The following is a 122,810-nucleotide window of genomic DNA, read 5'->3' on the forward strand; positions in this document are numbered from 1 at the left end:
ACCGAACCATTACGTATACGTTTGATACCAAACCAAAATCCGTTTTCCGCAGTAAAATTCAGAGATTTTTTAGTGATCTTCAACGGAATTTGTGTTTTGGCTGTCGGCACCACTTCGTATTTGAACAGCAGGTGATACAACATCGCCTTCACTTCCAGGATAGCAAATCTGGACCCGATGCAATTTCTGGGTCCGGATCCGAACGGTATGAATGTGTAGGGTTTGATGTTGTCCTTGTTTTCGTCTGAAAACCTTTCCGGATCAAACTTCTCCGGATTTGGGTAATATGTGGGGTCTCTATGGATGGCGAACATTGGTATAAATAGTGTCGTTCCTATGGGCAAATGTAGCGCTTTCTCGCCCGGATTTACTGGCTCTATAGTGTAAGGCTTGGTGCAAACTCTGTCTGTTGCAACCCCAGGTGACCACTTTCTCAATATTTCTGTAAACACAGAAATACATTTAAACCGCGAAAATCACCTAGGAAGTGATTTTAAATTGTTTTTAATGTTTTAGCATATAAAGAAGCAGACCTAAGTAATGCGGAAACTTTAATACTTTCAACCATATTTGAGATTCTGAAAACGTTTTGGGCATTTTCGTGGCGCTTTTGACGTTGAAGTGTCGTGGGTGTTGTAATTTTAAACATTTTATAATGCAAATCGTGAAAGGTAAGTGAAATGGCCAAAATTTTGATGGAAGGTCGAGTTATTCGTTTCGTCTTTACTTTATCCGGTCTCGTTTGGTTATTGGAACTAGCTATAGTGGACAGATATTTACCAGCCACCACCATATCCAGATATTTCATTTTAAGCAGCCCATCGTAGGTAATTCTGGGATATTCGCTTGCCGTGCTTATAATTTCTTCGCGCAGCTTTTGCTGGATATCATGATTACATGCCAATTCGTGGAGGGCAAAACACATAGCTGTGGATACTGCATCGAAGCCGGCAAAGAAGAAAATGACAGCTTGCGAGGTTATATCTTGGTCTGTGAGGTCTAAGCGCGGCTTTGCCGTTGTTCCTGAAAATTGTTCTCCCATATAATAACTTCTTTAGAGGGGTGTCTTAAAACTTTTTCTCTCTTACAAGATTAAATCGGACGTCTGGTTTATATGCTACCGTCGTCAACTTACCATTTTAAATACGAACCAGGATTTTAAAAATCAATTGCCAAATAATGTAGCACTGTGTTTAAAAAGTTTAAGTTGATGGGCGTATTTCGGAAACGATACGTCAAGGTAAATAATATTTTAGGGCTTAAAAATCAATAAAACTTTCAATGTAAACTTTCTTAAAATCAATCAATTTCACGGTATTTAACAAAATAAATTTTGAAGTTTTTTTAAATTACCATGTATTTCCGAAACTAACAGATATTTAGCAAATGTTGAAATTGAAGACGTTTTTATATATTAAACTGTACTGAAATAGTTGAAACCTATAGGGCTATACGACAACAACTAATATGCGTTGTTGATTGATAGTTATCGTTAAAATTACCCAGGTCGAATTCTTGAACAGTGGCAAATCCAGTATCTACATTTGCGCTGATTTCGTGTTTTAATCCTTTCCTGGCCTCCAGTAGAAGGTTAATCATGTCCGGGCGAACGATACCCCCTTCCTCCCTAGCTTTTATCGTTTCCGAGATGACTTGAGTGAAAAATTTTGACACCTTGGCGTCGAAAAACGTTATCTTGAACATCTGTAACAGATATTATGCAAATTATAAAGTACCCAGCATGAAATTTGAACTTACGTTCAATAATTTGGGCGCAATAAAAAATCCCATGAACTTCAACATCATTTTAATACCGGAAAAATTGGTTAGTGCCTTTCCCATGTGGTAAAATTCATTGTGGGGCTCGGCCAACGAATCAACTTTAATCCCAAATGCGGCGCTGGCGATGACATCGTTGGTTAACCTGAAAATTGAAATCATATACTAAAGTAGGAATTCTGTAACAAAACAAAAAAAAATAATTAAAGCTAATGAATAATGCGAAGAAACCACCAATTATACTGGTATTAAATCTTCAATGTAGATTTTCAAATTCGAACATATTTAATGAATTTTGCCTTGCTATTTCTTTTGCTCTCTGTACAAACCTGGTGAAGATTTCTTTGACTTCAAGTTCGATAAGGTCTTCTTTTTTCGTGTCGAAAAATTGAACCAAGTTTTCACACGTATCGCCTATCAAATGGAACATAAATTTTATCTTGCTGCTTGTAAAAGAGGCCGACAAAGTCGCTCTCATATCTTTCCAATTTTGTCCTAAAATTTATTGGCATATACATTTAAGTTTTAACACAAGAGAAACATTGCTAATACCTTTCAAAGCGAAAAGGTTTTTGCCCCATAGTGGATCAGATTTGGCATCAACAAAAGGTCTGTGATCTGTGAAATGATCGAAATCTTTGACGGTCACTTGTTTGATAAGCTCTGGATCTCGAATGAGTAATGTTGGCACATAACCTTGGTACATACCAGAATACCTAGAAATGGAACGTGAAAACGACATGCTTGACTTTTTTTCAATTTAAAGTTTTAATTAATTTTAACTTTAGTTCGTAACTCGATTCCAAATTAACCTTAACGCAGAACTTTTGTTTCGAAAATGGGTCTACATAAACTAAGATAAAGCTATAATTTTTCAAAAAGTAACTTACCGTTCATTGGGATACATGTTATAAAGCCACACTATCATTTCATCGAAACTTTTTCGTCGAAAGACAGTCACCCAATTGTCGCCCAAAAACACCCAAGGATTGGTTTGTTTTACTCCCAGATCTCTCCAGTAATGTAATGGTTTAATCAACAAATACCAGAAGAGAATACTGAGCACGATTCCAGCTAATATTATAGTTATCATGATGGGAAAACTTCAACCTAAAAAAATTGTGTATATAACGGGTTTGATTCTCGGTTTTGTTTCGAGGAGTGTGGCTTGCGGAAAAAAATATATTTCAAAAAAATACATATTAAAAAAAAATCAAACTGAAAATATTTGACTTTGACTGCCGCCCCAAAATCATTGAGGGGTTCACATGGGCCAAACCTTTTTTGTTTACACGAAAGTGTTTAAAATACCCTCCTAACACACTATAATATAACCAAAACGTTTGTTTTTTTGTTATAAAAAACCTTAAGGCTAGTGTATAAAAAATATACACTTGGCGTAGAATTAAAAAAACATATTCTGTGCCATATGTACATCGTGATATACACGGTTAAGCAGGCTTATTCTTGTCTATCAGACGTGTTGTAAACTTGTAAATAATCATCACTTTTAGTCCGAATGTGGTGCAGTGCACTTTATAAGTGTCTTATGTTATATGTATGGTGATTTGGTGTGATTCATAGAAATGGGATCGTACGAAAATGAACAGTCTACATTGCAGAGACTATGGGAGGAACTTTCTGATATGAGTGAAGATAAACCATTTGCAAATGAATCTGATGGGGATCCTGAATATGAGTTGGAAAGCTTCAGTAGCGAAAGTAGTACTGCCATTCCAGGTTGGAAAAGTAAGTGCTTGTAAAACCGCGATTTATCCATTTTCCGATACTATTTTCTTTATTTAGAGTTCGATATGAAGTAGAAACAGAAAATTTATTTGATGATGAGAACGACACTTTGCCTAAACGAGCACGAAAAACGATTAGAGGTATTTACTTGAAAAAATACAGGCAACATATAGGTTCCTATTTTTGATAATAATTTTCAGATGATTCGATTCCATCAGAGTCTCAGTTTGAAATAGAACATGTAAATTGGTCGGGCGACGAGAGCAATAATTTTACGATAAACGATTGGGGAATAGTGGTTGGCAATACTCGAAATTTTACTTTACAAGAAGATGTAGGCCTGACACAGGAAGTAATAAATTTGAAAAATGAATTCGCTTATTTTCGACTTTTTGCGGATGACGAAGTTGTAAACATTATTGTCGAACAAACCAATATATACGCAGATCAGATCATTATGCAAAGTATTACTGAAGAAACAATTGGCCCATCTTCGCGTGGAAACAAATGGAAGGAAACTAACGCGGACGAAATGTACTGTTTTTGGGAATCTTGATATGGATGGGTTTGGATCAAAAACCTAAACTGGTCGATTATTGGCGAAATTCCAGAGCAGCTGGATATATATCCCGAAATAGATTTGAACTGTTACTAAGGATGTGGCACTTCGCCGATAATGATTTATGTCAACCTGGAGATCGACTTGAGTAAACTTGCTGAACGAAAAATTCAAAAGGGTTGTGGTACCGGATGAAAGTTTGTGCATTGACGAAATAATGGTGCCTTTTCGTGAACATTTCAAATTTCGTCAATATGTGAAAGGAAAGAGGTATAAATTTGGAATAAAGCTTTTCAAGCTCTGGCTTTCTGGTGGTTATACGTATCACTGCAAAATTTATTGTGGCCCAGCAAAAACTGAATGAATGTCAGTGGCAACAAAAGTTGTTTTTGAATTAATGTCGGATTGTCTCGACAAAGGAGCGACCCTGTATACAGATAACTGGTACACCAACGTAGAATTGTCAAAAAAGCTTCTAGATAGAAAGACACACCTAGTAGGAACGCTAAGCTAAAAAAAGGTGAAATCAAAGGTAGAGAGAAGAATGGCATAGTTATTTTCAAATTGATAAATAAACCTAACATTTTTGTGGTTACTACCAAGCATCGAGCAAATCTTGTAAAAGTTTCTGGAAGAATTGAAGCTAAAAAGAAACCTGAAGCTGTGATTGACTATAATAAGACAAAAAGTTTTATTGATATCTTAGACCAGTTATCATCCTACTCTACATCCGTTAGACGCAGCGTCAAATGGTATAAAAAGGTTGCCTTTGAATGGTTTACGGGCGCAAGTGTTGTAAACTCGCATTATTTATACAAAAAAAAACGAATCAAAAAGAGACAGTATTACTGATTTCAAAGAGAAATTATGCTTGAAAATGTTGTCTATGGGGGAAAAAATACCGCTCCTGATCGCCCACCTGAACAATTCCACAAATTTATCCAAGTAGAAAAAAAAGCCGATGATTTTTGTGCTATCAACGAAATAAAGACACCCATGATCGGAAATATGCCATATATAAAACTAAACAAGTTAGACTGCTTTTTTGACAAACATAATGTTGTACCTAAAATGAATCATTAGACACTAATGAATTTATTGTTTTATTGTTTATTGTTCCAAGTGTTCGTGTGCGTGTTTTCTTTATTTCGATTAAGTGTTTTTTATATTTAGATATATGCTCAAACACTCAACCGTGTTTTATTTAAAAATAATATAGTAGCTAAAAAATTAAATGATTGTATAAAAAAATAAAATTATTAAAAGTCAGCGCTAAAAACGTTTTGGTATTCCCTCACGTCAAGCCAAACTATATCCCATAAAAAAAGCACGTAAAGCGTGTTATTGTAGGATATACGCGGCACATTATTAGTGGTTACATGTGTATACCAAAATATACACCTGGCACCCTAAGACAAGTCACTGTGTATACTTAGAGATGCACGTGGCAGTCAAAGTGTTAAGTATACCTTATACTTAAAAATATCTCATATGAATTCTTGATTATTAACAGTCTAAAAAAATTGGAGAAAGAACAATTAACCAGAAGAACAATAATACCAGAAGACAATAACGCCATAAATAAGATGTCAGGGAGGTAACCTTTGGAAAGAAAGTGATTCTTGAAGTACCTATTACTTTAAAATTCAAAATGTCATTAAATGGAAACTTCTCGTAATCAACACTGCATTTATTAATATTTTTGCAAATATCTTCAGTTTGAAACTTTGTGAAGCAATTTTAAGCATTATTTTAGCAGATAGGGCGACATGGTTCAAATGGAAAAAATCCAATAGTTAATGATAATTATTTTAATTCCTCAATATTTTTTCCCAGAATATAAGGTTAATACGGGATAAGGATCATTTACGTATGGCAAATTTGGGGCGTCGGCTAGTTTTGTGAGCAATTTGCATGTCTCGACAAGTTGCCGCGTGGTAGAGTTCTCTCAGATTACTACAGACAAGTTTGGAAATATGAATAGTGATCGAATTCCTTAATATTTATTCTTTCCTTATACATAATATTTATGAGAAATATACTTTCACAAGATCATGTCAATGAATTAAAAGGCAGCATAGCCTTTGAAAATTTATTTCAAGAACTAAAAGTTGTAGTAGACTTAACGTCAAGGAGACCTTCACCAACTTCGAGAAACAGGCACTAAATATGGGATTGAAGATCAACGAAGGGAAAACTAAATATATGTACACAACTAGAAACAACCAAAGGAGAGATAGAGTAGGACAAAACATCACAATGGGTGACTATAACTTTGAGCGGGTGAAAAAGTTCAAATATCTAGGAACAACACTCTCAGAAAACGCTGATGGGTCAGAAGAGATAAATTGTAGAATACAAGCTGGTAGTAGATGTTTATCAGCGCTACATGACCTTCTTAAATCAAAAAATCTCATACGCACGACTAAACTATCCATATATAAAACCATAATAAGACCCGTAATAATGTATGGATGCGAGACTTGGACACTTACAGTGGCCAACGAAGAGCGGATCAGGGTTTTTGAACAGAGAGTACTGAGAAAAATCTATGGGCCGGTCACTGATATAACAACCGGTAGATATCGTATACGCAAGAACAGGGAGCTATATGAACTATACAAAGACCCCAATATCATCAACGAAATAAAAGCGAGAAGGCTGCAATGGGCCGGACATGTGAAAAGACTTCCAGACAACCGAATAGCCAAGCTAGCATGGGAAGAGGCACCCGAAGGAAAAAGACCACTACGTCGGCCTCGCCTTCGCTGGAGGGATAACATCGAGAAGGACCTAAAAATAATGGAAGTCGATAACGCACTAGACCTAATGAACGACAGACAACAATGGAGGCGCATCGTCAAGTCGGCTAAGACCCACCCCGGGTTGTGAGCCACGGGGAGAGGGGAGAGAGAACTAAAAGATAATGAGGAATTCGAAGCAATGGATTTGCCAGTGTTTTAGACCAAACTAAACACCATCAAAACTGTATAACACCAGGAATTAAATAAAATCTAAAAAGCTAGAAAGAGTGGTGCTGATGTCGATGATATATATAAGCCGAAGCTTGTTTGGTTTGCCAAAGATGTGATCGAAATTATGAAAACAATAAACATTATGGTAAGTCTTTTTTTATTTGTTAAATTTTATAAATTATGTGCCTATTATATAAAATAGCATAGCATGTAACAATAACGATATGAATATTTTTTTTAATTAGCCAACCATTGTCTTGCCACGGTATAGCGCCTTCTCCAGAAACTTGTATACTTTGAACGCAATTGATTTATCGCGTGAGTTATTTATTTTATTTATTCCTAAAGTTGTGATTGATTGCAGTGATCCATCTTCAGAATGCCATGAACAAAAAATTATATATATGTATAGTGAATTACAAAATCACAGAGGCACTTTTTGAAATACCCCTTATTTATTTAAACTACTCAACTCAGACACCTTCCAGTGCACAATTTTATAATTTTGCAGGTAAAAATCCAACAACTTATTACTAGAGAAAATATAAATTATTGTTCTTCAATCAATCAAAGTTTTTCACCAAGTGCTTTGTCAAATAATTTGCAAATCAGCAGGGTCGATAGTCAACATGGTCCTCCAACTACTCCCACACTTCTGATATCCTTCAGCAGGCATTTAGCAGTTTGTTTTTCTTACCTTTATATAGTCAGCGAGGGCTTCATAAATTGCAAAAAGGACCTCTGGTAAAACAGCTAAAACTGTGAACCTCGGTACTCTGTGTAAATATTGCAGTGATGCCAAGCAGTCTCCAGTAGCTAAGTATCGAAATGTTACCTGCAATTTGATCCTATGATAAATAGCAGCCTTCATCCATGTATCTGATTTTGTCACTTTTGGTTCAATAAGGTTTAACAATTTCTCAAACATTATTGGGGATAACCTCATAAAATTATTATAGGATCCAACATCTTTAGTTGCTATCTCTTTCGAAGAGAAGCTCGTAAAACATTCCGACAATTAATCCAGCTTCTGACCCATACACGTTTCTTCTTTTTTCCTTTTGTTACTTTCACAGCACTACGCGCTAACGTACTTGAAGCCCTTTTGAATTTTACTAATCAAAGTGAACATCCACAAAACATACAAACAAGTTTACTGGCAGCAAGTACTTTCCGTTAATAAACTCTTTCATTTAGTTTAACTTAAATTGATGCTGTGCTTCTAATTTTGCTCTGCACGAACAAGAGTGTAGAAGAAAATTTTGTCATGTTACGACAAAACGTATATTACGACGCAATTGCAAATAAAAATAATAATAATAATTAAATCAGTTAATTATGTATAACCATTTAAATAAACTATTAAGAAAATACCATATACTACTTACATGTACTCTAGGCACACACAACAACAATCAAACAACGATCTAATATAAATTTCATAGTGTTATGTCAGTAACCTTGATAAAAGTCATACCAATTAACTAATTGTTTATCAACTGCACATTGCGCGAATTTGAAGTAGGCGAGAATCTCCTTAGACACATAAACAAAACGAAGTAGAATCAAATATTAGATAAATGCAGAAATCTGTGAACACTTATTTTCTCTGGCTCGCACGGCAAATTAAAAGGTACAAAGTATCTCAAATATCTTCCATATTCGCAACCTAATTAATAATAATAATAAATAATAAAAAATAACGAACAAACAACTGTAGTTTGATACCGGGTGGCAACAGTAGCAAATAAAGCTACTACAGATTATCATGGTTTCGAAAAGTTAAAATTAAATTTATTTTTTCCGTTAATATAACAGTAAAAATTTTCGCATTATCTACTTCAAATTGGCCGGTTATAGGGCGGTAGTTGTGTTGGCGTCAGCAACTATAGACAAAAACTAACACCATATACTTTGAGACAAACTATACCCTCTGGCCTGACTTGGATGACTGCTTGATTAGTGCAGAATTCAATATTTTTTAGTCGGGAAAACTCTGTTCGAAGTGTTTTCGGAGCGTAAGCGAACATGGGAAACGTCTGCAGGATTCCAGTGGAAGTTCAACAAACGAATGGATGATATCCCGGAACATTATTTATTGTATTATTTTCGTTGTTTCAAATTTGTGATAAAGTTCATAATGAAGGTACTTGATCCTGTTTGCATATATTTATTCATCAAAGGTGTTGTGTTGGCATTGACACAAGTATTAGATATTAACGTGATAACGCAAATTGATTAAATAATATTATAATTAAAAAATTAAATATTAATTAATAAAATAATTAAAAGGTAATGGTGTGCGTAATATGTGTGTAATAAATTTAAATTGTATATGTATTGTATTGTATATGAGTTGTTTTTTTTATTTTTCTTCCTTTCTGTTCTGAAAAGTTATCACAATTATGCAAGGCCTTCCATTTCAAATAAGCTAGCATCGGAAAAAATGCTTTTCTTGTAGTTTCTGATATATTTTCAATTTGTAGGTACTCGTCTTCCTGTGTCGGATGCTGACTCCGTCTCGCTGACGTTGCGCCAAACATGCTGCTGACTTCTTCAGAGTGCTGTCTGAAACTTATCTGATGATTGCTGCACGTTCTCGAAGTCTGACTGATCTCTGGTGTGTTCTTTTAGTCTAGTTAATACTTTTCGACCTGTTTCGCCGATATAATCTTTGTCACAACTGCACGGTATGCCATAACCTGCTGCTGGGAGATTTTAGATTAAATATTTTATGGTATGTTTTGTCAGAATTTTTGATATTTTATCCGTGAAATTTGACTACATGGAATTATTACAGTCGCCGCTGGGGGGATTTTCACGGAGTGTGGTGATTTGGATGTGGTATTTTGTAATTGACCATCTGATATCATGATAACGGAAATTATTTGAGAAAAGAACTCAGGTGAGATGTGTTAATAGTTCTTCTCTCAAATAATTTCCGTTGTCGAGACAGTCACCTAACGCAGGAGAAATCGAGAGGATGTGTACCTACAAGTTCCACACCCTGCAGAAGTTTGGTTGAAAAATTATTTTGAATTCTATATCAAAAGTTACGTTAGAAGGTCTATATATACGGGGTGGCCAAGAACTAACAATAAATATTTGAATGAAAAAATAGTGAAGAGACATTTGTTTCGAATGTAAGCATCCTATTTTTTATGATCATATCATATTTGGTGACTTTGTTTCCTATTTCAAAAAGCTGTAAATTTATAAATATTAGCAATAAAACCTTTTTCCATTGTAAAACTACAAAATGGCTATTAATTGGCCTGGCAATTAAGTTATTACAAAATCTTTTAAATTTGGTTAATGTCTAATAAAAAAAAATATTTAAAAAGCTATAAAAAATATCTATATAGATAAAAACCTACAAAAAACACACAATTAGTAAATTAATGATTTAACATAAAATTAAAAATGTCGGAAACAGTAAGACATAAATATCTTTCAAATGATACTTATAATTCTAGAATTATGTAATAGATTTAAAATAAGTCAGCTGCTACTTATTTTTGTTTCGAATTTTTTTAAATATGTTTAAGAAAATTTAAAAAATATATTAATTTATCTTTTTAAATTTTTATGACAACTGCACCATTAGATAAGTAATATCAAAATACTAATTAATTGTTTTATTTCTAGGCAGTATACCCTAATTAACAATTATCTTTTTTGCATGAAATTACTTAATTTTTATAATAATATTGATATATTTTATTTATATAATCCCTCGCTGAGTTATTATTTATTTCATGTGTAATATTTGCATCTTGTATTCTTAACCCAAAAAATAAAGTTTCTTTTCTTCAAAACATGTGTCCTCTAGCAAACGGTAATATATTTCTTATAATTACTTATGGACAATTTTTCAACGACCCCTTCTTTGCCTGTACTTCATTTCATGTAAATCTCTAGTTAACTTTTTATTAGGCTTAATTAATAAGGGTCTTTAATAAAGAAAGGACAAACTGGAAGAAACATAGGGCTTGAAAACAAAAAAAACGGAAAATCCTATTTCTATAGAACTGTTCTATAAAAACAATTTGATAACGAAGAACTGACCGTCGTAGTTTTTTAAGAAAATATTAGAAAAAACTGCAATAGCTACTAATGTGCTAATGTTTTTAATTTCACTTTAATATAAGCTAAGAAAGAAAAACATCAATTTAATTTACGATAAGTACAAAATAACATTAGCGAGAGAATATGTCGGCAACATCGGTTTTAAGATCTATTTCGATGTTATGTGGATATATATGACATGTCGTAAAATAAATCTTATACCCATGTGAGGTGTAGTACGAACCTTGGAATCGATCACCACTACAACAAACTAAAACTTTTTTTGTGTTTACAATAAAAAAGCGTTGTCTGCAATTTGAATTTAAGTCATGTTCGCGCCAATATAATTACCCGTCTGGTATTACATGCAGAGCCGCACTCCAACGCCAATGGTTGCCGAGCTCCGCAAGCGTGTTTAAGATTTATTATAAAAGTTTGTTATATTAGTGGCGAGATTAAACCGTAAAATACCCCCATTTCGTCGTTTGGGGCACTTGTTTTGTTACGCCGCGTCCGCGCGGGGAAATTTCTTAGCACCTTGCTGAATATTTATCTTCGTATTAATTAAAGTTCTGTGTGAAATTTTATTCGAAACTGCCATGAAGACGTGCCGTATCCAAAAACCGTCATCACCTATTTCGAAATGGTTCTTTCCCAAACAATGTCCGAGGATACGAACGATAAGATATATCAAAGGTCCCATTTTTGATGTTATGTTATAAATTATACTCTATATCTCTATTGTGCTTTCAGATAAACGTGCGAACTAATTCACAAATTGCCGATAGATATCTAAGAACTAAGAAAGATATTACAATTTTGCTGCACCATCCATTTTATGGCCATGAATTACTCAAACTGGCGCCTATTAGTAATATAGATACTCGCACTAGAGATATAGAGGCACCTATGCCGATAATACGTTAACTTATGAAGCAACTATGAAAAAAAATTTGAGAAGGTCCGTTAAACATACATACCCGCGACATTTTGATTCTCGTTTTTAGGTCACCTTATGGCATTCAAAAATCCTCATGTCTTTTTACGGCAATAATAATAAACAATAATAAACCAGTTAAGTGTGTGGAAATCGCTGTTAATGGGTGTAATGTGGAGGCATGAGCGGAAAAACATTCAATAATTTAAAATATTCAGAGCTCTTCTCTTCTCTGGTACTTAAGAATATATTTTTTACAAATTTAAAAATTGTTTTAGCTCTAAAAACTGTATAAGTTCATAATTTTGTTTTATTCCATTTTTAAACCTTTGCATTTATTAAAGAAGGTGTAATAATTAACGACACGTATAGAAATACGTGAAATGAAAACTATACTCTATTCTTGGTAACCGAGTAAAATGAAATCTAAATAGATACAGTTTGAGAACTAAAACTTCAAATTCAAATATTTCAAACACCAAATAGTTCTATAATTTTGGAGAGCAAAAATGTTTATTTTAAAGTTTTTCATGGCCCACAATAACAGCTGAAAAAATATGACGAATAACCCAGAACAAGCTGCTAAAAGTTTAACAGTTTCAACGCCCAATTATAACGAATAACAAAGGCACAACATAGTTAAAATAATATTTAATAACCTAAAACCAATATTCTAAAAAATATAATATAATTTCAAAATTTAAAATTTATTAAGAAAAATTCTATTGGGATTTAGTAATAAGAATTTCATTTAAACCACAAATAAACTAAAATTTCTTGTTTAAAAATCGTGCACCTTAGTACAACGTCTAGGTTTACTTTTTGTTGTATTATGGTTCAGTGTTAACTTAAATGAATTACTACGGGAGGACCAAAAAAAAATTTAAAAATTCCCGCTAGGGGCGTCGTGTTCTAACTTCGTTAAATGATTATATTTTCAAAAATAATACATGCTAGCCATTGTTGCTCCGCATTTACATCCTTTGAAGTGTCTAGGACGCGATACCGATTTCACCTGTCTCCTCCTTGGCTTTTTTCATCGTTCAGATTGTATATTTAAATACACTGTGTAAGTGACCTATGCTTTAGAATGTACCAAGCACAGATATTCAAAACAATTCTAGGTGCAAGATTATCCAGTTGTTCCAAAAAAAAATCAGTATAGTTGAGTTTAAATGACAAACCTTTGTACCGAAATACATTGGGGGGGGGGGACAGTTAATCTTCCTAAACTAATAACTTCGACAGCAGTTCTTGTTATATGGAAAAAAGCCCCTTGCCGAAAATAAGAAAGACCCACTTGCTATCCCAGCGACTTCGCAGATGGAAATCACTCCAATCAGAGCAACACACCTGTAGCCCCCGTAGGTTAAGTTTCAACAATTTAAGTTTCAAAAATTAAGGGCTTATAACAAGTTTTCATTTTAGAAGCACGAAGACTAGGGACTCAAAGAGTGGAATGTTTTATCTACGAAGAAGGCTGACGAGGAAGCGCGAGTAGAAAAAACTAACCTCTTACGAACGGCCATTGAAAGAAGCAGGAAAATCTAGAAGGAAAGAAATAAAATTTTGCCCGTATTATGTGAATTGCAAAAAAGAATGAGCAATAATTCAAAAACATATTTTTGTTCGTTATAAAAGCATATATGCTATTTGGTTCCATCTCATTTCCACCCTCATCTGCAATATCTACCTCCAGATGTGGTAGCTCCTCTTCTAGCACATATTCTAAATATATCAAATGTCTCGCTGTTCCGAAACGTGATAGACCTCTTTTAATAAGTTTACAAATATAGGCCTCGAAAATATTCAAAGAATAAGATCCCTTCATAACTCCTTACAGTACTTCCGATTTTTTGGTATTGGACACCTACATTACCCACAAATATTCGAATTAGTTTTGCTAATTCCAAAGCTATGTGACCAAAGTGTCCACCGCCATTTCGTTTTGAATTAAAGTGTCCATAACATCTGTTTCTACTAACTTCTGATGTAGTAGGTTAGTTTCAACATTATTAACACATGTTAAATCAGCAGCACTGCACGCAAACACTGAATAAGATATATCTTCGAAAAATTCTAAATCTCAACATCAACAACACCCAAACAAAAATAAGACACCATAACTTCTACATACACGTTCCCAATCCCTACCGCTCCGTATCGCGAGCGCTTTGCTCAGTCCGTTGAATGCGGGCAATACAAAATAGCGCAGCCCCAGAATACAATGTTATTTGAAATGACGAAGAGAAAATAACTCCCAAATATGTATGATAATAAACCATTTATTTAGAGAAGAAAGCAAGTATAATTTTAAAATGATATGATTATGTATATGATATGAAAAATTTTTTGCAGAGACTGAAAGTCGGACAACGGAAATGAATTGATAGGTAGTTCAACAAATTTCTGTTCGATATCTTCACTATAGTACAGGTTGATCCAAACCCTTATGTGCGTTATAAATTGACCAAAGGACTTAACAAGACCGCACGGGATTATGACTATTTCTTTGATTAATCGTGCTCGTCGAAATTTTCCGGTCTGAAAAAGCTGCTACAAGAAAAGGACTCGTTGCGTAATAATGCCGTCGGTCCGCGTAACTCCCTCTAATGCTGATAAATAAAGTGCGTCCTTTTGCGAGAACGACCGATAAAAAAAAGTGACAAGCTAAAGTTCACGGAGAATTGGGGAAGAACGCCGCCATCTGTTTTGTTGTGGTTCGTTTGAGCTCCGGCAGCATCACCCGGGCGTGGAATGGCTTTTAAATTTCGAAGCGAGCGAACTTGAATGTAATTTTCTGCTAAAGCGAAGTTTTTCGAGTGAACGCCGTATATACTAACCAAGCCACTGATCCACCAACTTATAATACGAAGACGACGATATAAGTTATTCATAAAATGGAATTTGTTTTGATTCCGATATTGAGGGAACAGATGAGAGCGAGACACAGTTGGGGAGCGAGGTGTGTCTAAAGATATAGAGAAGTGTAAACAAAAATTGCGGACTGGAGTCAAACACCCGTACAAGTCAAGATCCACATAGAGCATCATCAGATCTACCAGGGAATTTTTTTAATAATAAAATAGTTTTGGTTAGTTTGTATAGAAATCTAGCAATATAGGCAATATCGAAACACATACAGGCCAAGTCGGAGACCTAATCCGTTTTAATTGGAATATAAAAATACATAACATGGCTAAACTGGATTCCTGGAACTTTTGTTATTAAAAATTAATGTTTTTTACTATATGATTCCAATTTGTGTCTGTGTGCCTTTGATATATCTTGCTTAATTTATGAATATTGTTCGATTCCTTTAAACGTTTCTTTTATAACTTGTAGTGAAAAATATTTTAGATTTCTTGACTTGTGGATGTGTTTATTTCTTGAAACCAGGTTTCTTTGAGTATGGGCGATTCTACTGTTCTATTTTGTGTTCTAAATTTTTTTTTTACAAATAATAGTTAAAAGTAACAGCCCAGAATATTTTGGTTATAATGGATATGTCACCCTAATTGAAATTGAAATTTTTGAAATACAAAGGGGTCCAAAAAAACGTATCCACTGTTTAAAAGTGCCATTGCTTGCAAACTAATTGACGGAGTTGTCTCATTTTTGGTGAAAGTGTAATTTAAAGTCCAACTTAAAGATGTCACTCTGTGTGTTCGAAATGGTCACCATCGTCATGGTCGTGGTCATTATCGTTTACCGACGTCCTTGAGTGTTTCCCACGGGTAAGAGTTAAGTCTGTTACAGGTCGTCCAGATCGTTGTTTGTGTACATCTTCAAATTTGTCTCTAATTTATCTCATTTCGCCATTGACGTTGAACCCTATCAAACTTTTCGTACTTAAAATACCACTTCAAAACTGACTTCCATTCATCGAATGTGAGTCAGCGTTTTATACTCGAGTAACAAGGTACAACTATCAATAAAACCCTATCTGGAGATTGTCATCTGACATAACAAAACATCGCAATACAACACTTGTATCTAGCCAAACTATTACACCACCAAAAATGAGACAACTTCGACAATATCATTTATTGTTTAATAAGCTGATTTAAAGAAACAAAAACTATAAAAAAAAATACTAAAAAATCTAAGAACAACCCCTCCGGCAACCTAGCAAATGTCTACATGACGTCCCTTTATAAGTTTATACCGAGCAGTCTATGCGGTGTACAACTTTGGACCAATGCGGATCAACTGTACTCAAAATAGTCCCAATAAAATTGATAATTTTATTTATAGACGAATTGAACTAAATGAGAAGAACTTGGCAACAATTTATTAATAAAAGCACCTGCTAAACAAATAACTAAAACAGGTAAGCGACATTGTTTGTTCATGTTAAGTAACTATTAGTAAAACTTTGTTATGGGAAGCCTTTGATCATAAAGAATAATTTTTTTGTTCTTGTGAAAAAATAAACATTTTTGAGAAGTTCTGTTTAATATTTTAGTAAGGTGTTCTATCAAACTTTTATATGTATTAATTAATTAACTCGTATTTATTAATGATTAACATAAGCAACATAATATTGTCTCGTTGGCACACACGGGCATGACTATCAATTTTGTTTAAGAAACAATTTTTTCCATGCTCATTGGATAGATACGACGGCGCTGAATTTGCGCAAATTTCGATTTTTTCTTCAAATAACTCATATTTGTATTAAATTTAACTCACAACACTCATTGATCTGATTATACTTTTAAAATTTGTCGTCTATGATTGAAGTAAAATGGTTCATTTGTAATGACCCATTCAAAAGAGATTGAGAGCCAATGTGCGATGAAGTGTAAAAAACTCTTAATGACGGTTTACCCCACGATACTTAGCGTAAAAACACTGCGCAAAACGGTTTCTACCTTTTCCCAGATTATGTGGAACAATTTAAATTTATGTGAAGGAACAACAAAATCCTGCACAATTCGGTTTATTTCCAGTCGGTGGCGCAGAACCAATTCCGCAAAAACACCCTTTATAAAATCAATTGCGACCGTATATAAACGGCGAACGGTGCCTTTTATTCTTTATTTTTAAAAGCGGCCTTTCGGGGGATTTTCTAAACGGACACCGACGCGCCTGAATTTTTCTGTTATTAATCGAAACCAGAGGATAAAGTTATTCTCTACGAAGCTGGACATTATCAACTTTATTATGCCAGCTTCGGGGCGTGCAAGTTTTGGACCGTTTACGTAATGATGCAGTAAATTCGCGTAATTTGAATGGAGGGACCGACAATTCCGGGGGATTACGGAACATTCCCAATGAACGGAGGATTTTTTCGCCGGGGTTTTCCGTCCAGTGATATATTGCGCAGCAACTGCGTCCCGGTACAATAAAACCAGAATTAATGGGGTAGTTTATTTAATAATAAAGAATCCTTTGTTTTTATTAATTCGCCGTGCACCGATTTGATTTACAATTTAAAAAAACAAACTATTATGCTCTATAAGAGATTAAAAAAATAAAACAATTTAGCATCACATTCATAGAATAGACGACCATTGCAAGTTTCCAGAGATGCTTAGCCGGGTTACTTGCGTTTACGTCGGGGAATTTTAAGGCCCAAAAGTGTCGGTTTTCCACTTTCATTTTACTTTAATCTAACAGGAAATTAGTTTTGATCCATGTAGAACATAAATTTCAGCTAATAATAATAATAATATTTCTGAATTATTTTAACAATTAATAATAATATTAATTAATATTATTAATATTATTAATATTAATTAATATTTTTAATATTTCTAGACGTCCTAATATAAAAAAAGTAGACTCGTAAAGGCTTGTGGGTTAAGATGTACCGGGTGACACAAGAAAGTGGGAACACTCTATAACTTTTAAACAGCTTGAGAGAGCGATTTGAAATTTGGAAGTGTTAATATAAGCTGGGTGTCCAATTTTTTTACAATATGTAGTTAATCGTTGCACTTCCGGTTTTTACATTTTTGGATTCAGAATATCATTCTACGTAGGCCAAGACGGTTTTTCCCTTTTTTTCTTGACTACATATTGTCAAAAAAAATTGAAATACAGTCTATAAAAACCCTTCCAAAATTCAAATCGCTATCTCAAGCTGTTTAAATGTTATAGTATTCCCACTTTCTCGTTTCACCCGGTATATCAGAAATGGCTGCTGAAATTTATTATTTTTGGGGTATTATTGGAATTTCAAGATTAATAAAAATTTTAGAATATCATATTGCCTTTAAACCTAGACATGTGATCAAAAATTCGTTAGAACAATTTTAGTTTCCTTTGATGTCCAAAATCTATTTCCTAGCATTTCCCCGATTGACCTAATAAACATAACATACAATATTCTTACTCGTAGGCAAGTCGACCTTATCATGGAACAAAACTTGTTATATAGTTTAATAGTTTGTTTAGAACAAAATTATTTTGAATTTTATATTGCTAAAGAAGGATTAATTATGGGAAACCCACTTAGTCCACTACTTGCCGAAATTTTCATGGACAATTTGGGAAATATCATATATAAACATCCACTGAGCGAAAGATTTCTTTGTTGGTATGGATACGTAGATGACGTTTTTGCCTTATTTCACTGGAACAAAAAGACAACAATATTAACTCTACACATAAGCGTATTAAATTTACCGTATAGAAGGAACTAAATAATTCTTTAAACCTTCTGAATTTAACCATGACTACATACACAAAAAATGGCTGCCTTTTATTCCTCGATCCACAGAATACTTAATATACCACTTTTCACAGAGAATTTGGAAAAGAATTAAATATTATAAAATAAATAGCATTTAACAATGGTTGCGAATCCTCTCTGATAAATAACTAACAAACAGTTTCAAATAACTCGGACCTCTATCTGTCTCATATTAAATACCGAACCCAAAATTTATAAAACTATAAAATAGGTAGAAGAACCAAGCAAGAAAATTCCGAAAAATCTATCTAAATTTGGTCTTAAGATATCCTTTAAAGCTCAAACATCCTTCGAAAAATTTTAAAAAACAATAAAACTAAATCACGAAAAAATCAAAAGTCAGGGTCTACAAGTTGAAATGTGGATCACATCCCAAAAATTATATTGGACACACAGATAGAACATTTAAGAAACGCATTAACGAAAATAAAAGAACGTATACAAATAAAAGTTCAGATTCTAACTACACACAAGTTTGACGATAATTTTGATATTTTACATAATGAAAAAAAAAAACTAGATTTGTTGAAAGGTATGGAGATTAATAAAATGAGATAGTCGAATCTATTAATGATGAATTGGATTTAAATGCGTCTCCCTTGTTAAATTTAAATTTATAACCCTACACCTAATTAAAAATCTATTACTATCTGATTATATACATAAATGTCGGAATATTTCATATTTTTTATTTGATAAAGGCACGGTGTTGTCGAAACAGCTATCATCATCTAACTGTAAATTGTGTAATATTGGAAAGCTTAAATACTATGGGTAAAAGCTATATGTGCATTATTATTATTTTTGTAAGTAAGCAGTATTTCAATACTTCGCAATTTCATTATCTCCCATTTTTGGCTGTTTAATTCTAATCTAAAATTTCCTTTTATCGTTTTTTTAACATATTTTATTGTACGTTTTCGCATTTGGCCTATGCTCTGTTTCTTATTGAGAGAGAGTTATAAATCATTATTGAACTGTAATAAAACCTTTGATGATTGTAAAGAATGGCAGGTAGAAGGACAGGCAGTTGAGCTACGATAGTTGTCGGCAAAGTTGGTTTTTTAAGATGGCTAGTATTTCTGAACTGCGCTTTCTAAATATGTTTAAATTTCTTCGCCACCAGAACTCAACATTCGAAATTGTATTTTTACGTGACATGTATTCGAATATGACTGAAGCAGGAGGATACACGCGTCCCGATTAGATCACCAAAGAGAAGTGCAGGAGGAAAGAAACAGTAATAAGTGAGGATGAAAAGGTACTGCTCGAATACACTGGTTTTACTTAAAAAAATAAATACCTATCTTGGAAAAATAATGTCTGAAATTAAAAAGGATGATTTAATTTATAAATAGAAATTAGGAAGAAAATTAATTTTCGTTACGAAATAACTATAGACAGTAAACCACAGGAATATCTATTATCTGAAGAATAATATACTCTTGGTAAAACATGGGAAGGAATAAAAGCACACTCGGAAAAGAGTAAAATATTAATAGTTTATGGCTAACGGGCTACTAATATTTCATCATCAAAACGGACTGGACGCTATCATGAACACATGAATGCTGATTTTTTTGAAGACTTTTTCCAGCAAATCTTACAATCAATCTTATTCCTCCACTCAGGAAAATCCGAAAAAATGCCAACGTCTTCTTCGCAAAAAAATATGACATCATTCATTGGCGTACTTTAAATATGAAGCAATTTCAGAAAGATATTCTAAAGGAGGTACTGAGGATTGTGAATTTGAATAAACCTCTTTGAACGAAATTTGTTGTAGCTTGCGTCACAGTGAATTATACCCTATAGAATGTATTGCTGCAAGCAAAAGGGTCTGTAGAAAGGCATAATACCTCTTTTAAAATAAAAGACGTTCAAACCTTCTTGCAAGAAGGAGTACAGACAGAGGATTTTGAAAAATGAGTAAGTGCGTCGAACATGTGAATGAAATAAAATAAATGTGGGAACGTGACAAAATGTTGAAAAACACTGTTTAGAGTCCCTTATTATTTATCTAGGCTCCAACGACTATAGTTCATCTGACTAACTAGGAACATGATGATTAAAATTTACAAATAAAGTTGTATTGTATAACAAAAAAATTAAAAAATTAAAAGGAAATCTGCTTGCTCATTGCTTCTATTCAGTTCAGGAATACCTTGACAGTAATTTTGTTTCGTTTATACTAATATTAATTTTAATAATTCTGTATTCGTATGTGTCTCTATTTAATTGTTTTACATTTATGTTGTTTCGTCTTGGTGTCGACAATAACATATAGCCTGTCATATTTACAATTTATTCATATATATTAATATTTATTGCGATGACGAAATCTTAACTTGTAAAAGTTCCCGGTAAATAAAGTTCTATTTCTATTGTAAATAGTAGACTTTTTTTTAAATAATGGTACTTATTATAAATTATACATTTTGACATCCATTTGCATGGATGCAAATTAGTGCAACTTTAATTTACGAGCGATTCGTGATGTGTAGGTAATTGAAACAGAAATTCGCAATTTTATAAATACCATCCTTGCAATTTATCTGAACTATACGATATAACTTTTAAATATTTATTTTTTTCTAGAAATATTGTAAACATTATCTAAATATAATATAATATATAATCATAAAATAAAATATAAATAAAAATCGATTATCACCGGACATTACACGAATTTGCTGGTCTCAAATTTCAAGATTAGTTAAGTTAGTAATCAGATAAGGTAATTAAAAATTGGCTGTAAAAATTATCACACGAAGCGCCACTGCATTAAAAGTTTAGTCGGTGCAAACTATACAGGGCGTGCCTTGTTGGTGTGTGGGTTAATTCTTGGATTCATTTCATTCAGATGTCCTAAGCATCTCCACTTTTGAATGACCTAGTGATGCCACCTGAATAAATGCGACATAAAAAAATGTGTTGTGCACCCGCAAAATTTCTCTTAACAAACAAAACTTTTTTCGCTATTGAGATACCATTAAGGAAAACCCTATATACTGCTCCATATTTTTATTTGAAAATATCTATTAATAGAGCGTAATAAATCCAAACTGCTGTATATACCTATTCATATTGTATAGTCAATCTTCAGATTCGATCGAAAGCTATATTTCGAGCTATATTCTTTCATGCAAAACTACCCTCGTCAGCGCTTTTAAATCGGGGAGACAAGTGCGCCCTGCGGTAGTGAAATTCGATCTTTGAAGCAGTCATTCACCCTATACCATAAAACTATTCGAATAAATGACAATACCGAGGACGGACGATTTTTTTTCATTCTTTTTTTCTGATGGTAACATATGTATTTCCGTGGGTTAAGATTTCTACTGTCTTACTTAAGTAATTCTTAAAATCCACTCTTTTAACTGTAATTATCGCATATATTTTCTTTCTTTTATTTTCATTGATTCACTTTATTCACGTATTTTCATAAGTTTGCTTTTCATAAGGTTTTATAATTCCTCACGGAAGTGATATGAAAGTTTGTAATATAACATGTAAGATATTATTCAATCCAAATCTAGCAAATAATTTAATTATTGATGCAGATTAGTCCCCAACAGGATTCTTATACTACCCCATTCCGCCACCATCATCATCTGCATCCGAGAGATATTCTCATTGCACAATGGTTTTCCTGATTAGAATAGGCCATTTGATTCATCACTTGGAGTACCGCACGCCTTAATTAATATTGCCACAATATTTGACTAACATCACGGTGGAAATAATTAAATAGGTTACGATCTCATTATTCTGGGTAGTTGGGGAGTGGACCATACAATTTCTCAGCCAAAGTCTTGAAAATCGTATTTTGCGAGCTGCCCGCTTAAATGTTCTTTCAAATGAGCGTTAAATTTTTGATTGATGCAAACTGTAAATACAAAAATTGTAGTTCTCGAAACTGTACATTTTGCTGGAAGGCTGGAAGGTTGCAAGGAAAATTAAATATCTTGTGAACAACGCTTTGCAATATCGAAAAAAAAGTCGCCCGTGTCTTTTGGTTCAAGAATTTCTTAAATCGGATAAACGGTTTAAAAAAAAATAAACAAACTAAAAAAACTAAATTTTTGAAAATAATGCGCGAGTGGAAATCCCGTTCCTAGTTTCAATAGGCTTTGCCGGACTCGAGTGAGTTGTACTTCAACACCCTAGCTCCAACTGTTCGCAGGTTATCGCCATTTAATACCGCGACTATAGAGAACAGACAACACTGAAAAGAGAAACAGTCTATTTTGACCAATGTACTCAGTAATCTGTAGATCGATAAAAATTGACTTGATTTTAGGGAAATAAAAACTTCAACTCCGTCCACGTTTACAGGGTGTCTACTGAAGAATAGGCTGTAGCATATTTTTATGAAATAGCTAATAAGCTATATTTCTTTTTAAATGTGCAACCAAAGCGATAAAAAAGAGTAATAATAAATTAAAGGATATCACATAATCTAATTTTTCTTTCTCGATTGACAAAAACGTCAATCCATGATTCCATAACATTTATTCGGCTTATAGCTAAAGCTTAAACCTCACAATAACGACAAACCCAAACGCAAATTTCGTTAATGGGGACCAAAAGCTGTTGGTTACTAAATATGCTTTTGTTTTGATATGATTATACATTTCTCTGTAAATTTATTGTTTTCTGTTGAGCAATAAATCTATAATTATTACTATTGTTATGTAGCAAATAACCGTCGTAACCTGTCGTATGGCTCCGACCCCACAGGGCGTTACGCGGAAGGCCAATCAAGAGGACGACCACTCGTTGCATCCGCTCAGAGACGGAGGGACCCGAGCCTTGTATATGTTCATCGCTAGATGTTCAGCTGGCATGCCGGTATTCTCTTTAATTCCCTCGAGAATGTGTCTGTCATTCCCACCAAAACGCCAACGATTAAGACCACAAAATGAATTGTGCCTTCGGCATATAACCCTCGCCAACAAGCTCTACATATTTCGCTCGCTTTTCCCTTTCTTTGATTTCGATGGATGTTAGTTTCTGCTGGAGCAGAGACCTGACACACATCGAGTTACTTCGCTTATCCAACAGAAATATGTCCGGCTCCATTAGCCTAGAGTCGGATGATAGAGGGGAAAGCATCATTCCAGTAGATACGACATTTGTTGTTTTCCACTACTGTTTCAATGCATCGGAAACGTATTGGAGCATTGATGATACCGTAGGAAACTGCGTGTATCGGGCAAGCTGATAGTAAATGCATAAGCGTCTCAGGATGCTGATGGCAGGGCCTGCAGCTAATGTCAGCGACGCTAGAGAATTGACTACGTTATGCGAAGGTGTTAATTACTCCATCCTGGCCGATCTTAGGAACCCGAAAGTGAGTCAGTCTCCTAGACAGGTCCAGAGTCTGGAGGTGCCTGTAGAACAATCAATGCTGCGGCTTACTTAGAACTTTTGCTGTTCCGCTCTCTTAAGCTGGGATTCCAAGACCTCCGGGTCAGCTTAGTAAGTGAATGCTGGTTATCTGCATCTAATGTGAATGTAAGACCTAAACGGTCTGGCGCTTGGTCTGCGCCTCTAAAATCCCTCACGAGTCTCAGAAGTTGGTCCAGGGGATTGGCGATTTTGCAAGTATCGCCCAAGACAGCAATGTCGTTTACGATTGGCTCAGTGGCACTCAATAGTCGAGAGTATGCAACCCGTGATCTTATTACACGTTGTTGAGGCAAGTAATCGATCGGTAATTCTTGGAACCTCTCAAATTGCCCTTTTTCGGTGTTAAAGTTGTTCTCCTTCTTGCTAGATGTTGATGGGTGCTGGAGTGCTTGTTTTGACAATAGTTTTTGAAGTTGATCAGTGCGGGAGTGTCTCCTTGTAACGCTGTCGGTGTCTCATAGATTTGCGTCCAAAAATTTTCTCCTTCTGACAGTGGCAGCGGTTCGTTTATGTTGGGTGCAGAGCCCTGAAATAGACTAGAGGGTTTTGTTTTGAAAATGTGGTTATCTGTGATGCCCATAGCCTTTTTGTGGTGTTGCAGCCGAAGTTTTACAGGATTTTTCGTCACTTTCCCCATTAAAGGGGCTGTTAGTGGAGAAGGAATCTAACACACGCAGTTGGATATACAGCGTTGTTAATTGTTGTGCTATTACGTCAACATCTTGTGAAAGATCTTCTGCCTTATAATAAAACTTGGTATTGATCTTAACTGTTCGGTCCATAGGGTCATCGTCGGACGTCATAGGGGCAACAGGGATATCGTTTTTTTCAGCTTTCCCTTTCTCTTCTTGTTCTGAGAGATTGCTTAGTTCGGGATGCTTTAAACATCAGTGTGCGTGTATCCTTCTCATATAACCCCTATTGACTGGCTCGCTTCCTTCGTATGAATCTAGAAGAACGTCCCTGAGATCGTCCGTCCATTCGAGGCGTCCAGGTACATTACCTGGGTCGTGTAAGGGCATCCGTCCACCTGCTTCCCCATCTTGCCCATCATCCCCATCCCAATGGGGTGTATTGTGAGAAGCTTGCTCATCATTGTTGCCCGTAACCGCCCCGATTTAAACCCAGTGTGAGTTGCGCAACTCCTTCAAGCTTGCTGGTAGTACTGTCTTGCTTGGAGAGACCCATAGAGATAAAGTAAAAAGTTTTTAATATATAAAATACAATATTTAATAATAAAGTGTTGATTAATTTAAAAGTGATTATATACAAGGTAATATACATCAACCGGCTTCTTTTGTTCCTCGCAGCGGTAGTGAATTCAATCAATTTTATTTATGTTGTCGTTCCCAGCCTAGACGTATATCAATTTGAAATCGATTGGACACTATTTTGAGTCGATTAGCATTCTACTACGTTGCGGCGGTCTTCTATTCCCGAACGGTTTATTCACGCATGGCGTATAGTAATCAAATTCGGGCAAACTAAGATTGTGTTTAATTGGCCGCGATAGAATGTGGAGACCTCCTCGCTCTCCCGATTCTGATATTGTAACAACAGCGTCTCCCAAACATGGATAATTAATTGATTCTCCTCTATAGAGTCGCATTCGGATGCCGGAAATGTATATATGCTCGCTCGCTGCAATTTCATTGTGAGCCGAATGAAACATCTCGTGATATGTGCGTGTGTGTATGTGTGGTCTCATTTCGCTCGGGATTATTTCGTACAAACATCGTCGGACGATGTAGGGGAATTGAACGTTGTTGAAATATAAGGATAATTTAAACAAACTGAGCATTTAAAACGGCAACTTATAAAAACACTTACAAGAAGTGTGTGCCCGTCGATTAGTTTATTTAAAGGCATTGCTCATGCATTTTCGATAGTTGAAAACTGAATAGGAGATTGATGTTTATTAATTATTTTAACACGCTTGTTCATATCTAATTCATTTAAGTATCTATTCATTTTTAGATAAGTATGTATGGAGTATATGTATGTAAGTATGGAGACATTTTATATTCATCAAAATGCTATGTTCTTATTATTTTTTATAATATGTGGAAACTTTCAGATTGTTCACATCTTTTTGATTGTTTACACCTGACTGATACTACTAACAACGTAACCCACGTCCATGAAAAATTACACTAAATTCCAAGGAAGTATAAGTAATTAAAAGAATTTCCTCTTTGAGAAATATGAATATTAATCTGAATCAATCCAATTTACAAATTAAGTGGGGCGTAAATAATATCAACATTGCATTCATTATGTCACTACATCGCAAAGATTTTTCCTTAAAATCTGATATATTACCATTTATTCTTGAAAAATATGCGTTATATGACAATTTCAGCTTAATGAGTATACGGGAACATACACATTAGCATATTTAGCGAAATCGACTACACCAAGATTGTGATCATCGGTCAACACTTCTTTTGCCACCATGCTCTGAAGTAACAAGATTTTCCTTCGTCTTCTTCTTCCATAACACCCTGTATATTTTTATTCACCTATCCACTGGTTAGATAGCAGATTACTAGAAACTTAGCCCAGAAAATAAATTCGGTTAATTGAAAATTTGAAAATTAAATTTTAATATTAATTAAGGCCCCCATAAGTCGTTTGACATTTTGCCTGATAGTCGAAGGATAGCATTTTATTTGTTTTTATAATCGGCACAAAAATCCAATCAGTAAGTTAAGGATTAGGTGAATGCGCCAGGCAATCGAGCGACCAACTTTATTATTTTACAAATCTTTAGCTTAATTTCGAATACGACAGTTTCGTAGCGGAAATTTAATCGATCAATATTTAAGAGACGAAGTATATAATTATTCAGTTGCATCATTTCAACAACATAATTGTCATTTTAATGTAATAAATCAGTATCAGATAAACTTCCATTAAAATCCTCCGCAGAACGAGTATCACACAGAATTCCTTACCATGATTGCTCGTGTACACCACCTGGATAATTTAACGCTCTTGTCTGGTCATCTAGCATTTACAGCGCGTCCTATCCAATTTATCAGTTGATAAATCGTAATATATGTAACGCCTATTGTACTATATGGGGTGTAATAATGTGACCCCAATAGTAATACCCAACTTAGCAGATTAAACGTATATTCAAAATATTATAAAAATAAATAAAACGCGAACAGCAATAACAAAATCAATTTTCTGACTGGCCAACAGGACCGATATTGTTAAGCAACTGTCAACGAACAACAAAAAAATAAATTCCACAAGCTGACGCTCATGATTACTATACAATGCATCAGAAAGGCACTCTTTAATACAAAATTAATTAGAATTAGCTTAAAATTATTACAAGTCTTATTTTATTAGTTGTACTTCTTATTCTGTCTAGATTGCTCCAAATACCTCAGCTGTACAGCTGAAGGTATGTAGGAATCCAACAAACTCTTAGGCTCCCTTTTGATTATGTACTCCTGCTGCTTTTGATTCCGAACTTTTGACGGTTGAATGTGCTTTTGGCTGCTTGATATTGTGGTATATTTCTTGGGATTTGCTACTGTGTACTTCACGCTGATTGCAGGAATCTGATGGTAATCAGAATAGACGTCTTGGTATTTCTGATCATTCTGAATTGCATTTGGGGAGTACTCTGATGAAGCTGGTAAGTACATGACGTATTGAACACCGGCTGAAAGAAAATATAATATATATAATATAAATATAAAATTTATAAAATTATACCTTTGGGATCAACAACAGTTTCCACGGCAGTCGTGGGAGCTTGGTACTGTTGTACGTAATAATACTGTGGAACTTGAGGGTAATACTGTTGGTTGTCGGATTGAGATAATGAATTCTCTGTCAAATAATGTACGTTCTCGTACTGTTGGTAATGCTGAGCAGGTTGTTGGTAAACCTGAGAAGTTTGCTCGTATTGTTGCGGCGCAGGCTTCTGGTACTGCTGGAAACCTAAATCTGGCTGTAGGTATGGATATTGCTGAGGCTGTTGGGGAGCATGTTGCTGAACGTTAGAGTAATCTTGCGAATAGTCTATGTTCGCGGCATATTTATTAGGCAGTTTATATTGCTGGAGTTGATAATTTGAGCCGGGTTGTTTCACCCTTATCGAATCTTGAAAAAAAGTTTGCTTTGGTTGAGTAGCTGCGTAAGATTCTGCCGTTCTGGTTGGAACGAATCCGAATTTAGTTGGCGAAGACACTTGATTGTTTGGCTAAAAATTAAATCATTATTTACATAAAATTACAACTAACTTAATAGTCTTGTAGCATTATGATCCTCACTTACTTTTGTTTGAAGAGTATTCGAAGCTCTGTTGGTTGCCGAGTAATCATCAATATTTTCTAAGCTGATTTTTTTACCCTGACCAGCGGAATGGGCCGCTACTATTAGGTGACAAATCAGCAGAAATTTTTTCTAGAAAACAACGTCAGAGAATAGTGGCTTCTGATATATTTACTATATTCCATTAAACGGTTTTAATGTTTCTGTTCGCTACTGGGTTTAAGAATACTCTAACTCGATTTTTATGTCACCAAAAAGATATGAATCTAAATAAAATGAACTAACCCGTTTCGGCGCAATATTGACAATAACGACATCCGTTTGAATTACTTTCTCTTTCGTCTAAACGTTTATCTGATTTCACCAGGTTTTGATCTCGTTTTTAATTATTACCCCACCCACTGAGAAATGGGTTTTCTTTTGTTGAATGAATTTACAATATTTGGTTTATGTCAAACAAACAATTTGCACAATATTTTTGAGATAAAGTGATGCCATAAATTAGAATTAGAAGATTGGTTCAATAAATGCAGTGAAAAATGTTTTAGTCCTTTTAAACTGCGATGATGCAAATGAAACGTAATTTTCGAAAAATTTTGTCTTAATTATGCTAAGCCAAAGAATCTCCATGGACCATAGTTTGGACCATCAATATTATGAGTCTCAAACGATAATAGACAACACAAAGCAACTTAACAGCGACAGTGGCGAAGTCGAAATGTTTTGTTTTATGCATGTTTTATGTATTTTTTTCTATTTGACTTGATTTAAAAATCGATTCAGCAATAAATAAATGCTTTATTTACGTTTTTTAAATTTATTGATTTATTTGTGTGCGCTCTGAAGCTTTCGGCACAAAAACAACAAACTGCCAGGTTATAAATTTCTTTTCCGAAGTGCCTAAGAATCAGATTATTTGGATTTAATACTTTTACTCATTGTTAGTTATTTTTAACAGAAAATTGCCACAAATGATAAGTTGAATATTATGAAAAATGAAAGTCTTGACAACGAGCCCTTTTGTTCGAATGGCAAAATAAATAAAAGTTTCTGTTAGAAGAATAATCAGTGACGCCTGATTATTAATCATACACATCGATCGCTACTACGGCGCACTAAACTTAACAGGCCTCCGCAGGCAAAAGTAAAAGTAAACGACACGGACAAAAAAAAAACGAAAAACTCAACGATCACCCATGCACTTACCATCTTAAAAAACGTATCCGTAACACTTGGTTGGAATGCAGCAACAGAATTGGCAGAGGATCCAAGCGCGGCTCCGAATTTAAAAGCTTTCACAAGGTGAAGGTGGAGAAGCTCTTCAAGACGACTTCCGCTGGCGCACCTTACCGCGCGGAGACGAACTTGTGGTCTCGCTTTGGGGTACGGAATGACAAAGCGAATATTATGCTATTTTTTAATTAGTTACCAACTTAGGTGTCGTCAAAAATTGCCGCTATTAATATCGTACATTCGAATAGGTGCTACTTTCAAATCGAATTTGGGAAAGGAAGACATTAACAAAGTTTTAACGGGGTTTATAAATAAAAATTGTCCATACACAGAGTGATTTAAATAGAGTACTTTAATAATGCATTAAATGCAGCGTTGACGGGTGTCGCTGTAACCAATAGGAATTTTTGAAGTTAGTTCCAAGTAACTTTTGTTAAAGTCTGTCTCTATGTCCTTAAGATAAGTCAATAAGTGCATTTTTAAAGGAATTTAACTTTTCTACGGCGCATATTATTGTATTTTATTATATATCTATTGAATCAGTACATACCGGCGAATTATACGTATCCACGCTTATCTACAAGACTCTTCACATACATGAAGTTTGAGCCGAACAAAAATTTGTGACACGTTTATGTTAACATTTCACTGAAAATTTTTATATTGTCATACAACAAATATAAATCAATTCATTCTTTATGAGGGGTTTGAGAGCAACCGTTCTGACGGTCGCGTGACACTCGCCATTTTGCAATGTGTGTAATGTAATAAAATTATAAGAATATTGACTATAAATTATTTTTAGTCGCTTAGTTTTGTGAGTAAACAAGTATCCGACCATTAGTTTTTCGGTATATTTTGGCGAAATAGCACAAATATATTTTCTGAGTCTCATGTCATGCTACCTTCAGAACTGAGAAATGTCAAAATACCACCAGTGATTAAAATCCGATCGCTTCCAAACCCTTCACGAAAGTGTCGTAAAAGCAAGTAAAGTAAAATATCCGAAGTGACTAGACATGATTGATCGGTGTTAAAGAAGGAAGTAGGAAGAGATATTTTCTAACCCGAATTTAGATTTTAATTAATTCCTTTTTAAAATTTTGTAGTTTGTATAGTTTTGGACAGTGTTTTGTTGTAATTTTCCTTGAAAATCATATCTACAGAATAACTACAATAACAATTTTTAAGGCAAGTGGCATCTCTTGTTTGTGTTACTAATAAATGTGTACCTACGACTCTATTGAAAATTATCTCCCATTTCATGTATTCCTTTGTTTAAAAAAAACATTTTTTCTGATGTTCGTGAACAACCATTGAAATAAATATTTATTGACACATTTTTTTATTGTTTGCCCTGATCTTTTTAGGTTCTGCGAAATCGCTATTTATCAAAATATATATAATATACATACGTTGTAGGAAGGTTTTTCGAAATACTTTCGAAATGCAGCAAGTGACCAGCTTGATTATACTAAAGTAGACGATATAATTCTTCCTGTGTTTGAAAATTTTCTATTTCCCAGGAAATCTATTTGATGCGTATTCTGGAATTATTCTCGAATTATGAGAGGAGACCGCATCCTGTTCAAACTAAATATTGTTGACCCCGCTAAGTTAAAATTAAACCATTCCCCCAAATCATGTCGAAGCATATTTAGAAGTTAGGAATTCGTGGTAAAAAATTGCCCAAATATTGCCAAAATTCCTGCCCACCTGTTAGAACCAAAATATGGTTTTGGGGCCTAGCACTTTATACAAACGCAGACTTTGTATTGATGATTGATTGAAGAAGAACTATTTTATTGACAATGTTTTTGGCCTTTGCATTTTCTTGTATACTACTCATAAAAAGCCTTTCGCTATATATTGTCGCCACACCTTGTTTCTTGGCAGAAATTTGTATTGGGAATATTTGTTCTTATGCAAAAGAAATGGTGGCGTTCAATTTACTTGTTATATGATTCTAAACGTTCTTGTAGGCTGTTCGATGACAGCTAACAGTAGATTATTTTCAGTTTCCTGATTGTATGGTTTACTTATTTTAGTATCTGGTTTATAAAATGAGCTATACTCCAATAAATTGGCAACCTCTGTTCCAAAGATCTCCTTATATGATATATCTAGAAAAGAAATGAATTTTTATATTTTTCTAAATTGCTCAAAAAAGATTTTCGCTCGAATCATTTTGCTGGCAGGTTCAAGTCTCTCATAAAATTCTGGGTTTTCTGGATCCGCCATCGTGGTGGATAGGGGAAGGCTTCCTAGATATGGGTGATACCGAAGAAATTAAGTACTCATGGCGAATCAAAAGCCAGCCTAGAAATGGACGGCAGCATTTTCACTAACGAACTGAAGCACATGGGAAATGATGCTGGACTGGTTCAAGTAACGACGGTGAAGGGTTCGACTGTAATAGTGTTAGATGGCCTTCATACTGTGATGGGGAAGGCAACGGGAAACAACAACATTTATTCTCTCGCGTATATCACAATCCCCAGCGGAGATGACGGTGCTTGCCATGAAATGGATAGACCCAATGTACAGGTCCTCGAAATTTGTGAAACGCGATGGTCAGGTTCCGAATCGATTATCTGTTATTCTATATCGACATGGAGTGAGCAGCTTACTGAATTGAAACATGGCGCCATCAGTCACTAATTTCGCTCATTATCCGACTGAGGCGTGCTTATACAATTGGCAGGAAACCTGCGAATCTAAACTTAATTCAAGTATACGCTCCGACTGGTAACAGACCACTAGTTGAGGTGGAGGAAGAGTGCGGTGAGATCACAGACTTACTAAACAACACACAAAAGGTCGATGTTAGTAGAACAAGAAATCCAAAACCAAAAACTGATGTGCAACAAGAAAGCTGAAACAAGAAACGAAGTAACACATTCTAAAAGAAATAAATAGCATACGTAAAGAAATAGCGATTAAACACCTTCAATCTGGAACTAAGGAGAAGAAAGATTGGATGACGAGATATTTTGGAACTTATGGCCAATCGTCGAAAGTGCAACAGAACAACAGAATACAGACGCATTCATGCAATTATTTAGCAAAAAACAGAAAAACAGAAGAGGACTGGATGAGGGAAAAATGTGAAGAATAGAGAACTTCCAACTAAAACACGTTAAACTTCAACCGACACAAAAAAATAAATTAACACCTTCTCAGACACAAAATATACAATTTACCCCAGCTAGCAATTTAGAGAAAGCTGGAAGGCAAGCGTGGTTTAGAAAGAAAACGTCTATCTTGGATGCGGACTATATTGGACACCCCGTATACACAAAGTCGGCAGTGATTGGACGCTGAAAAGGAAAATTAGATATACACACACTCTAATTTCTGACCATTAAACACATTCACCTTGGCTAATCCCAATATACAACGCATAATTTATTATTATAGCCACAGAAGACACCAAATACACCGACGACGAAGAGAAAGTAACGAGACCAAAAAAAATGATTTATTAATTTAAGAATTTGGTGGCGATACATATATGTCGTAATCTTGTTTAAACGGGTTGGGTTGCCTTTTCATTCTGTTGTGGATATAATTGCCCATCTTATTAAATATTCAATCCGCTGCCACACGAATAATTAAATGATTATGCTCATTACGTTCTGGCTGAGTTCTTTTATTCGGATTTGTATACGTTACGAAAATATTTATTTAATAGGACACGAAATTGACATATTGGTCCTCCCATTTTAAAGAAAGTAGTCCTTTAAGCAAAGTATTTCGTAGTATTTCGACATACGCCGTCTTTTGGTTTGCTAGCGGACTGTTAATTCAATGGAATGTATTGTTTGCAAAAGGATACATGTCAAGTATTTCTTATATCGCTTATACGAACTTCATATATTACTATTATATAGATTATTTAAATATGTACTGTACTAAGTAGCATTGTAAATACTAATTTAGAATATACGAACCTATCCGTTTCCTGTTTTCATTAACAGTTATTGAAAAAAATTATACTTACTACGATTGACAGTACAACTCGTAGTCAATGACCTGTTTTCCCCAATACAATTTGTAATGTTGTAAAGCCAATAGCGGTGTAATAAGTCGGGTAGGAGGTCTCTGAAACCATCAAATTTTTTTCTATTGAAAACAGCAAATGGTTGCTTTGAATTACGAATCTTTTAACGAACACGCAGTTACTGAAAATAACCTAGTAGTAGTGATGGTGCAGCTAACAAAGCCAGCAAGTCTAACTTTAAATAGTCTACAACAAGAACAATTGTACCCTAAGCTACCAGGTGAACAATATAGTCGGCTTCAGTTTAATATTTAAATATAATTGACTAAATTCATTGTGTGATTCAATATAATTCTTCGAAAATTGGGATTGGGGGTGAACAGATTTCAGATTTTTAGTCACAAATTACAGACAGACTCCTTTGCAAAAATAAGGGTAATGAAAGCCATCACTTCAATCGCGCACAGGCCATAAATGTCTGTTATGGACATGTTCACATAATTATATTATAGATATTATAAAAGGGTAAATTATATTCTATAAAAGATTTTTCTACTCCCGTGTGTAAAATGGCTAATTACACACGGATCTAGTGTGCTGGAACCGTCACCTTACCACATCGATTTCGTTTCCCACGGGATTTCGAACATTTCCGGGATTTTACCGCACGGGTTTGGGAGCAATAGGATGTTTTCGCACGGTTTGAATTTTGACGTTTGTCAAAAATGTACCCAAAAACTATTACAAAGAAAAATGTTATGCAATTTATCAGACAATTTAAATACTACGAGCTATAAGCGACAATTAAAATCTAGTAAATAAAGTGACATTTATTATTTGTTTCTCACAGAAATTTTACATATCGTTCTCATGAACTATAGTGTTTTTACAGTTTTTATATTAATATCTTACCAAGACCAATTGTACGATTTTCAAATATCAATGTCTCATCAGTACAAACAAAACAAAATTGAAGGTTAGGACCTGCATTTTCTTGCTTGATTTAAAAATTTTAATCCTCTTAAATCCTTGGACGATTTTTCTTCCAATTACAGTCGTTTTCCTTAATTAAACTACCCAATGATCAGTTGAAAAAGTTAAATAGACAGCATAATGTTTTAAAATTGTGTTGAATCCGTTGTATATATGACATATCCAATAATATATCTCTCTCTGTCTAACCTACACAGTTAAAAAGGGACAACAATAACAGAACCGATCGGAACGATAAACAAATAGGTATAGTGGCAACTGGTAAATATTTTGTTTGACTGTCAAATGCCGGTTACCGCACTTGTTGCAAAATATACTATTAACGGGTGTTTATTTGTTAAAAATTCAAATAAATATCTGCAATTATATTTTCTATTGGAATCTCGGAAAACTAGCATATTTTATGATTCTCAATAGGAATAAAGCATCAGAGAATTCAAATATTATTTTATTACCCCAGTTATTTTTTCCACGTTTGACATAAAATCAATCATATAACTCAGATTTTGCTTGGGTCAATTGTATTGAGCGAAGATTGAAAATATGGAAAGTATCCTGAAGGATACATGAAATCATCATGTTATTTTCAAAATGAGACCAAGAGAAAGTTGAGAGCTAGTTTTTCAAAAGAATGGTATGTTAACCATGGCAGGGCCATGGAGCAATAAATTGGTATGAAACGGACCATAAAAAACTATTTACTTGAAAAAACAAAGCATAGAAAAATGGGCAATATAAAATTAAAAAAGATCTAGAATAAAATTCCACCAAAAATTGGATATCTAGGAAATCGGAATATAACAAGATTGCTTTCGAAAAATCGCAGCTAGGCGCGGCAGGTTCGTAGAGCGTAGTGCGAAGCAGCTTTGTATTTTGAAAAGAAGCCGCTTCAACGCCCTGCATAAACCATCTTGCACATCTCGCTGAACTTGAAAATTTCGGTAAACTTTTATAAAAATTAAAATTTCTTACAAATAATAACAATTTCCAATTATATTTTTTCAAATATATAATTAATAGACGAAATTTGGAAATCTCTCTCGACACGGTTTACGATAATGTTCAAATCAAATTATCGCATCTTTAATAGTTTTTCATTTTAGATTTTTTGCCCATAAATAACACACCCTGTATAAAATTCAAACAATGTTCGTAATAGAGGTTATAGCCCTGGATCTCCTGGATGGTGATTTTCATATGGATTTTTTCTAATATCTCCGTAAATACAAAAATTGTAGCCCTTGATGCGATATAAAATACCGTGTAAATCAATTAGCCATATATTCTACAAATTTTGATTTACGGAAATTAATTTACTCTGGAAAAGAACAATTTTCAGGGTTTTTTATATTTTTGTCTATAATTGAAACCCCTCTAAATAATAAATAATCGGAAAAACTCTTAAACATCCTGTACAGTACGTAAAAACCTTAAATACAAAATTTTAGCTGTCTATGCGGGCTATAAAGTTACATCTGAATCATAGTCTTTCAGTTATAGCCAATTTTCAATAATAAGGGGTATATTCTTAAAAAATTGTCAAGTACAAAAGTTTATGGAGACGTATCCTTTGCGTCTTCTGGATCAAGAATTTTTGGGTCTGGTAAACGGTTTTCGAAAAATGATCTTTTTTGCACATTTTCAATAGGTTCCGTCACAATTTCCGAAAAACAGTCGAAAATTGAGAAAATAAGATGGATGCTGGCGTCGAATCGAGGCCATTTCTTATAAGCTGAAATGTCTCGTGAAGGGTTAAAAAGAGGCAAATTTTAATTTAATTAATTGTGTAGCTCCAACAGTTCCAACGTTATTCAGGAAAAACCAAAAGACGAGAACCGAGAACAGAGAACGGACAGAAAAAAACATTGTTTCGAAAGTAACAACAATCTTAATACTGATATCTTAATAGAGATGATATGTTTAATAGATATCGCATTGTAAATTCTAGTGCACATCTTTGTATAAATGAAGACGAAGTATATTTGAAAATTGTAAATAATTATGCAACAAATAAAGAACAACTGTCATTAGACTAAGGCAGGGCGTGGTTTTGAAGGCACGTGTAACTACAAAAAAACTTCTCTGAAAAACACCGGATGAAACCTTACCACTAGTGATATTCTTGTCAAAAAAATCTTGTCTTGCCTTGGGCTACGATCTTAAACAAGTTAATTTCCAAAGCGGAACCGCTTCGAATGAGGCATGCGTACCTCCGAGCATATAATTTTTAAACATTTTTTTGCCGGAAATGAGATCACTGCCGGCAAACTTCAAGCACGCGACTGTGGTTAGGAATTGCATCAACTAGTCACGTTAACCCAGAAGCGTTCACCGAAGTGTTAAAAATCAGTCTTCAGCATAATAAGAATGTATAATAAGCACCTACCAGAAATTAAAATAAATTTAGTAATAAGATGTATTCTTCTTCAATTTCTCCTTTATTGGAGATCTAACAGATTGCGCCGTTTTCCAAAATGGAAGATAACGAATACAAAAACATTTCTACGTAAGAAAAAAAAATAGAAAGAAAAATAATTTAGGCTACTGATTGAATGTTGGAATTGATACTTTTGATCTTCAGGCTTCTTTTGAGCTTAACTGAAATTGAAGCTCTGAAGAAGGCAGCAGCCTTCTTTACAGCTTAACTGAAGCTGAAGCTCTGAAGAAGAAATAGGACGATTTGCTGAAACGTCAGCAAGTTCGATTCATCAACAGTAGGAATTCAGAAGATTTATAAATAGTTTTACAGTAGCCTGTGGAAGTTTATTTGAAAAATTAAAAAGTATATTTGCATTATTTTATACATGGTTAAGTAGGCAAAGTATTAGCCGCAGTTGTTGTTGACGATGCAAGAGAAACTCCAACACTGTTGATGTGTGGAGCAGTGGCGACTATAAAACTAATTTTTTGGATCTGTCCTTTCATTCCGCGCGATAGTATCTTGTAATATTTATTTAGCATCTAAATTATGCGCGGAAGAATTTTAGTAATTTTCGCCGTTCACATTCTAAAATAAAACGTTTTACCAGCAACGTGCGTGCCTATATGGAGAAAGGATGCGGTGCCGTATTCATGAGAATCTATAACATTAGAAAGAATATAAATCAGCTTGATTTAATAGATATAGCAATGTTAATTATTCCTGTTTTTACGACTTTTGCAGAAAAAAAGGTAGTGGCGTATGGAATTTGAGAGACAAAACGTTATATCAAACTAAAAATTAAAAAAACTTACCCGAAATAGTATATTATTCAACAAGTGCGGTAAACGGCATTTGATTCACGAGTTTGACACGAGCGGAGCGAGTGTTTAATAAACGAGTGACTAAAAAGTTTACCGAAGGTGTCACATACCGTATATTCTATTTAAATGCATATATTTCCTGTTTTAAATAAACACCCATTTTTTGTAATTTTAAGTTAATCTGTTCTTGCATATTTCCACAGGCATTTCTACAAACATAATTATGGTTTTCCCTATCTTTAAAAATAACCACAGACCATCTGGCAGGAAATCTGGCACTAGAAAATGACCATCTAATTATTTGTTAGAATTTATCAAATTCTCCATACGTAGTGCGCGTTTTTTATAGTATCGAACAAGTGCGGTAATAGTATATTATGCAATAAATGCGGTAAACGGCATTTGACTCACGAGTTTATTCGACACGAGCGGAGCGAGTGTTTAATAAACGAGTGGCTAAAAAGTTTACCGAAGGTGTTACATACTATATTTTTTCTACGATCTTTAGTTTTAGGGTACACTTTCGCAAAACAACACGAATACATTCACTGACATGACCGTCAAAATTGACAAACTTTAAAATTCAAACCTTGCGATAAAATCTCCGAAAACATCCAATTGCCCCCAAACCCGTGCGGTAAATTCCCGGAAGTGTTCGAAGTGGCTCAGATCCGTGGGAAACAAAACTGACCTGGAAAAGTGACGCCACGAATATATTCAACGTCAAATTGCAGGCGTGGGGAAATATTTCCGAAATCATCCGATTGCTCTCTAACTGGTGCGGTAAAGTGACGCTTCCGCAAACTATATCGGAAGGTAATTAGGTATTTTACAGACGGGAGTAGAAAATAGTATAATATGCAAAAAGTGCAGTAAACTGCATTTGACTCAGGAGTTTATTTGACACGAGCGGCACACAGCGGAGCGAGTTTTTAATAAACGAGTGAGTTAAAAAAATTACCGAACGTGTTGCATACTATGCTTTTTCTACGACCGTTAGTTTTTGGGTACATTTTCGCCAAACAACACGAATACATTCACTGACATAACCGCCAGAATTGACAAACGTCAAATTCAAGGCGTGGGAAATATCTCCGAAATCATCCGATTGCTCCCAAATCCGTGCGGTAAAATCCCGGAAATGTCCGAAGTGGCTCGGATTCGTGGGAAACGAAACTGACGTAGCACAGTGACGCTTCCCGCATGTTAGATCGGTGGGCAATTAGGTATTTTACAGACAAGAGTAGAAACAAGTTAGTAAAAACTAGAAGTTAATTATGAAACGTAATGTTTGGATGATAAAATATCAGTTTGCATTTACAAATGCATAGAAGTGCATTCCATATTTAGTTGACGTGGCGACACAAAAGTGAAACGCTGTAAAAGCAAGTTAAGCTTCAGCGTGTGTGAAAAATATAATAATAAATATAAATAAAATATAAACTAAGTAACTTAGACTAAGCTGGCACTAAGTAAACTAAATAAACTATACAGCGTATTTCTTTTTATAACTCCATAAAACTGAGGAAGACGTACAAAAGGGTCTTTTGCATAATTCAAAGTTATATTTTCTAAAGTTACATCCAATCCAATTTAAATATTTAGTTGAACCACTGTGTTGTGTAAGCATGAAAACTGTGTTTCGCTTCGACTGAAATTAGTTTTTACCGAACTATCCAACATCCAAAAACGTTTCACATGAATAAAAAGACAACCAAAATAAATGGATACGTTGGACAAAAGATTTTAAATGTTGACACGAACGAAAACAATTAGACATTGTTATGACGCAATTTAACGTTTTCGAACAAATCTGATCCACTTATTGCGGAAACAATGGTCTAAATTATTCATTATTTTATAGAATAACAAGGTAAACGTGCGACTGTCTGACAAAACAGTCGATTTATTGTACGTTTCAGATGTTTCAGGAAATTGTAAATTGTTAAATAGCCCCCACTGTTTAACACAAATTGCTAACGGTAATCGGCGCTTCAAAAGTTTTATGTACTTTAATATTGCAGTAGTTCTGTTTGTTGTTTAATCCGATGTAAACAATTTGGTTTACAACGCCTACCGATTCGATATTAATATCTGACTTTTTGAGTGTATATTACTGAGAATACTAAGCACAGCTACTATTCCAGTTAACCACTCCTATTCCCTATTTAAATTTTTCCTGGGTAATATCTATTCTTGTTTTGAATAATATTATTTAAGATACATTTGGATTAACTCCTATGGATGTAGAGGAATCAGGTAAAATACGTTAACTTTCCTGGTGAAAAGCCCTTTATATTGAAGAATGAACTTTTCCCCAAAGTTGAGGATTTCACGAGCACAGACAATATGTTTCGGACTCTATTGAGGAGAAAAACGAATTATATATGGGAAAAATACTTAAAGAATATCATACTGCCAGAATTGAAACACACAACACTAACTTTAAAAGTGGGGAAAATTATTTAATTTTAGTATTGGTAAAATAGAAGAGGAAGTGTTCGATAAGCAAGAGCCCGAAGGAAGTCATTAAGGTCTGTTTTGAGTATATTATGAGTGTATAGTATATGAGTATATAGTGAGTGACAGTAGTAGCATAACAAACATACAATACAAAACGAATTAGTTCTACCATCGACTGGCGCAGTCTAGCTTGAAATTAGCTACTCTACTGAACCAGTGCGTGGCACAATAGTACACTACAAAATTATAAAAAGAAATTGATAATGATGACCTATCCTAGCTACGAGATTTTAAAACATGGTTATAATAAATGCATGAGAAAAACTTGGAAGAAATAACAAAAAAAACAACAAAAAGTATCTTCACAGCAAATTCTATCGATGCAACAATTCTTTCTTCTAAACTTACTGGAATTGAAATTTTCCAGGTGATTAGGTATTGAATTATAGTAGTTTACGGCGTTATACAAAAAACTCCCCCGAAACACGGCACTCCGGTGATAGAATTTCGCGCCTAAAAAACTACCGAAATATAGTGTTCTACGAGTCTCCCAACCCTGTGTAAAAATTAGAAATATGGTCGTATTTTCTTAAGGAAAACCCAAAATGCACACGTTGCTTTTGATTTTTTTGAATTTCACACTTACTTTCATTATCTATAAAAAACCATAAACAAAATTACAATAATTAAAATTTGACAAGACAAGGGACTCCCACAAGTTTTTCCGTTACTTTTTTTTTAATCTAATCTTGCTATCATATGAAGTAACTATCAGAAAGGACAAACGTCAAAATACCACAATCCTTTAAATTCTACCGAAAACATCCGATCGGTCTGAAATCCTTCCTTAAAGTATTTGGGTGTTTCAGATTAGGACATAAAAAGGAATAATTCTATTAATATTTGACTATTTTTTTAAAATACTATCGTGCTTGCCACCGATAGCCATTAACACGAAAGGAAAAGTGATATGATTTATCTTATTGTAGGGAGCGGTAAACGGAACGGTTTCTCGTAATAGTACGGTCAGCGTTATGATTTCTACGGGTATGTTTATTGCAATTTTCTGTTCCGTATTAGTGCCGGGTCATTGCCGGTCGTAAAGATCTCAAAACGAACCACTCGAATGTGCGTATACGGTTTTTACAACGCTTATTTCTATGACCGGTTTAGTTTTGTTGTATATTCTATTTAAATGCATATATTTCCTGTTTTAAATAAATTAACACCCAGTTTTTGTAATTTTAAGTTAATCTGTTCTTGTATATTTCCACAGGTATTTGTACAAACATAATTTTGTTTTTCCCCATCTTTACAAATAACCACAGACCTATTAAAAAAAGCAAATCTGGCACTAGAAAATGACCAAATTTGTTTATATTTTATATTTTATAATTTGTTATAATTTATCAAATTCTCCATATGTATTGCGCGTTTTTTATAGTATGGAACAAGTGCGGTAATAGCATATTATGCAATAAATGCGGTAAACGGCATTTGACTCACGAGTTTATTTGTCACGAGCGGAGCGAGTGTTTAATAAACGAGTGACTAAAAAGTTTACCGAAGGTGTTACATACTATCCTTTTTCTACAATCTTTAGTTTTAGGGTACATTTTCGCAAAACAACACAAATACATTCACTGACGTGACCGTCAAAATTGACAAACGTTAAAATTCAAACCTTGCTCCCTAATCCCGATAAAATCCCCGAAGTGGCTCGGGTACCTGGGAAACGAAACTGACGTGGAAAAGTGACGCTTCCCGCATGCTAGATCTTTATGTAAAAACGGCATTTGAGTAACGTGTTTGTTTGGCACGAGCGGAGCGTACGAGTGAAAAGTTTACCAAACGTGTTGCATACTAAACCTTTTTTACGACCTTTATTTTTTTTGGTACATTTTTGCAAAACAACATGAATACATTCACTGGCATGACAGTCAGAATTGACCAACGTCAAAATTTAAGCCGTGCGGTAAAATACATCCAATTGCTCCCGATAAAGTGACCGGTCCCGCATGCTGGCCTTGGTATAATTTGGCATTTTAAAGAAGGCAGTAGAAAAAAATGTTTCATTCAAGAAAATAAGGTTTGCACACTGCAAATGAACTCCCAGTGAAGTTACAGCAAAATTCATGGTTGACAATTTTTCCATTTTTCAAAATTCCATAAAGCATTAGTTTGATTGTCAAAACTTTTTATGAAATAAGCCTAAATGTAATGTCAATAATAAAATAAAAATTTATAAAAACATATTACATTTTATTCGAAGAAACTTCCACACCGAGGCACGACGAATTCATAAAATTTGTAAATAGTAAAGGCGCATTACAATTGCCAAAAATGCGTCCAAAAAGTATATCACATCTTAACACTGATTTTCAATGAAGGTATGTCCTTTAACAAATTTACAAGATTTTAATCAATTTCTTAAAATTAGTAGAGCCCATGGCTTGCTCCAAATCACCAAAAGAGCCACCAACCGCTATTGTTTCACTACTACAAATAATTCAACAGATAGGTAAAATAAGCTCCTTGTTAATAAGTTTTGAATTGCAGGATATTCCGAAGATATCGCAAATATTATGAGCAAAAAACCCGAAAAACGAATTGTTGCAATACGTTCTTATTGGAGAAAGCTGTAATTATTACTGGCGAAGAATTTATCGCGATTAAAAAGTATAGAATTTTAATTGGAGTAATTATTGCAAAATTACGACTCCTTCTATAGTATCAGATATGATTATCATACCGCGACTAATATTTAACGGAAATTGTTACTTATAAAGGTGTTTTCTGATGGTTTCGTGTAGAAAACTAAAATTATTTGCGAAACTATGAAAGCCACATTTACAAAAAACACCATAAACAAATAAAACTTATTGAAGTCCTTCTTCTTGTCAGGTTCAGTATTTTCTAGCTCCTGGCGTAACCAACGGCCCAATTATACAAAATGTTTAATATTAAATCAGTAAATAATACAGCTATGCAGTACTTTAAAATCACATTCTTTGTTTTTCGCCCTTAGTAACAAATCAACCTCCACACGCTCTTGTAAACGTTTAACTTACAGAGTTAGTGTAACGGATAAAACGTGTTGCGGTTTAAAACACGGTTTGTCCATCGTCGCGAAAATCTAGTACAATTTTCACTTTCTTCGATATAGATCTGCCACGCCTTGTTCACAATGTTTCCTGTAGCAAAGAAATCTGCGATCGGCGATAGAAATTAATTCATCGAAAAAGAAAACGAACAAGATTATTCAATTATATGTATTGAGTGCCTTACCATAGCCTAAGTATATACTTACAATTTTCTTCAATACTTCAATATTTCTTTTTTAGAAGAAAAACTATCTCTGCCGATGATAAAGCAGTTATTTTACTATGTTTTGATATTCTCATAAGGCAAATTTTATTATTGTATGAAAAAGGATTTTAGTTAATATTTGTTGTTAAAAATTTCATTTTTAGACAAAATTGCATTTCGACTTGTATTTTATCGATTTCTTGTATTTTTCTTTTATTAGAAAGTCTTTAATTTGGGAATAATTATAAATCTACATCATAGTAGAAATTTTTTTATATATAATTTTGCAAGACATGATTTCTGTTGTACTTTGCTTACGTAAAAAGAACAACAAACAAAATTTTGCTCTTTACAAATATTCTGGACTCCCCCTGCGTCGGTTGCCTGTCGTTTCGCCAATCAAAGTGTTGGCTTCTTCAGAGCTTAACTTAAACAACGAAGAAGGAGGAAGCCAGAAGTTTCTGTGAAAAATAAACAATTTTTTACTAATATAATATTGTTGAAAATTAAATTTAAAATAAAGAGAAAAATTAATCATTTCAAAACTAAAATTTTTTGAATTGCGAATCCTTCGCCACATGTCATGAAAAATTGCCTTTATCTGTCGAAATAATATGAATCAAACTACTTCGATGGAGTAGACGGGACAATTTAATCCAATGCTTTCCTTTAAATTTAAAGAAAGAAAATATTTAATATTGTTGAACCAAAAAACAAATAAAATAATACCAAATGAAGTTTAGCTTTTTAGTTTTTAGTTAGTTGATTTTACGTGCGCTAGATAATTCGATTTTATATTAATATTTATTCAGTGGGGACGCTATCTGAAATTTTATTGCCACCCAAATGCTGACATTCTAGTAACAAATACAATTTAAGGGTCTGTTAGTTCAGGTAGCAGCATTGACTTGGCAACACCTGGCTTGGCTGTTTGCTATTTTTAAATTTTTAATTTAATATTAAAATTTTGCCAATTAAGGCGCATCAAAAACTTAGAACGTTAATACCTATTAAATGTCAAAGATACGATGCTTTTGTTGTAACAAATAAGCGTTTCTGTAAATTTAAAAAACCAGCTGAATAAAGTTACCTAAATTTAAAAGTGCATATTTAGCTCTTCGTTAGTAACGCATAACTCGTGTTACAATAATAAATGAATCTCTTTTAAGCATTCCTATATATAGCAGAACGAAAATGCTAACAAAATTTTCCACTTTGGTTACAAGTAAACCAGAAATAAATTTCAATTATAACCCACACCCAAGCATAGGAGGAATATAAACTATTATATAAAACGGGACGGATGTCTTCCGTCCGGCAAAACACTTTTAACAATCGTGTTTTAACGTATTACCTACACTCGCAGTAAAATGAAACATCAAGATTTGCCGGAGATTACCCAACAGGCAAAATTACAGGAAAGCGACAAATCAAGACTGATGGTTTTTTCCTTCTCTTTTTTTGCTCTTTCTCCTCGAGTTCCTGGGCATGTACTTTCATTTTCTATACACAATCACTTTACATTTACAGACTTTTAATAATGTCTCGGTGTGTTGTTTGTAGGACTGAGTCGCCGTTCCCTTTTCAGATTTCACTATCGGTTACAATGGCCGCCTCTACCGATGACCAACAGATTGTTTTGTTTTTTTGCTTGCTAAAACTAGGACGGAGATAGTTAGTGGTTGGCGATTGGTTTTTGGTAAATCAACCGCGAGGAGAGCAAGTAGAAGAATATTTATTTATGGTGTCATTGTCCGTCAAAAATGAAAGGTTCATATGGTTTTAAATACAAAATAAATACTTCACTGTTTGGGATAAATAAACTCATTTTGTACTGGGTGCTCAGAAAGCAGCAAAACGTTCATTTAAAATTATGTCCTAAAATGCGTTGCTTCGGACATATACGCTGTCGAAATGTGAAAAAAATACTTTTGGATATTATTATTATTTAAGAACATACTTTTCAATTAATTAATATAAAAAAATATGTGATTTGCCAATGATTTAGCGCATTTTTGATAATATGATTAGATACCCTAATCAACTTCAAACAAAAATTTAAAATGTTTGGTTCATTTTCGCCATTCCAATTCTTTTTTGAGAAGTTATTGTTTTCTCTATAGGGAATATTTATAGAACAATTTCAGCAATAGTTGGGTCAAGGAAATTTTGCAAAGTTAAGTAATGCGATACAATAATTCTTCAAATAAAAAATATGTTTTGCACTTATTAGGGCTACACAAGTAATTCAATATTCAAGTGATTCTTTAACGGCATTTAATGTACGGTTAATAATAATTTATTTTAAGGAAAGGAAGACTAACAAAACTTAAGACACTCTGATACAAATTTTGAAACTGATCACGAGCATTTGGGCGAATTAGTTCATAAAGTGTAAAACAAACTTGGAAAAAGAAAAGCGCTATTGTATACTGAAATCGTAATGAAAAACAAAATAACGATCTTATTTTTATTAACAAAATAACAAATCCTAAAACTACAGCTTAAAAGAATTAACCATAAAATGAGAAGGGGTTGAAGAATGGTAGAATAGCTTTGTAACAGAAAACACATATGGTCCTACTGCAAGTTTTACTACAGCACATTAATCAGTCTTGTACAGATAAGAAAAATACAGCTAACATCAGAAGGGTGAGACAACAATTTGTAATAATTTCTACTTAAGATTTTGTTTCTTCGCTAGACCTACTCGTTTCCCTCTCGTTAGACGAATTATTGTCATCGTAGGTGGGTCTGTGATTTGGGTAGTACCTTGTGCTGGGTAACATCCCCTTCTGACCTCTAACTTTAAATGGCTGCAATGGTGCTCCGAAGTGCGCACTTAGCTGAGCTTTGATTTTTTCCTGATGTTCGGGGGAGAAATTCTCCAATCCAGTGATTATGGCCGGGGCAGTCCTGTAGCCTTTCGATCCCTCGACAGCGTTAGAAACACCACCTGACATGAGAAAATGTTGAGCAGCTTGTTGGGCGATTTGCGAGATTTCGCTCAGCTGAAAAGGCTTTTCCTGTTGATCCGTTTGAGTCGGTTGCTGGTATTGAGGCTGAGATATGCTATTTGCGATAGGCGGTTGACCGATTAATGGTTGAGGCAAAATTGGTTGTTGTTCTGAGTTATCATAAAGTGCCCTCGTTTGTACCGGAGATTCTTGATGCTGTGTAGCTTCCGTTTGGATCTGCTGAGTTGGCTGCGCCTGTTGAATCGGCTGAGCTTCTTGACTTTGTTGGAAAGGGTATTTGGTATAGTGAGGGATCTGCTTGGTTGGAACAGGCTGGAAACTGTATTGTGGTTGTGTCTGGGCGTAATTTCCGTGTAGCAATTGGTACCTTGAAAATAATTAGATAGTATTTAATGAAAATTTTCAAATAGCGAAAAACCACCAGAAATTCGTTTCTCTTGTGGACGAAAGTTATTAGCGAAAATATTAAAATTTGAAGCTTATTGATGTATTGAAGTGTTCATAAAATTTTAGACACATACAGAGATAAGAATATCAGCAAATTTTTGACTTGCCGCTATTTGGCTTTGGCTGTACGATTTCAATTAAGTAAATTTCATTTCAAATAACAATTAAAGTAAAATTGAATAAAAAATCCGACGAACATTTTTTTATAACTTCAATAACCATGAAGTGGAAAAGAAGCTTTAAAGAATATCAGCTACTTAACCAGTAATAACAATTTATTGGACCATCAAGCCTGCATTCGTTACTACAAGTTAACCAGATTTCTTTAACAAATAAAGGACTATACAATACAAAGCACAAAAATTCAGAGATTCTGTGATTATGCTTTTCGATGCTGTTCGACACTTCACTGCGTACTTTCTTGGCAAATTTGCCTAATACTCAATTATTATTGTGCTCCTTGGCTTTGACGGAGGAGCATTATAGGATTCTGAAGAAGTTTATAATGACATTCATAAAATTGATTGTTCACAAAGCAGAGAAGCAAAGATGCCAAACAAGTAGAAAAGTACGCAGTGAAGCGCCGAACATCACGCAAAAGGAACACGATAACGTTGGTGAAAGAATGTTTGTCTCATTTGTTAAAAAATTCTCATTAAATCACAAACGAAAGCTTGGTAGCAATTACTTTTTGAACAGGCTATCTTCTAAAGCTTCTCCACTTCATAGTTATCCGCCGATTTATGTCCCATTAGTTTTTAACTTAAGTCATTTATAAGATATTTGATAGATAGATAAGATATATGATGGTGGCGCGAGTGTAGCAAAACAATAAGTTGAAACTTTCTCGGATTATCATAATTTTGCAGATAAATCGCAAATTTTATTTGTTAAACCCCTAAATAGAATAGAACTGTCAATAACAATTAACAATTGACACAGACTTTCGGACTGGCTGAAAAAAATTGCAAATTTTATTACCGTTAATATGCGGGAGCAAATTTCATTGACACTCATTAATAAACATCGTCATACAAACACACGGCGCTTTTACTTCCAGGCTACGAATAATCGCAAAGAAGGTCAACGGCGATTATTTTCATTTCTTTTTGCAATAATTCTAAAGTCATTAACTCTGAGTAAAAGGCAGCTCTTAACGGAGCATGAGTTTAGATTATATTTTGTTGTTTTTTTTTACCGTTAGGTTGCGCAACCAACAATTTTAATAACGATAATTTGAGATCATATAGCAAAACCAGTGGAAGAAAGTTGCTACTTTTAATTGGTCACATTAGACAAGTATTAATTACGGCCTTTCACATGGCGGAAACCACATCGTTCGCGACGTCCGTTCAAATATAGTGTCGTGAGGACAATTGGACCAATTCATTAAAATTACATTTCTTGAAGTACCACTTAAAAGGTGGACTTAATTTTTTCGAACATTTCAATTAAAAGAAGGGGTTACTGAAAACTGTTTTGGTAAAAATATTATGCTAACATGAAATCGATTAAACGTCGCAGAGCTCAATTTATTTCATGCTGTGTCTCCAACTTTTTTCGAATGATATTTCTGACTAAAGAGGACTAGAGAGGACAAACAATTTAGGGCTTTATATATTTTATAAGATAGAACTTTTTCATAAATATTAACCTAATTAATGGAAACCTTTTTAACTCTCTTATAAAAATAGGACAAAATCTTACTATAAACGAGATTACTCATTGAATATTTGCTGCTTCTTGTTAAAACTGGTTCGAAGAAAATTAAGATGGAAATCACATTTTAAAAGGTTGAAGGATACCGATTTACTGATATAAGATCCAAAATTACAATTAATAAAATATATAGAATACCAAAGATTAAGCTAGACTATAAATGAGTTGTTGGTGATTTTCGAATTTGACAGTGTATAATTTTTTATTCGTTTAATAACGTATTCCTCACAGCAATCGTGTATACGTTTTTACTGGCGCTATTTGGGTACTTTGGCCAACTTTCCATCAAATTCCATCTTTAAATTTTCTTGTGTTAGGAGAAAATCTCATTTGCGCAACTTACCTCGCTAAAGAGTTACCCCTAAAGTACTGTAGAAGCTGTTGCATGTTATGTGGCTGTAGAGCGCTTGCGGGAACTATAGCTGGTTGAGCTATGATCACCATAGCGACTGGTATTGGTTTCTGATGTTGCGGCAATTGGATCTGCCTTCTGGGTAGCTGAAACAAAAAAAATCATTTAGGTTGTTAACCCTTATCAAAATTTAAGGGACCGTACCTCTTGGTATTGGTACTGTACTGGCTGAAGCTGCTGCTGCTGCTGCTGGTAGTTAAAGTACTGATTTTGACGGGGTTGGAATCGGTGGCCGAAATAGGAAGCTTGATTAATTTGTTGGAAGTCCAGTGATCCCGGTTTTTCGGTGGTAGAAATTGAGTTATAGGAAGTTAGTGTGGGTTTGGTCGGGCCATCTTTTAAGTCAACTTCTGAGCGTACACAAGCGATGCTTAGTGTCAAAGTTACCTGCCGAAGATTCACAATAATTAGTCGTAATTAGTTGCAATTAGACAGTTTGTACCAATTTTCGAAAGATTTATTTGGTAAATGTTCCTACATGATTGCCTGAAGGTGGTAGACGCTGATTGAGTAGAAAAGAACATTTCTGTTAGGAATGCTTAAAAAGAACAATATCTAGTATTAATATTTAATATAAGCCAACAATTTTTAACCATTTGCACGTTCTAGATTTTTGTTCGAACTATTCACAAGTGTCCAATCCTCCGAAATTTTGGGCACTCGATTACGAAGGACGAATACTGTGCACAACACATTAAACTACATACAAATCCACACTTACAATCACGTAGATGTTCCGGTGCATGTTTGAAATGAGCCGCAAATCAAAACGCGATCACCGCTGCCAAGAGAGTGCAGCTAAGTCGAAACCCCACCTTAATTTATAGCCATATACTTATACCTTTTTAATTTTTTGGAAGAACCGCCGCCCTCCCATATCAGACCGTATTGTCTATGTCCTCCGAGATTACCGGATACTTTTCCTGTGGACTTTCGCTTCAAGGTTACTCGCGCGCTGTCGTCCGACTGGCCTTGGAAAGTAGAAGGTCCGAACATTTTCAGAAAAACATTCGCAGCTTTTTCGTTACATTTTTTTTCATTACCCGCAACTCTTGTAGAGGCACTGGTTTAAATAGAGATGAGTCAACTCACGTTTGAAAAACACATCGAAGCTCTGATATGAAATTTATTTAAAAAAGTGCCTCAGATGAAGAGAAATGTTTTTTGTGTATGTGGCTAATATTTAATTTGGGTGGAACAAAAACGTATTTATTATTTCCCGGGGAATTGTTTAATCAATGATGTTCGCGTCGTTGGACACTGTTATGCCGATTTTTAAAATAATATAAAATCCCCACCGGGGTTAATGATTTAAAGTCTTTATTATGTGAAACAAATGAATTAGAGCATTGCATTGGAAACCTTTGGAGTTGACGCTACACACGTAATTTTCGTGGTATTCATTTAGTTATTGTTAAAATCTTTTGCAGTTTCCTCTTACTGCTCAATCCGAAAATGCTTGGCAAAAACTAGTACCTGTTACCTGTCGATCCGATAGCGCAATTGATGGTTTTAGTTAGTTTGCATTTCTTTAGCTCTCCAATTTTATAGAATATTTTGATTTAAAGTGGAGCACCTATATTAAGGTTGGTTCAAAATGTTCGTTAGAAGTTACTTACAGTTTGATTCCTCATGTGAGAGTTTGCTGATCTTAATATTCATCCTCAACATTCCATCAATTTCATATCTTTGGCAAAGTAGAGATTGCAGATTACTGATACTACAATTTTTGTAAATCTTAAGAACTGAAAAAAGGATCTTAGTTACTGTTGAATCTGGACCGAACTACTAGTAAAATTCAAAGCTTTTCCAAAGGTTTCATTACACAGGTTAATAAGCTGCAATTTTTACAGAAATTCGGAAAAGAATTTTAAACATTCTTTTATAATTACTGCAGTAGTTTGAAAAGCGTGTCTAACAATCGTTTCAAGAAATAATAGGCACCGTCTTAAGTAGGTTCTGTCGTTAATAAGCTTCGAATACATGCTCATTGAGTTTAATTATTTTAGACAATAACGCTGTAGCACTCACTCGTCTCTCTCCACTCTAAAATACCTAATGTTGTACCAATCAAGCGGGCGCAAAGTGTCCCTTAAAAGTGTCAGCTTCCAGTACTCTAGTCACGGGCTTTGAAGCCATCAGATGTTTTCGGTCGATTTTACCCATGGTGTATTGACGTTTGTCAGTTCTGATGATAACTGTATTCGTGGTGTTTAGCCAATAACGAATTCTCGTAGGAAAAATATCAAAAACAGATCAAAAATCAAAAATGCTCCTTTCTAAAAAGCGAAAATTGTTAAAGCCTGGTTTTAAATGGCACAAACTAACAAAATCGGGGATTGGCCTTGAGGTATATAATGAACAACCGTAAATACCTAATGGCGAACTAAAAATTATGTGCATGTGCTGTCAAACTATGGTGGCAACAGCATCATTATCAACTTTGATTCCACTGAATAGAAGCTGCAATAATTCTTCCTTATCAATGAACAAAAAGTCAATGTTTTGAAAGATGTTGAAGAATGACTTGAATTTAAAAGATGACTATTTCAATTATTGCAAGAAAGACAGCAGATCAAGTGGAACCGCCCAAAAAAATTCAGAAAGTCTTGCAAAACTCCGTGATGACGACCCAAAATATGAGATTTATAGAGAACTCCACCATTTCTATTTTAAAAAGGATATGTCCAAACTAAACCCAATTTTGTTTTAAATTTTAATTTAATTTACTTATTTAATTTAACAGAAGACCTTGACGGTAAGGAATAAACCTTACCTTGCGGTATGACACACCCAGAACGTTTTGTTATTGCCAAAAACTGTACTAGAAGCGTTAACTGCTTTCTCCTAGCAAACTAAAACACATATATCTATTAAATACTCGAAAATAATGTTTATGGTAAAAAGCATATCTAAATCATGTAGAACGACCGCTCGCTATTATGATTTTTATAGAGTGAAAGTAAAAGTGCTTCAGATAGAAAGATCGATCGCTTGGAATACTTAGGCTTAAACAGAAGGTGGTGCAATTATATATTTTGATCGGAGTATCTGCAGCTAACATTATTATTTAATTGTAATGAGAAGGAAGTGTAATTCAGAATTATCATTAAATTTTTATTAATTTCGAGGTGACATTTTTCGATACATGGTAGATTTGGATTAATGTTGCTGTGGCGATGTTTCGGGCCTTTATTAGACCATCCTCAGTAAATGAAAGTAATAGATTCCTTCTGTCGCATTGAATTGACAATAAATGATATTATTTAGACTGTTTTGGGCTCTCTGGAAATGCACAATAAGAATATACTTACAATACTGGATTTGCAACCATATCTACAGCACAACAAGTACAACGTTCTGGTTGGAGTTTACTAAACCTATAAATACAGTTACTAATTTTGCAAGCTTCAATTATGATTACGTATTTTTTTAAACAAAGCTTATATTAACTCTATTTCAATTTCAAATTCGACATCACCAGTGATCAACAACTATAAGTACCGACAAGACAAATTTTTGCATCATCATGTTTTTCCCTCAATTTGGAAAATTGATCACCCGCAGTCATTTAGTGATTTAAGACCCATTTCTATTCAGCCAATATTATTTAAGATTATAGAAGTGTTCTATAAACTCAAATAGTGAATTATGTTGAAAATGACAGATGACATCATTAGAGGAACTGACGAAGGAAAGTGTGTGGTAATACTTGAATATTTTAGGGCTTTTGATACCATTAGTCACAAGATTCTCGTCACCATTCTTCTTGGGGAAGCATCTGTGAATTTAATAAAAAACTACTTAACGCGGAGAAAGCAAAAGGTGGTGTTGAACGTAGTCGAGTCTGATTGCCTAGACATAAGAAATGGAGTTCCACAAGGCTCGATTTTAGCTCCTGTTTTGTTTGTTGTTTTCACAACAAAATTCTTAGATTTCGTCGAGTAATGTAAAATACAGTCATGTGCTGACGACAAGCAGCTCTACCGTATTAGTGACTCTTCTCGCTTACATCTAGAATTCCAAAATACCAACAGTCACCTTGAACGAATTGACAGAATTTCTAAAGATCTACGAAAAAATCTAGGGTAATATTTTTCGGCCGTCCGGTAGATGTTAAGTGTCTTGCCTATAAAGTATTCTGCCATTAGAAAACTGGTTTACTTTTAGGCACAAAACTTTGCTTTGAAAAACACATCTCACCTTCTACAATTGGTCGTCTAACTTTAAATCTTAAAAAACGTTTTGCAATGCTCATATTGTCTACGTCTTTAATCACTGCGATGTCGTGTAAGGGTCTTGCTTGAGAGCTAACGCTTCTCAACTCTTCTCAAACACTACCTGAAGTTCATTCATCATTAAAACCAAATACCCAGAATACCTCTTAGAAAAAATAACTTTTAGAACAGACGTGAACAACTTAAATCTAAGATGGAAAGGAGTCATTATTCCTCGTCACCAATCTGGTATATTTGAAAGATCCTTTAGTTACGACTTGGCTAAACAATATAATTAACTGCTCTATTCAATTCAGAATGCGACAATAAAGTTTTTTCCTAATAAACTATAAACCTAGTTACTTTCAAAACTTTTAAAAATGTACTGACCTTTTTGGCTGTTAGTTTTGTTAGAGAGGTAGGTTTAGGTTTTTTTTTTCTATATCTAGGTAGTTACTTAACGAATAATTTTGTGATACGTCCTGTTTTTTTGTTTATGTAAGGATAAGTGTAGAAATCAGCATACAGATACGTGTGGGCGCTGCACTCTTGCCTTTTCTTGTAATTTTCTCGAAATTACCTGAATAAAGTATATTATTATTATTAGTATTATTATTATTATTATTAATATTTAGGTGATTTTGCAATTTTGCAAATTTTATCATTAACAATAGTATACCGTAGTACCCATTAACCCATTTTGTCCCAGTGGTGTGTTAATGCACCACCTATGATTTTTTTTTGTCATATCCAGGAAATATTTTTGCACATCCACTTAGAAATTTAATTATTATCACTACTAAAGGACATAAAACTGTAGAAATCGCTAATTTGTGTGTAAAAGAAAAATCTTATATATGACTTCAAAAGTTAACAAAAGCAATACATAAATTTGTATCACATTTTCAAGTAAATCCAAAATACTAAAAAAAAATATTTTGGATTTGTGTTGCCATTTTTGTTAAGTCTATAGCATGTAGATTACATCGCAGAAAACATACATTGGAAATACTATATTGATTATGCATTATTTTTTGAAAATATTTACTAACCAAAACTTTGTTATTGCAAGTCTAGACAACAATTAGCGTGTTCTTTAATATTAGTTTGTGCCTTGTGCAGTGAACATTACAGTTCGTAAAATATGGCATTTCCGAGGTATTTGACTCAAAAGGAATTAGAGGCGGCTATGGAGGAGATCGTGATGGATGAGGACAATAACAATGACAGTCATTAGTATTATTTGGATTTACGTATTCTTATGTATTGCAGCATTCCATTCCTTGTAAATTTATGTTAAAAATAACATGAAAAAATATTTACAAAATATATTGCGCGGTCTATATTCCACCCGACGTGGATACCTTGACTGACGAAGAAAATATGAACGATAACATTAATCTACCGAATGATACAGCTGTCCTTAAACAATCCTGTAATTCACTAACCACTGAACCTGAATGGGACTCATCAGGGACTCATATGCTTTCTGCAAACGACTTGCTTCTACTGTCAAGTGGAAAAAAGGTCAGATTGAGTACACCCACACAGGCTTTCTGGAAAAACACCGCTTGAAATTTTTTTTATGTTTTTTGATGACGAAGTGATTGATTTGATTTTAAACGTTACATTGATTTGCGACTTTTAAAAACTGATAAAATAATTACTTAAAGAAATCTTGCACCTGCTATAGATGAAGTGCGTTATGATAATCAAGGTCACCTCATCATGATTGTTCATGCTAATAAAGCCCGAAGGAGATATAGAATCTGCCACAGCCACACAATTTACGTTTATAATAAGTGTAATGTGAATTTACATACTTCATGCTTTGTAAAACATCATCAAAAATGAAACCGGTTGTCACCAGTGGTGCGCTGACGCACCATAAAAAAACGCACAATTTTTTTTGACACATGTAATGTATTCTTAAGTGCAACAAAATACATAATTTCAGAGCAAAAAAGCATTTTTTTATGCTTGGGGTAATATGGGGTAATAGCAAGCATATAATTGGTTGCCTAAGTACTCAGAGTATTATGTTTTTTACGACATTTTTGTTGCATGAGCAATGAACTAATAAATAAAAATGTAAATAATGTCATTTCGGAAAAATTTTGCTAATATATACGTAAACATTTTTTATTCACTCTAAATATGCAACCGCTTGCACATGAATCAAAATATAAATGATTTTTAATTCATAGTATTAAAGAAATAATATAAATGTCCATAAGTGCAGTGCTGGCATTAATATGCTACTTTTATTAAGTGTCTCGTTTCTTCAACTGTTATACTTTTTGCAATTCATAAGAATTTCAATTGGTTGGTCCTTGTATTTAAATTATATATACCTACGAATAGTTTAGGTATTTGTGACAATTCCTAACCAGCTTTACCGTTCAATATGAATACATTTTCGGCAACTCAGTATAATATTTTTTCCTCGCCCGTCCAGCAATTAAAAAAAATTGAAGGGCAACAGAAAGACAGCCAGAAAAAAATACTCAAGTTAAAACAAATCGAAATATTTTTTAAATTAATATTTAAAATTTTGTCAGAAGCTCATTTAAAAACATGCATCAACGTATAATGTCAATATTACTTTGGCAAATTCTAGGAAATTATTCATAAATATGGGCTACCGGAAAGGCAAAAATGTGAAGTCGACATTGAGAATGGTTAGATTGTTTTAATTAAGTACATACATACACGACAATATTTTGTTACAAATATTGCGACTTAATCTATTAATACAATGTTAAAACATCTGATTACACTAAATAACACAGTGGCTTATCACAACTAATGATAGTATTATTTTACGCTATCGGCTGTTAACGTGTTGAAATAAATAACAACTTTGATTCATTTTGATTTTAGAATAACGCTTTCTACACCCAAAGGCGGTGTGACTTTATATTACACACATATTCTTACCATTTCTAACCACAGAGATATTTGTAATGCTTGATATCACAGAGTCCGTCTTCTCTTCAATAATAATAATTAACGAAATGTTTTATTGGAAGTTTTGTAGCACCTTATAAAGGTTAGTTAAGTCAGTAATTGCTATAAACACTATTACTCAATTTTAAAATTGTAATTTAAAAAAGGCAAGGCGTGTGTTAAACGATAAGGTAAACAATTTAAAATCACGATCCTGTGTATTTGGCTTCTGTTACAAATGTCTGATCTTGGTTGAGATATTATATTAATATAATATACTACCATTGCTAATTTGCAAAGTCTCAACACAATGAAAAATATTAGGTTTGGCTTATTATTTTCGGAAATACTAACGGCGCTAAACGCATTCGCATTGCAATGCCCTTGCTTTAATAGGTAATTATAAAATCACCCAGTCATCATATTAATAATAGCGGTATATGTTCCAGAACACAGCACGAAAATGGAGACAACCCCGATGAAAATATCCTTCCACAATTTCCAATAAAACCAACCGTAACCTTCGTCCCAGAGTACGATGACATCGATGATTACTGGTACGAGCAATCCCAGAGTGGACAGAAAAATGGCGCCCACCAAATCGATCAAGGAATCTAAATGGTGACCAGCGGCAGCGGCGATACCTAGAATGAATTTATTCCTTGTAGAATTAATGTTAAATGTGCTTGGTGTATACTGTGTTAGTTGCAAGGCAAAAACGAACAATATTTAGATGATGTAGTGACAATGTAACATTGGTTTTCCTGAACAAGCTATTGTTATTTTTATATCAATATTTGCCCAAAATCACATGAAATTTTATTCTAAAGAGGTATCAACCATTGTTTTTTCATATTGTCACAACTGAAACTCAATTTTAATAAAGATTATGTTAGGTAAACGTAAAACAAATTGCATGTTGGTCCATTGTTCTGATCATTTTTGTAAAATATATTCATATGCCTTCCTCTATGAAGATTCTGCACAACTTCACTTTCACGTTTAATTCAATGCTTTTTTCATCACTTTTTAAATACTGGCTAATAAAAAAATGGTGTGCAAATGCAATAACTATTGTCAATTTTTCATTAATAATTTATTAGAAAACTGCTTTTATTTCAAAAACCACACCAGTTAGATATATGAAATATGAATTGAAAGCGCAATCAGATTGTTTGATACTTTTGTATACATCCAGTATAACGAACTGTCGCCCTTGTTCGGGACTAAGAGCGGTCATCGGTTGGAATTGCTTCATAACGTTTCTAACAGGAAGGACGGAAGCAGTTCCAAGTTTTAGAACCGAATAAAGACAACAGGCGGCGATAGCGTTAACTAAAACACCCTGTATATCGCAAATGTTATTACTGTATCGACAACCAGTACCCAGAATACTGGAAAAATGCAGCAATAAGAAATAAAATTGAAATCTGTTAATATATAAATTTTAACCAATTTTACAGACACAACAAATATATAAGCGTCAGACAAATTACACACAGGCGTCACAATTTGTCATTTAATTCCAAAGGAAAACTAAAAGCATCTTTCATTATATCGGTTTGCCCTCCATGCCAAAAGCCAAGTAATTTTCTTATAATCCCTTGATTATCAGCAAATGAACAACATAAACAGGTACAATTATGCTTATGCTTATGCGCACAGTTCTCACCTATATTAACCCGTACCTATACACAATATAACTTATAAAACAGATTGAATAGCCGAGTAGCTGCCAGAAATCAGCCCGAAAATAGCCAAGCATATAATTGCGAGGTCTTTAATCAGACGCCAATAAAGCACTCCCCAATCGCCATCCCAATCTACTATAATTTCGATAACGGCAGGGACTAAAAGCCCCAAAGTCGAGAAAAAAACTGCCCCAACCAAGTCGATGAGCGCATCCAAATGGTGGCCAGCTGCTGCTGCTATTCCTGCAAACAGTGTAACGTGTATCTCAGAGTTGATAGTGTGGATGTTTTATGTAATTTGGTGGATAAATCTGTATATGGACGAGGTATTATCCTTTTTCCCTAGTAAAGCATAAAACTCTACCTGTAATAAATATCACTATTCCCGTCCTTAACAATATTTGGCTGATATTATGCCTATTTTGTGGAATTTTATCCTTGATCCTTCTCCACGTGATGTCCAATGGTACATAGAACTGTAGCATGAACGTGAAGAACACTGCAAGCGATATGCTAGCCTGGACGACTTGCGCAGGTCTAAAATAAAATGACGGTCGATGAATAAGTATGTAATCCCATGTAAGGTAATCTCACATACATCTCTTCAGAGGGCAAATTGGTCGTGATGGTTGCTTGCGTTTCTTCACCAAAACTCAAATACCCGAAGAATCCTATAGCCGAGAAAAGAAGTACTACTGCCGTCATGGCTGAGTTCAATACTCCTGGGCATCCTATAAACTGGGGTTTCTCCATAGAATTTTCCACAGGCATTATTGTACCTATTCCTTCCATTGCGAAGATCACGGTGCTGAAGAATGAAGGAATGCCTGCGTAACAAAAAATCATAGATAAACTTTTGCACTTCTAATTTGGTCCACCAATCAGGGACTTCAATTTTTTATATGCATATCATACCCGCTGGAGTAGTAACCAAATTTCTGTCTGACACCTTCACTTCAGCCAGTTGCGCAAACGTGTAATACAGAGTAATGCTAAACGCTATGATCATGGATGTGTTGGCTATAAATGAGAATGGCACCAGATGCTTTAACTCCCTCACTTGGCAACACAAGATGAGAGGTACTAAAATCATTAGCTTAAAATACTGGTCCCATGATGCCGTTTCTGGGAAATACGGGGCGAAGAGCTGGAAAAAATTGATTAGGTTCGTGAGCCATTGCGCAAAGCGATCACAGTACTCACTTTTGTCAACGATTCTGTGATGAATACCACGTAAACTGCATTACCACAGTAGTACGTCAAAACTAGGGCTATCTCTACGAAATTTCTGAAATTATTAATAATCTCAATTATTTTGTAAAAAGTTTTTTTTGTTGAGAATTTAGTAACACATAAATAATAGACGCCATTATATATTTATTTATTTAATAATATCTACAAAACCAGAAGAAGCAAAAAATTTGTATACGGGGTGCTTCAAAACGAATGGGCCATAAAATACCAACATATTCTTTATATAAAAATATTTAGATTTGGCCTACAGTCAATACTTACGGAGATACAGGGTGATAAAAGTAATTTTATTTTTTCTTTTTTTTATTAGTTACGTGCACAATTTTAAAGATATAGGCACCAAAATTCGCATGTGGGGGTTTTCGGTGCAATTAAATTTGTAGATAGCGCCATCTGCACACACATTTTTGCAAAAATACCATATTTTTTTGAATGTTCTCAAATTTAATTTTTGATAAGTCAAGGTCGTGTTCAGTGTATTTTCTGAGTAAAAAAGGGATTACTGTTTAATATCTGCATTTTAAGAAATTTTCAAGATATTTGCATGTTTATCTAGCAATGCAATACAATGCGTTTTTTACCAATACTTTACCGTTCTGGTCCGAGCTTCAGAATCAAAAGGAGCACAACGGATGACTTCCAAGGAATATTGGATAGATCAGGAAGAAGAAATTCTAATCCGTGTAGCTGATGATCCACAAACAAGTAGTCGTCGATTAAGTGTTGCTATTAGAGTAAGTTTCTATCTTTGTTTGAAACCAGCCAATTTATCGACCAGGCAACTTTTACCGGTGAGGTCTTTAGACAATCCTTATTTTATATCGAAAGACTTTTCCTGCACACGTCCAAGATGAACGTGTAGGCAGGCATAGTAAATAATTATATACTAGGATCAAATGGTCCCAGCCTCAAATTTTGATGCAACGACCCTTTTTACATTTTTTACAATACGACTTCATAAATTTGATGGCTGTGGCTATAAAAATGACACGATAGCTTGTTGGGTGGTTTGCAAAGACCCAAGACGGTGTGAAGAACTGACCTAACATTCAGGATGCTGTTAATGAGTTCCGAATCAAAATCTAATTTGTTAAAATTAGACAATCCTTCATTAAATAAATTGCAGAATATATCGAAGTGCATGGTGGTGACTATAATATCTAATTGAAGTTTTGTTTTTTTGGAATAATTATTAAATTAGTTAATTAAATAAAATTTAATTTCATTACAATTGTATCTAAGAAAATTTTCCTTAATTTGATTTTTCCTAAGTAATAGTAATAAAAAACACATTAGATTTTTTTTGTTTTTAAGTCTTCTTTCTATTTCGGTTTTCACTGGTTACTATTAGTGAGTTCATTTAACAGTAATATTTTTAATAATTATTACGGAAATCAAATTTGAGAATATACAAAAAAAACATGATGGTATTTTGGTAAAATGTGCAAATGGAGTCATCTACAAGTTATTGCATCATCTAATTTCTCATTTCAAAAACTATGCTGCTATTCTATGGCCCATTTGTTTTGAAACACCCTGTATTTTAGAAAACAATATGAGCATTCAATAACAGTGATAAAATTGATATGGAGGAATATTTTGCCTGACGGGAATTAGGAATTGTCAATAACATATTATTTAAATCTAGAAAAATATTTAATGTTCTATTTAAAAAAATATGTGCAAACAATGCATATAAAATTTGTTGAAGGGGTCATTTGGAAAACCTCACAAGCATCCCATTATTTTTCGATTACATAAGAAGAAATACTGAAATAAAAAAGAAAAATCGTTCAGTTTAAGAGGAAATTATCTACTCATCAACGGCGTTAAGCATATGAAAATGTGTAAATTTATAAATATCATTTCATCAATATCATTACAATTTTAATGAATATATATGATCCATCCCGCCGCAGTAGTTAATTCGATATAATATCTGACAAATTATAATACATGCTCCATTAGAAATTTAAACCGTATTGAACGGCATTAGCGTTAATATTAACTCCAGGTTTAATTCCACTTAACTTAAACAATTTATTAATTTCATAATTGACTAAAAATTCCTTAGAAAAAATGTCGGTACAATTCTTTAAGAATAATGCGATTGTTTTGAGCTCGAATTCACGAAAACCGCAAAGATCACTTTTTTTTTTAATTTTTAACTTAGCAAGTATAATCTCTTCGAGTATGCTGTTATTCTACAGGAACGTGATATTTATAACCGTGTGGTAAATAATAGAATCTGTTGTCGATAACAAGAAACAAATAATATTCTAACAAATAATACCAAGAACCACTTGTGAACCTTGAGTTGTCATTGACATTATACTAGAGGAATGTGTGTTCGAGTTCTAACAACTTACTGTTGATGCGCAACAATTTCATTTAAAACTTATGTCGTTCGTTTATGCTCCACGACCTAAAAACCACCGAAACGAAAAATGGAGGTCGTTCTTTTTTGAATATATTTATTTCTAATCTAATGTTCTGAATTTAAATAAATTCGTTTTGGAAATATGTTTTTTACTATTGTTTAACTAATATGTTCTTTTATTAATCCTGTTGAAAGCTTTGAATACCTATTCTCGATTGGTAAATATTAATGCGCAATGGGCTGCCCAAAATATTTTTGCAATCGCGTCATCGTTTATTAAGAATATTAATCCATCCTCGTCAAACCCGTCCAACAACGCGTATGAACAAATTTGGATGTAACAAACTCCAACTTAAGGTCAAACCTGCGATTTGCCTACCCATCTGGGTTAAGGTTGTCGCGGAATACAAAAATTAATACTTGCGGTTGCCATTTATTTCAATTGCAATAAAATCCTTAAATGACCAAAATAAAAAATGCTAACGCTAATCTGCGAAGCACTAAAAAATGTGTTTATTATATTATATTAGCTTTTCGGTAAGATAAGGCAATAACTCTAAAATGCTACCTTTAAAATGAAGTGAGATATCTCGCAGTATCTTTAAAAGTTTTTTCTACCTGTTTACTGATCAGTGCAGGCCACGGGCATCGTTTCATTGAATTTCCAAACCAAAGAAAAGTTAAAAAGAATACCTTTTATATCAATATCAATGCTAAAAATAATAGCTTTAAAACTGCTTGAAACATTTAACTGATAGTTGGTTCTTAATGAAGATCAACAAAGATATGTTCGAAAAATCTAAATTCAATATTTGAGGAGAGTTTTTGAATAAAACTAATAATAATTAATAACTAATGACAATTGGAATTTACAAAGATATATGTTTTCTTTATTATTGTTATGAGTCTGATGTCTTGAAAATGTACATTCAAAAATATACACTTTGATTTTGTAATAACGAAAACACCTTAATGATGAATAATAGTGAATTATCGTTTAAAATCACACAGCCTTCAATATTCGCATACCATTATATATATAGAGACACGAGGCCGTTCACTTATCTGGACCTGTAGCGGTTTTAAATTTATCTCATTTGAAGTACATATTTTATTTTAATACACTTCTGCCAAATCAGCGGCAAAAAATCAGATGTAATGAGAAATGCACAGAATTGAATATATCACACTGGATGCGCTTAAATTTATTGACTTTTCTAATTATCAAACTTTAATGGAACTGTTGGTGCTTGTCTGTGAAAATCGCTTTTGCAAACGCTGCATGATGAAGCACGTAACCTTGCGCAAATAAAAGATACATTTTCATAACACCGTAATTAAAGTTTTTATTATCGTCGTCTTACCTCCATATAAGAATTTAATGTAAACGTTTTATCTCTCATTGACGTCGACGCCACGCCATCGGAAGGCTGCTCATTGATGTATGATAAGTATTTTGGCGGAACAGTTGAAAAATTCAGTATTGAAAATAAGTTCCAATTTGTAGAAAACATCCCGCCGTGGCGGGAAATTTCGTAACGGCAACGTACATTCCTTTGGCGCTCAGCGAGAGTGAAAGGAAACTTTTTGCCTTAGTCAGTTCATAAACAAAATGAAGTAATCGCCAACAATTACTTCGCCTATTGTTTCCTTTTCTAAAACGATTGTTCGCGAACATTTCAACACAAAAACTATGCCTGAATTTTTGTACAACCATTTCGATTAACCTGTTTGCAATTTATCTAATCAGAACGCCCCGTGGAAAACCTATTAATAAAATACTAGCAGCGGCCCTAATGACACATTGGAATTTTTATATTTCTCTGCAATACACGAAGTGAAAAAAACGTTACGACTTATATAAACAAATATTATCTTAAGTGCTTGGCTTTACTTAGTATCCTTTAAAAATAACTTGGGTAATCTTCTTCTAGGAATAATAGATGAAGGGTGTCCGGAAATACAAACTTATTTATGTTTTTCGAAGTCTTTTTTAGCACACGAAACAAACAATTAGGTACAAGTTTGGTTTAAAGTGAAACAACATAATTTTGAATAAAATTAATTGAAGAGATACGATATTTGCCAATAAAGTGAGGATTGTATCAGTTTGAGAGGAAAGAATACTATACAAAAATAAAATGCCTAGTCCAATACTTTTTTAATTTAAGGACGTTTTCGTTTGTGCCTATTTTAGTTACGATTATAAATGATAAGAAAAGAATAGGTAAAAAGTTTGATAATAATATTGACCATAGTTTCCGCCACCTTGTGTTCGGAACATCAGCGGTTATATAGGAATCAAGGTCATTAACCCGCGTTAGTTGTACCAACCGTCTACTATCTACTCTTAATTAGTAGTCCAGTGCAAATATCTGCAAGTAACTGATAATCAATGAACAGTAAATAGTTTTGGTGGATATGTTAGCACAAACTAATAAAAACATTGTTATTAAACTCAATTTTTTGCTTAAATTTTATCTTTTTTTTTATTGGTATATTTTTCGCAAAATCCCTTTACGTCGTTCGCCATTTATATCGATTTTGTTGCCAAATTTACACTAACAATACGCACATAATTTCAAAATTTGTGTTAAAAAAATATTCCAGATAATCATTATTAACCAAATGGCGAGTTACAATGTTATTTTCGCCACCGAAAATAAACACGTAGAAAAACGGTCGATTCGCATCACAACTAGAGCTCGAATCAGTCACAAAACTGGTCGTTTTTAACATCCCGTTTGATCTGAATGAACTGAGTAACCCCGCGCATTTCAATTAAAACCGCTTAATAATCTGCTGGAAATAATTACTACATTTTAATTACCGATACAAATTCAACGCTCATAGATTTCATTAGTCATCGAAATGAATTTTTCAATTCGACCTCTCTGACCAGTATTTTAAAATGATAGGCACAATACCTACTAATTTATTTCGAAGTATCGAAGGAGGCGATATATTTTCACTCATCAAATTTGTCTAAAAGGTTCTCCCGCATTTAGTTAATTCAAACCTAACCTAACCTAACCAATTTTTGATCGCATCTCATACATCGTCATCACCCCACCTACCCCTCTCCGTACACCTTACTATGCAAAATTTGTTTTGAAACTATTATTCTTCAACAATGAAAACCTACTTGGCGAATGTCGCCCATCCCCGTAAGGGCGCTGGCCCCTGTCTGCACACCTCCTCCGCAGTCTCAGCAAATCCCAAACTGGGTAGTTTCGCCCTGGTACAGACTTTCTGTGACGCCTTTACCTACACCAAATACAAATTAGCATTAAAAACAAGTCAACCAAAAGATACAATGTACAATGCTATAGGTTAGGGAATCCCTCCACTTAAGTTTGCGAAATAAAACACGTGATTTACGTTAACGTGCCTGAAACGAATACTCAAATAGAATTTTTCTAAGAAATTGTCGGTTAGTTAACATGATCAATAAAACATTGGCTGCCTGGGATCCCCAAAATAAAATACCCAACCTGAATGGCGAATAACTGTGATTTTAAATTTATATCCATTTCCCAGAACATTTTCCGATGTGAAAAGCAATACCGAGTCAGAGCGAAACGAAAGCACGCAAATATGTTCCCAAAACTATTTTCAAATAAAATATTGCGATAAAGATATCTGAAATATAAGCTTCAGGTAGAAAACCAATGTACTACCGCCGATATTAAACACATACCACATGACCTGAAGTTACTTTTTAGAATTACATACGAGAGTAGAGTAACAATTTTTTATTATTTTTCAATATAATCCCCCTTAACTTCAATACAGTTATACATTTCTTTACTAATAACTCAATCCCTTTAAAAAAATATTCTTTTGGTTTGTCTGCAAAATGAGCTAAAACAGCCTCTTTTCAACTTGGTCGTCAAACCGTCGTCCACGTAAGTCCTTTTTCAAATATCCAAACAAATAATAGTCGCTGGAGGCCATATCTGGACTATAGACTGGATGGTCTATCTGTTGAAACCCGCACTCTAAAATGGCAGCTTGTGCAACACCAGCAGTATGGACAAGTGCATTATCGTGCAAAAGACGCACGCCTCTGGTCAGTTTTCCTCAACATTTTACACGTACGCAGGATCACAATTTATGTCATAATGTTGCGTAATATTTAGCATTGACAGTAGTATTAGTTTCTTCAAAATCTATCAAAAGAATTCCTTCACAATCCCAAAAGATCGTGGCCATCACCTTTTTTGTTGACTGGCAGACTCTTGAATTTTCTTGGAGGTGCTTCACCCTTACGATGCCACTCCATTGATTCTTTTTTCGATAGAGGGTCATAATAGAGAACCATAGTTTCATCCCCCTCACAATAGTTTCTATCACAGGCTTCGGTTCCGACCCACAGAGTTCCAAAAAAGACCGCGCACACTCGACACGGCGTTGTTTTTGAAAAGCCGAAAGGTTTTTAGGAACTCAGCTTAGTAATTTCTGAGATTTCCTTGACCTTTAAACGTCGATCACTCAATACCACCTCTTCCACAATCGCAACAATATCTTCCATTAGGACCTCCACTGGTCGACCAGTTCTTGAATCATCTTCAAGGGACTCCTGCCTCATTCGAAAACGTTTTGCCCATTCTTTCACTACAAAATACGAAGGAGAACTTTGCCCATACACACCACCCACCCTTTCTTTAACAATTTTAGGTGCTAACCCTTCTTTTGTCAAAAACTTTATGACTGCTCTATACCCAATTTACGTTATTTTTATCGAGATATTGAAGCTGCATCTTATGTCAGGCAGGGAAATTTTGGCGCTAACCTCGTAGGTTGAATAAAGAATAAAAACCCTTTATTTAAAATGTTCCTTAATATGCCACACAACTTGAATATTGTACCGGTGTAAGTTAATTTCCAAATCACCATATCAAACAAAAACTACAAAATATTTTGCCTTGGTTTTAATAGTTCCGTAGGCAGCTTATCTTAACATAAATTAAGATAAAAAAGAATGCCAAATGAAAACAAAGCTCTTCAAACTAAAAAGAGAGAAACAATTCGTATAGGGACTCATTTCGAGGAAATATTCTGCTACGATTCTTTGTATGTAGTTTGCTATACGACGTTGTTATTAAACAAATTCAATGTCGACATCCTGAGGATTGCGGATATGGACAGTGAACCCTAGGCTATTCATATTTTTAAAACGTAAATATAAAGGTAATTAATCCTTCTTTTCCAAGGTCGCCATGTAGGTAATGCTTTTCGTACATACGTCTCATGAGAACTGTCGCGAAAGTAGGTAATATGTGGCCCATTAGGAGACAATTTGGAATGATGTAAATTTGGGGCACAAAAACTCTGCCTACGAGGTTTTGCAATAATAATCAAGCGTCGCAAGGTACTTATTAACCCAATGCATAATGTATTGAGAAACATGGTTATAATTATTATGAAGTTTTCGACATACACTCATATTAAGCGGCAAACCTGTTGAACCATTGGGTCGAGAAAAAAATGAAGAACAAGAAGGTGACTAATAATATAGGATTTTTTTGTATTTGCCGATCTAAAAAATTATTTTCAAAATTAAATGCAATAATTTCCAACATACGAAATTACGCTCATTTTTAGTATTATTTTTTTCCACATAACGATACCGAATTTTTTCTGCCAATATATCTTATTAAAAAAAAACAGGAAATAACACAAAAACCAGTAAAAATCAGAATTTTAAAAAAATGATTTCCTGCTTCTATTACAAACGGGTGAAATTACTGTGGAAATATCCCAGAATAAGTAGAGCAAAAAAAAAGTTAATACTGTCAACTATAGTATATTATGTAACAAGTGCGGTAAACGGCATTTGACTCACGAATTTATTTGACACGAGCGGAGAGAGTTTTTAATAAACGAGTTAGTTAAAAAGTTTACCGAACGTGTTGCATACTGTACTTTTTCTGCGACCGTTAGTTTTTGGGTACATTTTCGCAAAACAACACGAATACATTCACTGACATCACCGACAGAATTGACAAATGTTAAAATTCAAAGCGTGGAAATATCTCCGAAAACATCCGATTGCTCCCAAACCCGTGCGGTAAAATCCCGGAAATGACCGAAGTGGCTCGCATTTATGGAAAACGAAACCGACGAGGTAAAGCGACGCTTCCCGCGTAGCTAATCGGTGAGTAATTAGGTATTTTACAGACGGGAGTAGAAAAACAGATTTTATTGAAAGGTACAAAACAAAAGCTGGTGGGGAGACCTTGCATTCCTTGATTAAAATGTCTTGGCTGATTTTACTTTAAAATTTTAATTAGATTTCGATAAATGGTACATTGTATAGTACCCATATTTTGATTTTTGTTGCTCGCTTACCAATATATGTATCGTGTGTGTACACATGACTCCTATAAATATAGTTCCGAACAGGCCAACGATTAATCCGGCACTTTTAAACGCTCTAGGAATAGCTAATATTCCGGTGCCTAATGAACTTTTCAACAGATGTACCACTGCCCCGAAGAAACTACAACAACATATCGCACGTGAAACTTCTAGAAAAGAACGCAAGCTTAAAATATAAAATAAAAATCAAAAACTTACGTATTGGGATGTTCGATGACTCTATGTTCATACGGATTATATTCTTTTTCGCCCAATTTATCGCTACTGCCGATAGGAATTTTGATTTGATCATTGTTGGCGAGAGTCGCTCTGGAACAGAAGGACGCTACTTTAAGCCTCAATTCATTCGACTGCATTTTAAAGAAAAGAGGAAATATACTTATGGATTCATGTTCAGGTGCCTATCTTTAATATAGGCAATAAATATTTATTTACTACTGTACGGTCATTAAAAGCCAATCATCAGGCGACTTTTTGTTGTGGTAACTAACTAATTCCGAACACGATTTAAACTTTTAGTAGAAGTCTGTCAAAAAATGTGGATACCAGGGTCACATCACATAAGCAAGACAATAAGAGTCGCTTTACCATACTTCTCTTTCCATAACTGAACACAAAGTGAAATTAAAGATTAATCTGTGTCCTGATTCCTGCTGTTATTTTGAGCCTTAGTATAATAAATTCCTAGAAAACGCGTTCAGTTTTCAAGTCTTTTATATGAAGGTCAATAAAAAAACAAGCAGTAAATTACGATCACTTCCAATCTTCTCTCTACTTTTCCGATTGAAAAAATCACTACGTAGCTACGCAAAATTGCAATTTAATCTTGGATCTGGATTAGATTAATCCGATTTTTATATAGGGAATTAGTTTTATCGGTAAATGTTAGTTTTGGTTATCGAAAGCTGCGTTCGGAAGCTTTGATGTGATACGAGCTAACATTAGGTTATTAATTTTTAGTTATCGGCAATAGATCCACACTATTTTATTACAAGTCTGGAACAACAATTCCAGTTAATTAATTTTTGTTGGACAATATGTTATGAAACGAAATTAGTTGCCATTGTATGTTTTGAATAAACTTTTCATTTAAAATTTGATCAAAAGAAACTTTATTGTATTTTCAGCCAATTAAACCAAACAAACTAAAAGTATTCCTTTGATGTATCACACGCTTTGATATAAAAGATTGTATATATATATATATATATATATATATATATATATATATATATATATATAAACAATTGCATATTTTAGATTGTCGTATTCATATTCATAATTATTGATCCACTTAATTGATTAGGGTAAATGTGGGTGAGATGCCGCAGTGGGACAGATGCCGCGGTGTACGTTTGGCAACACTGAGACTTTTTAAAAAGGCGCTTGTGTTTCCTTACAATTAGTTGATGGCTAACCTTGAGAACTCCATTACGCCGGTTGAAAATAAACGATTTTCTCAAGAAATATTTCGTGTGTTTGTTAAAATAACGTTCAGGTAAGTTACAAAATTTATTCAGTGTTTCTTGTAAGTTAAAATTATACCTCTAAACGAATAAAATTTGGTTTGCAATTAACTTATAGGAGATTTAGGATAAGTAAGGTTATGTTACCACCGGGTTTTAATTTCGTGGATCATAAGTGTCACAAAAAATGTGCTGCGGCATCTCTCCCATACATTTGGGATAGACGCAGCAGAAGTTTGTGGTAGAGATGACGCATTAATTCGATGTTTTATTTTAGTTGGATATGCCTCGCAAATATAAACGAAAATCTAATAGAGGAAGATGGACTCAAGAAAATTTGGTTACAGCCATAAATTTAGTACAACAGGATAATATTCCAGTACGAGAGGCTAGTAGAATATGCAACGTGCCAGAGCGAACGCTAAGAAGAAGGTTAAAAAACAATAATTTTGAAAAGGGTGTACAAGGGCCTTCGTCATCTCTTGGCCAAGAATCCGAAAAAAAGCTAGTAGGGCATATTAAAGCTCTTCAGAAAGCAGGCTTTCCTCCCACTGTAAGAACCGTAAAACAAATTGCCTATACCTTGGCTCAACGTTTGGGGTTAAAACACAAATTTAACACTGAAAAAGAAGAAGCTGGAGATCACTGGTACCGATCGTTCATGGAAAGGAATCGTGATTTGAGTTTAAGAAAGGCAGAGGGACTATCAACTGCAAGGGCGGAGGGTATGAATAGAAAAGAAGTTGAAGAATATTTTAAACTTTTAGAAAGCATTTATGAAGCTAACGATGTCTTTGATAAACCAGGTCATGTGTTTAATGTTGACGAGTCTGGCCTTCAGTTAAATAATGTGCCAAGTAAAGTTATCGCAGCAAAAGGTAGCAAAGAAGTTCACACAGTAACGTCTGGGGAGAAAGGGGAGACAATCACCGTTGTAGCTTGCTGTAACTCTGAAGGAAATTTCTTACCTCCCTACTGCATATTTAAAGGGGTAAATAAAAAAAAGGAATTTGAAGACGGCATGCCACCTGGTTCGGTTGTTGTTATGAACCGCAAGTCTGCTTATGTTAATAATGAGCTATTTTTTGACTGGTTGAAAAATCATTTTGCCCCTCGCAAGCCACCAGGGAAGACTGTTCTAATTCTTGATGGACATGGATCGCATATGAGTCTAGATTGCCTCGAATTTGCGACAGAAAATGATATTTCTTTGGTATGTTTGCCCAGCCACACCACACACTATTTACAGCCACTCGATCGTAGTTTTTTTAAACCGTTGAAAACGTTTTTTTATCAGGCTTGCGACCAGTGGATTAAAACACATCAAGGCAGACGAATTACTCGTATGCAATTTGGCACATTGCTAAGTAGTGCTTGGTCTCGCGCAGCTACAGCTGGAACGGCTATTAATGGTTTTCGTGCTACTGGAGCATTTCCACTTAATCCAGAGTCAGTTCCGGACCACGCTTTCAGCGTATCAGACCTGCACGTAGCTCATGCACACAATGTTGAAGACACTGCAACTAAAACCTGCAATACCGAAAAAGAAAACGCTGCGCCGAATCCATCATTAGAAATCAACGTTAAATCGCAAGAAGCTCAACCTCAACCTTCTACTTCGGCTAGCACTGATATCACTCCTGGCAAAATGTTGCAACAAATATCGCCCATTCCTATTCTTTCTAACACTACAAAGCGCAGAAAACAGTCGGCTGCACATCTAACAAGCCCCAGTTATATTGAACACAAAAAAGGGAACAAAACTAAAACCAAAAAGGACAAAAAGCTAAAAGTTAAGCCTTTAGCTAAAAAAATAAAACTTAAACAAAAAAAAGATTTATCATCGTCTTCTGAGTCTGAGGAAGAAATGCCAATTTGTTCTTCAACCAATGACTGCAGTGATATTGACGAAAACGAATGTGTGGAGTGTCTTGAAAAATACTGTTTAACAAAATCACGTGCTGATTGGATTCAATGCGTTCGCTGTGGATATTGGCTACACGAGACTTGCTCAATATACAAAACCACTTGCAATCGATGTGGAAGGCTTTTATTAAAAGCCGATCAAGTTAGAAGAAAGATGTAATGTTATTTTTCGTAAGCCATCTCTCCCATGTACTATGCGGCGACTCACCCACGTTATGTAGGAGAGATGGCCAAATACATGGGATTATAAAATATATTTTCTTAGAATACTGTTTTATTTAAATTGGTTTTGTTACATATTTACTTTTAAATAAATGTTCTAAAAGTAAACATGTGTTTTTAATTTTATTTTATCTCGATAGGTGTACCCTATTTTAATATAATAGAATCGTTCCCGTTCGTTAATTGTATTCGTATTCACAACTATACTGTACCTATTGTTAATTATGGAAAATTTGCCCAAGGAATTTCTAATAAAAATATACTAAGGTTACAGGATAGCTATATCGCCAGTGTTTTTCGCAAACCAGTAATTTGTTATCCATAATTATTACTGCAAAATTAGGTCAGGTATAAAAATGCACAAGCTAAATGTGAGGAAGGCATTACAAAAAAGACTTACGTGGAACTGAAATTCTCTATAGTAAACGTCGATGGATATTTCTCTTTCTTCTCCGTCATGGTTCAATTCTGTAAAATTAATATAACAGATATTAAATTCAGAACAATTTTACGACATATCATTTAGAAAACGACATTATATTTGAGAATAAATCACAAATGCGTCATTACATTAAAAATTCCACTCCTAACGTTACTAACACAGGATGCAACGAATTTGTAGCATTTGTAGTATATAATGTCAAAAATTTCTAAAATTTACTAATGGTAAAGCCCAGGTATTTTTTACAGCAAATTCGTCACACCTAATAACTATCAGAAATGTCCATGACTCGGCAAACAAACAACACCGAATAAATTAAATAACTATGAAATCTAACCTGTTGCTAGTTTTGGATAATCGCGAATACCCGGATGTGTCTCATCTTTTAAAACTCAAATAAATTTATTTGTTTTATAAATCAATTTATAATGAATAAATAAAGTAAATTTTAATTTGCACAAAATTGACAGAGACCGCATCTCGAATAAGACCTTATGTTTCTCACCAAAAGTCCAGGTCCAGGCGTTTTACATTTCTCGATTCTGAATCAAAACAAGGTGTCACCTAGAGATTTGTCATTCTATAAAACAATATCTTAATAATACATTTCAGTAAAAAATTGGCGGTGAATCGTTGGGAATGTGCAGTTTAATTCGTTCGACATTTACAGGTAAATTAGACCTTACGTCGGGATTTTTGCATGTCCAAAATGCTATTATTCTTAATGATACCAATTTGTGTTGGAAATTAAACCGTTAATAACATTTCCAATGAAGGTTCTTGCGAAAGTCATCTCTTATAGCTTTGGGTTCTCATATATTGCACACCTTTTTAGGATAAATATGAATAACAATCCAGTGCATGTTCAAAAAAATTTATTTGAAAGGAATTCATAAAAATTGCGAGTCACATGATCGATATCTGCCAGTGATAGGTTCTGCCAAGACAGTCTTACGTAGTATAGACTCTCAACATTTTGTCTATCATGTATCTTACAAGTTTAATACGCTGTAAGTCTAGTGTCGAAGGAAGTTTCTAGTAACTTCAGCGGCATCTTGTTGAAAAATTGGATCTTGCAGTTCCTGATGGTAGGCCAATTTGAACGGCTGTAGCAGGTTATTAAAGTAAAATTGGTTGTTCATACTTCTGTCCATCTGCTTCCATCTGCTATGGCACCTCAAACCATAAGGCCCTTAACGCGGTAACCCATAACCTTCTACTCGTGTCCGATTGATCTGGTTGTATTGAAACGGTTGCTAGTTTTAGAAGTCATTCTTCATGCTCACTTCACCTTGATCTTACTTGCCAACATCGCATCAGTGTTGTACATTTCGGCTAATCCAATTTCCTATTTCCCAAAAGGATTGTCGCCCATAGTCTGCTATTCCACCTCGTTCAAATTTACTTCAATTTAAATTTTGATTTTTTTGTTAAATTTCAAAAAATAGTTGTCTATAAACAGACTGGGGCAAAAATTATTACGGGTTGCTGTTTGTATTGCAAACAATATAAAATTACCAACTACTCTAGGAAATCTGTTATAAATAAGAATAAATATACTTATCGCCAAATGACATTTAGTCTCCAAAGAGAAAGTACATGGATGTGGTTTTAATTGTTGTGTTATGCGGGCATAATAACAATTTGCTAATGCAACGGTTGTATAATTTTTCAAAACATTGCTTAAGTTTCCTTCTTACATTCTGATTTACCAGACCATTTTATTCCCGTCATAATTCAGTCCAGTGAGGTCCCTTAGGCCACAGTTCCTGAATTTTCCCGGGAAGTACATAAGCAAAAGTTTTCCTAATTAACTGTTTCATTGCTAATGTTATCTTTAGTGTATTAATAGCTTTTATTTGGTTAAATATGTGATATCCTGGTACTCATCTTATTATTCTAATCAAAGAATGATGAAATTCGCTGCCTCGTTGCGTTACTGTATCTTCCACAAAGCAGTAAAATAATACTGCTTTGCTGAAATTGTGACGAAGAAGGTACCTAAATGTTGACAGTTTACCATGATCTAACTTCTGATTTCGACAACAAGATATTTATTTCCTCAAGATGCTTGCCCATCACTGTCAAAAACTGTGTTATTTTCTAATCCGTTTTGTTATATGTATAAGTATATAGCGAGGCCTATGCTGATAATACAGAGACTTTTGAAGCAACCATAGGCCATTTCGGACATATGTTTTTATGAGTTTTTTCTTTTTTTTAGATGACGAATCTACACTAGTACGCTGCCGATTTTTTTTAAACACTCTATATGGTTCTGCTGTTGCTGATCCGGTCCAGAGTATTTTTGTAACCATTTGAACGAAGCACCAATACGCTGCATATTTTATATATTTTTTTGCAATTATTATGCTTCTATAATTTGTAAGTTGCAAATTGATGTCTGCCTTTTGGTTCTATTACGTGGCAGATTTTGTGTACGATTTGAGAACTTGGAAATTAATACTGATATCGTATTTTAACTTTAGCATGATAATAAAATGAATAAAATATTCAGGACAATAGATAGTAATCTAATCAAAACCAAGTGTCTAAAATTTTAGTTGTTTCACTTCATTCCGCATTTGCTGGCGATTTATGATAGCCAAATTTAAAATTTGTGGTAAAGGCAAATTTGCAGAAAATATACGCGAATCAGGGTAGATTGCCATGTTCTATCAATTGCCAATTGTTACCATCATGCGGCAAAAAATTTTACTTATTATCTAATCTTAACACTTAAAATTAAAAATGTAAGCACATTTAAGGATTAAAATTAAAATGAAAAAAACTTCGAAATATTGATCACAATACAAATATTTTTGTTCGGTTTATGAAATTAAACTTGGCCATTCCTGCAGTCATAAATGGGCGACTATTAAATTTATGACCATGTTGGAGCTGAACATTTTGATTACTTTACTGTTTTTTCTTTGGGCACTGTGAGTTTATTTTTATTCTTATTGAAATATTAAATAAAGATTAGATTTAATAACATAATTCATGTTAATAAATCCAAAAAGGAAAAAAAGGCTAACTTAAATATTAACATTCAGTTTTAGCAAAAATAATTTATTGTATGTAATTCCACTAATTTATTGGCGAAAAGAAATCCAAGATTAAACTAAAATTAAAGATATCGAGCCAAAGTTTCGCTCATTAATGACATACAGCCTGTTAAAGTTTCCAAATTGTTCTTTCTCTACTCAAGCTGTTTTGACTGAAAATTTTCAATAAAATATTTTATTACTGGCTCGAAAATGTTGTACGGTCTGTATTGCATTAATGGCAGACAAGTTCGTCGCTGTTATGGGCTAGATAAACATCCTTTAAGAAGTGATTAAGAATTTTTAACAAATGAAGTAAAATTCAAGATCTAGGAATCCGCTTAACAGACAGTCATGAAATAGAAAACTATTATTTAAAATACCTGTTACGAGGGTAGCATATTTAATGCAGTTTTGTTTTTCAGACAGAATGGTATTATTTTTAGAATAAACAGAAATATTTAAGAGATAAGTGTGAGCAACGCTAAAGTTTGCAGTTTGAAAAGTAGGTATATTAAATTGTTATTATTTTAATTTTGATACTATTGTGGAGTGCGTCATTTTCGGCTTCTTTAAAAATAATCCACGAAGATCAGCGAAACCTTTGGGTCCACCTGAAATTCTATATAAAACAAAAATGGAATCAAAATAGTATATACACTTAACGTGATTTAAACGTAGAAAATTCCTTGCACGAAAAAAAGTAAACAAAAGCAAATAAATCACCGGTGTAAACAATGCGTCAAAACAAAAACAAACCTAGCTGCTCCGAATCAGAAATCGGTCAATTAGGCACACCGTCGTGAATTAAAAGGAAATAAAACAGTCTCATCCGATAGTTGACGATGCCGCGCAAAGAACCCACTGACACTATAAAACACATACACACGAATTGTAAAAGTCGCCCGTCAATACAACAATTTAAATCGATCAGATCGTCTCAGGTGTATACGGCTACGGCGGCGGTAAGCAGTAAAAGTACTGCAGCAGTACCCGACCGGCAGCCAAACGAAAAGTGGTCTACCTGTCGTGGGAGCGCTTAATATCAATCCATTACGATTTCGAAATTTGTCATTGAAATTTTGACGTCGGTACATTAGGAACCTCATCAAACGAATCGCTACTTACCAGGGTTCACAGATAAGTTAGCGAATTTCCTGATTCGAAGTCTGGCGTTATCGCAGTCGACTGCAGATAACGCATGTGGAAGAGAACAAGCGCTAATTGTTACGCAGAAGTTGCCATCTTACTACCAATAAGTATTATATATAAAGCAAAGTCAGATAAAACTTTTCCACGAAAAATGGTGTTGGCTCACTCATTCCAATGTGCGATCGTAGCTGTTTTGATATTATGAATTAATTGTATACATCAATGACATGAGCCTAATTTCTATATATCGTCTTTATATTATCTGTTATGCAATTATCCAAGTTAACTTTAATCTAAACCATCCCATTGTTGGTTTTGAGTCTCTATTGGTGTAACTCGAATTTTTTGAACATTCCTATCTGCAATTTTCTAAAAGTAAATTTCCCTGCTAAAAATTAAAATTCTTTTTATACTACTTTGTTACTTACGCCGTTTGCATCTAAAATCTGCTCTCCTAAAAATACTTATACTACAAGCTATTCAACTCCTTGTGGACAAGATAACAATAATGAATAACTAGGAACTAGCCTGGACCATTTTTTCTGTTTAGTGTTTTTGAAAAAAAAAAAGTTTTCCGTTTTACCTGCATAAAAAAGTTTGTTGATTTTGATCTAAGCTAAGTGTAGCCTATATTAAAATGCATAAGAGTTTTCGCTTATAGACAAAATTGGCCTCCACAGTGGCCTGATTGAGGAAGGCCTTGTTTGAAATAATTGACTCTAAGTATTATAGCAGTCATAAATATTTATCATCATAATTGCCAAATTTACTAATAAAATTTGAAGCGAAGTTCTTGTTCGCAGATGAAATAGTATCATACCTACCCATATTTAACACCATATTAAATACTAAATAGTTTTCGCACAATATTTTTCTATTAACTTTATAGGAAGGCCACACAAAACAGTTAACACACATTTTAGTTACTTTGCCCTTTCTGCAACTAAACATTTATCTGGCATTTTTTGAAGACCAAAATCTAAAAACTCCCACAATCATTAGTTTCGCACATGCGAAAAAACTCAGTTTTTATTAAAACAATTGAGTTTTAACTTAAACGAAGCGTTAATAAATTAAAACTCAAATTGAAAATTATATTCGAAAGCAAAACTAGTGCTTTTGATATGTAATTTTTCAAGCTCTGACGTCAGGCACACTGAATGTAAAACGGAGGTTTGTCGTGCTTTTTCTCTGTGTTCTATGATAAAATGTCAATTTTGTTTTTTGGATGAAGAACTGTTTCTGACATGACAGACATGAAATTCCAAGATTTATTGTCATTAAAAGCTATAAGGTTAACTTTACTATTTTAAATGGTTAATACATATCTGATAATCAGGACACACAGTATCAGAATATTTATTATGAAAAATATTAAATAATTTTAGCATACAGTTGAGATGTATAAGTAGTGCTTTTGGAAAATACCAGAAAAATGCTTTCTCGCAGCTTTGCCTTCGCAAAATATGCCTTTATGCACACCTCTGAACGTAAACACTACCATATAGGTTTGTATTTAACGAAGTAAATGCTCGTAAATTTGTCTAAATGCATGATGTTCTATTTTAAGGTGCTAGGCTGCGTAATGTAGGGTACTATTTGAAAAATAAAGATAGACTAGAGTTTAAACTTACAGTCTACTCAAAATCATGCAAGAGGTTTCTTTCAAAAGAATCCACTGGGTCCTCTGATACATTGAATGAAATTTCTACAAATAAAAAATTGGTTACCAAAAAAGAGGGGAGTGATCTTCCAGTTTTGAGAGTGCTGACTCCTAAATTGAAGCCCCTTAGTGAAGACATCCCAAAGTCGGAAGATAAATCGGAACTACAGAAAGAACAAAAATTAGGAAGGGATAAAATTATTAAACCAATACAGAAATTAAAAGAAAAGATTCTTGGTGATGTTGAGAAATCAGACAACCATGATTCAAAAGGTTCAGTTTTGCAAACATTTGAAATGTTATATTAAAAATTTTATTTTAGTAAGTACTCCAGTGACCAAGCGGCGCAAAAAAATCGATACGAATGTGCAGTCTCTTGATAGAAATTTTATAACTCCTACGAGAGCTATGTATGACTTCTTGCTAAAGCCTTCCGAGTTGGAGGACTTGCCTAAAACTAAACGAAGATCGCCATATGAAGCTCAACCCCCCATTACGGTGTATTGGAGGAAAGATGTTGAGGCAAAGGCTTTGGAAATATGGGGTTCAAAAGAAAATTTACAAAAAGAGCGAATGAAAAGAGAAATTGAGAGAAAACAGCATTTGCAAAGTGAGTGCTATAGGATATAAAAATTGAAGTCATGTTTTTTAATGCATTACAACAATTTTGGCCAATAAAAATGGAATTAATTTTTTCTAGATGAATAGCTAAATCATATTTCAAAGTAGAATACTGTTTCAATTTAGTTCGTCTACTGACCGCCAGATGGGGCCAAGTCCATCATATTGAAAAATTAATGGAAAGTTTTTATTATTATTATTTAAAGAAAAGCCATTTTCTTTCATCCTTATAAAACACTTGTCTTGATAAAGCCCGTATAGGCGGACGTTATTGTAAACTAAGTGTGCATGCAGAGACATCGACAAAGTCCGCAGTTTTGCGTGTCAGAACGATGCATACATCTTAAAGTTTATATGTTTGTAAATGCGTGTAGATGAACGTTCTCATATAGTTCCTTTTGTAAGGATCTTTCTGTAAACAAAACTGTCAATTTCAAATGTGCGTAAGTTCTGCTCATTGCTCATTTTCACTGTTCTAGACATATTTACTTTAAAGAAGAGATTAAGAGATTTCAGGAGAGAGTTGGGAAAAACCGCTGATACAATTCAGATTGAAGAAGCTGGCTTAACTGGTCGTTCAGGAAAAGTAGTACTTACAGCAGTTGCTATGTAATTGACAATTTATAGAGGACACTATGTGATAATCACGTTAATATCTTTTTAGAAATGCAACCAACTGCTTGTTCAAACTATTTGCCTGGCTATACACAGGATCGCACAGTATGTTCGCCGAGTGCATTCATTCGCTAGCTGATACAATAAATCAATTGATATTGGCTTATGGAATTCATAAATCAATACAGGTAATTTTGTATATAGTCATAGGTTTTCATGAATGCAATAAATAGTAGATAAATATACTTCAAGTAAGCAAAGGAATTTGTTTCCTTATGTTTATTGTATTATACTTTTTGGGATCCAACATTTGCTGTTTATCTTTCATCGCATTTCATGCTTCCATTTTTTTTTATTTGGCTTGATGTAATGATTTGGAGTTTTTAGAAAATAAAAATTTAAATTTTTGTACCATTATCTGGTGCTATGAAAAATTTACGAGACACAATCCTGTTGGAGGAGCATATATATATCTAGCTTTGTTTTGCAATTATTTCAAACAGTGCATAAATCCTAACTCTAGCGGTGCTCATTGTAGATGGCCGATTCTTATCATCCCTATGGATATACAAATATGAAATATGTGGCGTCTCTAATATCTGGAGTTGGCATATTTTGTGTTGGTACAGGACTTTCCATTTATCATGGAATTTCCGGTATAATGAACCCTCACCCTATAGAAGATTTTTTCTGGGTAAGCAAGTAGGATTTTTCCATTTTCATTGTTTTAAATTCAATATATTACATATATTTTAAGGCGTATGTGATACTGGGCGGGTCGATAATATCGGAGGGTGCAACATTTTTAGTTGCTTTTAACTCCATAAGGAAAGGTGCAAAGGCGGCCAAGATAGGTGTGAAAGACTACAGTGAGTATGTGAATCTAAGTTCTTATAGGTTAATGAACTAAAATTGACTTACAAAAATTGTTAGTCTTCAGAGGGCAAGATCCAAGTGTGAATGTGGTGCTTCTCGAAGACTTTGCTGCTGTGGTTGGTGTGGCTGTCGCGGCATCTTGTATGGGCCTTTCTTCATTAATGAACACTCCTGAACCAGATGCAATTGGTTCGCTTATTATAGGAGGTATTTTGGGGATGGTGGCTTCATTTATTATATATACAAATGTGGCTGCATTGGTTGGGAGGTAAGCCTAAGGCTGGAGCAGTAGAAATTTCATTCATGTTGGTATAAATGATTTGATTTTGTAGCAAAATATGATATAATTTGTTGTTCCAAATAGGTGACATAATTGCTGTAACCGTAATAACCAATTTCCAATATTCGCGAAAGTGTCCACTATATGTTTTCTTTAGATCAATTCCTGAGAAAAACTTGGAAAATATCAACGCCGATTTGGAACGAGATATAATGATACGAGCGATACATGATGTGAAAGGGATTGATATTGGTAATTTCCTTGTAAGGTATAAAGCAGAGGTTGATTTTGATGGGAGGGAATTAACACGATCCTACTTGGATAAACAAGATCTCAATGAAATGTTAGAGGTAACTTTTTATGAAATTGTCGTTATATGTGTTCTGTTATTCTCCCGCATTGCCATACATATTGTCGCCCTAAATATCATTCAATGAGGTAGTCATGTGACCAGATTGGAATGTTGTTCTTTTGTGGCCCTGCGGCTTGTAAAGTTGAATGTTGATGTGAATTTAAAACTTCAATTTTTCGTAGGATTTAAAAAGGATAGATAACATTGACACCCTAGAAGAGTTTATGCTTAAGCATGGTGAAAATATTGTAGATGGATTGGGAGGTGAAATAGACAGAATAGAAATGAAGCTAAGGGTAAGTCTTTGTGGTCTTAGCAAGTTAAGAAAACATGTATACATTTTTTTCAGAAAAAGTATCCGGAAATTCGTCACTGTGATCTAGAAATACTTTAGAAATGAAATAGTTTATATACTTAAGTAACAAATTTTCTGTTATATATTATTTTTATAGTAAGTACAGGTCCAGTATTTTCATTTATTTATTTAATTTATGTTACTGAAGTTTTAAAATTATTTGCTCCAACTACTTTCCAATATTATTCCCAAAAAATATTTTTTGTAATAAACATTTTTTTATTAATAAATTATTTTGTTTGCTGATATTATTGTTTCTTGTGTCATATTGTAGGGGTTCTTATAGTAATATTCGTTGTCAATGGATTAGCAACAGAGTTGTGAAAACTTTTTTTCTACTCCCGTCTGTAAAATACCTAATTATGCGGGAAGCGTCACTTTACCACGTCAGTTTCGTTTTCCACGAATACGAGCCACTTCGGACATATCCGGGTTTTTGCCGCAGGGGTTTGGGAGCAATCGAATGTTTTCGGATACTTGGAATTTTGACGTTTGTCAATTCTGACAGTCATGTCAGTGAGTGTATTCGTGTTATTTTGCGAAAATGTGGCCAAAAACTAACGGTCGTAGAAAAAGTATATTATGGAACACTTTCGGTAATTTTTTTATTATTTATAACTGTAAAAAGCTAAAATCCTAAAAATATTATAGTCCGACGAATGTGAAAAAAAAACAATTATTTGTTTGGGTATTATTATTTTTAATTCATTACTACAACTACAAACTTTTTGGATCCAATCAACATTACTTCAAATATAATATTGAGGAAATACAATTTTAATGCTCTATATCTTCAACGAAGGTCTTACCCACGTTTATACCAACTTTTTATCTTAAAATGAACCAAGGAATCATTCCGTATAATATACTATATAATAACCCTTAAATTAGAATAATTTTTGCTTTGAAAGTCATGAAAAATATGTAATTTTAGGTTAGATTTAATTTAAACTAAGGCATAACGTATACCAATTCTCATTGATGATCGCCCTACAACAATACTCATTTAATAAGGGCTGGTGTATACTAACGTAATTTTAAGCCATTTCGTACGGGGTCGGAGCATAACATTGATTTTTTTCTGGCTACCCAACGCTCTATGACAAACACAAAAACCGCGACGCTATAGCCTCCACATAGCACCTTAAGTGCTAATCTCATAGTATCTAGGGAGAACGACCTTTCTTTAGTGATACATCCCATCCGTTTGTATTCTCGGGTAAGAATGATCGAGTCGTAAACGTCTTTTTCCCATTTGTTTATCAAACCCATCTCGGTGTATCTTTTGATCATGCCATTTACCCTCGGCAACAACGGTAACCCTTTACGTACTATAAAAGACAGACAATAAGACTTGATATGTTCGTCTACTATGTGCAACATCGGTTGGTTGTTATTATCCAAGTAAATGACAGTTGTGGCAATCTCAGCATCTCTGAGTTTCTCTACAGAGGCAGCGTCTCTATCATAAGCTGTGCGTTGCATAGATGACTTGTCCTTTCGATTGTATGACACTTTTCTATATAGATTCTCCAACTTGGGGATATTGAGCACGTCTTTCAGTTTGGTGTTGATAGGCAAACCTGATTCATCTAATTCTTTCAAAGTAGTGATGTCGGAGTGGTATTTAGGAGTCGTGAGTGTTTTGTACAAACATCCGGACAACACGCTATTCATAATAACATTGAAAATCAAACAGCTGCCGATGAGAAAGATTTTATTTAATTGCGGTGGCTTTAGAATAACTTTACTCGCCTGGGATATCACAACGGCCCAAATATCAAACCAATCGCTGTTTCGATCTCTGTGGATGGTATTGAAGGCCACATTATACGTGAAACTTAGAAAAATAAACACAAGCATCAGATACCACACTTCCGGACTGTAAGAACGGTAGATCTTTAGCCAGGCGGCCTGTTCTGGTGCTTTAGGTACTACTACGCAAAGCTTGTCGCAGAAATACTGGCTCGTGGTTTCGTAAAGCAAATCATTCCAAATGTAAAACCGTCCATTACCTGATATATCAACTTCGCTTTCTATGATTCTTTTAAGTGCACCAGAAGAGGTTCCATTCAACGATATTTGACCAAAATCATTCGTAACCCAACTGGCTGTTACATTTATCGTGAAATTCAAGTGTTTGGATAAGTGGTAGATAATTATGGGGTCTATTCCAATGAATCCGATAGTTTTGAAGACACTTTGATAGATTTTGATGCGTCGCAATGATGTGGGAGGTTTGTTGAGGGCCGAAAAATTTCTTGGAAAGAAATCGACTCGTAATGGATAGCCAAGAACATTTCCCATATTATTGGCCCTCAATATGATTTGCCCGATGGGTGTTTCTACGTGAAACGCTTTTACCACACCCCAGCAATCATTTACTTTCTCGAAAGCATTGTAAACGTATAAATATTCCGAATGGATTGCGGAACAGGGATAATGGATAAAGTATGCCATATGCTCAAATAGTTTCCATATTCCTCCTAAATATTTTATTAGGTCGGAATAAAAATTGTCGCTGACGTTTTTGATTATGGCCAGGTGAAACATCCGAAGCTTAGTTTGTTTCTCTGGAGTGAAATATTTCAATACTTTTCCGATTGCCTCAATACTTTCGAATATGGTCAAAATCATTTCCTGCATTTTGATATTCTTCGGATTCTTTAAAACATTTACTTTGCCGTCGGAGTTAGCTATTTGTTTATCGACGATTATATCGTTGTAACACATCGACAAGTTTACTTTCTTTGTTCTGCTTACGTTATAGCGACCACGAAGTAATATGTACTTAATATTGACAGTAAGATGGCCTCTTTTTTGGAGCGTCCATACTAAGTCGTCTAAAATATCAGCGACGTTAACCAGAGACCGTTTATTGAACACTATAACATTTACGGTAATATTAACAACTTGAGAAAATATAGCTTCGTACGCCTTTAAGCTCTTATCCATGTCGCACGCTCGACGGAAAGTAACGTTAGACAATTTGGCCAAAATAACATAGCTAGCAACGTTTAAAGAGATGAACAACTTTATAAAATTCATGGTAACTGATGCGCCGAGCAATAATAAAACGATATTTATAAAGGAATATACAGGTCATCGGGAGTTAATGATCGAGCCACGGGCTTGATTGATTCGAATATAATCTGTACTCAATCTTGAATCTAAACAGTTTTCAGAACCCTATTTTGGAAGAAAAATAAACTAGTAAAAATACTTCAAACGTCGATCCGAACCATTAATACACAAGCCACCACATCATTAGAATTTATTATCAGTCGTATTCATCATTTAACATGTTCTTGGTGGAACTTTTGATGGTTTCCAGTTGATTAAAGAGATTAACATTTTTGACAAAAATAAACATATTTGAATTTCATGTAATGTAAAAAAAATATATTTTTCTTATTTGCAGTAAGAAGTCTAAATCGATCAACTTTAATGACAAAATTGACAGCTGTGTACCAATAAATAGTTGTTTTTATTTATTAAATAGAAAAAAAAATGAAATAACATATAGACAAAATATTTCGTATCTAGCTTATTGTACAGAAGAATTTTATGTTTATGGGCCAAATTGCAGGAGTGATTGCTTAAAAAAAGTACGAAGGCGTATTGTATTAAACGACTTTTTTTATTTATATTTAATATCATTTAATTTATATTTAATATCAAGTAAGTTGTAAGTATATTAATTAAAAGTCATTCTAATAATTAATTTGATGACAAGGTGATGGAGCCCAGCATTTTCTCCTTTTCGTCAATTTGGTCGGGCAGGGAGTACCTCCGTTCTGCGCAGGTCTTTTTACCATCCTTACCCTTTGCTCAAAACCCAGCCCACAGCTAGCGCTACATGAACTCCACGAACTCCACGGAGTAACCATACAGTCAATGGGTTCTGACTGAGGGAAATTTGTTTGGATGAAATAAGGGCTCGGTACTTCGGTTGGAAATCTAGTTGAAGTGTTTTGGGACAGGGCTTCTAAAAATTAGGCGCGTTAAAAATATGAGGTACATAATCAATAAGCTTGTATTATACCCTTCACAACAGAACAAGTATCAGTGCATTCTTGATGGGTCAAGAAATTGTTTTTGTTGCCTTTGCAACCGCCGTAAATGAACGGCAAGCACACGAGTTTTCTCGAATCGAAGTACCACCGGTTGTAATAGCCACCGCATGGTCCTTGGTCGGTGTCTTGCATACATACGACTGGAAGAAATCAAAGAATGGAAACACGGCTTAGTTTTTATGTATTTACTCGATATAATTTTTTATTAAAATGAAACACATTAATTACTAGTTAAGTTCGACTTTAATGAAGCTACATACAGTGCAAAAGTAGTACTTATCGTACTCTATATGGTGCAATATTACGTTATATCGATCGAAAAAACTTAGACAGAAGAGAAAATTTGTCAGATATGATTTCGAAAATTAAAGCGATCCATGCCGTACCGTAGCCAGCGAATAGTATTCGAAATGCTATTTTTACGGTTTTTAACGAAAAGGCTTGTTTCTCATTAGGATAAGCCTTATTCGATTCTAAATGATGAGTCACAATGACGGCATCGTAGACATCGTTTTCCCATTTACTCAAAAGGCCGGTTTCTTTATACCTGGCGAGCATTTGGTTTATCTTTTGGAAGAAAGCCGTACCTTTCCGTGCTATGAACGATAAGCAGTAAGTTTTTAAAGGTTCTTCGACTATATGGAGCAGGGGTCGGCCATTTAAGTCCAGGAATCGGACGGACACGAATATCTCCGCGTCTTTCAATCTTTCAACGGAAGCGGATTTTCTCCCATATGCTGTATTTTGTAAAGAAGTGTTTGCGCTTCGGCTGTAGTAGTAAGTTTTTTTATGTAATTTTTTTAACGGGGCAGATTCGAAAATATCTTCGAGTTTGGTGCGGATAATTAACCCCGAGTCTTCTAATTGCTTCAAGGTATTTATGTCTGAATAATACTTCGGTGTGGTAAAAGCCTTGTATAAAATCGCCGAAAATATGCTGCTCATCACGATATTGAAAATAATACAACTAATAACAAAAATTTTTTTGTACAACTTCTGTTGGTGCGCTGGTGCGGACTGGGATACCAAAATACTAAAAACTTTTAACCAACCGAAATTTCCTGATCCCAATATTACATTTGAAGAGGCGTTAAAAATTATACCAAGAACAACAAAAATCAGTGTCGAATACCACACTTGGCCGCCAAGGTAGTTATAGATCTTTTGCCAAATGGGTATTTTGGTCGATGATTTTGGTACTACTAGGCAAATTTTACCGCAGTTGTAATTGTACGAACTGTCGTATGGAAGAGTGTCGTTCCAACTGTGAAATCGTCCGTTGCCGGACATGTCAATTTCTTTATTAACGATTTGACGAATTGCTCCGGTACCTGATCCATTAGGAAACAGGATACCGAAATCCTCTCCGCGCGGAGAAGTTATTGCATTCAAAGTAAAGTTGATGCTGATCGATAGGTGAAAGAAAATAATAGGATCTATTCCGATGAAGCCGACTTCTTTTCGTACGCTTCGATACAGTGGGATCGACTCCAGCACTTTGGGGATTCTGTCCATACTCGTAAAATTTCTAGGGAAAAATCCCACCCGGACCGGATAACCACGCAGATCGTTCACATCGTTGGTAAGTAAGATCCGTTCAATTGGAGTTTTCATGTTCTGGGCTTCGACAGCTCCCCAGCAGTTGGAGAAATTGGTAAATCCGTTGTAAAGGTAAAAATATTCCGAATAATTGGACCACGGGGCGTGCACCAAATACGCCAGCGGCTGGAAAATTGTCCAAATTGTAGCTAGGAACTTAATTAGGTTCTTGTGAAACGGTTCCAGCGCGTTCATTACCACCAACAGGTGTATTCTGCGGTTCCAGAATGTCTGTGGCCTTATTTCCAAGCGTCTTATTACCTCATAATTAATGTCTGTACTTTCGAACACGTGCAATATGGCGATAGACGCATCGCCGTTTGCGAAGAACTTGCTGTTATCCCAATCAACGGTTTTTGTTTTTTGAAGAACAGGATGTACATTAATTGTGTGGACACATATTTTCGGTTCGGTGCCTTTTCGTCGAGGTTGTGACATTAAATTAGTCCAGTCGAGCAAAGAGTTTCTCACTCTTACAGGTCTGTCGCGATGAACTTCGATTTTTTTTAAAAAGGCATTGACGAGATCATTCAGTATCCATAGATCTGAACTCCTGCTTACCAAATTAATATGCACGAATTTCGCTTTGGAGAACAATTGATCGTAAGTGTTTATATGATTTGCGTTAACGCAATCATAGTGCGTGTCGCTGCTAGTCAAGTTTGCTGTGATAAAGCGTAGTAAGCTCAACAGAAACAATGACCGACTATCCATGACATTACAATCAAAACAACTGAAACAAACTCAAAAAGTTTCTAGGCAGCTACGCATATGTTCGTGTTTATCTGTTTATCTGCCAGGGGTAAGTTTTACTTTGATCTTTTCGTTAATTATTCGACCACAAGCGGTAAATCAGCTTATAACGAAATGAAAGGGAATATAAAAACCAAAAATATTCTGTACAATGACTTATTTCTAAAAATCAGTTATTTTGATAAGGGTTTAAGTTAGGTACAAAGGGAATATGATTGCCGCAGCTAGTTGCGGTAACACATACAAACCTTTCGCAGTGGCCATATCAAACGTGCAATCGGGAGTATCCATACACGGAGCTTGTTGGAGAAGCTCCACTCTGGATTGACATTTGGCTTGCAGCGCCGGTTCCACCATTAACAACTTGGTGCGGAACCGCACTCCCTTTCCGCACGATGCGCTACATGGACTCCAGTCGCTCCAATCAGTCGTGGGACACATTGGATCTTTGACCTCTAAATCTTTAGATGTGCACGGTGGACCCATACATTTTTCCTTTTCGACTAACAGAAAACCATCTTAGTATGCAATGACTTTACATGGAAAGGAGTCCAACTAATAGCTATTAATATCGAAACCCTTCTAGATACATAAAATCATTGTACAGCTCACTAATATTTATTTTTTGAATAAAGAGTGAGGAATGGAAAGTTTTATTTATTTTACAGAATCAAAAGTACGTGTATACTATGTCTATTTGAGGTTTTGAGAATTGACATTTCGATTCTCCATGCCAACGTACTGAGGATTTCGTGGTTTTTACATCCTCCTAAAAGTGATGCACACAATATTCGTTTGAGGCTTTTTAGAATGGTTAAATAACCAAATATATACTCTGGAACCAAATTCTAGAACCCACCGCCAACAAGTAGGGCGAATAAATGGATTATTATTTATTTGATTTTTGATTGACTTGTGTGCTTCCTCTGGGGAGCTACGCAAGTTGCATGTTTACCAGTGGTAATATGCGGGCATTTTTTTCTTCCCATGTTGTCTACAAAAAACCGAGTTTTCATTTTGAAGCCAATTCCGCAGGTTACAGAACATGACGACCATGAACCCCATGGACTTGTACTGCAAACTCCGGACGTCCCATCCAAGTTTTCACCAAGTTGCTCTTCTACTGAATCTTCTTCTTCATTTCTAATGAACACAAGCACGTCAATCATGCAATCTTAACGTAGAAACACGCGTCTTACCCTTCTTTACATTCTGGAACGGCAGCCACGCACATTTCTTTAGAAACCAGCTGCCGGTTGCACTGAAACATTTGCGCTTTTTGTGGCATTTTGTAAACTCTGGTTCTCATTCTTAGGCCCTTTCCACAAGTTACTGAACAGTCGCTCCAATTGGAGTATTCGGAAACTGCACATTCCGCTGAAATGGATCATAATGGCTGCCGGTATTATATTCTTTCAAAAAAATATTTGGTAAGGTATGTCTCAAAGTATATCGTCTTGGCTTTTTTATTTTTTATAAATTTTTATTCTCACCTTCAGCAAAACAGTGATAAAGCTATGATAACAAGGGTAATTTTTATCAAAACCAAAGAGTACCTACGAATATAATTATTAGCCATGAAATCCTTCATAGAGTTATTTGTAAAATGAGAATATCGCAAAATTTACAAAAAACAGGTGGTAATAGAATCCGACCGATTGTTCAATTGCTCAGAAAATAAAAATGTGTTGATCCGAAAACAGATGTGTAATTTACGTAGATGAGAGATGGTACGATACACAGGATAGAGTATCTAAAGGATAAGTTGATTCCAGTAAAAATGTCAGACAAAGGCCGTCAAATAAAGGAAAATGCATCACCATAATTAAGGCTGGATGAGAAGAGGGGTTTATTCCAAACTGATGTCGAAGAATATTAGGGACTTTAGCTTAGACAATCATAAAAACACAAGTGTAAAACTTTTCGAAATCCGGTTTCAAGTTTAATTTTTATTATTAATTATTATGTTATTTTATTTGTTACAAAATAATATTTATTTTGAATCCTGTTACAAAATATTTCAACTTTTGTAAGTGTTTTACGTCTTCCTTCATAGCATTGTAAAAATTTAATTACAAATGCACTTTATTACATTGTATTGAGAGTGAAACAGAATTAGATTTTGAATAAAAACGTAATTATTTAGATATTTATTGATAAATTTGTATATGTCATCGTATTTTCTGTTGGTACTAATTTTAAAGGTTTTTAATATTATTTATTATACCTAAAGAAACAAAATATAATATTTAAATTTTATATTTTTAAAACACCTCAAGAGTCAGTCTTGGTATTGGACTAGTCACATGTTTGATTGCCCTCGTCATGTTATTTCTATAATTGCAGTCAAAATCCGAGACGATATACTTTGAAACACAGTATACCTCTAGTAGTATCTTCCGTATTCTCGCTGACATCTAGTTGTGCGTTTAAGAAATTTTCGTCGCAATTTTTCGGAATGAGTTTTTCCCTTTTTAAGTACAGTTTGGCTAAGGGAGTCATTTCTTTCTTGCTGGGGTCATAAAAAGGTGCTCTGGGATCTTCAGGATAGGTGGTAGTAATTCTGTACATACGTTCTCGAGGACTCGTTTCAGCGTTTGGTGACTAATGAATAGAGATTTTATAACTTTATATAACAAAATAAATTGAAGCAAATATAGAAATAAAGATGAAAACAGAATTGAATCTGACTTACACAAGCAAATTGGTCTATGTGTTCGTTGAAAAAAAAAACTTTTGAAAATTTCCGCCTTAAGTGTGATAATGCGATAATCTATTTATAGGCGCAAAATAGATCCGCGAGAGAAAATTTTCCAACGTACTAAAAATAATCCAATTTGAGATGCCAATTTGATGAATGATTGCTAAATATGCAAATTTTCCTAGTTATAATTCGTGAAATTTTTAGTTTTCGCGCAAACCATAGGGTTCCTTGACACGTGTATTTATTTCTAAAATTACTTGCGAAATCTGTTAAAGATATTTTGTTTGTATTTGTTAAAGTATGTTTTTTATTTATCTTTTATTTTGTAAATATTTTTTATGTTATTTTTCAATAAAGGATTTTTCGAAATAGGCATATAATCCATATAATAATTTACATTTCTTCTACCGAGTATGTCTTTTTTACGTAAAAGTTATAATAGAGAGACCTAATTTTTTTGGCAGTTAAAGATTGCGAACGCCCAACCCCAATTTGCTCAGCCCTGTTCATTCCCACTTTTCTGTAAATTTTGTAGTGTTGCCTCTAACTTCCGGTTCTATTTCGCCCAATTATTAAATAAGAGATGGTAAACTAAAAACTTACCATGTATGTAACTCCACTATCAGTCCCGGCATCGTACGGAAACAAATCTACCACAATATTTTCAATCCACGAACAGTTTTTCAAGCAAAGGTTCAGACCATTCACCCCCACCACCCAATCTGGAGTCGGTCCTGCATTATGAACTTAGAAATACCGTATTAAATTAAAGTACGCGTTCCTACCAAACATTGACGCTAAAGAAATTAGATGATGCCTTCTATCAACTTTAATACTGGCCGTTGTGTTGGAATTAACGTTGGGATGCCACAGCCCAGCCGCTTTTATTATTGTTCTAAGATATTTCGCTTTGGCCCTCAATTCCGTTTCCATCAGTCTAACGGAGCCCCATTCTGCCAAGCTGCGGAATCCTATGAAAAATTGTATTTCAAGGCAACCTCAACAGTTGTCGTGGGTACGCTCCATTACCTTCCGACGCTATTTGTCCTTCACCCCAAAAACTAAAATTTCGTTCATGTGAAGCCCCTATGACGTCAGAGAAGTGAGTGAGCCACAAAGAAAACGGAAAGTCCTTGGGATGAGTTTCCTTGGACCAGATCCCCTCAAATATCATCTAGAATTAAGTAATAATTAACGAGTATGATAGTAAGTGCATTATTCACAAGAGGTGAATATATAAAAAAAGCTTAGTGGCAGTATATTTGGAGAATTTTTTCCTCAAGTCAACTGAAAAGCCGCAGTTTGATTTAAATATTCGAACAATTGAGCAAATATATCTTCAATTATTTGCGTTTATATAGACTTCTTCGCTCAGGCAATTGCAATTTTTTGGTAAAGCATGTAAATAAATAATTGTATACTATGCAACGAGTTTGATGAACCCCATTTTAGTCACGAGATTGATTGGGCGATAAACTACTGATTGAAGAAGCGATTGTGGCTAAAATCTACCTAAAACAGCCGATCACTTCCAAACTCTAGACTAAAGGATAATTGGATATTTTAGCAGCATTTGACAAGAGCGGAGCGAGTGTTTAATAAACGAGTGAGTTAAAAAATTTACCGAACGTGTTGCATACTATAATTTTTCTACGACCTTTAGTTTTTGGGTACATTTTCGCAAAACAACACGAATACATTCACTGACATGACCGTCAGAATTGACAAACGTCAAAACCCGTGCGGTAAAATCCCGGAAATGTCCGAAGTGGCTCGGATTCGTGGGAAACGAAACTGACGTGGTAAAGCGACGCTTTCCGCACGCTAGATCGGTGCGTAATTAGGTATTTTACAGACGGGAGTAGAAAAGAAAGTTTACCGAACGCGTTTCATACTATACTTTTTCTATGACCGTTAGTTTTTGGGTACATTTTCGCAAAACAACACGAATACATTCACCGACATGGCCTTCAGAATTGACAAACGTCAAAATTCAAGGTGTGGAAATAACTCCGAAAACATTTGATTGCTCCCAAACCCGTGCGGTAAAATCGCGGAAATATCCGAAGGAGGTCGAGTTAGTTTCACGGTAGACTGCAACTAGTACTACTAGCATTCTGCGCACCCCCATGTACGTACACTGTATTTGGCTTCGTCGCAAGCACAACAATCATTCTCGTCATACTTCATATCTTTATCCGTCTGCTCACAAAATGTTTTGCTCAAACTTCCGTCGTCGGCGTACCAGTGACGTTCGTCTTCTAAAACCATAGCCCTAGGCAAGCGTTTATTACAACCGACATTTATTGAACCAATCATCAGCTAGTAATTAACACTTACTTAAAAGTGACGCATCCGGATCCTGGCGGTGGAGCTGACCACATGAAAAAGACTTCCGTTTTCGGATAAGAGTTCTTTTCCGATATGGTGTTGACGCATTCCTCATTAAAAGTGGTCAGGTTATCGCCGTGTAGCTGGAAGCTGCCCACATTTTGTGGGGAAATATTTGCGGGATCTTGGGTCGATTCTACGCTTATAGTGAATCTTGTGAAACGCTGAAGACCATTGAAAGATTTTGTTCCCATCAGAAATACTAAAACCGACGACTATATTTTAGGGAACAATTCGAAACATATTTTTCTTTTTATGTGATGACTTTTAGTATAAATTTCAATTTTTAGGAATTTTATGTTGCACAAGGTAGTAGAATTCTGTTTTTGTTTTGCCTAGTATTCTCTACTATGGATCAATCCCTGCAGACTTTTCCAACAAGATGTCAGTAGGTTCGTTCACCTGTATTTTTTTATAATAGGTTTGAATTAAAATCATACATTTCAACATCTGGCGCACCCCAAGGGTCAAATTTGAGGCCTCTGTTATTTGCATCTATTGATGATTTTTCTGAGTCTACTGTTCCTTATCATTTTATTTTCGCAGATAATTTTAACACATTTTGTAAAATAGGTTTAATCAAAGATGTATTAGCAAAATGGTACAGGAACAAAAAACTCTTTTTAATTGTGACTAAATGCCAAGTTTTAACTTTTACGAAGAAAAGGCATTCTATTCTTTACGCTTATTGTATTAACGATTTTTTCGTAGAAAGAGTTGAATACACCAAGGATCCGTGGGTTGTTTTTGATCCAAAACCAAGCTTTGTTATTCATATAAGCTTGAAGCGAAGTATTTTACTTTGCTCTTGTTTAGGGCAGGTTGAAACTGAAGTTTAAAGTTTTTCTTAAACGTTTATATCATGTACACACTGATGAGAATGATCACACGGGACGTTTTATTAGGGGTAGTTTTAAACGTTTTGTGGATATGTTTTTTTTTGTTTACTGTCAACATCAAATCAAAAATTTTCTCATTCCGAACAGCAATTGATTTTTCGTATGGTACACTACAGAATTGTGTCAACATTTCTTTCTGCTATCTGTTTCTGTTTAGTTGTTTATAGTACCAATAATGATAAATATAAGAATATTGGGGACACCCCAAATAATCAAAATGCTTATTGTGCGTGCGGGAACGCAATTGGAAGAATCCTTCGATGAAAATGAACTGCTTTTCTTTTTGAACGATTTTATTTGCACACTTGTACAAACCGAACAAACTTGCGTCTTAATTCGAGAGGTTTTTGAAATATCTTCTGCACCTTATGATAGCAAGACGGCGACTGGGGAGGCTGGCGCGCGGGTGCGACGTTGATGCGTAGCGAGGTTGCCGAATGAGAATGTTAGCGTTAATCGCGCGATTGTTTTAAACTTAAACACTTATTATTATTTTAATTATTTTCTGTTTACGAGAGGTGGGGGGACACGAACAATCTAAACGAAAGGAATTCACTTACATGTGTACAATTTCCCCGGTACATATTTTTCCGGATTTTCATTCACCTTGATTTGATAACCATTATCGCCCGGGATTTTGTCGGTGCGCGAATGATATATACTAGGTATTCTAGGACACTGGGCCCATGCACCACAAAACAAAAGTAAAAGCCAAGTATATCGTATCATTTCTCACGAAAATTCGAATAAATACTAAATACTACAATGTGAAATTAATGAGACCGTCAAGTTGTAGTAGATTTAACGCAACCAGTTAAGGCCGATATTTTTGTTTATCTGCAATGGTCATGGATTGACCTTTTAAGATATTTATTATCTGTATACGGGATGGAATATTTAGGATTAAATGAGTTGAAAAAGACATCAGCTGGGTAAATTTGTCCGCCAATTTTATTGAATTAATTTCATACCTCATAATTATGCGTATATGTAACGAAGCCATTTGGGGCAAAGAAGCATAAAATTTTTATAGTAACCGTGGATTTATTTAAGAAATTATCCTTGTAGGTACATATTAAATAATGAATCATTTCTCTGTTCTATATATTGTGCAGGATACAAATAATTATGGCAATGTCAGCTCACAATGCATTATTTCGTTGGTTTTTGAGACTGATAATGACTTTATTAGAATAACGAAACCTTACATATGAAAAAGATACAAAAAATAGAAAAGATTTTAGTGAAAATGTCGGTTAAATCTCCGGCAAACGCACTGTGTATATACCATGTAGCAGTATTGTATATGTAGTCAGTATGAAAAAGATGGGCATTGGTATTGTGAAAGGGTTGAAATGACTGGCTCAATCTAGCTGTATGAGGTATCGCATAAATCGAGGATAAGTAAAACGTAATATCTTTGAGAGTAGAATGCCTAGCGACTGTCTAGCTGCATAGCTGAATGGGTTCTTGTGAGATGTTAGTATTAATGAAATCGCAATTAAAAAAAAAAGCTTGAAAAGTTAACCACATCTTTATTTTCGTTTTTAATATCAATTTCTATGAAATATCGGAGAACAATAAAAATTACCGCTTTGGTAGCAAATCGATATTTTAAAATGGGTAGAATACGCTCGAGTTACTAATTATTTCCCCTTCCACAATTTATGATCAATAGGTAACAACAAAACAACAGTCAACCAATGCGACAGAACTTCCAAAAAACGTAAATCCGTATAAAATAGTCCGTACAAGACTTCAGTTCCGATGTCGCCTTAAAATAAATTAATCTGGGCCTAAAATGTAAGGATGGGTCCTTCCCTATGGTCCAGAATATCTGAAACATAAGCATTAGATATCCATTTGCTTACGCTTTTCATAGAATTTAATTCGCCTTAGCTACCTTTTGCTATACTCCACCAAGGCAAGGTCACGTAGGTCAGAAAGGCATTTAACGGTACCGACTGTGCCCTTTTATTCTCTTTCCAGAAATGGAAGGTTTGTGTAAACCCGCGCATCGTCCAAAGCGGATTATACGCACCATCTCCTAGCTCTGAAATAGCGAAAAAAATATATATGAAACAGTTTTCACGTCTGCTGGGTTTTTACGTCAATCACCGCAACCGCAATGCTCGTAATTTTGAAGGACGTTAGAGAGATATTCGTGTTTGTGATGTCACTTGTCACTTCGAAATCAAACGCTTTTGACAATTGCTTTCAAGGTGGCTCCAGGATGTTTTTTTGGAAGTTTAAAGCTTAAAGTATATCTAGTATACGTTTTTTATTACTAGGCCGCTAACTAATAACTAACAACTGACGCCATGATATTATCGGACACTAGTAAATACATGTTTGAATTTTGCGCACCATCAAATGATGATTTCAATGATTTTAGAGACCATTTACAGCAAATTAGAGCATAATTTTTCAATTTCCAATTATATTATGCAAGCATTACCAGACAAGATGCGCATTGCTAGCGGTGGACCAGCTTGCGCTAATAAGCAATGGAGTATGGGCGTTTTGTACTCGACCAAGCAATTTATGTACTGAGCAACTGAGCTCTTAAATAACATACAGTACATATCAATTTTTGACATAATGGAATTGTACCACAAGAACATTTTTCGATAAAGATCAGATATCTAAAGTATTTAAGAATATTTGAGTTAGTGAACGCATGCTTTGGTATCTTCTAATTATGATACAAAACTAAAAGGCTTTGTTTTACTACTTGTGTTTTATAAAATTGTTCTTATAGTCCATTGTGTAGGTGAAAGCGGCGTATATTGCTTACCATTGCTTTCCTTTTTATTAATATCACACCAGTAGTAAATATTAGTACCATCGGGAGTAACCCTCTTTGGTGGCATCACATTTTTGTACAAAAGAATCTTATCGCCGGTGGTGGCAATTTTTTTTACATTCTTCGGCAGAGTGCAATAACCATACACGTTATTCACAGATACTTTATTGTAGTTGCCATCGAAGTTTTTATTAAACACTTGCTCGCTATTATCATTCGTTCTATTTACACAACTATTTACACGAATCTCTATTTGTTGTTTGTCAGTCTTTGTGTTTAAAGTTGCTTCTTTTTTAGGCGATATATTGTTAGATATGCGAACTTTCTTAATTTCATGTACACAAGGCAGCTCCTCCTTCCCGTTAACCGTCACATATGGACACTCAATGGTACTTTTCTCCAATGAAGTATTACTCTTTATGGAAGCTCTGCTGGGAGGCCTTTCATCCATCGACTCGCTATTCAGACTGATTGCGTCATCGGCAAACTCAAATTCAGTCGCGAATTTGTTAACATTCACTTTGACTTCCTTGACTTTCTTCTTCGATTTCGTTTTTTTCGTCTTCTCCTTTCCGATTTCGTAATCGGATTGATTAAGCAGGTTGTTTATTTGAGATGTGCAATCACATTTATTATCGGGTGGTCCCAGCGGGGCTTTTAGGGCGCATTTCTGGGGGTTCACGCATGGTGGCCTGCTGTATAATTCAAGCAGGATTATGGAGTTCCGTTTTCGTCTTCTAAAGCACCCGCAGCAAGTGGATTTGGATGTGGAAGCAGGACCGTTGTGGCCTACAACAAGCAAAGGTTAATGAGATTCTTGACCTCGCTTCTAAACAGAACAAACTCTTTTTGGTTTTAATATGTGACTTATCACGTCATGGATGGTAAAAGAGTTTCTTCTGGGGAATTGTTCTAATACAAACTGGTCTACTATTAAAATGTACAAGTTCAATCAAACTGGGGTCGATGTTATAATGTAGGTACTAATTTTTACGTAGAACAGTCCTGCTTCTACATCCAAAACAAACTGTATACCAACTAAGTAGTGCAATTTTTTGTCAATGTGTCAATGAATAAGCAATCCAGAAAATTACACGAAACTTAAACTAGGATAGTTTATTACTACATTTCAAATTCTGGGGTCTCGAACATAACCGCGCTATAATTGATTGGGACTCGTGATTTGCTTTTGGATTTTTAGAAACCAAACCAACTGGTATCCCTATTAAAGAAATATTCCTACGGGATTGACAACTTTACTGGAACGACTTTTCTACCGTCATGAATTTTTACACTTTACACTTACCGTCTCTTAGGTCACCAGCCTCAATTTCGCTTACTCCGTTATCTAAACAATCGAGACCTTCGCTTTCAGATCTTGCCTTCACGTCCAGTTTTGTTCTCCATCCCCCTCTAACAAAGTTATTTATGTTGGCGCTGGGATCACTAAGTCTTCTTTGTGACCTGTATATATAGAAGTCTTCCGCGTCGTCCTTGAATAATGAATGTTTTCATTGTTAACATGATTTCGCTGCATTATCAAGAACTATATGGTATTACCTCCCAATCCGAATCCCACATATCGGTGGCGCAAAAACCAGGCTCCGACGTAGGAGTTTCCACTCCTGAACCTTTCGGCTTGGTGACCGCCATTTCCGCATGACCTTTTCCCTGGGGTCCTTTCATCCTCACAAACTCGCATCGTTGCGCAGTCGAGTTTGCAAAAAGACCAAAGGTCATCCTTTGTGCCATTTTTGTGCCTAAACTTGATTGCTAATGGAAAAGAGAAATATTATGATTTCTTACCTTGCCATTATTTAACTTACCCTAGCGTCATATACTTTTTTTAAAGCATCGTATCTGATCGAGCCCAAGAAAATCACACCTTGAACGGTCCCCACCTTATCAGCCGCAACCAACTCCACGCACACCATTTCACCATCCCTGACTAAAATGTCTTGAAAGACCTCGTCGAAGTTGTCCACCATGAAGCAGATATGTGGATAAGTCATCTCCTCCACATCGCCCTTGGTGTCCATCCGTCGTCTGCTTGGAGATGCGTATACTTTCTGCAAAAGCAATTTAATAGTGTTTGCTGTTTTTATTTTTTTCAAAATTTCATTACCTGAGAATGTCGTTTTAATACTTGCAACTCCTTCGGACTGGTGCGCGTACATATCGCCAGGGTCAGAGTGTATTCGAATTGATGAATAATCAAATTTAGATAGACTGTTTCTTCCCAGTCAATGTCCGGGTCACCTATGGGAAGTTTTCTGCTATCTTTGCGGAAAACATCTACTTCAGTCTAAAATGGACAAAATTTAATTAATTACTTCAATTAACTAACTTAACAGTATAGTATTCGTTTTAAATTAATAAGTCTTTACAGTTTGAACTAATTAATTAATTGGACATGATTAGTCTTTCACAGCTTGTAACAGATCGTACAGAATGAAGAATCAGATCAGGTCAGATATTATTAATATATTTCAGAATATAATTAGTATTAAAAAAATTGTATTAATATTTTGCTAAATTTTCCTTTAGAGTACATTTAATACATTTCGCATAGGTTGTATAAAAATGTCGGTATTAATTTGACATTCCCTAAGCTTACTGATGAATTTGTTTGTAAAGTTACTTTGGTTATTTTAAAAAGGAGCCACGGGTTTTGTTCATTATTTCTGAAATTGGTTATTTAACCTCCTCTTGGCCAAAATTGATAAATACAATACAATAGGTAAACTCCTCAAAGACAAAAAGCTATTGCTTTCGGAATTATTTGAGGTTTTAGAAATGCCGGAATCTAAAATGCCGAAATATATAAACAAAAATATTTGTTGACCTAAAACAAATGGCGGACAATTTACAGCCGCCATAAAAGCCCTTCAACGTAAAGAGCAGATTAGGATTTAATCTTTCGCTAAGTCATAGATATTTTAATGTTTGCCTTTGGGTAATTGTTATTGTTTTACGATGCCGTAAAAGCCTCTTATCAAAGCATAACTCCAAAGCCAGGTTTTTTCGCTTTTCTTCAAAGATTTTAATTCTGCAATTGAAAGTCGAGGTTATCTTTTGGTTGGATAGGATTTGCTCGGATTAAATGCTACAGACAACATACTGAAAGCATACCTCGAACTTTGGCAGATACCTAGGAGAGCCCTTGACGTGTTTCTTCCTAACGAAGAAGAGAAGATCGTCGCAATCGATAGTAGATTCATTCTGGAACAAAAAGTGCCGTACGAAAAGGTCCGTCCAATACGTCGTCCCCTGAAGCATGACAAAACCAGAATCTGAAATAAACCATTTAATGAATGTCTAAAAACCCACACAACTATAGTTGATAAATGATTACTTTAAATTAAATCTGCACTATTACTAATTCATAATAATAACCATACCATCCTTTAGTAATTGCCTCATTTCCTTCGTCCTCTGGAAGTTTATTTCTTCCAGCAGTTGCTCCAATGCAGTGGGGGTCTTCAAGTAGGTGCTATTAACATATGCCATTCTCAATTTTTATACATGCTACCAGTTTGCGAATAATCTAGTCTCTTCTCGATACCATTATCCTTCATCTCATAACAACTTCGCACTCATACAGCGACTGATTAACATCTAGAGCGAATATTTATGCGTTTAATTCACTGATGACTACATTTCGAGTAGACAAATCCGCAAAGTTCTTTGAATCATAGAATTGATCGATAGTGCGCTTGTGCGCATTGTGCGGGTATATGTGAGGGAGTTGGGAATCGAGATCCATATCATGGTAGCCGGAAAGTGCATCGATTGGTGCGTGCGATGTTGCTGTTGTTTGGTAGAGGGCACTGCCTGAAAAAGTTGAGGGGACGCATATGATAAATTGAGATTTATTATCGCAATTTACACTGCGGTTAATAAAAAACCCTCCCTATGCATTCTATGCATAGAATATGGCATTTATTTTTCACTTATTTATTATTATCTTTACTATTTACTTATAAGATTCATTAAAAAGAAGTCAAATTGACAATAATGACATTGAGACCTTGACAACCGCTACAAATTGGCACCAATCGCATCATTCAATGATTTCCAGGGACGTGAAGTTTTTTATTTTTATAGCACCGTCTGTTCAGAGATCAAAATCCTTACATGTAAAGAAAAATGTTGGCAGCCATGGTTTAAAAAATAAATTTGAAAAATAAATCATTGTATCTATATAAACATAATGATGTAACTTTCTCACGAAAGTTGACAAATCGGCTTTTGCGGTATTTTTCATTTAGTAAGGCTTAATAAGTTTTTTTTAAATTGTGAATACAGACTACCTCAGCTTCACCTTTTAAACGGCATAAGGGCAATCAAACGAAACTATATCAGTTTTATGGTAAGCAACCAACTAATGTTAAAGTTTCTAGAAAAAATCTTGTGAATCATTAACAAAAATTCTCAAATTAACCACAAAAAACAATCTTTTCGTGTAAATCACCGCGGGAATGATTAACTTTTCCATTTTAACACGAAAATTTCAGTTTATTTGAAGTAGCTCTATAGTCCGTTTAACTAAAAATGGCAGAGGTGGAAGCCAAACACATTTTGAACTGTTTACGATCTATGAAAAAAACCGATTTAAAAATACAAATTAAATTTGAAGTGCGTATATGTTAACTTATACGCAGTGGCGTAACCACAACGTCAGCATGACCATTCCGTTTATTTTGTTCTACATCGTGTGCTTAACAGTACAGCTCTCTATCGTAACTGTGTTGTACTTCAGACATGTCCTTCAAACTTGGTTTACACTATAATTTATGATCTTGATAAGTAAAGTACGAGTAAGTACAAAAAAGAGTGATTTCTCAATAGTACCAACAGCTAGCCCCGATATCGCAAATCTGTTAAGTAACAACACAAAACAAAATAGTGTAATAAAAATAAACTAATATACTTATGTACTAACACTAATCTTTATATATACACTACCATTGAATTACATTTTTACAAGCTTCAGCAATTTATCATAAGCTTTCCTGTCGTTTAATGTCCGCACAGATTGTGCGACAAGGATCCAATATTGTTGTTCATAATTTCATGGTCGGGTTAGACTTTTATTGAGTTTAACATTCCCAAAAATGAGTTTTGCGATTCAAATCTTCGGATATGAAGTGTCCACCTGTCTGCGGTTACTGTGGTTCCGAACTTCTTGATACGCGTCCATTATTTTTATGACCACGCCTTCTACTACAGTTTCTACTTCGATCCCGATCCCACTAACCAGTTCTTTTGACTCTTTGAAATCAGCACCTTATATAATATTTTACATTGTCTTTGAAATTAGTGAGCTTAATGTTTTCCTCTATCTATTATAAAATGCAAACTTTTTGAAAACATCTACAGATCAATCTTGCTCGTATAAAGTAGATTTATTTATTTCTTTCTATCGATAGCTTGTAGCTGTGCTTCATCTAAAATCTTTCCCTTCCTTCAAAATATTAACATACAATAATTCCCTAAATATTTTGGGATAGATTTCATAAGGGTTGCGTTTGGAACTTGCAAGAAATAAAACAATTTTCACCGTTCTCAATTGTACCGACTGCTACGCCAATGATTCCTAAAAACGGTAGCTAACCTAAACAAAAATATACGAACTTAACTTTCATCGGCTTAAATCAGATTGCAGTCTTGTAGGTCTTGTAGTACGTTCCCGTGTAACTTGCGGATTTCATTATTCCTGTTATCTCACAAAGGAATTCGAACAAACCGCAGGCACGATGCTAACTAAACCGGCGCTACTAAAAGCTGTAATTGGGATTATGTTTTTGCAAGATTGTGCGGAGTGTGTGTTGTCACAGTGTCAATCTGGCAAGAGGAACCGGCAGCATCACAAAAACAGTGGGAACATCTATTTGGAATATAAGACTGGGGTGATCAACGTTCCCGTGAAAATGCACGAGAGCAGAGAGGAACCGTTGCCAGTATCGATTAGTGACACAGTACCACGTAAAATTTGTGTTTAATTAAACTTCCTAACTTTTGTGAATGGATAAATACATTTCATTAAAAGAAAAGCAAGAAGTTACATTCTAACATAATAATGAACAAAATACGATTACCCTGGTATAAGACAATTTACATTAAACTAAATTAAAAACAAATTTAAAATTCATTGCCAACTGCTGCAGAGCAAGACTTTTTGAATGAATATATTTAATATTATACATTTAGTTAATAAGCTCGTTTTCTATACAGTATCTCGTAAATACGCTTGTAAATGTGCCTCTGCACTTGTACCGAAACAAATTCGTTACTAAAAGAGCTTTTATTATACTTGTTGCATAGTATACTATTTTATTTCATATTTCGCGAAGACATTTAAATTTCTATTCGCATTACAAAAAGTCTATAGCTATATTTACCAAAGCTATGAAATTTGTTTCTCATTCCTAATAATAGGAACATATATATACAGGTGTCCTACGACATGAATGCCATAGCTTGGAAGTGTGTTGTGTTGTCAAACATTTGAAATTTTAAATATTATTTAAAAAAAGCCAAAAATGGAAATACTTTTCAAGGTACAATATTTACTTTTTCAAATAAAGAATACGCCGATATTCACTCACAGGAACTTGATCAAGAGGAGGCAATACGATTGATGCTCTTCTTCCTACCTTCTACTAGTGTCCGAAGAATAGACTTAACGTAGGCCGAATGAGAGTATGGAGAACTTAACACTATTTCGATTTACATCCGTACCATATCTTAACTGTAAAAGCTTTAAAACCTGCCTAATGTTAAAGGATTTCTCGAATAATATTATTTAGTGATAAAGGCTGTTTCACCCGAAAAAAACAAAAATTCATATTATGGGGTACTTGAAAATTTTTAATTTTCAAGATAGATTTTCGGTGAATATTTGGTGTGGCCTTATTAATGACCACCTCATTGGTCCCCTTATAATTGAAGAACGTTTCACTGAAAATGATCCTCCAATATTACTTAACGCAAGACAACCAAGGTGGATTCAGTACGAGCACGATGGCGCACCTCCTCACTTTGGTTGACAAGTAACAGGATTTCTTAATCAAAGTTATACAAATCGGAGGATTGGAAGAGTTTCTTGGCCAGCAAGGTCACATCACCATATTCGATTAGATTACTTTTTATGGAGAAGACTGAAAGCTTTAGTTCATGCAAAAAGAAAGTATTGAAAACAGAGAACAACCAGTAGCTAGAATTCTAGATGCCGCAGAAACTATTCGTGCTGATCTTCAGACTCTTAGCAGTCACCACTTCAATTCTAAGAAGAGCTAGACTAGATCACGACTGGGTTTATATTTTGAACAACTAATTCAATGAAATAAAATATAAATACATAAAAAATTATAAAATAAAAAGGGGTTTCTTTAAAATTTCCAATGCTTCTATCTCAGTTTGAGTAGCATTCCGGGTATATGTTTATTTGATATTTTTAACTTGAAAGCACCCGTGCAACACACTTCCAAGCTATGGCAGTCATGTGGTGGGGCACCTTGTATATGGACAATATTTTATAGGACGGCAGGGGGAACAAAAGCTATCGTTAAGTTTACCAAAATAACTAAGCTTTCCTTATTAGCTTAATATAAAAGAGTTTCTGTTTCAGAAGTCAGTATGCGATTGCCGTTTGAGGTGGATCCAGTGGCAGGTATTAATGGTAATATAATTTTGCACTACCTACTATACTCCGCCACCAAATAAATTGCTATACGAAAATTTTCCCCAAAACCCCCAAACTAGAATCGTTTAAGAATATTGCCTAAAACGTTTTTTTCTTTTACTCCATGTTGCACTGGTCCCAAAAAGAATTAGGAAGATTTGTACAGTTCATTTTTTTTCAGTTCAATGCAAATCAAAAGAATTTCGTACCCAATTAAGAGAAGTAAGGAGGAAAATAAAATGCACCCCAAGACCGATGATTGTGGATGTGGTTTCGACTGAAGGAAAGGTAGGGTCGAAAAAAGATAGGTACTAATTATCAATAAGTAAATGATTAACAAGCTCAAAGAATATCACGAAGAACAATGGCGTGTTCAACAAATTGTAAAGTTTTCAAACTTTCAAACTATAAAGCATTTTCGTGTCAAGCAGAGCATGTCGCCTGCGAGAGGTTGTTGTTGACGCCATCTTGACCAATCACTAATTTTTGTGTCACACTGACATATATCGCATGCGGCATGTCCTGTTAGAGATTCGAGAAAACCCCGTCGTGTGTAAAGTTGTCGCTTTCTGAAACAAGTTTATCTCTGTAACATGCCAACTTTTGACTAGATTATAGTCAACGGTTCACAAAAAAGTGAGTAAAAACACAATAACAAATGACATTTTACCTTCAGTTTATTCAAATGATTGCTATTAGTTTATTAAACATGACAAACGTGACAGTCATTTTTATTGTTAGGAATTGTAGCCATGGAATTTTTAAACAAGTTAAATTGGTTTTTCTACTCCCTTCTCTGAAATACCCAATGTCATTTTTCGACTTCAGTTTCATTACCTAGGGTTTCGAATATTTTCGGGATATTCCTCACTGGTTTGGGCGTAATCACTCAGTTAATGTAACTGAAACAATGAGGAACTCAAGTACTTTTTTTACAACCCCTAGTTTTTGAGTAACATGTGACATCACCGTCAGAATTGACAAATGTCAAAATTCTCCCAACCCGTTACTAATACAGGTTTCCAAATAGTGTGTCACTCATTTATACTCAATTACTCAATGTAGGTTTATACCTAATATTTTATGATTTATGGGGATTTTTTTATCAAATATGGTCTCCTTTTAATATTTTTGAAACCATTTCCAATTTTATTACAATAACAGTTTTATGAAATAGTACAGTCTTTTATTCTATACATTCTTGAAGTTACTTCTCACCATTTATAGTGGGTGTGTCAAAATGAAAATATTAATTTTCGTGAAAAAAAAATGGAACCCCTGTATATTATTCCTCTATTACTTACTCCTTTTACCTAATTCATCATTTTCATCACACCTGCGGTTAGTATTTTCTGAGATATACACATCTTTACGGAAAAAACTTTGTCAAATCATAAGAAAATATATAAAAATAAACAGACAAATTTTTTATTTTGTGAAAAAAATATGTCCCTTCCTTCTTTTCTTTATTTTCAAATGGCGTCTTTAAGTACAAATTTGACTACACCAATGTAAGTTGACCATGTAAATAAATAATTAATTGAAACCTGTCAATTTGGTTATAGTTTTCTCAATTAATTTCTCAGTTAATTGCTTAACTTAAAACTCAATCATAAATTTTTCCGGAAAATATGGTCTTGATTTTCTTACTGTGACCTAACGAGAAGAATGTGTCAGCTATGACAAGCATCCCTCTAAAAGAATTCTTAAGAATTTGATGAATCGTTTCACTCCAACTGAAAGTGTTGCTGATGAAAAGAACGAAAGCATTAGTTAGTGTGACAGAAAAACCACCTGCATGTGTACGGCAAATGTTCCAAGACTTCAACAAGACTTTACAAGATCATTTGTAAGAGTTCTGTGAATAATATTTTGCGAAAAAATAAGATCCATCCTTATCATGTAGAATTTCATTAAGAACTCAATAAAAATGATCAAATTAGATCAACATATTGTGAATGGGAACAAAAAATAATTTTTGAGCAAGATGATTTTTTCGAAGATGTGTTATTTACGGTTGATCTATATTTTATAAAAACGGTTGTGTAAATGGGCATACCTTTCATTATTATGCTAACAATAGACCCCATTTTATGATGACTATTCCAAACGAAGTGGATTAGACAACATGGTTCCTTCATGATGAAGTTCCTGCACACCATGCCCCTCAAGTAACGAATTACTTAAATAATTTATTTCCTCAATGGTGGATAGTAAGAAATGATCCGATTAGATGGCCACCTAGATCTCTTGATCTAAAAAAGATTGACTATTTTTTGAGGGGATATGTTGAAGACCAGGTGCTTCACAGCAAAAGAGGACATGAAACAGATGATAGGAGAAGTTTTTCAATGTGGTAATCATGAAATGCTAGCGAATTTTGCCCAATCGTTTAAAGACCGTGTTAGAGCGTATATCGAAGTGGGTGAGAGACATTTCGAGCAATAAGTAATGTGAAAATTAATTAAACAGTTCTTTTTTGTTTTGCAGTTTTGTTCTTAGTTTTTAAGTGTTTTTCCTGGAGCAATTATCAATATTAACATTATATTTTTAATATTATCCCCGTTCAAATTGTTTTTCCACAATTGCGCAGTTCATAATTTTAGTTTCGCATTACATTTTGTATTAACATATAACAAATGCTATTATCTGAAAGAATTATACTTAATGCGTCTCTATAGACTTTTCACGTTCAGATAATATTTATTTTGTTCTCAGTCTTTTGTTCGTAAGAATGTGTATACCTCAAAAAATACTAAGTTTATATAAAGGGAAATATAATTTAAATATAAAATAAAATAAAAATGATAGAGCATTAATAGGAGTAATTAATATCAATATAATATACAGGGTGTTCTACTTAAAAATATAAGTTTGATTTCCCTCATATTTATGAACCTTCATGTATATTTGAAATTATTTTAAATTGTTTCTTTTCGTCTCATCTATAACTTTTGTATTTAGTATTTTTTTTCTAAAACAAACAATGAACGAGATATATTACTTTGACACACTTTTTGGACACCTTGTATACCGAATCGGAAATGGCTCGAAGCCATAGGCAACTAAACTAACATCGGTTTTCCGCACACTTTCAGGGCATAATTGGGGTAATTTGGGTATTTTAGAAAAGGGAGTACAGTACAATATCCAATACATTGAAAAAATTCTTAAGTCATTCCTGTATTAAGCACAGTCCCGCTGCGCTCCGCTCGTGCCAAAATACTGGTGAATCAAATGGCGTTTATCAAACTTGTCGCATAATATCCTATTTTAATTTATCAATAAGATCTAAATTTCACCAAAAAGTTTTGCAGTTTCCAAAACTACTAACTAAAATATGATTTAAGTTTTATCAGCGTTAAGGTAAGGACAGTTATAGTTACACCATTCAAAGATATTACATTTCATTTCAGTTACTGGTATTTTTGAGATATATTATTGTAACTGTAACCCTAGGAACCTCATAATCATAATATTTTGCATGAACTAATTTAATATTAGAGAGTACTCGCTCAAATCCAGTCTCTTTACAATATTCTGAAAAAAAAAATGTTTTTTTAATGGCAAGCAAACAATTCTTGTTTTTGTCTTTATAGACTTATAATTATTTTGTTAGGTAACTTTGTTTATTTATTTATTTATTTACTTGCTCTTTGGGACACAAACAGGTTAAACCCACGACAGTGCCATCTTAAGAATCCAAATGCATAATACGCAAAGCTTAGTTAACAACAATAACAAAATATAAAAAAAAAATGAAAGAGAAAAAGAAAATAAATAAATGCAGCATAGAAAAGAAAAGAAACAATATATCTAATATTTCATATTGAAAAACGCTTAAAATCTGAGAATCGGCCAAGAAAAAAGAAAAGGTTCTGATTTATTTATTTACTGTGTGGTATAAAGAAGTAAAAGTAAGAGAAAATTATCAATGAGATAACGAATGTCGATCCAATAGTCTGACGGTCAGTGTCTTCCTTTATCTGTGTCTTCCCTGCAAATAAATACAGGTCTAAACAGTGAAAGTAAAATACATAAATAATAATAATAATTAATAATTCGCGCTAAGGTTTTGGTATTCTGGTAAATACACATTTTCATATCCACAAAATGTGGGTATCCTAGATTTAATATATTTTGATTATTCCATTAGAATATAATGTATATATAATCTACATAGCTAATTTTTTTTATAAAACTTGTAAAATGCAGCATCTGTGGAATAGGCTAAATCGTAATAATTGTAGTTGTCATAAACAGGTAATACCAAACAAAATTCTCACAAAGCAGTGTACAGGGTGGTGCAGTGGAAAGAAGGTGTGCATATCAGATGCAACAATCAATATTTCCCTATCAGTTCAGGTGATTTTGGACAACAGAAGGATAAAGTGCGCTAGGATTTTAGTACGCGAAGATAAAAAGTGTAGATGCGGTTGCGAGGAACCTAAAAAACCGTGCACGTCCGTTCAGATTTTCGACGACAGGAATTGCAAGTGCGTATGTGCAAACAACGTAAGTACCAAAAAAAAACGCTTATTATTCTTTATCCGATCAAATTCTAGAAAGAATATACTCACTGTCTACGAAAAATCAACATGACGAAGTTGCACAAATGGAACTTTGACACATGCTTGTGCGAGTGTTCGTCCGAATTGCCCTGCACCACCGGCACGCTCTGGGATAAAACGCACTGCAGGTATATGAAAAAGTGCCATGAGTCAAAAGTTTCACAAAATTAGTTTATTATAAAAAAAAGGAACCTTTGATTACTACTACGCATATGTGAAACGAAAACTGAGAAAAGTACCTACATGTCGCAAAATCTTGCCTTACAAATAGAGAAAACTCTGGATATGGCGGTGGCAGTTTTCCTGGAAAATAATACATAATCCATCTACAAAGTATCACACTTCACTGGATTTCCTAAATTTTGCTTAGATTGCTGCCCATTTTTGTCTGATGTTAGCAAAAAAAGAAATATTGTTTAGCAGTATATTTGCGAATTTCAAGGAACAAACACACCAGGCAAACATTGACGAGAAAAAGTTAGTCTCAATTTATTTTGAAATAAAACTTCAAGCCTAATTTAAAAAGGTTCCTTATTTTATAATCTTCTTTTTATTAAATAAATACATTAAAACATTACATAGCTAATTTCAAAAATATTGTTGTAATATGTTTGTTTTTTTAGGTGCGTGCGAGAAAAAGAAGTTTAGCGGAAATCTTTAGGTATATTTTATATAGGTCAACATGGCTTATTTTGCATTTATTGCAATTTAAAGCGAGTCCACTGGAAATAAAAAGTAATACTAACTGCGGCGAATTATTTTTGTCCACTTTTATTGCACCTGCCCAGTCACAGTCGAGCAGCTGTCCAAGTTATTAAATCTGTAATGATGAGCTGGGGACTGTCACTTGACAGCAGAAAAACATTCAAACAACAAGTTTCTTTATGTTGACTAAACATAATAGACAAGTCGTGTTGATTTTGTATTCTAGTCTTTGTCTCTAAATCTTTTTCCAGTTCAATTATTTATGAAAAAACGTCAACACTTTCCATTAAATAAAAAATAAAACTGTCGCATTGTTGTCTACGGACCAAGGTGCCGCATTCATGCCTTCCAATATATTATTTCAGCACATCCTCTCCTCCTAGAAAAGTCCTGTACTGTTACTGTTACTGTTCATAGGGAGTTTCTCAGACTAAATAAATTGAGCTCCTAGTTACTCTCAATAAGCTGCTCCCTAGTGTTGCGTTGGAGTTTCCTCCTCTTCTAAATACAGCCTACACATGGTATTTAAAAATCTTCTGGATTCCTCCTGGGTTGGTTATAGATGAATCGAACTTGCTGAGGTTTCGCCAATCATCCTGCTGGCTTCTTCAGAGCTTAACTAAAACTGCCAGCAGCAAAAATTCTAGATTATTATTATACCAGCCCTGCTACTATCTATGTCCGTTCTCGATCCGACTTACTTTACAAGTTCAAACAACTCATTGTAGTGCTTAAAAGCATAATGAACTTTTCAAACAATCGTCATCGACAGCGCCATAAATAGATCACTTCGGTACAATTTCATGGCGATGACGTCCGCGTTTACGTCTAGCAGAATCGTAAATGATTTTGTGCGGCTTACAGCAATCCCTTTTTATTCTGGGGACGAGCACGTTACCCAAAAATTTTATCGTTCGTGCGTGTGAGTAATTACTAAGTTAATATTATTACTGGAATCAAACGCCTAATCTACGAGCGTCATTGTCTTCCCTGTAGGCATAACTCATTCTTTCATATCTTGATACGTTTTGATTTAGAAAATGGAAATGTGTAAACGTTTCTTAATATCAGGAGCCTTATCCTCCTGAAATACGATTATCTAGGAGAATTGACATGGTAATTTCTGGAAATATTATTTTGCATTCCGTACTCTGAAATATCCTATTATGCACGGATCAGACTAGTTGATAGGTACAAGCAGATTAATGCCTATATGCCCTTTGGCCCCACATCGTTAATCCCTATGAAGTTCATGGAATATAGACACTGTCCAAAATATTTGTCAATCTGTAAATAAATTTGTAAATCCCACCAGAGACATCATAGTGATAGCAAGAATGCGAATAAAAATTTTATATCAATGAAATGACAACTTTATAACTATAACCTCTACTTCACTCAATATTCACCTACTATACAAAACAATTAGTCTAAGAGCAAAGGGTAGGAGAAAGAAATAAAACGCAAAATGGGAAAAAAGGTTTTTTGTACTACAAACTTCAATTTGTTTTGAAAAGTCATTCATTATTGATTCATGCAAAAATTTCCATTCCCATCAATACAGCTAAAAGAATTGTAATATAATAGATACATAAAAATCGTTCGATGGGTTGAAATCCGTAACTTGAACCAAATCTTGGTTAATGTTGGAATTATTCAAATAAAATGAAATAAAAATAACTTATTTTTTATAAAAAATATGACCAAAAATACTTAATAATAATACTAATAATGATATAATAATAATAATAATGATTACCAGCCGTTTAGCAATTTACAGAATTCCAATGAGGGTCAAAATGGCAACGTGGAGTCATTTGAATTACTTTGATTTCAACAACAGATATTGCATATGTATGGTCTGTTCATAGATATAAGAAAGTGACCAATTGCTTTTGAATGGGATTATCTAAGAATGGTCAATAACATACAATGCAACAAGATTATTACCTAAAGTTTCAGAATTTAAATTCAGGTAAAATTGTGGTCCGTAATAGAAAATAATTTTATACCTACCTGTGTTTAATATTCTTTGGTTTGGTATACTACTTAGTTTAAGTTTATTAGTAATCATTCTTATTTCGTGTGTAATACAGCGTGTGTTGAATCGTGTGTGAATTATGCAAAATATGTGCGAGTCTAGTGTATCTCAGGAGATGCTCCCGCCCAAATGTAGAAAACACTATTCTATTGAGACTAAGGAAATTATGAACAATGTTTATTGACTCTCGTTGAACGCGGTGCCTGCAAACAAGCATCTTTAGAAGAAACGGCCACATTGACGAAAATTCCAACATCAACTGTATGGAAAATTGTGAATAATCCCATTTCAGCGAGGAAAAAAAGAAGCGATGCTGACATTTTCTCGAGTGTAGATGAAAGTGATCAAGATATAATACGGCGTAAAATTTACCAGTTATACGAGGAACAAAGCGTGTCTACATTAGATATCTTAATTAGGAGGCTTGAAAAACATGAAATCAGTGTTAAATGAGGCAGAACTACCTTATGTAAGTGTATTCAGCACATGGGTTTTAGATTTTAAAAAATTGACAAAAGGCAAGTTTTAATGGAATCTTTTAGAATTCGGAAATGGCGACTGGAATATCTAGAAAAAAAATAGGATTTACAGAGAACAATAAAGGCCAATTATTTACTTGGATGAAACCTGGTTCGACACTTATGATACCCCGGAAAACAATAACTATTTTGCATGCTGACTCTAAAGATGGGTGGATTCCAAATGGACTTTCTCTGTCTCTGATTTATTTGAAAGTTAAATGAATGTCTCCTCTCTTACAGATTAAATGGAACAATTCTATCTGTCATTATTTTTTTGCAATTTTTAGATTTGAGATCCGTCGATTCTCCTCCTTATACAGTAAATGTCTCAAAACAGCATACATCTGTAATTTAAGTTGGGGATTATAAACAAAAAATTTAAAAAATTGTATGTCCTAAGAGGTTTCAGGATAGAATAGAATAGAAATAAATTAAATGTGCAAAAACGAATTAAAAAATAATAGTCAACCAAAATAAAAAACGATTTTTGGTTACGTTGGGATTTTCTTCATCATTGTTTCTAAGTTTTTAACACGTGGAATATAATTATACATGCCCGACCGACGAAACGAATGTTGGCGAACGATAGCCGGCCGGCTTCCCTTCCTATCCGCATCTCTTTCGCTTAGGAATAAGTTACAGGAGTCTCAGTCCTGGGCACTTTCATTTTATATTTCGCATTGGTACAAACACTACTTACTGATGGAATTGTCGGTTTGAGAGGCGTCTTAAGTGCATTCAAATTTCTAGATGTAATTCAAGGGTATAGATGCTTCAATTCAATTCCAACATCTAGATGTAGATGTTGTTAGCAATTTTGTTAGTGTTTAGCCAGCCGTGCGGTTTTTGTCCTGGGGAAGAATTATTACTTTAGTGAATCCAACGTAAAGTAGGTATTAACGAGTACAACCGGAATGGCGCACAAGTAAAATTATAGCGAAATGGAGCGAACAACCAAACAAACAATTATTTGTAATTTCTTCCGATGTCATCATGCGCGATTATTATGAATTATTATTATAATCATGCTCAAGATTGTTCAGTTGTGTTTTCTTATCATTCAAATATGTGAGAACGAGCCCCAAAAACATTATCTTGGCATTAGAAATATTAAAAATTCATATAAATCGAAAATAAATTGTTGTTTTGGAAGACAATGAATATTATCGACTTTATAGATTAGCTCTGCCGCATGATTATTGTTGATAATTGTAACTTATCTTTTACTTAAGACTCCATATGCCATTAACCATGTATTGAACTTTAAAGTTAGAGAAAAACTCTGTGAGTCATTATGTCCGCATTGTCATACTGCCGTATTGTTTTACCCATGTTTAACACTCCTTGGTCGTCAACGCCTTGAAAATATACAAAACAACTGTTGTAAGTTTGTGTATAGCTTAAGCAAATATGACCACGTGTCCCATAAAATTAAATTGTTGCAGTGGTTGAGAATAGACCATTCGTTTGAGTACCTATTCGATGTCTTAATATACAAGATCTTAAAGACTTCTAACTATCCATAATTTAAAGATAAGCTAGTTTTTCGCTATGAAATCCACAATGTAAATATTAGGGAGAATCCGCCTAACTGTGCGTCAACATAGATCTGTAGTGCGGCAAAAACTTTAAATCAGCATAGACATTTCTTTGCCTTATCCTCTTTAAAACTGTTTCGAAAGAACACTAAAGGCGTGTTATTCGATAAATAAAGAGCTGATTGGGTTTTTCGTATTTTAATTAATCATAGAATTATGTCTATAATTACTTACTTTCTTTTTCTTTTGTTTATATTTTACTTTTCTTAACTACTTTACTCTTATTACAAATTGTATTGTCAAAAAGGTGTATAATAGATTGATTAATTGTGTTGGATTAATCTTGAGTAGCTGACTAGTCAGCTGAGATTTTGGTATTATAAATATTATGTACCTCAATTCTCAATAAAGGCTGTTATTATTATTGTTATTTTCCTAGACGCGGCTAGAAACAAAAATCGCGAAAAGTTACTTCAACCAAATGTCGAGTCCACGACACTTTTCCGAGAATTCGGAGCGGTAAGAATTTTATTAGACTCTGATTTTGACCATCCCCGGCGCAATAAACAGAAGACGCCAAATAAAACCGTCCTTTTTCGATCGGGACCCGTCTCGAGACTGGCTGGTTGGCTTCGGTACTTTTATTCAATTCACTGAGATAACAATAAAAGATGGTCGTTTTATTGAGGTATTTATTGTCGTCACAGGTCTATCTACTTATAACTTGTCTTGTCATGACCTTTTTCTGACTTAATGCGGCTGTCTCCAATAACTCTCTGGTGCCGAAATCGTAGTAAAAAGTAGAAATTAAGACACCTTACGATTTGGGAGCTCCGATGATTTAAAGCACGTCCGTTTTGTGAGAACTTGACCGTTGTCGTTTAATTTTAAGACCTATCCGGTCGTTTCCACCAATATTTTTAGAAGTTATAGTCTGTTCATAGATATAAGTGATTAACCGATACGAATTAAGGAAAGACCCGGGCAAGCTGTAAGAAAGAAACATGGCCGAAAAGGTCCGTACTTTGCTTAGAATTTAATTATTTGGGGTTTTGTTAGGAAAGATACTAAACAATAGTTATTTATTTATGTACGTATTTACTTATTTATTTGTTTTACACTTATCAGTTGAGTCAACCCAACCCTTTTCCGGGGTATCATAAGTGTCGAACCAGATTTCATCCAAGTAAATAATTGGCCTTTGTTGTTCTCTGTAAAGCCAAATTTTTTCTAGATATATCAGTCGCCATTTCCAAATTCTAATAGATTCCATTAAAACTTGCCTTTTGTCAATTTTCTAAAACCCATGTCTTGAATACACTTCCATAAGGTAGTTCTGCCACATTTAACACCGGTTTCATCTTTTTCAAGCGTCCTAATTCAGATATCTAATGTACGTACACTTTCATCTACACTCGAGAAAATGTCAGCATCGCTTCTTTTTTCCTCCCTGAAATAGGATTATTCGTTTCTTCTGCTTGCTGGCACCACGTTCAATGAGAGTCAAATAAATAAACATTGTTTATAACTTCCTTAGTCTCAATAGAATAGGGTTTTCTACATTTGGGCGGGAGCATCTCCTGAGATACACTAGACTCGCACAATTTTCCATAATTCGCACACGATTCAACACACGCTGCATTACACACGAAATAAGAATGATTACTAATAAACTTAAACTAAATAGTATACGAAACGAAACAATATTAAACACAGGTAGGTATAACATTATTTTCTATTACAGACCACAATTTTACCTGAGTTTGAATTCCGAAACTTTAGGTAATAATCTTGTTGGGTTGTATGTTAATGACCCATTCACTAAGCGACACCTAAATTAAGGTTAGGGGAGACTTTACTTTGCTATACTTAAGTTTTAGTTTTGACCCAATGGATTTTCATTCACTTTCAGCTTTTATACACTTTTTGAAATTATTTTACTCAAGAGACTTATTATTCACTTGTGAGGCTCCGATAATAAAATGAAAGTGTTGAGGTTAAGTTTACCACAAATCACTTGTCAAATATACAAATATTATTGCATTTGTTTACTACTTATACTCACAACTGAAAAGTACCTTTTATTATTATTATATTCACCAATTCAAAATTTAGTTTTTTTCTAGTTATTTCAACTTTCAACCGGTTGTGTTGTGTAATTAAATTAATTAACATAGCAGATTTGTTTCAATTCTAATGTTTCCGAACTTGACCCGTTTTGACTTAAATCCACTTATATTAAATAAATTAAAAAACTCAAAAATAGCAGAAATTTTATTACGAACTTAGAGCAGAAAACGAAGAAATTGATAGGTTTTAATTAATGACGCGCTTTCGGTCTATAAAATTTCTTTTCGAAACATGGTCGTTATCTGATTTGCTCGACGATGATCACTCACAAAATTATGTTTAGGATTTAGCCGGCATATCCTGCGGATCTATATTTCAAATGAATTATCAATTCTTGTTGTATCTCGCCGACAAAGAAGGTTGGATTACGGCCTAATCCTCTTATCAACTTTTTGATGTTTCCAATATTCCAATACATCAAAGCGAGGGATAAAAATTATATAGAAAATAAACAATGTGTATCAGGAATTATTTATAAGCAGCGACGCTCAGACAGAACTTTGTGGCAGTACGACACAATCCAACCCAATCAATGCCAACGAAAATAACCGATTACTTTCGGGTCAATGCAATAAAATACAACAACTTTCTCATTTATTATTATTATTGATATCATTAAGAACAAGATAAATCAAGAAAAATATTTGGTATGGTCGTGGTCAAACTTGTCACAGTAAAGACGATACAGATTGATATAACCATTCAAATAATTTTATTTCATTTTAAATTGCTCGCAAATGAAAACAATTGCTTCGAACTGTAGTCGACATGAAGCTGCTGGCCAATTTACAAAACCTTATTTTAAATTTTCTCAGTTTTTTTCGAATGAATGGGGGGGTTATCTGCAATTCTAGTCAAATTTGATGAGATGGTTATAAATTAAATAACAAATCGGTATGGGTAGAAAATAAGAAGGCTTTGCTTTATTTTACTATACTTTTATATTTTATAAAGAAAACAATGCTTTCACTAAAAAACAAAACAGCAGTAGGGGTGGTTGAAATACAAGAGAGTTAAAAGCATGATCTTAAAAATCAAAATTAAAATGAACAATCATTTTACAAACCTCCTGTTGAAAACTGATCTCGTAGGTCTTAAATTAGGTCAAATTTGGGTATTTCAATAAGACATTTGGTTCACACCCATTGTATAGGGTGGGCCGTTTATCTTGGGACGCTACCTTATCCCAGAAACTATAAAGGGGCCAAAAGGTAAATACAAAAGTTAATTGGGTATAACAAACCTTCAATTTATTTTAATGGTGTATATAAAGGGTGTTTCATTATTCCTGGGAGAATATCAACTTTCTTATTTTAAATGGAACACATGGCATATTGCTTCATTTTTGAATTATATACAAAATTCTAGACATATTTTGTGTATAATGTCCTATACCTAAGTCTAACCGTTTTCGACATTTTTAATTTTTTATGCCAAAAATGACGTATTCAAGACGTAAAATATCTGCCAATTTCTTCATTCGGAAGAGTTGTTGTTTCACTTGAGTAAGTTTTGTTGTAGACCAAGGACTCAAATAACAGATTTCATAGGAAATTTCGATATATATTAATACAGGGTACGCGAAAATTAAGATTAAAAATGAAATTTAAAAAAATGCCAAGAAAATTTTCTTGTCATATTTAGCATTAAAAATTAAGGCAATATTTTGACGTTTTGAAATATTTCGTTTTAATCATTCGTCTATCACAAATAATATGCCATATAAGTTCAGTTAGTGTAAGGTGGCTATGACAGCGTTTAAACAAAGCAAGTGCTAGAACAACTGGAAGTCCTACAAATTCTGTCCAGTGCAGAAATTAAAGCAACAGGATTACAACATCAGGTTAGATTTTTGCTACACTTTTATGGAAAGACACTTTTCAGAAAATGGAAAGAAAATGGAAAAATACCAATTACTGGAGCAATAGAACTTTTCTCGAAGTATGGTGATTTGGACGTTCAGTATTTTTTGATCTGAATTTAAATTCCCACGCTACTTTTAAATAGCTTTTAAATATTATTCATCCCTTTGATGAAAATGAAGTACCACACATGTCAAGAAATTAGCACCTATGTATTTAAATGCACATTATGGAGAATGGGTTGGGGAGAATGGTAGTTACGCCTGGTCTCCAAGGAGCCCCGACTTAGCTCACCTAGATTTTTTTCAATGGGGTACACTTAAAAATTAGTTTACAAACACAAACCTTCAATTGCCGAGGAACTTAAACGTTGGAATCTGTTGGAAATGCCATTATGTAGTTAGAAGTGAAGTACATATTGAACAACTGTTATAATAATTATTATCCTTTGTAAGCTATTAATTTTTTATTGATGGTTCGTTAATAAAATATCCTCCAACGTTATCGCGTATCCTGGGTCTTATTCTGTATAAATAATGCATACATACATTTACGTAATCTTTGGATTTTCATAAGCGCATGGCAAGATTATGGTCAACTTTGAAATGGTAAATCATAGTGGCAGCACTTTAGCACTTGTTTTGTTCAAACGCCGTCATAGCCACCTTACACTAACTGAACCAATATGCAAATAGCATATTATTTGTGTTTAAAAGGAAGTATTTCAAAAAGTAAAAATATTAGGTATATACAAAATTATACAAAATTGCGTTATTTTTTATACTAAATATGAAAAGATTATAACAATAGGTAGTTTCCATTAAAAAAAAAGTTTTTTTGCGGTTTTTTAATTTTATTTTTAATCTTATTTTTCGCGTACCCTCTATTAACATATTTCTTATGAGATACGTCAATCGAATCCTTTGTCTACAACAAAACTTACTCAAGTGAAAAAATAAACGCTTCCGAATGAACAATGTACATTATTTACTTTCATTTCATATTTTTCATATTTTCTCTAGTTTTTAGATATTTTTCTTGAAACCTCACTTAACAAAATGAAAGTCTGCTCTAATGAGGAAATAAGTTGATATCTTAAAGCAACCGTGGCTAAGTGTTAACCAAAGTTTATTTTCTAGTTTTCACAATCAAAAGCAAAGGTAAAAGTAAACCCACTTAGGCGGGCAAGATTAGCATTATGCGCAACATCGTAAATTACACACTGCCTTTTCGAAAAACATGACCCGTATGTAAATTTTATGAAAATTTCAAACATCTTGATAAAGGTAATCCCTTATTGACATATCTTTAAGTCTGTTCAAACTAAAACAAGGCCCCTTATATGATAATTTATGAGTAAACATGCAATTCAAAGTGTGAAACTTTGTTATAATACGGAATTTAAGTGTTATGAAACCCTTGTATAATTGCAGTAATTCCTGCCATTTTCGGGACTTTTCTAGTCGTTACCGGAAATGACAATAATTTTCATATGCTCTATATCGTTCATAAACTTTGTTTTTCTATTCCCTACTTTAAACTCCCCAATTATACTCAACAGAGGCGTGCGCAAGGCTTCAAGAACCAAAATTTGTAATTAAAAATCTCATTATGACTACTGACCAAAACTAAGCAAAACTGTGGCGTTTATCAATCTTTTACAACGTTCTTCGCCCATTGTGTGTACGAGGGCTACCTTTTATATCTCGGAATTTATAATAAAAATCTATAAGCAACCGACAAATACATTCAATAAAACCAATCATCAAAGCACTTTTCCCACATCGATTCGGGCACCTCCAAAGCATGCATTTCTTCAAAAACTTTGGGCAAGCAAATGGTTGTGTACCACTCAGAATTGACAGTTTTACCTTTCACCAAAGAAACAGTTGCAACGTGGCCAGTTCTCCTGAAAAAACAGGCTACTATTTGTTTCGAGGTCCTTCGCGCACGAACAACTTTTGTGAGCTTTATCTCATTCTGAAAGAGCTACACAGTCGACTGCTGCTTACTTTCAGGTTCATATGCATAGATCCATGATTCATGACCTGTCACGATATCATAGACGTGTTTGGAAGCACCGCGATCGTATTTTTTTAGCATTTCCTTCGATCAATCAACATGGGCCTTTTTTTGAGCTGGTGTCAAATTGTGTGGAATCCAATGCGAACAATTTTTTTTAGCGGCCAAATGTTCATTCAAAATTGTATGTACGCTGGTCCCACTAATTCCCAAAGATACCTCAGTCAGTTTCGGCACTGCATCAATGTTTTCTTGTGCAACCACCGATTTTGAACGACCTTCACGGAATTCCTCCTTAAAAAAACTACGACCACGACTGAAGTCCGAAAACGAGTGATAAACAGTAGTCCTAGATGGTGCTTTAACTCCAAAAGTCGAATTAAGTTCATCGATGCATTGTTATTGAGTTAGCCACGTCTAAATTTGTAAAATAATATTACACGAAAATGCTCCCTATTAAATTCCATTTTTAACCGTCACAATTTTTTTAATTTATCACAAATAACACTCTTTCGCCAAAACCTGAGTAAACCTAACCTCAAAATGTCAAAATTCCCTATAAAAACGTTAGTCGCCAGATGGCAGGACTAGTTTAAGAAAATCCAGAAATATAAAAGGCAACCCTCGTACTTAAAACAATATGTGTGATTCTAATTCGCGAAGTGCAGCCCTGTGCTAAAGTAGATAAACAAAACAAACGCATTGAGTACATAATGTAGAGACGGATTTATTTCCGTTTGTTGAAAAACGTCTCCAATTCTCCTCGAGTTGCTGATTTATGTACGTTTTTCATGCACATTTTGAGTTAATAAATGCGTCCCGATTTCGGCACTGAGTCGGAGATAAAATCAAGAAGTTTTTCAAAATAATTTTCAAGATAATTGGAACAGTTCTCATGCCATCAGTCACTACAAACTTAACTTATCAAATTCGAAATCGGGGGAGTTAATTGGTTAAAATTTTGGGACCCTGTGAACATAAATGATTGTTTCTACTACCTACTATAAAATAGCAAATTAGGCACTGATCAGGCATGATCAAAGTTTTCGCATAAGACGTTAGTCATAGAACACCGTCCGTAGAAACTTCCTGCGTTTTCGGTATATTAGTCACGGGTTTGCGGGCAATCGAATGTTTTCGGTTACTTTTTAAACAATGATAGTATTTTAAAATTGTCAGATCTGATGGTCACGTCAAACAGTAGGCACATTCGTGCCGTTTGGCCAAAATGCCCGCAAAAACTAATGTTAGAAGAAGAAGTAAAGCATTCAACACGGTTAGCAACTTCTTCAGACTATATATACATATACAAACTCGTGCCTAAAGTATCGATTATTAAACTTGTTGCATAATATAATTATGCATAATTCTCAAATATAACTTAACTCAATAAGCTAGACTTTCATTACTAGAATTTCTCATTGAACATTTTTACTATATTAATTGATAGAAACTGTAAAACTCTTTTAGGAATGTTCGTGTATTGCTGGAGGTACGCTGCGAAAATATTATACATAATTCTTGGTACATGTTTGGTTTTTCTTGTGGTTACCGAAAAAAAAAACGAACGGAAATATTCGGATCTAAGAACGACTATAACAAGTAAAGTTACTCTAAACGTAATAGAAGTGTCCGTTAGAGTCTGTCAAATCTCTCGAGTGCAATTCGGAACAACGGATAGTGCTCAGAGCAAAAGAATCTGTAGGTTTTCCGGAAAATATATACCCACAAAATCTGACCCACGCCGACGCGACACAGAATGGAATCCACAGGAAGTCTGAACGAAAAACTTGGATGTTCTCGCCTCCTTTCCTATGGGAGCTCACTCATTCGATAGATTTGAAAAATGAACCTAAATTACAGAGTACAGGGCACGAAATATTGGGGCCAACGTTCAAAAGTTTCGCTAATTAAGTTTGTTTCGCTCAGTTGTTTTTAAAGGATCTAATCTGAATATTGCAGATATAAAGAAGATACAGAGTCCTTGCTTATGCTGATAATACAAACCACTATGCTACTAATCAGACCATCGCCATTAAGTTTGGATGCGGTATTTTCAGGTAAAAAAGAGTTAAATATTTGGACTTTGCTGTCTAGAAAGAAAATAGAGCAAAGTGCAAGTGAGTGGGTAAAATTCACATCTCTACGAAAATAATATGGCCACTGCCAGTATATTTTCTAATGCGTACAAATATCTACAAATTCATTTTCAAGTCATGCTAATCGAAATTTACAGCGAAATATAAAATTTAGAACAAACATTCGATCTTATACAGGATGTTCTAAAATATCAACTTTAAGTATAACTTGATAAATTTTAAATGTTTTTGCGAGCTGCTTTTTCTTCGGTTTTGGCCTTGAAGAGACACTGATGACGATTCTAAATAAATATAAGTAAATGTAATTTACGCCTTTTACCATTCTTTGTTTCGTTAGGCCAATCCGTTCCAGAAATCCGAACCAATTCAGACCCATTATATGGGCCAATAAAAAATAAAATAAATACATCAATGCATCATGCATCAATTGCACCAATTTAGATATATTCAAGACCAACTTAGCCCACTTAAGGACAATGTTGCCCGAATTGACTTTTTAACTCAGTTACTTACTTAGTGGTGTAAGGAATAAATTTATTTATTGGGCGTATTTTATCAATACTGAAAATACTATTTCTGAAAAATTTAATCGCTGTATCTAATCAACGGAATCGTGTTTTTTAATTATTGACTTTCTTCAGGTACGGGTTGAGATCGAGATCGAATAGAATTGAGAATGCTCCGTATTGTGGTAAAGTAAAAAACCCTTAAATTAGATTTTTACAGAATTTAGCTGCGTCTAAAATGCACAGCACAAAAAAGTTTTATCAATATTTTCCAGTTTCCGTCAATATATAATTTGCGTGTCTGCGTGTAATTTGTCTGAGCATCTTTTGCCAATCCGAATCAATCATGACACATACAAGATCGATCATTTTTAATGTACTCGAAATGTAGAGTATCTGGCATTATCATAATCTGTTTATTATCTCCAGCAAATCTACATTGACTTGATATTTGACATAAACGAGTATTTAAACACTGGGCTAATTACCAGTGTTATTGAGTAACACTCCATGTCAATCAGACATTTTGGAATCCCTTGTAGCTAGAATTTCGTAAAACGGTAACCGAAAATCGAAATCGAAAAACACCCTGTACGCTTTTATGCAAAAGGTGAGTTTATGTTTGTCGAGATTAAAGTATAAAGATAGACACATACGTGTACTCGTACTGGGAAATGGAAACAAAAATAAAGTTCCGTGGTAATCCTAAAATACATAGAAATGAAAT

At 34.3% G+C, this 122,810-nt stretch overlaps 8 protein-coding genes across 15 annotated transcripts in view; 2 read left to right on the forward strand and 6 right to left on the reverse strand.

Moving 5' to 3' along the window:
• LOC132704759 (cytochrome P450 9e2-like) overlaps positions 1 to 8,575 on the reverse strand; it is an 8,849-nt gene extending 274 nt beyond the window's left edge. The window contains exons 1-9 of one of the 3 annotated variants that reach the window (XM_060674984.1): positions 8,451 to 8,575; positions 7,760 to 7,897; positions 2,670 to 2,889; positions 2,332 to 2,495; positions 2,109 to 2,274; positions 1,759 to 1,924; positions 1,503 to 1,704; positions 781 to 1,023; positions 1 to 442 (exon numbers count right to left, since the gene is read on the reverse strand). The exon at positions 1 to 442 is cut by the window's left edge and continues 270 nt beyond it. In XM_060674984.1, coding sequence (XP_060530967.1) covers positions 1 to 442; positions 781 to 1,023; positions 1,503 to 1,704; positions 1,759 to 1,924; positions 2,109 to 2,274; positions 2,332 to 2,495; positions 2,670 to 2,872 — 1,586 coding nt within the window. In that variant the 5' untranslated portion in view covers positions 2,873 to 2,889; positions 7,760 to 7,897; positions 8,451 to 8,575. Of the gene's footprint in view, positions 443 to 780; positions 1,024 to 1,502; positions 1,705 to 1,758; positions 1,925 to 2,108; positions 2,275 to 2,331; positions 2,496 to 2,669; positions 2,890 to 7,759; positions 7,898 to 7,954; positions 8,346 to 8,450 lie in introns of those variants that run through there. The other 2 variants (XM_060674985.1, XM_060674986.1) reach the window with 2 other exon arrangements.
• An 18,617-nt stretch (positions 8,576 to 27,192) lies between these two features.
• On the reverse strand, positions 27,193 to 29,818 carry LOC132705051 (uncharacterized). Its single transcript, XM_060675475.1, has 4 exons — positions 29,688 to 29,818; positions 28,485 to 28,613; positions 27,921 to 28,410; positions 27,193 to 27,867 (listed from the first exon to the last, which is right to left on the reverse strand). The coding sequence occupies exons 1-4, from the start codon at positions 29,688 to 29,690 to the stop codon at positions 27,545 to 27,547; spliced, it is 945 nt and encodes a 314-aa protein (XP_060531458.1). The 5' UTR covers positions 29,691 to 29,818; the 3' UTR covers positions 27,193 to 27,544.
• Positions 29,819 to 46,189: 16,371 nt separating this feature from the next.
• Positions 46,190 to 50,166, reverse strand: LOC132705031 (uncharacterized). 2 transcript variants are annotated; one of them, XM_060675442.1, is made up of 4 exons: positions 50,123 to 50,166; positions 49,426 to 49,668; positions 49,213 to 49,367; positions 46,190 to 47,070 (listed from the first exon to the last, which is right to left on the reverse strand). In XM_060675442.1, exons 1-4 carry the CDS (start codon positions 50,156 to 50,158, stop codon positions 46,407 to 46,409), a joined length of 1,098 nt encoding a protein of 365 aa, XP_060531425.1. In that variant the 5' UTR covers positions 50,159 to 50,166; the 3' UTR covers positions 46,190 to 46,406. The 2 variants fall into 2 exon arrangements, with proteins under 2 accessions (XP_060531425.1, XP_060531426.1); XM_060675443.1 differs by lacking the exon at positions 50,123 to 50,166 and adding an exon at positions 50,003 to 50,093.
• Positions 50,167 to 56,169: 6,003 nt separating this feature from the next.
• LOC132704545 (proton-coupled amino acid transporter-like protein pathetic) lies at positions 56,170 to 76,286 on the reverse strand. Of its 3 annotated transcripts, XM_060674598.1 has the most exons (11): positions 76,019 to 76,286; positions 72,171 to 72,238; positions 68,355 to 68,465; positions 68,127 to 68,277; positions 64,918 to 65,039; positions 59,342 to 59,426; positions 59,054 to 59,285; positions 58,737 to 58,965; positions 58,503 to 58,675; positions 58,120 to 58,381; positions 56,957 to 57,091 (listed from the first exon to the last, which is right to left on the reverse strand). In XM_060674598.1, the coding sequence occupies exons 2-10, from the start codon at positions 72,227 to 72,229 to the stop codon at positions 58,152 to 58,154; spliced, it is 1,392 nt and encodes a 463-aa protein (XP_060530581.1). In that variant the 5' UTR covers positions 72,230 to 72,238; positions 76,019 to 76,286; the 3' UTR covers positions 56,957 to 57,091; positions 58,120 to 58,151. The 3 variants fall into 3 exon arrangements, with proteins under 3 accessions (XP_060530578.1, XP_060530580.1, XP_060530581.1); XM_060674595.1 differs by lacking the exon at positions 58,120 to 58,381 and having other exon boundaries at positions 56,170 to 57,091; positions 76,019 to 76,283; XM_060674597.1 differs by having other exon boundaries at positions 56,949 to 58,381.
• Positions 76,287 to 77,636: 1,350 nt separating this feature from the next.
• On the forward strand, positions 77,637 to 81,412 carry LOC132704637 (proton-coupled zinc antiporter SLC30A9, mitochondrial). Its single transcript, XM_060674767.1, has 11 exons — positions 77,637 to 77,919; positions 77,982 to 78,347; positions 78,397 to 78,684; positions 79,175 to 79,304; positions 79,360 to 79,498; positions 79,849 to 80,004; positions 80,068 to 80,179; positions 80,244 to 80,454; positions 80,624 to 80,816; positions 81,001 to 81,114; positions 81,168 to 81,412. Exons 1-11 carry the CDS (start codon positions 77,847 to 77,849, stop codon positions 81,210 to 81,212), a joined length of 1,827 nt encoding a protein of 608 aa, XP_060530750.1. The 5' UTR covers positions 77,637 to 77,846; the 3' UTR covers positions 81,213 to 81,412.
• A 3,401-nt stretch (positions 81,413 to 84,813) lies between these two features.
• Positions 84,814 to 94,372, reverse strand: LOC132704582 (spondin-1). Its single transcript, XM_060674674.1, has 12 exons — positions 94,156 to 94,372; positions 92,646 to 92,898; positions 92,445 to 92,580; positions 91,335 to 91,479; positions 91,091 to 91,276; positions 90,909 to 91,039; positions 89,986 to 90,205; positions 88,801 to 88,978; positions 88,557 to 88,744; positions 87,850 to 88,104; positions 85,219 to 85,389; positions 84,814 to 85,161 (listed from the first exon to the last, which is right to left on the reverse strand). Exons 1-12 carry the CDS (start codon positions 94,322 to 94,324, stop codon positions 84,887 to 84,889), a joined length of 2,307 nt encoding a protein of 768 aa, XP_060530657.1. The 5' UTR covers positions 94,325 to 94,372; the 3' UTR covers positions 84,814 to 84,886.
• Positions 94,373 to 94,973: 601 nt separating this feature from the next.
• LOC132704576 (uncharacterized protein KIAA0930 homolog) lies at positions 94,974 to 100,084 on the reverse strand. Of its 2 annotated transcripts, XM_060674661.1 has the most exons (9): positions 99,803 to 100,084; positions 99,534 to 99,694; positions 98,527 to 98,706; positions 98,228 to 98,470; positions 97,962 to 98,174; positions 97,708 to 97,894; positions 96,393 to 97,190; positions 95,499 to 95,648; positions 94,974 to 95,432 (listed from the first exon to the last, which is right to left on the reverse strand). In XM_060674661.1, the coding sequence occupies exons 1-9, from the start codon at positions 99,909 to 99,911 to the stop codon at positions 95,392 to 95,394; spliced, it is 2,082 nt and encodes a 693-aa protein (XP_060530644.1). In that variant the 5' UTR covers positions 99,912 to 100,084; the 3' UTR covers positions 94,974 to 95,391. The 2 variants fall into 2 exon arrangements, with proteins under 2 accessions (XP_060530644.1, XP_060530645.1); XM_060674662.1 differs by lacking the exon at positions 96,393 to 97,190 and having other exon boundaries at positions 94,986 to 95,432.
• Positions 100,085 to 102,075: 1,991 nt separating this feature from the next.
• On the forward strand, positions 102,076 to 109,405 carry LOC132705098 (balbiani ring protein 3-like). 2 transcript variants are annotated; one of them, XM_060675529.1, is made up of 6 exons: positions 102,076 to 102,389; positions 104,035 to 104,085; positions 104,270 to 104,376; positions 108,352 to 108,603; positions 108,654 to 108,787; positions 109,283 to 109,405. In XM_060675529.1, the coding sequence occupies exons 1-6, from the start codon at positions 102,161 to 102,163 to the stop codon at positions 109,305 to 109,307; spliced, it is 798 nt and encodes a 265-aa protein (XP_060531512.1). In that variant the 5' UTR covers positions 102,076 to 102,160; the 3' UTR covers positions 109,308 to 109,405. The 2 variants fall into 2 exon arrangements, with proteins under 2 accessions (XP_060531512.1, XP_060531513.1); XM_060675530.1 differs by having other exon boundaries at positions 104,038 to 104,085.
• Positions 109,406 to 122,810: the final 13,405 nt, after the last annotated feature.

Source organism: Cylas formicarius, unplaced genomic scaffold (genome assembly GCF_029955315.1).
Source record: "Cylas formicarius isolate icCylForm1 unplaced genomic scaffold, icCylForm1.1 PGA_scaffold_7__23_contigs__length_41026272, whole genome shotgun sequence".
NCBI classification, from domain to species: Eukaryota; Metazoa; Arthropoda; class Insecta; order Coleoptera; family Brentidae; genus Cylas; species Cylas formicarius.

Coding starts and splice junctions, on each gene's coding strand:
- LOC132705031 (XM_060675442.1), bottom strand. CDS start 50,158: ATGGGAGGGCGGCGGTTCTTCCAAAAAATTAAAAAG. Junction 49,669..50,122: donor TCTTCCAAAAAATTAAAAAG/GTATAAGTATAT, acceptor AATCTTCGGCAG/GTAACTTTGACACTAAGCAT. Junction 47,071..49,212: donor AGGGGTAACTCTTTAGCGAG/GTAAGTTGCGCA, acceptor ATTATTTTCAAG/GTACCAATTGCTACACGGAA.
- LOC132704637 (XM_060674767.1), top strand. CDS start 77,847: ATGCTTTCTCGCAGCTTTGCCTTCGCAAAATATGCCTTTATGCACACC. Junction 80,005..80,067: donor CTATAGAAGATTTTTTCTGG/GTAAGCAAGTAG, acceptor ATATATTTTAAG/GCGTATGTGATACTGGGCGG. Junction 80,817..81,000: donor ATCTCAATGAAATGTTAGAG/GTAACTTTTTAT, acceptor AATTTTTCGTAG/GATTTAAAAAGGATAGATAA.
- LOC132705051 (XM_060675475.1), bottom strand. Junction 28,411..28,484: donor CGAATACTCTTCAAACAAAA/GTAAGTGAGGAT, acceptor TTTAATTTTTAG/CCAAACAATCAAGTGTCTTC. Junction 27,868..27,920: donor AACTGTTGTTGATCCCAAAG/GTATAATTTTAT, acceptor ATTTTCTTTCAG/CCGGTGTTCAATACGTCATG.
- LOC132704545 (XM_060674595.1), bottom strand. CDS start 72,229: ATGACGGAGAAGAAAGAGAAATATCCATCGACGTTTACTATAGAGAAT. Junction 68,278..68,354: donor GTCATCGAACATCCCAATAC/GTAAGTTTTTGA, acceptor ATGTTGTTGTAG/TTTCTTCGGGGCAGTGGTAC. Junction 65,040..68,126: donor CACACACGATACATATATTG/GTAAGCGAGCAA, acceptor TATTTGGTGTAG/GTAAAGGCGTCACAGAAAGT.
- LOC132704582 (XM_060674674.1), bottom strand. CDS start 94,324: ATGATACGATATACTTGGCTTTTACTTTTGTTTTGTGGTGCATGGGCC. Junction 91,480..92,444: donor GCGACGAAGCCAAATACAGT/GTACGTACATGG, acceptor ACTTAATTCTAG/ATGATATTTGAGGGGATCTG. Junction 88,979..89,985: donor TACGGAAGATACTACTAGAG/GTATACTGTGTT, acceptor GATCCATTTCAG/CGGAATGTGCAGTTTCCGAA.
- LOC132705098 (XM_060675529.1), top strand. CDS start 102,161: ATGCTAACTAAACCGGCGCTACTAAAAGCTGTAATTGGGATTATGTTT. Junction 104,086..104,269: donor TCCAGTGGCAGGTATTAATG/GTAATATAATTT, acceptor ATTTTTTTTCAG/TTCAATGCAAATCAAAAGAA. Junction 108,604..108,653: donor AGTGCGTATGTGCAAACAAC/GTAAGTACCAAA, acceptor ATCAAATTCTAG/AAAGAATATACTCACTGTCT.
- LOC132704576 (XM_060674661.1), bottom strand. CDS start 99,911: ATGGCATATGTTAATAGCACCTACTTGAAGACCCCCACTGCATTGGAG. Junction 98,471..98,526: donor TATTAAAACGACATTCTCAG/GTAATGAAATTT, acceptor TTGCTTTTGCAG/AAAGTATACGCATCTCCAAG. Junction 97,895..97,961: donor TGTGGGATTCGGATTGGGAG/GTAATACCATAT, acceptor TCATTATTCAAG/GACGACGCGGAAGACTTCTA.